The 144,179-nt window shown below is 38.1% G+C and overlaps 5 protein-coding genes across 5 annotated transcripts; 3 read left to right on the top strand and 2 right to left on the bottom strand.

The window, feature by feature from the left end:
• The first annotated feature begins 3,446 nt into the window (after window positions 1-3,446).
• On the top strand, window positions 3,447-16,778 carry LOC140227366 (GTPase Era, mitochondrial-like). The gene is made up of 11 exons (XM_072307777.1): window positions 3,447-3,526; window positions 4,566-4,766; window positions 5,806-5,936; window positions 7,007-7,084; window positions 7,727-7,773; window positions 8,886-8,947; window positions 10,000-10,112; window positions 10,973-11,803; window positions 12,737-12,886; window positions 15,339-15,419; window positions 16,070-16,778. The coding sequence occupies exons 1-11, from the start codon at window positions 3,457-3,459 to the stop codon at window positions 16,178-16,180; spliced, it is 1,875 nt and encodes a 624-aa protein (XP_072163878.1). The 5' UTR covers window positions 3,447-3,456; the 3' UTR covers window positions 16,181-16,778.
• Window positions 16,779-25,249: 8,471 nt separating this feature from the next.
• On the bottom strand, window positions 25,250-27,241 carry LOC140227367 (bis(5'-nucleosyl)-tetraphosphatase PrpE [asymmetrical]-like). The gene is made up of 2 exons (XM_072307778.1): window positions 27,170-27,241; window positions 25,250-26,225 (listed from the first exon to the last, which is right to left on the bottom strand). The coding sequence occupies exon 2, from the start codon at window positions 26,214-26,216 to the stop codon at window positions 25,374-25,376; it is 843 nt and encodes a 280-aa protein (XP_072163879.1). The 5' UTR covers window positions 26,217-26,225; window positions 27,170-27,241; the 3' UTR covers window positions 25,250-25,373.
• A 2,164-nt stretch (window positions 27,242-29,405) lies between these two features.
• LOC140228057 (ribosomal protein S6 kinase beta-1-like) lies at window positions 29,406-58,006 on the top strand. Its single transcript, XM_072308460.1, has 15 exons — window positions 29,406-29,510; window positions 32,326-32,363; window positions 33,408-33,525; window positions 36,871-36,939; window positions 42,426-42,573; window positions 45,201-45,258; window positions 46,745-46,845; window positions 48,398-48,488; window positions 49,319-49,409; window positions 50,454-50,495; window positions 51,352-51,417; window positions 53,693-53,833; window positions 54,776-54,883; window positions 55,252-55,367; window positions 57,499-58,006. Exons 1-15 carry the CDS (start codon window positions 29,406-29,408, stop codon window positions 57,650-57,652), a joined length of 1,446 nt encoding a protein of 481 aa, XP_072164561.1. The 3' UTR covers window positions 57,653-58,006.
• An 18,272-nt stretch (window positions 58,007-76,278) lies between these two features.
• Window positions 76,279-81,746, bottom strand: LOC140227368 (tryparedoxin-like). Its single transcript, XM_072307779.1, has 2 exons — window positions 81,266-81,746; window positions 76,279-79,281 (listed from the first exon to the last, which is right to left on the bottom strand). The coding sequence occupies exons 1-2, from the start codon at window positions 81,572-81,574 to the stop codon at window positions 79,138-79,140; spliced, it is 453 nt and encodes a 150-aa protein (XP_072163880.1). The 5' UTR covers window positions 81,575-81,746; the 3' UTR covers window positions 76,279-79,137.
• Window positions 81,747-104,633: 22,887 nt separating this feature from the next.
• On the top strand, window positions 104,634-142,210 carry LOC140227369 (WD repeat and SOCS box-containing protein 1-like). Its single transcript, XM_072307781.1, has 8 exons — window positions 104,634-104,982; window positions 120,985-121,171; window positions 129,679-129,959; window positions 130,815-131,044; window positions 132,518-132,690; window positions 136,456-136,569; window positions 138,719-138,829; window positions 140,761-142,210. Exons 1-8 carry the CDS (start codon window positions 104,946-104,948, stop codon window positions 140,948-140,950), a joined length of 1,323 nt encoding a protein of 440 aa, XP_072163882.1. The 5' UTR covers window positions 104,634-104,945; the 3' UTR covers window positions 140,951-142,210.
• Window positions 142,211-144,179: the final 1,969 nt, after the last annotated feature.

The raw sequence follows: 144,179 nt of genomic DNA on the forward strand, positions 1-144,179 counted from the left end.
TCCATCGGCCCACCCCACCCCCCCCCCCAGTGCATTTCGTTTGACTACTGTATTAGTTGACGACGAAAAATTGAATATGGAAAATAAGAAAACATTCACAATGACACGAGATACGGACAATAGACCGGTTTACTAACATGTTATATCAAATCAAGGGATGTCTCTTTCGTCCTAACGGATAGCAACGAGCTATATTCTATTCACCTGTATACCTCAAAAAACAATTTTCAATAGTTGGAATCCATAAGTTTGCCTGTATCAATTGTTGCTACTTCAGGCAAACCTCGGGCAAGCTTTCAGGTTGTCCAGAAGAACCATTGTCAGAAAGGCATGATGCATAGGATTTAAATTTTTTTTGTAAACCTGTCTATGTTATAATATTATCTCCAAAATATATTTTCCTTAACAAACCAGACCCATGAGGAAGTGCGAAAAGCGTCAAGTTACCCATCTTCCTTCCTTCTCCTGAGCCTCCCTTCCGCTCCCTCCCCCTTCTCCCCCCCCCCCCTCCAAAGTTGCGTATACCCTTTCACAGTGGAATACAAAAACGACTCTTCCCATGGTCATTTTTTTTTTTGCAAATAGAAGACCGAATCTTTTAAGCATTTGCATGGATAAAATTGGGAACTTATTGATCACAAGGTATAATGGTCCTATACGTTGTCTGTTGATCTCCACTTCCCCATTCTTATGACGGGATTAAACAATATTATTAGTTATGAAGTCGATTCCATACCAGTTGATGGGTGGGCCTTGTGTGTGGCCAATGAAGATTTCAGGGTCTTGTACAGCGGGGGTCAACCTGTTCTCATTTAATATTCCTTTGTGGTTGTGCTTGATCGAGGATCGATTCCTTGTGCTTGATCGAGGATCGATACCTTAACCAACTCATCGAAGGGAAGAACTGTGTAAGCACGAACAGACGTTATCGCGATATCGAATAGAACGGTTTACTATGTTAAAGTTTTAATGCATTTCTCTGTAATAAAGAATTTCCCTAACATCCAGAAAGCTTACTATACATAGAGGCTTGCCCGACATAGCAACAACCAATGTATGCAAAGTGCATCCTCAGTATATTGAAATGCATTTCGATGAATATGTAAAGTTATAGTTAGAATATCTTGTCACTTAGGTTCTTGGAGAAAAAAATAGTCATAATTTTGAAACACAAGTAAATCGACCTATTCGTTTGTTTGATTTGAGGCAAAGTGTCTTCGGTTCAATACCTACTTTTAATACATACTGCATGTCTTTGCACAGTGTATTATATTGATGACTCGACATGTATTTCCTCTTATTTGAGTCAAATTCAACATGAGAATGCTATATAGTTAGATACGGAGCCATCAGTAGTCTGTATAGGACTGACAGTAACTATTAGACATAGAACTACTCACAATATAAACGTGGTTAAGTATATAGATTGAGCAATATATAACTTTTTGGCGTTATCCGCCGAATAAATGCAGATAAAACAGTAATGCTTATTTTTAAAGTACAAGAAGTCTACAAATATCGTATACCTTTTGCTAAGTATCCTGCAGCGTCACGATTACCTCATTTTTGTTTGCTCAAATCGCTTCTAAAGCTTGGCTTGTTTTGCTCTTTTCTTTTAATTCAACTTCTCTTTATCTTTCAATTTCCACTATAAATATGATTATCATCATAATTATCCTAATTCGACTTGTTGTTATCATTAGGCCCTATTTTCAAATTTGATGTGGTGTTTGTTTTTTTTTTTATTGCTATCGGTATAGTCAATGTAATCATAGTTTCTGTGACTTGATCACTGCGAACGATACATGCAGAGGAATAGATTATTACAAAAGCACGTCAGCAAAGAAAGGAACAAGACCTAGATATCACAGAACAGCCGACTGTACAGTTGGTTGTATGACCTGCACGCAACCGTTACTGAGGGCGCTCTAAGTAATTTGTGTTAGCACCGCATTGCTTTCACTTTGTTGATCGAGAACACTGGTGCCATATGAGTTGTCAGGCTGGGAAGTCTTTATTGACTCGCATTATTCCCTCAACACTTTACTTTTTTCCTTGTATATTCACCAGAAGATTTTTAACCTTCGAAGTGTCATTCTTAAAAACAATCAGACCTAATAAAGATTATTTGTTATTTTGTTCAACGGATCAATAAATGAATCAGTCACAGAATGAATGAATGAATGAATGAATGAATGAATGAATGAATGAATGAATGAACGAACGAATAGAAGAAAACTTGCGTTGGAGTAAGGTAGGGCAGTAATATAGTAATGTCGGATGTATAGTGAGTTATGATAATTTATGCGTAGACATGTAAATATATAGTATTATTATATACTCTAAGGATAGACGCAAACCATACACAGCTAATCAAATATGAATTATTTTTCATTAGATTCGTTTACATGCTCAAGAATGGTAAACTGTGATAACGCCGCATTCGGGTGCTCACTTGCAGCTTATACCATGTAGGCCTGGATATCTGTCTTGGAGTGGAATGAAACCCTCCAAACACATTTTGTTGTTCGGTTGCTTTTCAAAGAGAGGATTTTACTTACTGCGTATAGCCAGCGCATGATCACTATCAATGATGATCTTGTAGGCCCTAAAGCAGCAAAAGCTGAACTTGCTTTATCACTATTTTGTGTACGTTTAAATAATTGCCAATAAAATGGAAGTAAAACTCAAATAAGTTGATATATTTGATAAAGTTTGTGAAATAAACCCCGGATATCTCAAAATGATGGCTGACATTTTTCTTCTCTCATGAATCGTTGTTGTAGTTTGCAGGCCTGTTTGATGCCCATCCGTGTACTTTATTGTCGTAACCATCAATTAATGATAATGATAATAATGTGACAAGCAGACTCTCCCCAATTCAAATTATGTATTCTTTCAACATTCGTAATGAAAAGGCCTACATAAAATTTTGTGTGTATGTTTTGTACCGATCTCTGTTGTTGACACACACACACACACACAAAAAAAAAAATATATAAGGAGGAAGAAATGGAAGGGAGGAGGAGAAGAAGTGGAAGAAGAAGAAGAAGAAGGAGGAGGAGGAGAAGAAGAAGAAGAAGAAGAAGATTGCAAGAAGAATTCTTCTTGTAATCTTCTTCTTCTTCTTCCTTAAGGAGGAGGACTGGATGAGAGGAGGAGGAAGAAGAAAAATGCAAAAGAAGCAGAGAAAGAGGGTGGAGGCCTTCAGAAAGGCAGGGTGAGAGGAAACAGAAATAACGTAAACCACATTACTCAGTACCCGGATGGACATCAAGGTCGGTAGTTCACCACTGAACTGTATGGTATTTCCATGATAAGTAGTGGCTAGGCACCGAATATTTTGTGGGATCAAGTTTAATGAGTAGTGGATCTCTGTGTCGCTTTCCACTGTAGCGTCGAAGAGGGAGCTACGCAAATTTGCAACCAAATTCACAGAAGAACATGGCGACTTACATGTCGATTAAAACGTGGGACACAGCATGCCGATTATCATGGCGTTTATATCCTGGTCTACGAAGGGGCTGTACGTATGTCGATCCGAACCTTTGTATAGTGTAAAATACTAATTTCTTAGTCTATTAACTAATGATTGCGAGTGTTATATAAATGTAAACTGGTCATAACTGACCTGTGTGTGTGTAGTCGTCGATTTGCGTAGTATGTAGTCCCATATGTATCTTTTTATGTAAGCTTCCAACTCTCCCCCCCCCCCCCAGCAGCTGTTTAACCGTTACACTATACAGGCAAGATAGTGTAGCTATGTAGCTAATGAAGCGCGGAACCTAATGTTAATATTATTATGTTAATAAATGTACGTACTGTACCAATTGAATGGGGAAAATCATAGTCATATGACCTGTCCTGGTTTGGTCTGGAGGTAAACTACTCTGGTTTGTTCTTCTTACCCTTTTGAAAACGGGTGTGACATAGTCACATATTTTGGCAATTTGCTACTCGCCGCCACGACGCCGGTCATCAGGAATGGCTGGCTCCTTTGGTCAAGTGAGGTCTGATGCTGATAGAGCAGCATAAAGACAGGTGTATACTGTAGCCTGACCAGACTGCTGTGCTTCACACAGCGGCTGCACTAGTTCATGAGTTAGTGTATACTGTAGCCTGTAGCCTGTAGCCTTATGAATGTCCAGCTCTGAGAGTAACTTTTAGATCCCGGAAGACAAGGCTAGGCTCAACAGAGATCTGGCTCATTGGTGGATGAGGATTTCCATTGACCTTGTCCTTGATGTTGTTCTTGTCTTCATTATTTGTGATTTCATCTAGACCTAGACTAGAATTCTAGAGAGCTGCTCTGTCTACTGTACATGTAATGATGTATATATCCATATGATTGTGGTGTTTCTACATGTACATGTGTAAATTTATGTCCACATTAATTTTGCCTTAAGCTAAAAAGTCATCTTACTTGACAATACTAAAATTTTACCATAAATCTTTCAGTGAATTATTCATAGATAGGTGTTTCTTCTTCACATATTACATGGAACTTACTGTAGATATAGCACCATCTTATCTATGGTATCTCCTTCCCACTCCCATCTCATTAGTATCACTGCAGCTGCATCAGTGCCAGCCTCGTAATGCAACAGCCCTCAGTTTTGCTTGTCATGGGTGGAGCGAAAGACATCTGTCTACTTCGCTGATATGTCCACATCTCAGTGAACCACCAGGGAGTCTGAACTCGTCTTTGGTGGACCATGACGATGACAGCCCACCAGATTTCTTCACAGCTGTTTCTCCTGATCCAGGTTTGTAGCCATCTTGCTGATAGTCAGATAAAGTAAATAATCATGTGCTCAGCTTAAAGGTCCTGTTTACCTTTGGGAACAGTGATTTAAAAATGTTCAAGATATCACATTTGATGTATATAGGTCTGTGGTATCACAAAACATCCTATATAACATTTTTGCAATAAAGCCTAAAAAATAAGGAGATATCAGTATTTTTCTCATCTAACCATAACTGTAGACAGTTTGGTCTGGAAACATTTTTATTATAACTATTGTTCACATTTTGTGTATTTAACAATACTGAACATTGATTATACGGATTCAAATTTTAACAGTGGTTGTTTCTATCCCAAACTCACATTTTAGAACTATTTTAAAGCACTAATGCTGGGTTTTTTGTTTCATCTACAAATGGTAAATTATGCCTTTAACTCATTGATTTCATGGATGGTAGTCAGCTGTCAGAAGTTGTTGGGGTATAAAAACCTGGGAGTCATGTTTTGACTTCCAGTAATGGCAGAGTCCCTGAGTCCCTGTTGAGTGAAAGACCTAGGGCCCATTTCATGTGAAAGTTTTATAGTGATTATTTTATCAAGGGATCCTTTTGAATTTCTTTCTTTTTCCATATAATGCAACATAGTATTTACTTTCTGTAGTTTTTTTCTAAAGTCTATATTTGATGATGTTAAGAAATACTGTATTTCATATCACTTAAGCAAATTTGTGTCAACCAGGATTTCTTTACCAAATTTTAAATCTGATCCCATTTACTTGCAAAATAGTTAAGAACCCCATTATACACCTCATAATATCACAATGACACCTTTGTAACATGACATCAATATTGTTTTCTATCATTTATTTGAGATTGCACAAACTTTTTTCATTGTTTTGCCATTTTTCACATCTTTTACTTGAAGTAATAATGTGCAGTACTTGTTTGCTTGTCTATGCTAAAGTCTGTGCCTGTGATGCATTTCTACCTGAGATGTTGTGATTTTGCCCATGCAAGGTGAATGATAGAAGTGATACAGTGCCTTGATTCATTCAATCTCAGGTGACCAGGAATTCTTGTTGCTTGCCAAACCAACATCACAGCCACCAGACCCCAAAGTTCTCAAGGTGGCAATCATTGGCACACCCAACGCTGGGAAGTCAACTCTCATCAATAATCTGCTAGGAAGACGGGTAAGTACCCACAATTTAAACTAAAAATGACAATAAAGGTGATGATCATTTTGGTTAATAAAAGACACTGATAAAATAATTCTACAAAGCATACTTGACTTGATCCTGATTGGAGTTGCTTTGCTTTGAATGTCCAAGGTTCTGCTACTATAAAAAGCAATATTTTTTGCAGCATGAAATTTTTGCGAATTGGAGCTGACAGCCTTTTTCGTGGCATGAAATTTTCCTGAGTTGCCTCTAACATTCAATGCATATAGTGTAGACAAGTACTTTCATGTGCATTTTAATTAAGCAAATCCTGGCTCTCGTGAAATTCACAAAATTAAAATGCACGCAAATATTCCTCATTTTACAGTAGGTAGGAGGCAGCTATAAAGTCTAACCTCTGCCCTCCATGTGACCCCTGTCCAGCAGACCAATGTTGGTGAGGTCACATATCCTCGTGTCCGCCATGACACATTCAGATCAAGTCTTCCTTGGTCTCCACCAGATGTAAACATACATATTTTTTTAACCCATACATCGAGGTGATATTCACTTTTTCAAAAGGTTTTACATAGAGGGACTGTAAATGTGAGATGGAATCTGATCACATATCTTCTTAAATGTTCAGCAACTGGTATGCAGTATGTATGAAAGCATATCCATCAGGTGCTTTCTTAACACTCGCCGTGTAATCAAATATTTAAAAACTGCTAAGATCAGCTGATATGAATCAACAGTAGCCATAGCTGTGCAATGTTACTGTACAGATCTTACTACCCTAGAAGTACAGACAAATTCTTTAATATTACTTGTGGTCATTTAATTTCGTCTTTGAAAATCATGGAAAGCAGTCATGATTATCCAAGAATAACAGTGAACAGTTCAAAAAAAGAAGAAAGAAAAAAGTGATTATTGACTATGAATAATACAAAGTATTATATGAGTGCCTTGAGCACCCATGAGTGGATATGTTGCATTTTATAAATGTTTATATTATTATTATTATTATTATGTCAATCAGTGATAGTGATTATTCTGCGATTTAACCATCCATCTGACCTTGTTGAATATTTCTTGTGTGCTAGATCTGTGCTGTCTCTCAGAAAGTCCACACAACAAGGACCAAGGCTCTAGCAGTCATCACTCACAAGAAGACTCAAATGGTTTGTGTTTCTCAGCATTCCATTTTGTTAAATGTAGTAGAAAGACTTCCCCAAAATTTGTCACAAGATTTTATGGCATGTGTTCATCTTTGTTTTGTTTTGTTTTATGTTTGTTTGTGCGTGTTTTTTTTTTTTTTTTTTTACAGCAACGCTGCTAAAGTGTTACTTCGGAATAGTGCATTTAAAAGATATATATATTTAATGCTTTGTTTAGACTCTCCTTGTCTCCTTACATGAAATAATTGGATAGAATGTGCTATACCATACAGCACTCCATACACTCCACTCTAATGAATTTATAACCTGAAGAATCAATGGAGATGAAGGAGACTTTGTTGAGTGTTTCTATGTTTCTGTTAATGTGTAAGATATGTGAAATTTTGCACAATTTTAGGTGGTTTACTACAACAGTGTACAAATTCAAAGATGACACAACTACTGTCTTTAATAGTGCCTATTTCTCCTTACATATTGAAGAAAATTGAATTGCTAGAAATAACTGCATTATCAGCAGACTTAAAGGTCTTATCGATTTATACTTCTTCTCCTTTCAAATGATAAAATGTTGATTCAGTGTCATTTTTGTTTTCATCTGCTGGTAACTGTGTGATAGAAGTGATTTTCTCCTTTTCATTCTTTCAGGTACTGCTTGACACACCGGGTATGATCAGTTTCTCTCAAGGTCGCAAGTAAGTTATTTCCTCTAATTGAGTAATAAAACCTAGCAAAATGAAAGCCATTGCATTAAGCCCCTTCAGGAACTGCTCTCTTTCCTGGAAGTGTGTTCAAATGTTACTGTACTGAACAGCTATTACATAACTTGACATACTGACATTCTACTTTTCTTTCTCAAACCAAATGCATTTTTTGAATAGAATTTTGTTCCTTGACCATGTTAAAGGGACTGTACAGTACTGGTTGAGGTGGGGATTCATGTTTTGAACATTCCTAAGTGAGATAATGAGAAACCTCTTATGAAATATGAAAGAGCATGTAATTTAAAGAAAGATTCAATGTTTATTTGATGAAAATTGGTTTTCAAATGGCTGAGATATAAAAAAAAGTGCTAATAATAAAAGGCGACATGACACAACTTTATTAGGATCTCTTTGTTTCACCTTGTTTTTGGATATCTCAGCTATTTCAAAACTAATTTTCATCGAATAAACTTTTTATGCCCCTTAGAACTGCATGCTCTTTGACATCTCATAGAGTGGTCTCTGAATATCTCGCAAAACGTTAAAAGCTAAATCCTCACCTCGACCAGAACTGTACACACCCTTTAAGCTCCATTCTATACTGAGAGCCAGAATTTTCATGCTGTGATTTCTTGTTTACCACCAAAATCACTCTTGAATCCTGAAACAGACCCCAAACAATGACGACGACGTCAACAACAGAAACAACAACAACAACAAAAGAAACAACAGCAGCAACAACAACAAACAAACAAACAGATAAACAATCAAAAACAGTCATTTTTCATCATGACACAGATAGCTCTGCACTGGTGTAATTCTGTATTGTCAGTCGAGTCTTCTGGTTATGTAGTGCCATGTGCGAAAATGTATACTGGTCTACCTTGATTAAAGTTCTTGATTTAAAAACAGAAAATCGAGTAAATTATGTCCCTCTCACATCCACCTGTATTGAGTACGTGTGAAGTGGTACAGCCCATGTATTATGATGCATGCTAAGCTATTGATATTCTATTTCTAGTTTTCTATATATGCATGTGTAAATAAATTATTTTCCTGGTGTTAGTACTGACTACTTTTTTATGCTGCATTCTCCTTCCTAGACACAAGTTGCCTCGGTCTCTGCTGGTGGATGCCAAGAACACACTTCTAGAAGCAGACTTGAGTAAGTTGCTCTTCCAAGTATAAGCTTTTTCCCCTGCATGATTTGTGAGTTATCTATTTAGTAGTTTGTTTTGCATGTTAGAAATGTTTGTCTAGAGAATGGACAGTGTATCTTGTGTCTTCTTGTCATTTGCTTTGTGCAGAAGTGACTTAGATTATTTAATTTTGCCTGCTTCTTCAATTATCGGCATATTTTTTGGTATGATCAACTTGTTAGGTCATCAATGGGAAATAAGCACTGACACCATGGTTAATGTGTTGCTTTACATAATGATAACACAGGACCTAACTAGCCATTGTCATCAAAGTTACATTGCTTAGCCAAAGTACAGATGAACAAGTTGAACGCAGACTAGCTTTAATAGGATATGATAGATGATATGTAAGCAATTCCTCTCAATGCACTTGTTGATGGTAAGGATTTACCATTGATTGTCAACATTCTGAGTATCAACCTTCACAAACACTCTCACTGACATACTCCATACACACTGGATCTCTCTACTCACCACTCTTATTAATCTCCACATGATAAAACAAATACAAATATGAGATATTATTTTGTATAACCTAAACGAACACATTGAATATAAGTGAATGTTGAGGTTCTTACCAATCCAATCCAATTCTGGCATCCAAAGAGGATGTGACCTTCTTGACACAAATAACATCACAAACCCTGAAATGGCGTTTGAATTTGCCTGCACAAATATGGCTTCCCGATAAATTCATATCGCCCTCACTTGACCAAACGGTGACAGACACAATAAGCCTCGCTTGTGACGTAAGCGCCAAACTTCTGAAGACTGCATCTTTCAAAGGGTATGTCACATTGTTGAAGGAAAGTTTGTAAGTCTAACAACTTATCTTAAGAACTAGACAGCACCTTTAGAACTTTGGGTAAAGAACTGATATTTCTCTTCCCATCCCTGAGTCTATTTTTATTTCACGCAGTGTATCATGATCATAAAAATAATAACTTTAAACAATGAAAAACAAAAGTAGCATACAAAGGATGATTGAGAAAGTTTTTTTTCCACTGATCTGCCTCAGTTGCTGTACTGGTGGATGTCTCCAACCACTGGACCAACATGAAGCTGGACCCAGAAGTCTTGCTTCAACTCCAGACCCACCACAGTATTCCCTCCGTGCTTGTCCTAAACAAGGTGAGAAGCCAGGGAAAGATGAATCTAAAGTCTTGGTATTTATGTCTCTTGCTCTGTTTGATTTGTGGAGGTTTTGCCTCCTAAAACTCTATCTATCCTTTGTTCCATTCTTCTAGCTGTCCTATCTTTCAATCCTTTTTCAGTCTATCCATCTATCCTTCCAGCCATTCATCAATTTATGCATTCTTATATCCCTTGTTCAATCCATCCATCCATCTACCAATCCAAGCTAAATTAGTCCATCTCACCACTCATCTACCGATCCATCCATCTATCTCATTATCCTGGCTCCAAAAATTTAGAAATGTATTACCTAGTTTTAGATCCTATTATTCACAACCTTTGATATTTTGACCACTTAAGTATCTTTTTCTTTAAATATTTATATATTTCACTTGCTTTGACAAATCAGTATTACAAGCATGTTTAGCTACTGCATCAATTGTTATGTGCCTATTCTAAATGATACTTGGAATCAGTTTTTCTCTGAATAAATGAGTGAAAGAATGAATGAAATCTATGAATTCAACTTTGTAATTTGATGTAAATATTTTGCTGTTCCAGTGTTATTCCGAACGTGTTCCATGCGAGAATCTAAGATCCTAATAGAATTTGCACTAGGCCAACCGACTTGTAGGCAGTGAGTGAAAAGTATGATCTATACACCATGCCGAGAGATGCAAGTACATAATGTTGACTCCTATGCTCTCAATCTGTTTTACCATTGGTCATATCCGTATGTCCATAGCACTCTGTCTCAGAATGTAGATGTTGGCACGAGTTAAATGCTTGACCTCATTATGCTAGTGTTTACCACCATTCTTATCTGTTGTGCTTATCCCCTGCCCCGCCCTTTGCAGGTTGATGCCTTGAAGAACAAACATTCTCTCTTTGAGATCACTGACGCACTGACTGAGGGTGTCGTCGGTGGCCAAACGTTTGTCCCCAGGAAGCAGAAGGAAAAGGAGAGCAGCTCCAGCAAATTACCACATCAGCAAGACTCTTCCAGATCAGCTGGGAACGAGGATGAGTGGCCACGCCCAGGACATGATGACTTGATGCATGAGGATGGGTTGCCAAGGCAACGTGAGCATGATGTGAGAGTCAGTGACAATGATACACCACGACATTCTTTTGATGAGGGAACCAGTGCAAGTGAAGGGAGTGAAATGGAAGATGATGTTGATGGTCAACGTGATTTCGGCAGGAACTCATCTCTGGGAGGAGCGAGGCAGTCCATGAAAGCTGCTTCAGACAAAAGCATCTCAGCCCAGAATCATGACAGATTAGATGCAGCAGCAGTAGAGGTCCAAGGAATTCGTAGAGATGGGCTCAGAGAGGATGCAAAAGAAGCGAGGGAAAGTCACACAAGTTACCATTCATCTGATGGCAGCATGAATCAGTCGAATCATGTGGACTCTGCAAAGCGAGACATTTTGAAGGAGTACGCGTCAAATCTTCTCGAGTTTGTCGACGACCCTGAAAGGGTGAGAGCCGAAGCGGAGGAAGACCCCAAGGTGGTTGCCAAGAGAGAGGAGGAGGAGAGGCGGCTGCGGAGGATGGAGATGGAGAGAGACCGGGAGGAGAGGAGGAGGCTTTGGAAGACGGCTCAGATGAGGAGTGGGTGGGGCGGCTTCAAGGCTGTCTTCATGATATCAGCTCTACATGGAGACGGTGTCACCACGCTGAAGGTAAGGGCTTATTAACCCGTCAAGTCCTGGAGTAATTTTGCTGCGGAAATTATCCTCTTGTCAGCATTAAATTGACAACTTTACTTTGCATCTTATATTGGAGAAAGATTAAATGGAACTGAGTGACTTTATTACATCTGCACAAAAAATAAGAAAAAAGTTGCCAATTTGAGAGAAAATATTAACTGTTATATTCTAAAATGTGTTGCCAATTTAAGGAACAATGATGAACTGAGAAATTTTGTGGATGGTGATACAGTAATTTAGTAACTGAAGCAATAGTACATAATATAACCAAATTAGATTTCAAATGAAAAAAAAAAAAAACAAAAAAAAAAAACAATCTACATTATGGAATACCAACAGTGAATGGTAACAATTATGATGAAAATATACAGCATTCAACCACAGAAACATGTCTTTTTGATGGGATTTGGGTAAAGGATCTAATTTTTTAGTTGTCAAAGTAGTAGAATAGTAGAAGAGTAGAATCACCCATATTCAAATCATATCAGTTTTGGGGAAGAAACAAATTTAAAGCTAATAAATTGTAATTGATTGATGTATTTTGCTGCTACTTCATCTGATTTTTTCATCTCTGTGTACCGTTGAAATGTACACTGTATTCCCTTCAATATATTCAAATTCGATACAAGTGAAAAAAAAATGCACAAGACAACCCTGACATTGGAACTGGAAGAGGAGGGCAGGAGAGGGAGTGTCCAAAGTTTCATGTCATTGACACCTTTGGCTGAAAAATCATTGAACTCCTTCACACACACACACACACACACACACACACACATACACACACACACACATACAAATAGAAAAAATAAACACAATGACAACAGAAGAATAATCAGTTGCCATGATTTGTTTGAGAGTTACTTGTCATGTTGAGAAGATCCCTTACACTTTACTTCCTGCTAGGAGTTCCTACTGAGCAGTGCTAGGCCAGGATCCTGGCAGTACCATGAGGATGTGGTAACCAACCTGACTCCAGCAGAGATCCTCCAGGAGGCCATCAGGGAGAAGCTCCTGGAGACACTCCCACAGGAGGTCCCCTACACCATCACCCAGGTCAGTCAGGTGACTCCAGTCAGTCAGGTGACTCCAGTCAGTCATGTGACCCTGGTCGGTCATGTGACCCTAGTCAGTCAGGTGACCCTAGTCAGTCATGTGACCCTAGTCGGTCATGTAACCCCAGTCAGTCATGTGATCTCAGTCAGTCATGTGACCCCAGTCAGTCATGTAACCCCAGTCAGCCATGTGACCCAAGTCAGTCATGTGACCCTCATTGGTCATGTGACCCTGGTCAGTCAGTCAGTCATATATTTTTACACATTCAGAAAACAGAGAGTCCATTTCTTCCAGTCTAACATGGAAAGTGCAGTTGCAGAAACAGAAAAACACATGAAATAAATATGGGTCTTCACGCGAATGATGGCTCAGTCATCATATGATGAAGTTAGCCTGTGTGTGGGAGTGCTCATAGGATGTTGTGTTCGATAATATTAGTCTGACATTAACACTGGCGGGAGTTGGAGAGCATAACCAAACTCACACCTGATGGAATCATGTATGTTTCTGTTTTAGTGCCTCTTGCAGTCTGTGCTTATAAATATGTGACCCGCTACAACAAAATGATCCTAAAGTCGCGCGAGGTCGATTATTTGAAAATTGCATGATATAATCCGCAAATCTTTCTGCTTTAAATTGATATATAACACATTTTATAAAAATAATCGGCTGCGCGTATATCAATGTTTAAAAGAGAGCATGTCGAGACGTCTGGAAAATCACTGTTTCGAGAAAAGCGCCCTTAAAGTCTTCCTTTCGACGCAATCGCGATCAGGGGACACGCTAGTCAGTTTTCACCTCTGGACAATAGAAGGTAAGCCCTAGCAACCCCCGAAGAGTTCATTCAAGCACATCAGCGTAGGCGGTCTCCTCACCAACCAATCAATGACCAGGATGTGAGAAGCGGCTGAGCATAGCGCTTCCCATCCGCACGCACCAGTCGACTGGGCAGTGTGCGAGCTTCACGCTTCGGTTAGCAGCAAGCAGCAAACTGACCAATGAGATCACTCTGGTCGTTGTTAGGGGCGGAACCTATCTGTGGCGCTCAATCCAAATTTTGGAACCAGCTTCTGCTTCGTTGAAACGCCAAAAAACATGGCTCAGAAAAACATTATTTTTTTAATCTTTCCTTTGATCATTTTGCTTCAAAATCTCGACAGATGATAGAAGACATGTTTAATCTCCAATAATATATCAAAATCAGAAAATCGTAAGTTTTGTCCAATTTTTATACCTGCCAAATGAAGTTTGAAGGGGGTATATAGGAATCAGCGGACGGTCGGGCGGTCGGTCGGGCGGTCGGTCGGGCGGTCGGTCGGGCGGTCGGTCGGTCGGGCGGTCGGTCGGGGACGGTCGGGCGGTCGGTCCGTTGCAAATCTTGCGTCACGAACTACTTCCTCAGTTTTTAACCGATTCCCATAAAACTTGGCACAGATGTGTGCCTTGGGTTGTAGATGTGCAAGACGTATTTTTTGACAGTACCCAAAAGTATGTTGCCATGGTAACGGCATATTATGGGCAAAAATGGGTACAAATCTTGCGTCGCGAACTCCTCCCACAGTTTTTGATCAATTTTTATGAAATTAGGTACAGATGTTCATCTGAATATGTTAATGTGCAAGACACATATTTCCGCAGTGGCAAAAAGTGCGTTGCCATGGTAACGGCATGTTATTAGTAAAATATAGGGCAAAATGCTTCATGGCAAAACTGCTTCATCAGTGTTCTTCCAATTCTCATGGAATTCATATTGAATGTTTGTCTTAGGATATAGGTCAGCATGACACATTTCTTGACAGTGACAAAAAGTATGTTGCCATGGTAACAGCTCACATATTATGAGCTAAAATGATGGAAAATTTTGTGTTGCAAACTACTTCCTCAGTTTTTGCCCAATTTCCATGAAACTTGGTACAGATGTGTGCCTTTGGTTGTAGATGTGCAAGACACATTTTTTGACAGTACCCGAAAGTACGTTGCCATGGTAACGGCATATTAATGACAGAAGATCAAGGAAAGATCTTGCGGATTTAACTACTTCCTCAGTTTTTTGACCAAAGCTTATGAAATGTTGTTTTGACCAAAGCTTATGAAATGTTGTTTGGCGGGGGTATAACCAGTCGCTGTAGCGACATTTCTAGTAATGCTCTGACTTCAAACTCGATTTTCACGGCTTCGACCGTGCGCGACTTTAGGACCTTTTTGTTGTAGCGGGTCACATATTCTCTGAATATTGAATTGTTTTGGTTGTTGAAATACTGCAGTACTTAATAACAGAGCTCTTGATTCCAGAGACATGTATTGTTTCTTGAGGAGCCTTAGGGACTAGCTCGGTTACAGTATTGACTACCTATTCCCCACTTCAGAATATTCTTGCTCGTATGTCTACTGTTTCTTGTGGAACAAGATCCTGAGCTTTTTACTGCTTGTCTCTTGGTCCATCAACCTGTAGGAAACAGAAGTGTGGCAGACAGGACCTGAGGGGGAACTACAGATCATGCAGGCACTCATATGCAGGAAGAAGTCACATCTGGTGAGTTAAGATCTTGACTGTGTCTTGATTTGTTTTGTTTTGCTCGTTTGGTCTTTCAGTGGTGCAAAGGTGTTAATCTGCAGGTGTCATGCTAATCTATGGAAACCGCAGACAAAATAACAGAAGAAAGCTTCTGAAAAAAAAGAAAGAAAGAAAGAAAGAAACTTCTTCATGCAAATGAAGCTAAGAAGCTGGTAATTTTGTCTGGGAAAACAGTTGAATTGAACATGCAGAGAATTAAATCCAGTGAGTTCAATATGCATGGGCAATTATTATGGTGCTTAGTATGACTAAACGAATTAAAGCAGCATTTCACTGGAGATGTCTTCACCTCATCTGATTTGCATATATGGCTATGACCTTTGACACTATTTCATTATATATGCACAGCTTTAAATATTAAATTTTATTTTGTCTAATCTGGTGAAACTTTTGTTTTTTGATGTGATTTGATTTGATTTGTAGGTTGCTCTTTGTTTTCCGTGAGAGACAGACGTGAACTCCATCATCAGTAACTGACTATACCTTCTGGTAAATTTTGTAACATGCTCATTTCTGTGTGCAGTTTAAAGATGAACGGAGTGTCTTCATTTTTTTCCCTAAAAAAAAATAAATATAGTGTGTTTGTCTGTTTTGTTTTGTCATTTCAGAGAATGCTGGAGAAGAAAGTAGGTTGGATCGCTCGACAGGCCACGCAGGATTTGATGGACGCCTTTCACTGTGAAGTCAAGCTGAGCATACAACTCAAATTAAAAAAGTGAACTCCTCCCCAAGCTTTTCCAACATCTGTAGAGACTCTTCCGGCTTAGTGAGGGAGTGACGAATGACCGTGAACTTTCAGATTGGGTCAATCCATTCATGATGGAGGGGTGCATCTACAGCAAATAAGAAAGAAAAAAAATACATGTGTGTATTTGGGGGGGGGGGGATTTTTCCAACACTTTACACATGAATTATTCCTGGTACAGGCACAAGGCATGAAAAGAGCTACGTAGTCATGTGAATTCAGGGTCATAGAAAAAAGACAGCTCATTTGTGTGCTGCTAAATGATACTGTAGCTGATAAACTAATGACTCAATAACATTTAAATGGCCCAAACTGTTTCTTTTTCTTTTTCCTTGAATCATGCTGATCTGGCACCCTGGTGTTGCATCTCTAATTCTTCATGTCTACGACCTATTTTTCTTGAGGTAAGGATTTTTTTTTTTTTTTCGAGTAGACAGATGGTTGACCTGCCTCTTTAATGCCCATGTACATGACAATGCCATGCCAAATTGTCTCTTCTATCATGTGAGTTTGAATATTGTACAAGTATGCTTGAATGATGGAGTATTTGTGAAATAAATGCAGAGCTGATATTACACAGAATGAAAAAAATTCCTGAAGCCTTTTGAAAACTTTACTTAATTACAGTGCAAGGATGAAAACTGAAACATTATGTAACTGTGCCCCCCATATATACATACATACATACATACATACATACACACACATGTATATATATATATATATATATATATATATATATATATATATATATATATATATATATATATATACATACATACATGTGTGTGTATGTATGTATGTATGTATGTATGTAAAGCCTGTCAAACATATTAATGCATGCAGAAGAAATTGGCATAAACCATGGTTTAATTCAAACCACCTTCGTGAATTCGGGTCAATGTGTACAGAACAGTCACTCATGAAGACAGCATTTCAAAGATAAACTTTTTCTTTAAATGTTTATTTCAATATCTGTTACACAGTACATATATGAAATATTTTGCAGAAACACTGCACTGTCAAATTTGATGTTTTTGATGTATTTGTTTGTTTTGTTTTTTATCAGAGAAAGAGAGAGAGACCATGTTTCCACCCCAAGTGGAACATTGTACATGTATGAGAAATATACCAAACATATACACCACTGTACCTGAAGACAACGGGTGTGATACAGTACGAGCTTTCGGGGAAACTCCGTTACAATGAGGACCACCGATTTTACCTCCTTGTAACAGGTACCTATTGTGAAATGGACGTATTAACCCGTTGAGGACGGGCTGATTTTGCTACAACACACATTTCCCATAGACTCCTGCCCGAGTATACTCGGGACTAGTCTTTAATGGGTTAAAAAGGAGACCAGATGAATAGAGTAATGGAAAATCAGGACTGCCAAATTCACTGCATGAAAGGTGGTACCTCCTAGTAAGTGAATTTGTTATAATGGGGTTTCCCTGTGCAATGCATTTCAAAAAGGTTCTTTAATCTTTGGGTATCACTGCCCCGATATTCTGAATTATTCGTAGAATTATTCATTTTTCTTGCTGTTACAGCATGAATGAGACAGTATCAATAAGCCAGTTCATAGTTCCATTTTGTGCATGATCAGAAAAATGTCATTTGTACCAACAGTACAGGCATAATGATTTTTATTTTCATGGAAAGAAGCATCTGTGATGAAATGATTATTCATGTTCTCTTTATGAATTGTGCTTGCCAGCACATCCACCTAATGGCAAAATTATCAGAAAAAAGGTTTGTTTAAAGCATGCAATGCAAAACAAAACAATGGATGCTTCCATAAGTTGATGGACCATTCTATTTATTCTATTACGTGGTCTACACGAGTTCATGCTTTGTTTGAACGTGAATTCCATAGATAGTTACATCAGGCAATCTTATGCATTACGGTCTGTCACTTTTAAAACGAGTAAAGTACCTAACATACTGAGAAAAAAAGAATGGTCATTTGTACCAATGTGCACGTGAGTTAATTAGGAATTGGCTTATTATGAATGGGCATTCAGCTGAAATGTGATTTTCATTTTCTTTCATTGCACAATGATCCTACTAGAACACACCGCATGAGGGCAGGCTTGCCTAAAATTGCTCATAATGACCAACATTTGAGTAATTATCTGAAGTTGGACTCGTCATTGTGCCTGGATGAAAATTCAGATTTTCATCATCCAATGTTTATAGACTCTTCCAAGGAGACATCACTATACCCAATTCTGTTACTATAGTTCTGATGAAATAACAGTTCAGTTGTTACAACAAAAGCCTATAAACTGTGTTAATTACCTAATACCATGTTACATCAGCTGCCTCATTACAACAGGGTACAACAAAAAAGAAGAAATGTTAAGAGTTAGAGCCTGCAAAATCACCTTATTACAAGAGGGGTTTGTTATATCAGACCTCTTTATAACGAAGTTCTAAAGTACACACACTAAAGGAGCTTTAGATTTTTGCGACAGGGACATTCAGAAGGAAAAAAACCTATTCTGAGCATGTGCAGAATCACGTATCAAAGTCAATCTATTCATAGCTCGCGTCGCCCGAGTTTTCACTACGCATTCTGTGCTATTTTTACATCCGCTCAATTTATGGCGTAGAGAGCTTGATGCACCGATCATATGGGGTCGCCGTTTTCTTTTTTATACATGTAGGTTGCGTCTCAGTGTGATCTAAAGCTACTTTTCAACACGACGCAGGGAAGAGGAGAACGTCCAGCTCAAGTGTTGTCTCAAACGTCCGCGCCGCAAACCTAAAGCTCCCTATTTACATCATGCAGTTGTCCTTTAGGGTACTGTGACAAAGTGGACACTTTTTTAATGGAGACAGTTGTCCATCAGACATGTTAGTGCAACAAAGTGTTCATCTATAAAAATCCTACAATGGACGGAAAGGGGAAACCAGTCGGTGATCAGGTAAAAATGTTCATGTGACAGTGGACCATTTACACGGAAACCCCGGTTGAGATTACGTCGCCGGGACCATTGACTTTTATACTTTGTTATACCTCATTGTAAATGTACTTAAAAAGAGACCAGCTATTCCAGTAATGGACAGTTGCGACTGTCGAACTCATCTCGTCGAAAGCAAGCTCATTGTAACAAGGTTTCCTGGTATCTTATCTCCCTGGCCAGCCACCATCTAGACATAATGCTCAGGCTATGAAAGCATTCCATTAAGATAGGAATCCAATACTTATACACCAAACTTCGTGAAATGTTGAATTACTGATGCATCTTTCCAGTATCCACAGATACTACACTTTTCAGAGAAATACATCAAATTCATGAGCAGCACAGAGTAAGTTTAATTGCACCCTGTTTTTCTTGTCAATATAAAATTGTGAAATTGCTGCTTTACCCTACATGCAAAAATTATCAAAATGAAATTATTAGTGTTACACAGTAAATTAATTACACTGTATTTGACTTTTTCCTTATCCATAAGTGACTGACATGAATAAATTATAATAAATAATGATACCCACACTCTGTAGTGAATGATGCAGCAAAGACATTTGGCCTCATTTTTCCCCTCAGGAAATGTCCCACCACACTGCTTTGGCATTGATACATGGGGATGTTTTTTTTGCAAGATTCAGTTTAATATGAAGCAATTCAAGGGTTCCTCGCAATACAATTGTGACATTTACGTACATGAGTGACAGCCTTTACCCTTTGGTTTAAAATTTTTTCTTGATCCATGAGTTGCTTAAATAATAAATTCAGATTTTTTGACACAAATTTGGACCTTCTCTTTCACCCCAGCCCTGCCCCTGATAGATCATCAGTATAAAGACATCACAGGACATTGGCTACTTGAAGTATTCTGCATTCACTGTAGTGACTGTAATGTGACAGGTATCCAACCATTACTACAATTTAATCACTATGGATACTGACTATAAAGCAGACTCTGAGTCTGAGCATATGTATCACTGCCACAACAAAAGGATCGAAAGTCACTGAAAGCTGAGCCAAGGAAGTCCAGTGTGAAGTGACATCTGATTTCAAGTCAGATGATCAAAATCGGTCAAAACCATTAAATTTCTGCTTTTGGCATAATTTTGTAATCTTATGTTTTGTCTATCATCTGCTGAAATTTTGAAGCTAAATGACAAGAGGAAAAGCAAGATACTAGCATTTTTTTTTCTGGGCCATAATTTCCTCCCACTACTTTCAACACAGCAGAAACGTGTCCGAAGATGTGGATTTAGCGCTGTAGATGGACTCCACCCCTAGCAACGAGGGAGCAATCTTATTGGTCAGTGCTTGGCATCCTGGTTACTGATTGGTCGTGTAGAGACTGCCTGCGCTGTTAAAGCTTGAATGAACATTGTGGAGTTTGCTAGGAGATGTACCTTCTATTGTCAAGAAGTGAATACAATTTGTACTGTCTTAACTCGGCTCCCCTTTATCACCATTGCGTCGGAAGGAAAACTTTGAACATGGTTTTCTCAAAACGCTGATTTCTTAGACCACACAACATAATCTCATAAAATAGTTGATATCTCAGCAACCAAGTACTTTTATGAGTCTTGTTATATATGAAATTAAAGCGGAAGAGAAAGGGAATAATCAAGAATGTCATTTTTAGAAAATCGACCTCCCCTGGCTTTCGGATCCTTTTGTTGTAGCAGGTCACAAATGTATCACAGCCACATAGGACAAGGAGAAGGATATGAGTTACTCATATTCCCTGAGCAAACTCTTGTAAATACAGTACAGTGTATCAGCATTGTGACAACAGTTCTCATGACAAATCCATTTTAGATTCCAACGAGTTGAAGAAAAATGTGACATTTATCAGTCTACACAAATGAACTGCATGGCTTCATCATTCCCCTTTTTTCAGAGGGGCTTTGGGGATACAATTGTAGATTCTAGAAAAATTCATAGCAACAAAGAAACACATGGCATGATACATGAACAAGAAGGGCAATGCGGTACAACCATGTTACATGTATAGCAAACACATACACATGGCAGACACAACTCGATCACGGCTAATCGTTTTGTGGCTGTTTGGTGAACTTCCTTGCATAGAAAACAAAAAATCTAAAAGAATTAATCTTCCCTTGGTAACCTAGAATGATGTATTGAATGGTGCATATAATAATATGACAATAATTTATAGCAATGTAATGGAATAGTACATGCACATTGTACATCATGAAACATAAGCATAAGTACGTGCAAAAAAATCTAGGAAACATTGTCTAGAGGTGATAAAGCTATAAACGGCAAACAATTTTCAGACTGGAAATTAATATTCCAGCAAACCTTTGGTGAAAATACAAAAGACTTGACAAAATGACCACACCCAAATCTCAAAAAAAAAAAAAAAAAAAAAGAAAAAAAAAAAAGATATGAAAGGAAATCAGCAGAAACTATTGCCACAACTCCATGTCTAGATCATTACAATACAGGTACTACAATAAACATTGTATACATGATGCAATTGGAACTGGTATTATCTCTATGGACTCCTTGAACTTAAACCATTTTGATCTCAACTCCACTTTTGAATAATGCAACACAGTACTTGTATCTAACACATGTAGGGCCTACTGTGTGTGGCTGAATAAAGAACAAGAAGATGTTCTATTTAACCCATTCTTTGTATAATCACAAAATTATTGTAAGCTCTATAATAAGCCATACCAGCTTCTGATAGTCACATGGTTAATACTGTATACGCCATATATTTCGCGAGTCGAAATTTTCGCGAATCAGGAATTCCCGACGATTTCGCAAGTGGTTAAATTTGCGATCGTGGAGTCCTGTACTGAACGGAGAAATGTACATGCATACATCACATTCACATTGGGATCAGAGTCAATATTTTCGAGTGTCTTTAATTTTGCGAATAGCATCGCTAATTGCGAAATTCGCAAAAATAAAAACCTCGTGATGACCTTCGGCGTATACAGTAGCTCATCAAGGTTTAAGTCTTGTGCATTCTGTGTGCAGTGCTCAGTTTTAAAGTCACATAGGTATGAGTCAAATCAAATAATATGAAAGATAAAGATAAGTCATACAGCTTCTTAAAAAAAAGGATAATTTCATTTTCACAAGAATCTGATAAATTTTACAATATCTTTTACTGCAGACAAAAAAAAAAAGACAATCATTTGTTGGGAGGGTTAGACCCTGCTTCAAAAACTATCAAAATAGAAACACTTATCTTTTAAATGCACGAGCAGCAAAGATTAAGCATGCAACATGGCAAAAGAAATATTCATTCAGTACTTGAAACAAGTATGAAAAGCAGTATTCCTTCATTTTGCAAATGGAGTTGGGTTTGTCAAGAAAATGACACTATTTCCATTGTGATTGTATGAGGAGCATGGTGTCCACATATTCATGTACATCTTACAAACTGTACATCCTTTTCTGCATGAATTGTAGCACACAATATCTTTCCTTGATTTAGTGTACACACTTGTACCTAGAAGTTATCAAAACTGGGTGCTAATAATATCCCCTCTGGCTAAACTAATCATGAATTGAAACAAAGCATGGGGGGGGGGGGGGAGGGGGAGGGGAGGAAGAGTGTCTACAACACTTTCGTACTTCTAGACATAGTACTGTTAAAGGTTCTCAATAACATCTCAGTTTGAACCCACCCATCATTCCTGTTTTCTTAACAAACTTTACTAAAAGGAAGTACAAATGTAGATGAAACAAACAGTGTGATACTACACCACAACAAAGGTGTTATTAAATAGAGTACAGACAAATAGAATGGTTGAGGTTTAATAAAAATTGGACTTACATGAACAATGTAAGAGTAGGAAATTTATCGGCCTGACCAGACCCTGTGCGAAATCGCGACTTGCTGTGCAGTGATACTGCTGTGTATAGTTAAAAGTGTATGGAACCTTCGCTTGCTTTTATTGAATAGTAATAGCAGTAGCAACACATGTGAAAATATGATGAGGTGAAGATTTATTTTCAAAGTTCTCTCTAGATCTCCACAAAAATCTTCTTTAACTTTCCTTTTTTTTTAAACAAGAAATTGAAAAGAAAACCTTGTATCTTTTGTATCACATATTGTGTTGCAATAATGTACAGTATCATCAATGACTTTTATGGAGAAAATATGTAGCCGATCAATGACAAACAAAAGACAAACTTTATGATCTTTTTTTTTTAATGCATGGTAGTAGAGTCATGAATTGATCAATGATGTCATAATCGCCTTTGAAGCTAATTTGCATAATTTACTTACTGTACAACCTAATATCACTATTCAATAACCATTCGAAGTAAACCTTTAAGATTCCATACATTTCTTAGTCTACAATGTGATATGTCCACTTTTAGTGAGACTTCTACCATTCTATTCATCTTACTTTTGTTTTTTTTGTTTGTTTTTTTTTTTAATTCACTACCACTGACTGGAACACGGAATAGAATTGCACTCTCAATGCAAGATGATCTCCTACAACACATAAGACTACATCACACACTTCAGGTGTGCAACATAATTATAAAATAGTCTGATGTGCATGTTTACTAGTGGCCTCTGCTTGGCATTTGTTCTCCACAGACACCTGTACAATCTACTGCATTTCCCCCAGTCCACTGTGTCATTACAAAGGACATCATATGTAATGGTACCAGCCAAAATACACATCATGGAAAAGGGAATTAAGAGTAAACCCCCCATTGCTGATCACCAGTTAGAATGATCAATAGAGGCAGTGCTTGACACAGTTATCACAATTACTGTAAAAGCTGTTATTTTCATGAGGGTTCAATTTTCGAAAATATCATGAATCACTTCCGGGCCGCAAATTGAACAACACATAAAAAAATTACCACCTGATCTTGATCGCATTAAATTTGCAAAGTGAACAGACAGGCATTAGTGCACCTACAGTACGATAGCCTCAGTGTCAAAATACAGAAGCAACATCTCGCAAAAATGTCTGTGACCCCCTTGTTTGTAAAAATAACTGCATGTGAAAATAATAACTTTCATAGTATGGAAAAGTAGCAAGAAATCTTTGTTATCACTTTCTTGTCAAGGAGGATGGAAGACACCTGTGAAGCACCAGAGGACAGATTGACAAAAAAAAAAAAAAAAGACAAAAACTCACATTGCTGCTTGCAGGATAGAGAGGAAGGGTTTTAGAATACAAAGAATGACTTGCAGCTTTGAATTCTGATTGGTCAGAAGTTAAAACTAGATTATGTGGTACCAGGAAACAATGGAGAGCATGGGACAAAGGATTACCTGTATCTTTTGATGCAGCCTTTTTTTCTTACCTTAATGAGAGTGGGCCTACACATTTTGCATTGTAACTCTGTCATCCTACAATCTTGTTGTTCAAATTTATGTTCCCTTCAATGAATACAGTAAGCTCGCATTTGAAACTTGAACCTGCAATGGCTTGTCACCAACTCCGAAGAAGAACATACTATTCTGCTCCATTTCTAGTTGCATCTTTAGATGCAAATAAAAATCTTGCATTGCTATATTTTGATCATTTGACAAAGAGAGCTGCATCTTCTACTTAAATATCACATTACAGCTCCGTGTAGGTGTACCAAAAAATATGTTATTTCCAAAATTTCTCTTTTTTGACAAGAGAAAATGTACTATCAAAAATGTGCATTGTTCTGGCAAACTCTTGAGATATCAGCCACATGATAAAGAAGCTCCTTGGAGAAAGTGAGTCTCATTTAAATGCAAAACTCCTGGCTCTGTGTGTAATGATAGAGAGAAGCTACAACACAACACACACACACACACACACACACAAACACACACAATCAACAATACAATGTGTATTCATAAAACTTGCATCTTGACAAGAAATAAGGCCCCTATCACAATGTTGTTTTTTTTTTATGACCAAAGGTGACACTGCCAATATATGGCTTATAACTTTAAAATGTGATTTATATTTTCAATTTTATCATTACAATTGTATTTACTAATACAATATAAAACATATCAACTCCAAGGAAACATCTCATGGTATTATTGTCATCATACTATTTGTATCCCCTGACTAGAATTTATGATGATGATGGACCACTTTCTTTCTTCCATGTTTCAATACATAGATTACCAATAATACCATTTCTTCCAACCTGTTGTAATGATTCCAAACACAAGGTCATGGTCAAACATCAAGAGCTAATTACTTCCTCACAGTTTTCAGTGGGTTCAACACTCTCTACTGAGATCAGTCTCTTGTCTCCTGTTACAAATACCCCAGTTAGGGCACCTCCATACACACACCCAGTATCAAGACCTGTAGCGAAGGGATGCTGTTGTAATCTCTGCACAGCATGGTGTCCAAAGTACACATGTTGGGGTCCTTTCCACAGGGAACCCCAGAGAACCCCTTTCATGCTGTCCTTGGTTGAGGTCAAGGTTCCATCTTCTTCCACTATGACGTTCCTCATCAAGAGCAGCTCGTCCTGGGTGTGGTTCTCCAACGGCTTACCTTGGATCAACCCTCCGTGTACAAAGATTGCATTGAGGCTGGGGATGCTGATCGTCAGGGGTAGCTCCTGTAGATAACTGCAGTCACTTTCACTGAGACTGTGTAGCCAGCGCTTCCTTGGCTTTGGCTCATACCCGACGTTCCACTTCATCAGCCGCAGCTTGCGGACTGCCGAACGTTCGTGATTTCCCATGATGCACAGAGAGTTTGACGACCTCACAAAGTCTAGCACCTCACAGCTTTTCGGTCCCTTGTTGATGATATCACCCACGAATACTAACAACACATTTGGATCTTGGTAGACGTCAGCTTTTTTTAAAAGAGCGATTAATGAATCATAACATCCGTGAACGTCTCCAATTGCAAAGATTGTCTTTCCTTTGATGTCATCATCTGATAAAACAATATGAGGCTGCTTTGGTACAGGGAAACTGGGATCCTTGAGGATGATCTCTGCTTCCTCATAAGTAATTGGATTTTCTTTGGAATACGTCCTTCGTACTTCCTCACACTTACTTTCCATGTCTCAGCTCTGTAGGAAGGATGAACAAAACTTTGAAGCTACTAACACAGGAACAATGATAACAAAGCAGAGTGCTACATCCCTTTCTAAAATTTGTCACAAATATTTAAAGGGATGGTACAGTATTGGTGGAGCTGAGGATTTGGCTTTTAACTTTTTGCGAGATACTAAGAAACCACTTATGAAATGGTACAGAGCATGCCATTCTAAGAGGTATTCAAAGTTTATTTGATGAAAATCAGTTTTGGAATGGCTGAGATATCCAAAAACAAAGTACAATCTAAAACAAAGCAATAGTAATAAAATGTGGGTCCCACATTTTATCAGTATTGCTCTGTTTTGGGTATCTCAGCCATTTCATGACCAATTTTCATCAAACCAACGTTGAATTCCTCTTGGAATTACACGCTCTTTCGTATTTCATAAGAGGTTTCTCATTATCTCACCCAAAAATGTTAAAAACCTGAAGTTAGATCTCAACCAAAACTATATGAGCCCTTTAAGTTTGGTAGAGTCTATCTGGTATCAATTTAGCACAAGCTGCTACTGTGCTAGCTGTAAAACCCAGATCTCTCCTGAATAACGTTAGTACCTTTTGAGGCAAGAGATTTAATACCTTCTCTCTATTAAAGATCATGCTAGCAAGAGAACCATCTGAATTTTTGCCATCAGTCATGACTTGAAGTGCTGAAACTTAGACTCATCATATTCAATAAGTAAATCTAATTAATTTAAATAATTTTAAGTTTCGAAAGGTAGATTACACAACCCTACACAAACTGTAAGGTATGGGGCTGTGAATCGAGAGCACTATCTGCAACCGGCAACCACAGTCGCTAGTCGTCGATTAACTTGCTTAAGTCCGAAAATTGGTTCTAGATCACATGCATAACACCAAAAGGTTGAATACTGTTACATCATGACAGCACCAGGACTAAAGAGCTCATATTTACCTGATTTGTGCCTGTGGGAAGGGAAACTAGGAGTCGAGGCGCCGTCAGTGAGACAGCAAGACAGAATTCAATGGTGTCATAACGCATAACGATGAAGTTAAAGCAACCTCGTCTAAGAGAAATGCGGCCTAAGCTAGGCTACCAATTGACCGAAAGATCGGTCTGTATCTGTCCGTCGGGGAATGTTCCGCGGAGACTACGTCTGGCTTCACGGATCCCCTCCGTATACACGGAGGACAGCATCAATAATGGCAAAATATAAAAGAGTCCTCCGGACAGACGGATCTTTCTGTCTAGAGGACAGCATCAATAATGGCAAAATATAAAAGAGTCCTCCGGACAGACGGATCTTTCTGTCTAGGCTACCAATCCCAATCTCGCCCTCCGAAATGGTGCAGACATGGTGAGGTTATAAGTACTAGACACTCTGAATACATAATCAAAAAGAAAAAAAATCATTGTAAATCTAAAAAGTTATAGAGCGTATTTCAATATGCACATTGCATGGAAAATGCGCCATATGATTATAATCATCTATCTCCCTCTTACATGTGCATACATACAATGTATGAATGTACCGGGTATGTATCATGTCTACTTACATACAAACATATATAATTGTATGTATGTATGTATGTATGTGTATGTATGTATGTATGTATGTATGTATGTTTGTATCTTTCTATCTGTCTATTTACTAGTATCTACCTGTTTATCACTCTATGCATCCGGCACAGTTACATCCCTAATGGGTTGTATGGTTCGAATTGTGTGAATTCATGTTGTTGTTTTTTTCTATTTTTTTCAGCATTATAGTCATTTATGAAAAAAAAAAAGAATGCAAAAGAACTGATACGCCTCTTTGTGGATATGTTAGCGAAAAAAAGAAGAAGAGGGGGTTCGGATTTCGTCATGTGATTTTGAAAGAAAAGAAAACTGGTTTTAATTCCCGGTACTGTATACGCCATATATTTCGCGAGTCTAACTTTTCACGAATCGGGAATTCCCGACGATTTTGAGAGTGGTGAAATTCGCGATCGTGGGAGTCCTGTGCTGAACAGAGAAATGTAGACGTCCACAGAGTCAATATTTTCGCGTGTTTATAATTTCGCGATTAGCATCCGACTTGCGAAATTTGCAAAAATAAAAACCTCACGAAATATTCGGCGCATACAGTATATACCTATCAAGGGGGCTATCTGTTTATGAGAGTTATCTCTGTTGCTCTCCCCTCTCGAGTCTCCTTCTCTCTTTCTCCTATTCTCTCTCTCACTTCTCGATCTCCCTCTCTAATTATTTTTATGATTTTCATAGAAAATAGATTATGTCCAAATGATTAATTGTCTTGTGATGGCCACACTGTATAGCTCACATTGCTGCTGCTGACATAAAACTATACTGCGTTATCTGCCTCATCGGGGGGTGCGGGCCGGAGGGAGGGGGGCAGGATCAACGGTTGAGCCCACCCCCTCCTCCCCTCAATCTGCGGGTCCTGACTATAAACTTGTTCTATTACTACAATTCCAACAATGAAGATGATAGCATAGATACAAATGTCAAGAAAATTGGATTTTATATAGGAATTTTATAATTACAATGATAAAGAAGACACTAAAATGATGAAAATGATAAATACATAAGAAGCTGTATGATTAGACTTTTATTTTTCTAGAAATGCATGATATCATACCCCGAGAGGGGGTCGATAGAGTCAATAAAATCTTACAAATCTTACAAATCTTACCGAAATCTTTACAACATCAACTGACGGACGTTGAAAATCATTATAATGTATGGAAATGAAGACAATGATTCAACATTTTTTGTTTTCATTCTTGAACTTTTATGATGTCATTTTGGCTTGGTATCTCATTTATCGTGCATAGAGCATGGCCGGGCGGGCAAAGACCGAGAATGCCGACCGTACTGAGGGCCGAGCTGACATAGGGTAGGATGTCACTGTCCTGTCAGTAGCTCCATCAAACGTGCAGAAAGTAGCCTTGCCAAACCCCCGCCGGAAGTGTATCGGGTGACAACGCCATTTTCTTCCGGGAAAATTTGCCGGTTCGATCGTGTACTCACGGCAGCAGCGGCCATTCATTCCCTTACACCACGAAATTCGTGAAATCGCTGTTGGGACGGGCAGGCAATGTCTGACTCGTGTCGGAGAAATCCATTTACAAGTGCAATCTTTGGAGACGTATCAGCCGGGTGAAGATTTGATGACCATAAAACCATGATGGCAGGACATCCCGGCGTTTTCGATCTGGAGTTGTGCGAGCACGACAAAGGCGACCGCCTATCGGATAGTGATGACATGCACGACCCAGACGCAGCGGAGGTAGGTTGTCTTGATATTTCGACATCTGCTGTACGTGTACCGTCTGTTCAGCGGCGTGATCACGACATATAATAGTGAACACGGCGGAAAACTAAAGTAGAGGGCCGATAATGGCGAGGATTGACTGCCTGATTGACCCATAAACAACCACCACATTTTCAAAAGACATTTATTTAGAATAATGTAAAGTAGTCATGGATGTCGTGTCTCATGATAATCATAATAACGTTCTCATCTTGTTCACACTGTCACTGCTGTAGAACTAGTAGTACACGCGCACGCTGCATGTGCGATGTGCAGGCAGGGGGTGTCATTGACCGACAAGTCTGTCTAATTCCGCGAAAAACTTCTCATTTATAATGATGACATTTGCTGGGTCAGTTCATATAGACAGACACCATTGATACATACGCTATTGCGACGGTTTGAATCGTTTCGATTCAACACAACTTCGACCGACCCAGTTCCCCTGATCATGCTGATCCCCCCGCATAAAAATGGTTATTATTATTTTTTCCAGCTTGGTTTTCAAACCAATCTGGAAAAAATATACACAGGATTAATCAGTAAACATTTTGACTCACTTCTTCCACTGTTTCCTCCTAAATTTAACTTCATAATATTGTGAATGAGCATTTTGTTCGAGCGCTAAATTTAACTTCGTAATATATTGTGAATGAGCATTTTCTTGCTCATTCACAATATTACGAAGTTAAATTTAGCGCTCGAACAACTTACTAGTACTTTAGTCAATAAACGTAAGTGTACCGATATAGTGATTGTATGGAGCATTTGGCTTGCCGTAGACGTTCGTGCGGTCATTTTTCAAACGAAGGCGGCGATGAATTGGGGAGCGCTGCAAAGAAGTGGAGGAAACAACCAGAAAACAGGAGGAAACAGTGGGGGAGGTGGGTCAAAATGTTGACTGATTAATCCTGTATATATTTTTTCTAGATTGGTTTGAAAACCAAGCTGGAAAAAATAATAATAACCATTTATATGTGGGGGGGGGGGGGGGGGGGAACTGGGTCGAAGTTGCGTTAAGCCAAAACGGCTTAAACCGTCGCAATGGCGTATGTATCAATGGTGTCTGTCTAAAGAAGCGAAAAACTGACCCAGCAAATGACATTACTATATAAATGAGAAGTTTTTCGCGGAATTAGACATACTTGTCGGTCAAGGGGTGTCATGGCTAAAAAAAAAAAATATTTTGTGCTAGATATCTATACAAATACAATATTGACACTTTATGGTTACAGTGTATGTGAACTTCATTTTGTAAGTAGACCTCTAATATGTTTTATAGTCAAAAAGTAGAATGTCTACATCTAGCATCTTACTAGATAGAAAACTACTATGTTTATAAATCTTGTAGAGTCTACTGTACAAATTGTATAGAACGTTAGAATCTGTAATATGGGTAAAAACAGAGGTGGCTGTGCTTTTTACAGTGGATGGTGTAATACAAAGTGTATTATAACGCATAGTCCCTATATATATCATTTGACAGCAGTGCCACTACCAGTATGGGGCACTACAGTACCGGTTAAAAACGATCTTCAGAGTTCAGTGATCATCCTTATTTTATTTTTTATGCAGTCGTTCAAACTTCTCCACAGCACAGCCATTCCCTCAGTTGCTCAGTAATTTACAGTCTAGATCTATACAGAAAGTATCAAACAATGGTTATCAGTATTATCGTACATATTATGTAGCATTCTGTAATTGAGATATTGTGGAAGTTCTGTGGAGTGTGTTAATGTTTAAGATCATAATTCTAAGAGAATATCTATGCTGTCATTAATTGGCTGAAAAGTTTTTGCTGTGTTCATACACAGTCTACACACATGTGTAAAAAGCTAATCATGGATTCTACTCCACACGTCCTCATTTGATAATTCAGAAGTGAATTTTTCTTGACCTTGTGAATAAATTTACAGTTTGTGAATGTACAATGTAAATACATTTTATGTGTAGCTGGTGAATACATAATGTTTATAGAAATTGATATATGAGTGAAGTATTGTAAAGCGATTAGCGACAGGCTGTTTTGAGGACTTGCATCACCTGCAATTGGCGAGATGGATTCATTGCTTGTTTGTGTATCTTCTCTGTGCTCTAGGTCTACAATGTCTCCAACTTTTCCTCAAAATACATTTTAAGTGAATTTTCTTCGTGCTGCAGAATACATCAGTACACATCACAAGATGGAGGGTGGATTATGTTTCACCCAAATTCAAGAATTTTTTTTTCTTTTTAGTTTTGTGTTTTTTGCACTCGAGACAAATCAGAATTTCTGTGCAAGAAATGTCAGTTTTGTGATGAAAAGTGACTACAGGGCCTAGATCTACTTTTGATTCACATGTACATGTACCTTGATATTCAGAGTATTACCTGTAGTTTGATTACCGATGCCACACATCCTACACACCAACCAAAGCTCAAGGTGACCTCAGTAGATTTTGTACAGACATTGGCTGATACAGTTTGTACATCATCTCTTTGACTTTGTTTCCGACAGCTTTGGGGGATTTGTTTTGCTAGAAATTCTATGAACAAACTGAAATATTTTTCTTTTATTTACCAAGTCATTCAAGCACAAAAGTGACCACAAAATTTTAATCATTATTTGTTATTTCTCATTAGTCAGTTTGTCAAACTGGCAGTTTGGTATAAACTTTTTAATCATGATTTCTATAAAGTGATAACCTACATATTCCTAAAAACATACTCTGGACTTTAAACAGTTTCATTTCAAAAGATTGTTCTGTAATAAATTGAAATTTTTCTTCTCATTTTATGTGTCCTTTTGCAGGATTACCAAAGCACCAGTTCAGATTATGGTCCTGATGAGTAAGTACAGGCTGTACATTAATACTGAAAGTAGAAATGTATGATACTAATGATAATTGTTGACATGGCATGTATTTTTTTTTTCATGACAAGCAGTCCCTTTTATTTGCAAAGCACATACATGCATATTATTGAGTAATGTTGAAGATTACATTTTCATTGTATTTTAGTGCTCATGCACACAGCATCTACTAGTTTCTCACATTTGGGGAATGTAAAAACCACTAATCAACTCCTTATTCAGGTACCTGGATTGATAGATAATATGTAGAGGCAGATAAACACTATAGAGAAAGAAAGAAAGAAGAATAGAAACAAGAGATAGAAGAGGTCTTGCTAGTCACCATAACAAAGCTCTGACTTAAAGCCTACAGTGATTGATGTCAATATTTTCAGGAAATACATTTTCCTTGTGAGCCACAAACTTGAGATTAAAAAAAAAAAAAAATCTTTTATTCCATTAAGACTCCTTCATGTCATAAAACACTATCATAGAAAGCATGTCACTAGCTGATATATGGCAATACTCTTCTCTTCTTTAAGGGCAGGATAATCTTGTAAGAGGTCTTGGGCACATGAAATAAGAATGATTTTACTATAGTGGCCCAGATGGGCAAGTATATTGCATATGTATGAATATAAGAGAAAATTCTCTCTTAAATTATACATTGTGTGCAACTTCATTATGCAAAGTAATTTCCTTCCAGTTCCACTTGATTTTACAAGAATGATTCCATTTTATAATCCAATCTATCCCATTTCACTTTCCCCCAGTGACAGTTTGGAAATCACTCCCTTTGGTGTAAATTGATGACACCAGTGCTTCTATTACAAAATGCCTTTGTTTATTTTTTTTTTTTTTAATCTCAAAGTTTATAATGAAATCGTGGGGATGGGATGTTTGTCAAGCCTGACAATACAACCATAGCTTTGTCACAATATTATGAACAGGGATTTAAGATGGTTTGTTAATCTAAAGTTTGAGTATTTGTGTATTGTTGTTTGTTTGTGATTCTTTAATTGCTGTTTTCTGATAATTTTCAGGACCTTAGAGCTGGAGGAGGTATCGCTCTCTGAGGAGACAGTGAATCCAGGAAAGGAGCGAGTGGGTCCGGAAGATTTCCAGCTACTTAAAGTACTAGGCAAGGGAGGCTATGGCAAGGTCAGTCTTAACCCTTTCACACCTAAAGATGTCTAGCAATGGCATGTATAGTCAGTATACTTATAACTGAAAATGCCATAAAACAGAACAAAACAAAACAAAATATAGGGTATCTAGCAATGTCATGTGCATGCAGGAGATAGTAACTTTCACACATTTTTTGAATGTGTGTAGACAAATCTAGTAAAGTGTAGATAATCATGATAATAATAATTTGGTCTTATTTACGCAGGGTTGCCTCTCCACCATAAACACTGCTCTTCCAGAGAGCTCTGCAATTATTAATTACCCCAGCATTGCCATTTATAATACATCTGGGTCAAGAAGGACATATTGGGCAAAACTTCTTGTCCAGGGATTGTACCCTGGCAGGATTTGAACCCCAAACCTTCAGTTTACAAATCCAGGACCTTCTCCACCATACCATGGCTCTCCCACATTTGTGGCAATTACATTGCAGAGTAGGTTGTATAGGAATGATACAAATGAGGCAAAAACATGTACACACATTTTCACTCATTGCCCCCCCCCCTTTTACTCAGACACTCTTACACTTGAAGATAACAGCAGACAGATCATTAATTTGTATTTATTCACCCTTTTTTTTTAAAGAGAAGCAGCAGGGGGTAGTCCAGGGTCTAAACAATTTAAAGAAATACGAGCTCTTTGAGTAAGTTCTTTTGAATGGAAGCAAGGGAGAAGAGCGGTGAATGAATAAATTTCACCCTTTAATTACAGAGTTCATATTTCTTTATCACGTCTTGATAATCATCATGCAACCAAGAAAGCAGCAAACATACATACATGTATGTATGTATGTATTACACATGAAAGCCTATGACATTGAATTAAAAAAAAAAAATGTGACAGTTATATCTAGACTATGTGCCTATTGTGATACCAAGTGGTGATAATGACAATGATTACACCCATAATAGTAATGATGATTCAAAGTCATGGTGCACTAAATACTTCTTTTCTCAATGCTGGGTGACGGTTTTGTTTGTAGCCAAGTTGTCAGTTTCGAAGACTAGCACAATGTGGGGACAAAGTACACTTTGTAAAGGACAAAACAGGAAATATAGAATAGGGGAACTTTATTATGACAGGTACAGTAGATTCACAAATCATGTGTGCAGTTAAGGTTAGACCCCTAAATAAAGCAAAGTTACAATGTATGTGAAACATATTACACAGACTTGATTGAAAATGTATCCAGCAAAGCCTTGATAAAGGCGTCAGGTGGTAGAGAACTGTGGGTATTGGAAGAAAGACAGATCATGCTTTCTACACAATCATTTCACACAGTACATTGAAATGATGACATATCTTTGTGGTCATGCAGTGTACGATTGTACATGGTGCTCAGACAGGATATAATCAGTGGCATGACTACAATTGTATGTACTGGTGACACAAATCTTGGGGTGACCTCCAGGGAAGCCACTATGTTGTCCAGCTCCTATCCAGAGAAGTTATGGCTTTATCTATGAATCATGTGAATCATGTTCCTGTTTCTTATCCCAAGTTCTGAATGTGTAGGGATGTTAAAAAAGATAATATAAATCATACAGTAAAATATGATACATAACAATTTAAAAGTTAAATTATAACTCATTTATGATATTTTTGTATCATGGCTCACCATGGTACATGTACCTTCAACACGATAAAACAGTATGATGACAACTTTTATGTAGGGGTCACAGGAATGGTTTACACTTAGATTTATTATTTTTTTTTTTTTTGGGGGGGGGGGTACCAATAGTCAGGATTAAACAGCTTTACCCATCTTCAAAATGATTATGATAGTTGGACATTTTCTCTTCTGAAAAAACAAACGAAACAAAACAAACAAACAAACAAACAAGCAAAACAAAACAACTTTCTGTTGCCAAGAGAACCAAAGGAACATTGAACTTTCCAAAGATTACTGCCATGGAGCTGACGACAGAATCATCAATAACTTGATAAGGGTTCCAAACTGTTAGCGTTACATGTACAACATGCATGCTTTATGAACCCATTTCTGTTTGAAGATATAGAACATTCTTTTCCAAGCTCAAGTAGTTATCTATAGTTGTGTGTACATACAAAGAGTCCTGAAAAAAATCTGAAATGTCATTGTTTACTCATGTACTTGAGAAGTACAATGTACTTCATATGGATTGTCAAACCCTATACATTGATATTGTGTGATCAGGTACTGTATACGCCAAATATTTGGCGAGGTTTTTATTTTCGCGAATTTCGCGAATCAGGTGCTATTCGCGAAATTAAAGATACGCGAAAATATTGACTCTGATCCCGATGTGAATGTGACGTACGCATGTACATTTCTCTGTTCAGTACAGGACTCCATGATCGCGAATTTACATTGTAACCACTGGTGAAATTGTCGGGGATTCCCAATTCACGAAAATTTAGACTCGCGAAATATATGGCGTATACAGTAATTGATGACTCACATCAAGGAAAATACATGTATATTCTCTCAGGGTTTGTAGTACAACGCATGAATAAAGTATTGTGGTCTCACTATACCCAGATTAGCCTCTTCAGGGGAGAGTACAACTGTACAAATGTACCTTTGACCCTTGACCCAACAATGTGCACTACCCTTGACTCCCCACTGCTACCTCCCCCCTCCCCCCACACACACTAAAAACAAACAAACAAACAAAACAACAACAACAACAACAAAACATTTTGCAGCCCCTGGCTTGTCATGGCCGGCAGAACCGTGGGGGCTGTGGGGGCTCAGGCCCCCACACTTTTTATGCACCATACAAAGGAATACATAAGGTGTCACTTTGGGCCCCCACACTTTTATGCTTGAAGTGTGAGTGCGGGAAGGTTATGTTTTTCCACTGAAGATCTTTTTTTTTTTTTGCTTGTCAGCTGAAAAAACCCGGAAGTGGGCCCCCACGCTTTTGATAACGTTCCACCGGCCCTGTACTGTATGCCAGCATGTGGTATATTAAATTTGGTGCGTCAACTGATAGCCATGAACTTATTAAAAATCTTGCAAAGATATTGCCTCCCATAGCACAAATATGCTCATCTCCAAGGTGGAATATTTATTGCTTTATTTTATATTCTAGAAAAGATATAGTACCTTTTTCTCATCCCGTCAATATTGTTCTCCATCACCAATTAAAACACTGCCAAAATTGTCTTACAAGTCCCAATTCGTGAAATGTTTAACCTGCAAAATGTATGGCATGTACAGTGAACTGTATTTGTCATGAATGTATTTTGTTTTCCCTATAAATCGGCTGTCTTACTCAAGTGATTGATTCTGCAGATGTGAGTCAATCTCATTCTTGCCTTTATTTCTCACAGGTGTTTCAGGTTCGCAAAACGACAGGAAAAGACTCGGGGAAGATATTTGCCATGAAAGTGTTGAAGAAGGTAAGGAATTGTCAATGTTTGTGTTGGATTTAATTTTTTATTGTTGTTGTTGCAGTAGGTGATAGTTTGAGTGGTATAATACTTTCTTCTTTGTAGAAGTTGAAACACAATTTTTTTTTTTTTTTCGAATAATCAGCATTAGTTCTTAGTGAAATGGGCAGAAGATATTACTGAATGTGATCTACATTCCTTTGATATCCCTTTGAAGACAAGTCCTAAGTACAGTCGGGCAGGTTTCTATTGGAGATATGTGATATAGCAAAATCAGCCGTCCTCAATGGGTTCTCAGGGTCGTTATTTTAGCTCTTCCACACAGTGCTAAAAAAACTTGGTTTCATTTCCTGAAAGCTGAGTGGTAGATCCGTCAAGACATGCTTCCTGTGTGTAGTTTATCATATCATAAACTTTGAATGCCCTGCCACTCGTCACTGGTTGTGACCAAGTCTGTGCTCTACAAGTCCGCTTGCCTGCTTGCTCAGGGTAACTCCAATAGGCAAGTGAAATGAATGAGCACATGCCCTCATGGAGAGGGGCCCTTGCCCTGATGTCTTTTTATGGAGAACAGGAGGAATTTCCTTTTACTTCAGTTAATAAATATTTTTCAGCCTCTGCCACAAAATGTTGCAGGAGGCATTTTGTTTTTGGGTTGTCTGTCTGTCTGTTTGTAATCATTTTTGTAGATGATGTATCAATTAAGAGCTAGCTGTTTGAGGTATCCAAATGAAACTTGGCATTAATATGTACAAATGTATTAGTGAATGAAGCTACGCCTACTAATTTGAGAATGCACACTCAAGGTCGATAGGTCATAGGTCAAGGTCAAATTCTATTTGATTTCACTTACAATTTTAAAACCTCCAGAACAATTTGAAGAGGGTGCATTTTATCTGTAGTGTACTGTGAATTACTGCATCCATGGTACATTTCGCGAAGCTTTTATTTATGCATAATTTGTGAACCAACGGATTTTCATGAAATTAACAACTCGCAAAGATATTACCTCCCAAGTCACAAATGTGATGTTCATTCTGTATAAGCTGTTGTTTTTGCGTACAGATATTTTCGCGAATTAGAAGTTCACAGACATTTTCGCGAGATGTTGTTTTCGCTACTTGACACCAACTATATCTTACATGCATTGTTACCCTAGTGTATAGCTACATTTGTGCATGTTTTTAAATTCGTGATCCAACTGTGATTAGCGAAATTTGTGAAAATTAAACCCTCACGAAAATAACCGTTCATACAGTAGTACACTTTGTATCCATGGTTGGCAATGCCAGTACTAACTTTTCTTGTGATAAGGCGCAATTTTCTCATTCATCTCAATGGTTCTGAAATCGTATTCAACCATTCAAAGAAATGTCTTCCGAGTCCCAACGTGGGAAATATGCTTGCAAAATATATGGTGTAGACCTAGACAGTATATCATAAGCTGTACTGAGAATTATTGTTTAGCAGGTAAATTAAAGCTGTAAAGGACCTGTGGGTCTCTGAATTGATTTACTAATTTTCAACAGCCATTAATCTGATTACGACTTGACTCATTTTGACTTGACCCTATTCTTTGCTGTTTCAATTGCTTCACTTTTTATCATCATGACATATATCTTTATGAAATGAACTCTTTGTGAACTTATAAAGCAATCAGAACAAAATGAAATATGTTGTATGATGAACCAGTGCAGAAATCCAGATGTTAGTAATTTATTCGTGTGTTTGGTTTTGGGCAAAATACATGACAAGTCCAACTGTACGGCTGACAGTCGATCAATATGTGAACTTTGTCCAGAACACCAGCTGTTGGTATGCTTAGGTAAATGAACCTTGTTGTTTCTCCTGTGTATGATATCTGAGAAATAGGTTGCATAGAACAGACCTGGTGCAGACCTGGTAGTGCATTGTCAATATTTCTTTCCTCCAAGTTGTTTTGATACCACATGACTGCAATTAAAGTTTACAAAAGGAAGAGGAAGAACAAGCAGAAAATTTGTCTTGAGCTACAATGGTATAAATTCATGGCCTTCAGTTCTTAAGCATGTAAATTACTGTAAAAATTTAGAATTTTTCCAGTGCATTCTTAATTTCGCGAACTTTGTGAGAGCCATAATTTGCAAAATTGAATGCAGGCAAAAATTCTCACCTGTGCTGTATGCATTGAACGCCAGTAGCAATTTGCGAAAATGTCTTGCTGCTTTAACAGGCTGTCGGCTCCGATTCGTGCAAATTTCAAGGCGCAAATTCTGGTTTTGCAGTACAGTTCGTTACATTACAGTTTGTACAAGGTATACATTGTAGGTGTCCATTGCAGAGCTGTTACAGTACATGTAAATGTCTCTAATTGCGCAGGAGGCTACTTGAAAACTTCAAAAGGTCTTTACAATGTGTGAATGGATAAGAGAAGGAAAAATAAATCTCACTGATTCTGGAATTATTTTTGCTCATTTAGGTACCCATACCACACAGGTACATGCATCCTTTGGGCTGCTCTTTTTAATCTTACAGCTGGTTTTGAGGGCTGAATGTGGCACCTCTGACATTGTATCATTAAAAAAAGTCACATTCACATTGCATTGACAATAAAGAGATTTCAAGTACATGTATCATACATGTACTGTACATATGACTCAAGTTTTACATACCATAACCTTGGGCTAGACGGGTCCAACACACACCTGGCACATACATTGTACTTTATACATGTACATTTGTGTATGACTGCATCTGGTGGTTAGAAGATTCATAAACAGTGGTCATGTGAATTAGCACAAATGTTTCTCAAACGGGGGCATTTCATGAAGCGTTTTGGTCGGATATTTTTCTGACAAACTGTTACAAGCTACTGAAATCCTTGCATCTGATTGGCTGAAAGAAATTTGTCGCGACAACTTTGTTGGACAGAATGCTTCATGAAATGCCCCTCAGTACAGGCTGGCTCTCTCTGACTTTGCAAATCTAGATATCAAATTACTATGAAACTGAAAGATTCAGATCCTTTCGCTTGAAAACTGAATTTTCTTGACATTGAATTTCTTTCTACAGCTGTAATCAACTTTTTTTTTCCTGTCTTTTCCTTGGACTCATCCAAACATGAAAAGAGAATACAATGAGAACTCACATGTGCATGGTGGGTCCCAACAATGTAGTTAAAGAAAAATTGTCTTTATCATTGTTTTTATTCCTTTGTGGTATTCCCAAAGAAAAAGTGAATATCATGTGTATGTTTCTATTGCAATGGAAAACAGGAAGTTGCTTTCTCTGTGTTTCCTTACATGGTACCCTGCCATATGTTATAGTCAAACAGGAAGAAGAAATATGTGGTCCACTGAACTATTTGTTTGTGATTTGTGTGTCAGGTTCTTTGACTAGTAAGGCAAAGGTCAAGTGTTATACAGTTTCTTCTGTATGTGTCAGTTAGTATTTAATGACTGTAGCCTATGAAGCAAAATTTATTATCGTTTTGATTCATTATTCTTTTCTTTACTGGCCTGTTGGGGATTGTAGAAATTGGCAAGTAATGGATGGCCCTAGGTTTGAGAAGTGGGCCAGTCCTTCCCTAAATATTTGGCTAAATTTGTAGAAGGTGACCACTTGTTCGGGAGATTGTGCTTCTTTGAGCTAAATATGTGATGAAAATAAAATCAGAAAGTCTTGAAAGCACACAATCTTCAGCTAAAAGCAAGATATCTGTTTTTATTGAAGCCCACCACTGCACAGAATAGTAATTGCTTTCACTGTTTTTACATGTTGTTTTTTTTTTTGTAATATGATTTACAGAATGTTGAATTATGGAGGTCATACCCAGTCAGGGTTTAGAAAAAAAAAAAAATCTTCAGCTAAGGTTTTTAGCTGTTTTTTTTTTTTCTACAGAATAGTAATGTTTTCATGTTTTGTTGTATTACTGTATAAGTTACATTTCAGACACTTTCCATGTAGGGAACTACATAGTATAGTAATAAAGAGAAGAAACATCTGTACTTTCGAGATTTTATCTGAGGGAATATGAAAACTTGACACCGGTTTTGTGATTGAAAAATCTTGGGGACAAGTGGGTCTTTTCAACATGCTTTTTTTTTTGCCACTTAATGGACATGATGATATTTGATACCTGCAAGATTGTGACAAAGCGGAGACAGATAGTGTATGTATCTGTTTTTGTTTCTATGAATGCTGATGCTCCTACAAAGTCGTTGACCGTTTTCTTTTGGCTTGTCAAAAACATGGACAATCCAGACTTTTTTTTTTTCAGTAATCTTGATTTCTGATTACGTGTTATGCAAATAAAATGTACACAATCGCTTTAAATGTGCTAACAAAATGGAATAGAACAATTATGCAAAATATTTTATGAGGGAATTAACAATTTAATGATTACAATTCTTATCCAAAATTATCATGTTTAGGTAAGATGATAAATTCAACAAAATGAACAAATAACTTTGCAGAATCTACTACTGGTATCTAAAACAAAGCAGGGATACCATGGTCATACGGTCTATTCAAGCCTACAAGGTACAATGTACTTTGTATTCCAACATTTTTGTTTTTCTTCTGATACATGTAGTCATGTATTCTGGATGAAATTTCCTATGAAGTGAATATAAAGTTCTGGGTACAAATTATTTCTTGCTTCATCATCATGCTTGAGCAGAAGCCAAATCTTGACTGTCATAACTACCCCATTGCCAGTGGTGACTGCAAATATAGATTGTGAGTTAGGGTAGATTTGAAACATACATGTAGCCGTGTGCATTGACTCATTGAACTTGTGTATTAATGTATAATGTGTGCATCAATGATGTATTCAGCCTCTGGGCCAACAGATATTTTTGTGTGGATGATTTGCATTTTAGGGAGAGATAAACGTTTCTATGGCAGCAAGCTTTATGACCCTAACAGACAGCTTGCTGGGAAAGGAGGTAATAGAGAAGAGGGAGAGGGAAGAGGAGGAGAAGGAAGAGGAAAAAATGGAAGAAGAGAACAAATTAAAGAAGAGGTAGGGGAAGAAAAGGAGGAGGATAGGATGGGAGGAGGAAGATGAGAAGAAGGAAGAGCAAGAAGAGGAGGGGAGATGAGGTGGAGGAGGAGAAGAAGAAGGAGAAAAGGGAGAGGAGGAAGGGGAGGGGGAGGAGAAGGAGCAAGAGGAGGAAGAGGAAGAGGAGGAGGAGGAGGAAGAGGAAGAAGAGAACATTGATATGGCAATGAGGATGAAGAGTTTGACGGGAAGAGGAAGAGAAGGAAGAACAAAGAACAAAGATAAAGAGACCTGAGATAATGACAGGCACTGGAGAAAAAGAAATGATAGGATCCTTAATAAAATGGTTAAACCACCAATGAATTAATTTTCTTCTTCTTCTTCTCTCTCTCTCTCTCTCTCTCTCTTTCACTGTCTTTTTATCTGCCTTCTACCTATCTATCTGTCGATCTACCTACATTGTACCTTCTATTTCTCCGTTCCTGTTCCTCTCTGTCTACTACCTGTGCAGGCAAAGATAGTTCGTAACCAGAAGGACACGGCACACACCAAGGCGGAGCGGAACATCCTGGAGGCTGTCCAGCACCCATTCATAGTCAGTCTACACTATGCCTTTCAGACGGGTGGTAAACTGTACCTCATTTTGGCGTATCTCAGCGGTAAGTCTGTGCTGTGGTCTTCACTTTACTATCAGTGGTACTTCATCTCAGTCAGGCAGGCAGAGCTTGACGATGAAATATTTGTGCAAGTGGCATCTATTCAAACATTTCGTTATCATAGTCATGCCTACTAGTGCTTTAGGACCATTTCCCTTTTCTCTCTTTGCATTTTATAAATAATACTTCTTACTTGGATTTGATAAGTTTAGTCAAGTTTAGTTTCATAAAAACATATAAATATATATTTTGAAATTTTTATTTGTCCTTCAGTAGAATGTGAAGCAATGTATTATTCATTTCCCCACCATACTTCATTCCAGCTGGAGAGAGTGCTTATTAGATTACCGTACATGTAGGTCTGATTCTGTGTATTGCTGTACTTATGTCAGCAATGGTGATGCTGTATCATGTAGGGAAGGTTGTATACTAGTATCAAGTTCATATCCTAGACCACACAGATTTGGGAAAGAGAACAAATGCTGAAGGACCACTGGTCATGCAAATTCTTTGTTTGTCTTTACATGATATCCATGTTTTGTATGTTTCAGTTTTGATAGAACATATTCAAAATGAGATAAATCATCAAAATCCTGACTCTCGGTGATATCTTAATGTGCACTCAAAGTGACATGTAGATGTCATTGTAAGAGCAGGATACTAGTATCGGGAACTATCCAATTCAGTAAGCATGGAAGTATAATTCTTTGTCCTGTTTTTATGTCCCATCTTTTGGCTAAAGTGAATAGAGGAAGTGATAAGCTACAGTGTACATTCAGCAGTTCTACTTTCAGAATCGGTGCTATGCAGTCATGCACATCTCATATTGTATGCAACAAGAAGCTGTGAACACCAGTCAGAACTGTCTGAATATAAAATCCCCTAAAGTCCCAGGTACTTGTATAGGGCACTGTAAAGTCTGTCATATCAGAGAATGATGGAATCAGAGGGTGCTCCTTACAGCATTAGGTCTGTGCTTATAATACAAAAGAAAAACAGATTTACAGCTGTAAGCAACCAATTAAACAGTCAATTTTAGGGCTGTAACTCTTTGATGCGCTTTGATTGCCAGTTGACACCCTCTGTGGAGGGCTTTCTTTGCCAGTTGTTGCAAAGTGTTTGACACTAAGGCCCGAATTCATGAAGGTGGTACAAATAAAACCATGGTTGAAACCATGGACAAAAACCATGGAGCACCAAGTGTCGCACGGAATATTTCGTTACGAAATTGGTCATTTCGCCGACAAAATGACCGTTTCGTTAACGAAATTATCATTTCAAGGACGAAATGTTCATTTAGTTACAAAATGCTGTCATTTCGTTACAAAATAATCGTTTCATCGACGAAATGACTGATTTCGTAACGAAATATTCCATGCGACACTTGGCGCTCCATGGTTTTTGTCCATGGTTTAAACCATGGTTTCATTTGTACCACCTTCGTGAATTCTGGCCTAATTGTCAATTAAGAGAGGTCATCTACTTCCCTTTATGCCCTTTTGCCCCACATTAGCCTTCCTGTTGGTCCGAGGGACATTGCTACAAAATGTATTATAGAATGGGTAGCGAGAATCCTGCGATATCATTGGTCGAGAGCTGTCTGTGGATTTTCTACAGACCACACGCTGCCTCACAGTGGTAAACATGTTATCGCGTACTTGTAACAAAGGTTTGCACGCTAAGCAGCATCCGCGCACTCAGTACGAGATGCCTATTGGCTGAAAAATCATGCATCCAATACTTTTGCCATGCATACTGGATGCATGGTTTTCAGGCTTTCGTCTATGGCAAGCCAAAAGGAAATGCATCCAGTAAATTTGCCATTGGGCAACATGATCGAAGAATGGATTTTTGGCAAGAAAATTGTCCCCATTCTATGACACAGATAACACGCATGTCTTTTTGTGTGTCAGTCAGAATAGAGTGCGTGCGGTGACTATGGAATTGAGCTTGAACCCACTCGGCTTCGCCCCGTGGGTTAAGCATTCCATAGTTACCTTATGCACACAATTCCGACTGACGCACTCAGACCCATGCGTCATTTGTATACTGCACACCTGAGCGGATTTTCTAATTTTACAAAGTTAATTTGCAGGTCAAGTCAGGAATGGATGACTGAATGCTAATAGAAAAAATTTGTCAAGTCTTTTTTTTCAAAAAACAAAACAAAAGAAAGCTAAATGTGCACACTAAGGATTACTTAGCAGTGACATGGCATAGATTGGATGGAAAAGATTATTCGGAATGTAATGACCACTTGTAGAATGTACAAACTTCAAAACACAGACAAGGAAAGAAAGCCAAGGTAACCTGTGACATCTTCAAATCGCTGAATGCAGGCAGGATAAAATGTCGAGAATGTCAAGAATGTGGAGAATGCCAATGTATGATTTAACATTTGATGACTGTAAAACTCTGTAGGTAGTAAGAGTTAACATCAACTTGTTCTTTCTCTGTCACCTTTTCAGATGTCTTGTCAGAGCTAGCATTGATTATGAAATATGCAGAAATATTCTTCCTTTTCCTCAATTTTATGGAAAAAAAAAAGAGGTGAACCATTGCACTCAGAATCTATAAAGTTTTGTGGGTCCCTTTATTGACGCAGTCTGTTGTACCTTTTCATTGGACAGGTGGAGAATTATTTATGCATCTGGAGAGAGAAGGAATATTTATGGAAGACACAGCATGGTAAGTAATAAAAGTAACTTTATTTGTAGTTGCTTTAATAGATACTGTCACATTATAGAATCTGTCACCTTATTCTTGCCATGTACAGGGGAAATATTGAAACACAGTTTCGATGCCATTGAGTTTTGTAGGACTATTTTAAACCTCACAGACATCCCCTATTCTACCACCAACTGAAATGACAGCTGAGTTTTTGGTTTGATCTCCATCTGGTGGCAAAGTGTTTCACAGTGCTCCATGGTGTTCCTTGCTCACATGTGTCCTACCATGAGCATAGGATTATGGGTCAGAAAGGCACAACAAATGAACAAACAAACAAACAACTGCACAGATTTTTATGACATGTCAATGTTTGCACATTGTAGATAAACCTATTTCATTGAGCAGTATTTCACTGTAAATATGTGCATCGAGAGCCCATCTGTGCTCACAGTTTGATTGATGTGCATGCACCACTCTGCAGTGTGATTAATCTTCAGACCCTGAAGGATACACTATATATATATATATATATATATATATATATATGGAAGAAAAAGAATTGCTAACAAAGTCTTGACAAATCCTCTGCCAGATATGTCTTTCACTCAGTAAAATTTGACAAACTCAGTTGAACTTACAGTGTCTGTACTAATATACTTCAGACAAAATTATTACAGTTCCTGAGTCTCTAGATCAGCCTTTCTATTTGATTCACACATTGTTTTATGCCAAGATTTGTTGTTGGGGGCATACACAGTATGTGTCATTCTTGTGAGGTTAAGAAATGTCTGCCTGAAAAGTGAGTCAGAGCAAGGCATGTTGGGGTAGTCTTTACCACCTGTCCAACATGAATGTCACATGAAGTCAACATTATCTGGACCCTGGATACAAGTCCGTGGCTTTTAGCCTTCAAAGGGATGCTACAGTAGGAAGCAGTGCCCACGTGATAGCAATGTGTCAACCCTGGAATATAAACAGACTGATAGAGAAAGGATGTAATATATCCTTTGTGAGAGGTTATATTAGGCACACACAGAGATTATGGCAAAGCATTGTGGATAGATATGCCTCATGTGTCTGTGTGTGGTGATTAGAGCCAAGTGTAGAAAGGAGGCGTTATCACGCTGTTTTTAAACACTGTACAGTGAGCTTTTGTGGAAAGAGAACACAATTTTTTTTTCTGTGCAATACTACAGAGTAAAGAGTCATTTCTGTCCCAGAATTAATTTCTTCCCCTGCATTTTTCATTAATTACTTCCTCTTTCAAGCCCTCTGTTTTTTTTACATTTATAAACCTGCATCACAAAACTACCAAGAAGGTGCCTTACATGGATTGTACTCCTTCCTTGATATTTTCACAGCCATGATGTGATTTAAGTTTGGTTTAGATAGTAGAGTGAATATTAAAAGTTTTGTCTCAATCAAAAGACATGAGATTGTGGTATGATGTGTATTACAGTTCACAAATTGATGCAACAGTGTATCTTTTGCTTTGTCTTTGCAGTTTTTATCTATCAGAAATAGTTTTAGCCTTGGAGCATCTACACAGACTAGGGATCATCTATCGGGACCTCAAACCAGAGAACATCATGCTCAACAAACAGGGTAATTCACTGCCTTATCTCTGCTGAGTTCTGTACTAGAGTCCACACATGTCCCCACCTGCCCTGGGCAATCAAAAGTTGCTTTTGGGCAAGTGAGATGTAAGGGCAATGGATGGAAACCTGGTCGTGCATCAAGGGAAAATACTTTTGTGGCACTCTGCTATGCATTCCAGTTTTGTGATGTCCTCCTCCTTTGCAGTATGGGTTTCATTCTAATTGGTGCCTGCTGAGATCAGCTGAGCTTTGACCTCAAGTCTCTGTGAATGGGAGAGATATACCACTGATCTCTAAAGGAGATATCTGGATATCTCATTGGCCCATTCAAGCTGTACAAACAATTTTGAAGCCGCTGTGCCGCCATCTTACCAGGCACACTCCATGCAGACATGCACACATTTTCCAGCAGAGACTGTCACCAAGATCATGTGATGTCATGAGCTCTGTACACAAGTGTATTCCTTGGCAATGTGTGTGGTAAGATGGTGGCACGATGGCTTCAAAGTGATTGGCCAATGAGATATCCAGATGCTTCCTTTAGAGATCAGTGGGATATACCCATCAGACAGGCTTCCTGTTCAGAGATATATCTGTAGTGGTTTGTTTGTACAAGGAAATTCATGTAGAAACTGTTTGGAGGAGATGAACCTAGCAGTCTGTCACTCCATGTGAAGGAATGTTGAGTGTCTGCTAAAACCTTAGTCCCACATGTTGAAACATGTGTGCTCTAATTAGAGTGACCCAACAGACCAAGCAGTTTGCTTACTTTGCCAATGAGAGCAGATCTTTCTCTTCAGGAAGACAAGCAGAAACTGGGTAGCGTGTCTGTTATGACAGCTTCACTAGACAGCAGGAGCTAGGGACTGATTTCAAAGGCACTTTTCTCTACGCTTCTTGTACAAACAATCCCATAAACTGGTCATGACCACCAAGCCTCCTAAAACATGACCCAGAGAAATGTTCTAGTAAGACACTTCCTTGCACACTTTTTGAACAGTCCTCAAGATACAATTTGTACTTTTTCTCGGGGGGGGGGGGGGGGGGGATAGGGGGAGTTGCTTTTGAGAAAGGCAGAATGGTTGTGAAGTTCACAATGGTAACTGAAAATTTGAAGAAAAAATGGGGGCTGCATGCAAATCATGCCATGCTTATGCTGTAGCCCCACTGTATTATTCATTGTTGTATTGCTGATCAATATGTTTTGCTGTACATTGTGTAAAGGCAATGAAGAAAAATATATATATTTTGTTATTATTTATGTAAAATGCATGGCACCAGCAATGTATACATGTGTATATACATGTACATGTATGTGCATGTACAATATCTTGTTCAGTGATAATACAGGAACCAATACATCAAATCAAATCAAATCAAATTTTATTGGAGATGATCCTTCATGTCAATGATGTGAAGTTTGCAGACATTTTGTGAACGAAATTAGTAAAATGTTATTACAATAGCATGGATGTGCTTTGTTAGGCATTTGCACTTTTGTAAGCCTCAAATGCGTGGACTAAAACAGTGCTGTAATTGTGTCCCATCCGCTCCCACAGGTCATGTTGTTCTGACTGACTTTGGTCTCTGCAAAGAGTCCCTGGAAGAAGGCTCCATAACACACACATTCTGCGGCACCATAGAGTACATGTAAGTAGGACCAGGACTTTCTGGCCCTGGCACTTGTTGCCTAGGCAACGGTCACACCCGAGCTTCTAGTTTGTGTGAATGGAGGAATAGGTGGAGTGGGTGTTACAAAATAACAAAGTGATAATCTCACCGTCTTTTGTTCAAGCATGGTTAACAATTGTTGTGTTCATAGATAATTCAGGTCACATGAGGTTGTTTAGAAACTAGTTTCCATGGCAATGAATGACTGTGATATCACACTTTGGTACTCTGTAGGAGCTAGGGGCAAAGAGAAGAGGAAAGAAATCTTACCAAGTTGCTCCTTTATAGAAAAATTGCCACTATGTGCATCCTGTGGCAGATACAGGATGCTACTGGTAAACTCAAGACATAACTTTTAATCCCTCTTCATGTTGGCTTTAATTCTACTGAGAAGAATCAAATGAAACAATGGTAAAGGATCCATCAAAAACAGTCGTGTTTTAAGAAAATTACAGAATTTAAAAAGCGTCACGATTTCTTTCGATAATGATATTACCAGCAACCACATACAGTATGCATGCTAGCTGATTTCATGATGCAAAGGCCTCGCAATTCTCCCATTTATGTACACACAAATCTTTGCTAAAAACTTCGTTTATTTGACATGAGAGATTTACATCCTCTACAGGGACTTGTATGCTATTAAACAAGTTGAGATGGCTATATCACCATCTGTGTGAGATGACTCATGAGCAGTTTCTCAACTTTTGAATGTACATGTAGGTCTTCATTTTGAGTGTGAGGCACCCATCAGTGTATGACGTATAGATAGTGATGCAGAAGCTTTTATTCCTTTCTGGTCTCCCCAGGGCACCAGAGATTGTCAGTCGGAGTGGCCATGGGAAGGACGTGGACTGGTGGAGTCTTGGCGCCCTCATGTATGACATGCTGACAGGAGGGGTCAGTGAACTTTTTTTTCTCTCTCACTCTTTCTCTGTCTCCCTGTACACCAGTACATTGTTATGTGCAGATAAAGGTCAATGCAGACCTCATGAAATTGACTTGTAACTGTGGTATTTCAAAAACCAGAGAAAATTATATTATATATATATATATATATATATATAAATATTCTGTATGAGCTACTGGTAGGTGCATATAGTGGAGTACTGTAAAACGAGGAATGTATGCGTGCATTTTAGTTTTGTGAATTTTGTGAGAGCCAAGATTTGCAAAATTAAAGTGCTTGTGAAAGTTCTTGTCTACACGATACTCATAGAGTGTTTGAGGCAACTCACGAAAAGTTCTTGCCGCGAAAAAGGCCGTCGGCTCCAATTCTCGAAAATTTCATGCTGCGAAATATTGTGTTTTACAGTATACAGGTGAATGTGTTTCAATCAAATTATTACAGCTCACCATACGTGCAGCACTTGGGTAAATTTCCAATTTCTGTTTGGCTGTTTTCAACTGATCCTCTAATTGAATCATGAATCCATGTTTAAAAAAAATCGGCAGTTCAGGGGTCATAGTGTTTATTTGTTAAGGTTTTTTTTTTATGTGATTCCTCTCTGCATCTTTATATTCTTGTATAGTCTTGCATGTATTTACATTCTTGCAGGTGTGCATACTTTTTGTTGCAATTCTGCTTTTCTCATTCTTATATCTTCACTATGACACTTGTCTCTTCTTGCTTTTATTTCTCATTCTGTTATCTTTCTATCATTTACCTTTCTTCCCTTCTCTTACAAACTACATGTAATTGCTGTCTAGGTCTTTCTCTGTCCTTTCCTATCCTTTCTCTATCCCTATATCTCTCTTCCTGCTCTTCTCTTTCTACCAACATGTCTTCTTTTCTCGACCTGACTTCACTTCTAATTTTCCACCATCTCAAATTGTAATTGATAAGAACTTTGGCAAACAATTCAAGCTCTTGCTTTAGTGAAATGTGTCCCTGGGTATTTGCACAGAAGAAATAACTGATCTCTATTTGATTTGATCATGCAGCCACCATTCACGGCAGAGAACAGGAAGAAGACAATCGAAAAGGTAAGCTTGGTTCTAATAATTAATAAAATTTGCTTGGTATCTGCGATTACACCATCCATATTAGGTATGCCATACCATGTTTGTGCCATGCACTGTCACTCTATGCCCATGATGCAGACAAATCCAAATCTTGAAAATGTATGTTTCTCATTCAGCTCTCATATCACAAAATCTGAGCAGGCTGAAACATAGAAAGACCTGTTTAGCAGGACCTACATGTGATTCAACATATCTCCAGTGTTTCGTGTTTCTCTGTGTGAAGAAGCCTATAACCCTTCACAAAATGACCGTCTTTTCATCCCCAAACTTATTTAGCAGGAGCTCTGTTGACTTCAACGTAGAAAACAGAAATGGATGAAGGAATTGTGATCTGTGGGCAAAAAGACAGTAGATGGTTTTGTGGTGGTGGGGGGGGGGGGGGAATGGAGTGAGGGAGAAGGGGTCAAATCGACTCCATTCAATCTAAGGAGTAGGGTGGATATTTTTTGCATGAGTAGTTTCTTTTGTGTGTATGTGCTTGGACAGGTAGGATGAATTTGTATGTTTGTAATTCTGCAGAATCAGGACATAAATTACTGGAACATGTGGCATGCAAAACTATTTGCATCGTTTTACTTTTGCACTGCTAGTTGCGCAAGAGGCCAAAAATTTTCACTTTCACATAAAAAAAAAAGAAGGAAAAGTAGTAAGGAAAGATTCAAAAGATTATTGACTCCTTGTACTCATCTGATTGCAAGGGGGAAAAAATTACCAGGTGAGAAAAAGTGGGAAGAGGTCAAATTGACTCCTTTTACTCAGAGAGTGAGTGTTATTGATGTGTTGAAAACTGACTTCCTTTTTGTTTTTCTATTGCTAGATTCTGAAGGGAAAGTTAAGCCTGCCGCCGTACCTTACACATGAAGCCAGGGACCTCATCAGAAAGGTGAGCACATCATTATCATTGACTCTTTTTTTCTTTCTTTTTTGTTGTTGTTGAAGTATTTGGTTGTATATTTTCTACTGCATAGTCAAACTAAATTATCAAAATTGTGTAAAAAAGTTGTAACCTGTATCAGTCTTTATAGTCATAATAAGACATCTAGATGTAAGTGAGAAAATTAAACCTTAAAGTCATTGTCTGTCCTTTATAAAAGAAAAGAAAGAGAACTGAATCAGCAGTGCTCCAATATTCTTCTATAGTTTGTAGTGAGATTGTACAAGGGCTTGGTTGTCATTTTATTTCTTATTTACTTGTCTGGAAGAAGCATTATTTGTGGACTTTTCATCTGCTGCTGAACTATTACAAGGAAATCAATGACAGTTTATCATGCATAACCATCTTACTAAATTTGCATGGCCTATCATTAGGACAACCCTTTTATGATGAAAAGGTAAGAATTCTTGCAGGCTTAGACACAGTTGTTCTGAAATTGAAACCCTATCTTTGTTTTCTGTCCACCAAGCATATTGTCAGTTTAGTGAAGGGTGTTAATTGTGTGTGTTCATATCACAGTAAATGTTAGAGCAGTGATGCAGACTTAAAGGACAAGTTCACCTTCATTAACATAAGGATTGATAGAATGTAGCAATATTAGTAGAACACATCATTGAAAGTTTGAGGAAAATTGGACAATCCGTTCAAAAGTTATGAATTTTTGAAGTTTTTGTGTAGTCACCTGGATGAGAAGACTACTGCAGTGTATGATGTCACATGCGTACAACAGCATAAGGAAAATATAAAGAGAATTTCACAAAATTTCATATTTTGAAAAAAAGTACACATTCCCTTGACTTGTTACTGACATATGTTATGGGTAATATTATTCCCATTGCCTTTTGAAAGACGCAAGTCAAGTGCTCTTTTATTATGCGAAAAAAGTGAAAATGTGTTGAATTTTCTTTACATTTTCTTTATACTGTTGTACTCATATGACATCACGAGCCTTAGTAGTCTCCTCATCCAGCGGTTCCAACACAAACATTTTACAAATTCATAACTTTTGCATCAATTGTCCAATTTTCCTCAAACTTTCACTGATGTGTTCTACTAATATTACTGCATTCTCTCAATCCTTATGTTTATGAAGGTGAACTTGTCCTTTAAGCATTTCTCAATCAGGCAAAGCTGGCTTGGTCTGTCGATAACCTCGAAATGTAGTAGAATCTGTTTTGATGGCGGTGATAATGGTGGCTACTTATATAGCACACAGGTCTGCCTTTTGATACTAATACAGACAGGGAATAATTTTCCTGGTATCGCATCACAATTTGCTAAGCATTTTTACACCACTGCTACACAAACTATCTTTTGTGTAGCAGTTTCTTCCATAAAAATGTACATGATACCATTTGAAATGTTCATCAGCTGAAACTGCTACTCAAATTTGAGTTTGAAAATTATTCCCTGACAGACAATTGAGTACATTTGACATTATACACAGGGACAGTGGAGTACTTTTTTTAAACAACAATTAGAAATACAAAAACAAGTAAGGCATGGATGATTAGATCTTGAATCAAGTATGTTTAACTTTTGATTGAAATTTGTGTGGCAGAAATTTGACAAAGATTCTTGGGAAGATTGTTTGAAAGTTTTGGACTTATAAAGAGAAAATGCTCAATCTCTCCATGAGTATTCTACTTTTGGTATATATGAAATATTAGCACATCTGCTGAAGAGAGTAGATTGTGGGTGGTTGTGCTCGATTTACTCGTCTAATCAGGGGAGATGACTAACTAACATGATGTATCAGCTAAAGGATTTTAAAAGAGATTCTGTTGTCTGCCTGAAGCCAGTGAAGAGACAATCGAACTGACAGTATTATGGTCTGATTTATTTGGTGTTAAAAGGCAAGCTGCAGAAAATTGAAATTGCTGGAGTTAAATATATTTCTTTCATTGAGATGTTGAAGAGCAAAAGTAGTAACCTACTTGTAGAGGCAACTTTAACTAGGTGTTACACCAAGACCTCATAGTTATTTGATTTTCATTTTATTTCTTGGTGAGGAGACCATTTCTGTCATTGCATAGTGGTTAGTTTAATGCGGTGGTAAGCAGATTGTTTATTTACAGAGTCTGTAGGCATTGTAACACGTACAAACTTGTAAATGAACCATTGTTGTAAGGTGTGCTGTCCGTACCCTAATTATGATATAACCTTCACCCCCTCCGCCCCCCCCCCCCCCCCCCCCCCCCACTTGCTTCCTCCCACCCAACAGCTACTGAAGAGGCATGTCTCAGCCAGGCTCGGCAGCGGACCGGAAGATGGGACCAAGATCAAGACACACCCGTTCTTCCGACACGTCAGATGGGAGGATGTCATTGCCCGCAAGAATGAGCCGCCCATCACTCCTGCTGTGGTGAGTTGGTCTTCCATTTGATTGGCAGTCTGTACTCTAAATATATAAACAAGCACCTTTGCTTAAAAGCCTGGTAGCACAGGGAAACATGGATGGTCCGATGGCAACAATATTCATTTACCGTCCACTGTGGTGTATACAAAAAGCACAAATAATGCACCATCAGACACATGTCAAGGAATAATGTGCATTAAATTCATCAGTAATGGTTGACTCCAGTTGAGATTCTTCAGCTGTGTGTATACTTACCTAGAGATTAGGGATAAAGCTGTACACGATTCGTTACAGGGATTCTTGTGCCAGGCCAGCCTTCCCACTCCATGGTATCCACACACTACAGCATCTTGAAAGTGCAATTCCAGAAGGTGTTCAAGTTATCTTAATCAAATGTAATAACATCAGAACAGAACAGGACAGAACAGAATGATAGAGGTCTTGTGATTTGTATGCTAATTTTGTAACAATCATTTGTGAATGTTGTGATTCCTCATGATTTTGTTAATAAATATAACTGCTCTGAAATAGAAGAGGAAAGTGAATAGAAAGTGAATCTTACCAGTGAAAATAAAAATCCTGTGTCAGTGATTTGTTTGCATTCTTGCGACAGAGTTCCAATACCTCTTCTTGTCTATGCCAAAATTTGGCGCCCATTTCTCTGACTGACACGCCCACTTCTCTGACTGACACACCCATTCCTCTGACTGACACACCCATTTCTCTGACTGACATGCCCATTTCTCTGACACACCCATTTCTCTGACTGACACACCCATTCCTCTGACTGACACACCCATTTCTCTGACTGACATGCCCATTTCTCTGACTGACACGCCCATTTCTCTGACTGGCATGCCCATTTCTGTGACCGACACACCTATTTCTCTGACTGACACGCCCATTTCTCTAACTGACACACCCATTCCTCCTTGGTATCCATCTCAGGTGAATGAGGAGGATGTGAGCCAGTTTGATTCCAAGTTCACCAAGCAGACACCGGTAGACAGTCCAGATGACTCCATGCTCAGTGAAAGTGCCAACCAAATATTTCTTGTAAGTGACTTCTATTTACTATTATGGATAGAAAACATAAATTAATAAAGCTTTGACCACTTGCAAGTAACACGTAGAAGCAAGAAGTTATTTTCCAGCAGCAGTAGCATTTTAAGCGTGTGTATACTCTTCAGAAATTGTAAATGGCCTTGCTGTTTCTGACTGGCTGCAAGTGAAATGTGTCTTTCCACAGTTTCTCTCCAGTGCTTCTCACTAAAGAAAAACAGTTCAAAGATGTTGTCATTTTGCAAGCCAATCTCTGTGGCGGCAGTGTTTGCATCTTAGAAGAAGAAGAAGATGTGAAGTGAGACACCCACATTCCCCAGTGAGTGTGATCACCTTTTAACTATGGGTTTTCTGTTTGACAGGGTTTCACGTATGTAGCGCCCTCAGTGCTGGAAAGCATGCATCAGAAGGTCCAGTTCACCAAAGTGCGATCACCTCGAAAGATTCCAGGGAGCATCAGCCCTCGATCAGCACTCAGGTGAGTCTGTAATGATCCCACGTGTGTTAAGAACGTAGATCAATGAGGACGTAAGTGAAGCTACCTTTTTTTATCTTCTTTCATTGAAATTTAGACCTCTTAATCCTTCTGACTTGGAAGAAAATCGTTGCTTTTCATTCCTACTCAGCCAGTTTGATTTTTAGCTCACCTGAGCCAAAGGCTCAAGTGAGCTATTGCGATCGCCCTTCGTCCGGCGTCCGTCGTGCGTCGTGCGTCGTCCGTCGTGTGTCGTGCGTCGTGCGTCGTCCGTCGTCCGTCGTGCGTAAACTTTTTACATATTCATCTTCTTCTTGAAAACCCCAAGACCGATTTTCATCAAACTTGGCAGGTAGCATCCCTAGGGGGTCAGGAACTCAATTTGTTAAAATGGGCACCATGCCCCACCCAGGGGGCCCCAAGGGGGCCCAAACCCCCCAAAATTAAGGAATCTGTAAAAATCTTCTTCTCTAGAACCAGAAGTGATAGAGCTAAGTTAATACTATGAGTTAGTACATTGATGACTATAGTTTCAAGTTTGTTCATGGCAGAATCAGGGGTGCCCCCCTTGGGACCCAGGGGAGGGGGGTGGGGAGGGGTCCTAATGGGGCCTAAATTGTACATTTTCATCTTCTTCTTGAGAACCCCATGACCCATTTTCACCAAACTTGGCAGGTAGCATCCCTAGGGGGTTAGGATCTCATTTTGTTAAAATGGGCACCATGCCCCACCCAGGGGGCCCCAGGGGGGCCCAAACCCCCCCCCCCCCCAAAAAAAAAAAAAAAATGAAGGAATCTTTAAAAATCTTCTCTAAGATAAGCTAAGATAATACTATGAGTGAGTACATTAATGACTGTAGTTTCAAGTTTGTTCATGGCAGATCCAGGGGTGCCCCTCTTGGGGGCAGGGGGGGGGGGGGGTTGGGAAGGTCCAAATGGGGGCCTGAATTGTACATTTTCATCTTCTTCCTGAAAACCTCATGATGGATTTTCGTCAAACTTGGCAGGTAGCATCCCTAGGGGGTCAGGATCTCAATTTATCAAAGTGGGCACCATGCCCCACCCAGTGGGCCCCAGGGGGCCCAAACCCCCCCCCCCCCAAAAAAAAAAAAAAAAAAAAAAAATGAAGGAATCTTTAAAAATCTTCTCTAAGATAAGCTAAGATAATACTATGAGTGAGTACATTAATGACTGTAGTTTCAAGTTTGTTCATAGCAGATCCAGGGGTGCCCCTCTTGGGGGCAGGGGGGGGGGGGGGGTGGTGGTTGGGAAGGTCCAAATGGGGGCCTGAATTGTACATTTTCATCTTCTTCCTGAAAACCTCATGATGGATTTTCGTCAAACTTGGCAGGTAGCATCCCTAGGGGGCCAGGATCTCAATTTATCAAAGTGGGCACCATGCCCCAACCAGTGGGCCCCAGGGGGCCCCAATGCCCCCAAATTAAGGAATCTTAATTTTGGCCCTTATTGTACATTTTCATGTTCTACTTGAGAATGCCTGGTCAAATTTTAGTAAAGCTGTGAATAATTTAGATTAGTGACTGCGTGAAAGGTGAACTTGCGATGCTCAGGTGAGCGCTAGACCCGCGGGTCTCTTGTTAAGTTTAAGTTTCTACCTAACAGTAGTATCTGTTTATGGCATTATTTCCAGTGTCAGTGTGTATAAAAACATGCTGGTATTGCTATATACTCACTTATTCATAGTTACTACCCTGATATGTATGGTTGTACTGTCATCCAACATTTTTGCTGGGACTTGCCAGTAAATTGGATAATTATAATTTGTGGAGCCATTTATAGTGCTGCTTTTACAATGTAGTTTTCTGCTTTTGTTCTTTTATTTGAAATTCAGGGTTTTGTATATAAACATTCATAGTCTTCAATATTCAATATTAGAAGCTCTGGAAATGTTGACAAAAATAATTAGCTCAAAGGAAATTGACAGTCTGCCACAACTTGAGGGTTTTCACAACAAATCAACCCATCTCTTGGTGTTAAAGCCTAAAAAAGTGGTAGACAGTCAGAATATGTTTCTTTTTATGTCATGAAATGACCACGAATACATTGGTAACTCATCAGATCAGGTGTACCAAAAGTTTATACAAAGTTTTCCTGTCTCATTTCCTTGGCAACAGTCCATCCAAGACACCCCAAACCCAATTTGCCTTCGATGAGGACCTCATCTCAAAGCCCTCTTCTGCTTCCAGTCCGGGCGTTGCACCCATAGAGGAAGCAATGGACACCAGCGATGCCACCAATGCCACGGCAACCGCATCCGGCTACAGATGAGGATAACAGGATGGGAGTAGATAGACACAGACAATTTTAAAAGTGATTTTTCTCTTGAATTATTATCATTATATTAACTAGATAGATATGAACGATATGAACAATGAATATACCGTGTGGAGTGGACGATGAAGATGATGTATTCAAATTTTTGCCTGAGTTTACGTTGGTCATCGGCATGCATCCGCGTGCTCCTGCGCGGCTGGCGTCCTCTCTTCAACTCTTGCTCTGAGCTTCCATCATGTTCAAGCTTGATCTCCTGTTTCCTGTGTAATGTGGGTAAAGGTAGGCTACCCCTCCCCCCACATGCCATGTTGGGATGCCATATATGAACCATGCGCAGATGTCATGAGTCCTCTTCAGTTCATCTGTGAATGGATGCTAACATCGCTGTGATGCGCTCATATCTTATACTGAATTGTTGCTTGCTGTCATAAAGCTTATTTCAGGAGAGAAGTATCAATCAATCCAATTCATCAGTCACTATTCGTTTCAATCTCGCTGTATGCGAATCAACTGCTGTATCATGTTGAGACGCCCTACTCATTTAAGTCATCATAGCTTTGCAACAGAACAGATAAGCCACCCTTGTACATTCACAAGCATTACTTAATTCTTTTGATTTCACCATGAAATGAATTTGTCATGATAGCATTACAGGTATTAGCTTTGAATGGGAGAATGATGCTCTCAGGTCCATTCTTGAGTTGTCATTGCAAAGTCATTACAGTGGACTTGCCTGTAACCCTCAGCTTGTCGTGTTCAAGCAAACATGAATTCAATTGCATACAGACTTTCTTAAATTCCAGCCTGTGATAAGTGCCATGTTCATATGATATACAGGTGCAATCATTGTTTAGAGTAATGATGCCAATTGTGCTGCAGGGGATTACATTGTTACACTCAAGAATTCCTATACAGTATGACCATGATTATCCAACCACGTCGGGACCAGCGGGCCTCCACCTAATCAATTTGGCCAGATAAGAGAGATATGCTCAAATACAGCACTTTCTAGCATATCATGCCAAGTATATACACATGTTATTACCAATTTACTAATATTGTGATTATCTGCGAGGCATTGTCATGTTTCATACTTCATATGATATGGAAATAAAATGAAATATAGGCCTAAGTAAAATAACCCTTCATGTCCCTTCATGTATTGTTTGATTGATATTGACCGACAATGAGACTTAGATTGCGACTCGTCGAATAATGCCGCTGGATTGTACTGTAACCACTGCTGTGCATTCAGTGTCAGTGACAAGCACGGCTCCAGTCATTGACATTGTCTCACGAACTGACTTTGAAGTTACAGTCTGCTGGGATAATTATAATATGTCCTGTCATATATCCGCACGATAACCGTTCAACATGTGTTTGTATTGAGTGAGATAAGGCACTGAAAATACATGGAAACATTTTGAAAATTGTCAGCGAGTCGACGTCTGGATAACGGAGAATGCGGATAATCGATGGCTGGATAATCGAGGTCCTCCTGTATGTCACTTTATAGGCTTCTGTATCTCTTGTGTTCACATCATGCTGAGTGTGATTGAAGTAATGCTATCATCTGCTGCTTTAGAATGTCTCTGACAGAGATAGCTGATACAACTCTCTTGGCAAGGTGAGGGTAAAAGCTTGTCCACTTTTTGTTCCTCTTCTTTGACAAGAGTGACTTACGAGAGCTGACTCCCAGTAGCATACACTGTATCATGTAAGCAAAGTAACGCCCTACTCATGCTTTGAAACCGGGTATAACTCGTAATTCACAATACCGGACAGAGGTACATGTAGACCATTATATGCATGGCTGTATCCACACGTGATTGCAGTCGTAAGTTAGCTGTAGATACCAGTCTGTGGAAATTGCAATGCATGCAGCTTTGTTGATGCGACGGAGACAAAGTCGTATTAGAGATATGAGGGTGTGAGCAGAGAGAGGCAAGGTCTGGAAAATTTGAAACAGATTTTGTGCATGTAACATAATTATGTAAATCTATGCAGACTTCCATGATCACTTGGAGTTTATATATTAAATTATTATATGATGAGGATACAGTGTACAAAGGTTAATGTTCTTGTAGGAGAAATTGACTGAGAGAAAACAGCAAAGCAGGAGGATATTTGTGGGTAGTTTTCTCTTGTGACAAGAAATGGAGGATTGTGTATGCTAGACATGCATGTGACTGACAGTGTGTGACATACTATGTTGATTATACTGTAATATTTGACTGAAGGAGGGGCCGGGGAAGGGGGGGAGGGGGAGGGGGAGGGGGAGGGGAAGGGAAGCATTCTGGGAGGGGTACAGTGTAGGTTCTGTTCTTTCTATAAATCTTAGCCATGAATGCATCAGCAACAGTTGGTGGGGGCATATGGTAACTTACTTCGGATTTAAAAAAAAAGGTAAATATAAAATTGATGTTATGAGTATTTTCTGAGAGATATCTAGACTATGTGAAAGCTTGTGATATTTGTAAACATGATTAGCATGTATTAAGGAGAAAATGTCAAACTTAGAACTTTGTGGATTTCAAGCAGGAACTGATATGTTGGACAAATGTGTTGTCAACAAAAAAAAGAAAAATTCTTAAGTGATTTAGACATGTAGATATCTCTGAAGGACATTACCATTTTTTAATCCTTTTTTTTTTTTCTTCACGGTAGCAATAATATGTAATATTCAGTTATGGTATAGCAGGCTTGTACATGGTCAGTTGGAAATTTTTTATGAGAGTACTGTAAATGTCGGTATTTTCCCACAATTAATTTTACGCTCTGAATGGCTCAAAAACATATTCGCCTGTTCTTGAATTGATCTGCGCAATTGTCAACCCATTCAAAATGTTCAGAGAAAATTGTGAAGATACTTTCGGAGATTTTAGAATTCGTACTAACCAGAAGTAGTGGGAACTACGTGAGAATCAATGTACCTCAAAAATTTATGCATTTACAGTATGAAATTTTGAGAACTGGGACCAACTGGCAACTGTTTCTTTCCATTACTAGTGACCCCTCCCCCTTCTACTCCCCCCCCCCCCCCCCCCCCCATCCTGGCCAAGTGAAGGAAAAGCCTGAATTGTTCTACACTATTGTCTTTGGAGAGAATTATTTGGAGAAGGCAACTCAAGCCTTACCCAGCATGTTGTCAAACACGTCACTTTTATTTTAAGCAGCGCACAATCGACAGTGGGACTGATTCTGACTTCAGTGAATCATACCAAGGACAAGATGCCAGTTGGTAGATTCCAAGGCTGTCCCACGATGTATTTTGTTTTCTTGTTCTTCTTCTTGTTATTGTATCTAGGGGCAATGCAGAACATCTGTGTAGACTCTAGAGATGCAGATGATGCAGAGATGTAAATTGTAAAGCTGGCCGTCGATGCCGGTACTATGATGCTGCCAATCTAATGTAATCTTGTCAAGTAATGCTTGTTAGTGTGTATTGTGACGTACGTATTGTCTGTTATGTTTCTGATCATCCATGTTCAGTACATGTGTGTCTGTGTTGAATTTTACTATCTCTCATATACCTCTCCCCTGCCCTGTAAATTCATTTTACCTCTTTTTAAAAGTAGCAGTTGAAAGGCACTGTGTCAAGTTAAACGAGTCTCAGTGAGGTTCAAGTTTTAATTTTCTGATTTTACCATTTTTTAACTGGATCCAAACTTTTGGCTGAGTGCCAGGGATGCTCCTGTATGTAAGAGAGCATCAGTGATTTTAGCAGTTTGTTTAACAAATTTTAGGATTGTAGCACTTTCGAGGCTATTTTATGAGCATTGTTGTCGGCTAGTATAAAGACTAATGTCGTAAGATGTGAGATAGATATGAATATTTTTTTAAAAGAAAATTTCTAAAGAGACATAAAGTTAGCTTGGTTTTCATGTAGTTCTTTCTGTTTTGTCATGATCAAAGCTGCTGCTAGTTTGGATATTTCATATCTAACTGTGCGTCACAAAACCAACAAAAAGTTGCACACCCTGATTATAAGCGAGGACTCAAAATAGGTGTGATGGATCAACCTAGTGAAGCTGTAGTTTTTATATTTTCTGAAAGAGCACTTTTTCTTCTACATTATCCTAAAGTTCAAGATCATAAAGCAAATGGGAAAATGTGTTATGAGCAGTTTTTCTAGAATACTTTTTTTTTTGGTGGAATAATGTGCTGTGGTATGTCTTCGAAGCCCCCTTTCATTTCTCACAAACCCTTTATGTACTCTTCACTTTCAGTGCTATTATTTTTTGAAAAGATGATGCTTCTGCTTTCAAAGTTGATATTAGTCATGAATAGAGTGTGCTCAAACAGCAGGCTCAATTTGATTAGTCTGATAAACCCTGCATTGTTGTTGTTAGGGAGTTTTACATCCTATTTTTGTTTTCCATTCATTGCCCAAAACACGACTTGGTAAGATCATGGACTTACTACACTTATAGACTGTGAACGGAGATCTTTCTTTGATCCCATCATCACCGCCACCTGATTATGTGCATCTATAACCCGTTGAAGACGAGTCCCGAGTATAGCCTACTTGGGCAGGTGTCTGTGGCAAATGCGTGTTACAGCAAAATCAGCCCATCCTCAACAGGTTAATGAGGACATAATGATGATGTTCGGACAGTGACGATGGTCATATTTGGCTGAGGTGTCTTTTCAGACTCAAATGCCTTTGAATAAACACCAGTGATGGGGAGCAGCAAACATGACATATTTGTGTCACAAAATTGGTAATTACTGAGGTGGACATTTGTGGACACGCATGTATGTCGTCTGCCATTTTTGTCTATAATTTTACGCTGAAACAATCTGCGAAAAATGGGGAAAAATTAGCTTGCAAATTACAATCAGCTTGTCAAAATGTTTGCTTTCTCTTGTAAAGTATGTGCATTTTGCTGCAAATGAAATTGCTTGAGCAACGATTTCCCAATATACACAACAACTGCACGTGTATTTTTCTTGATTTTAAATCAAGAAAAATTTATGTGCAGTTGTAGTGTATATTGGTAGTTCTGCGCATGTAGTTTTTGAATTTCTCGAAGCGCCGTCTTGTTTTTATCCAGGCTGGCTGTCAGCGATGATGATGATGAGATCAAAGCAGGAAAACATGTTTACAATGACATTGTGATGCTTTTGACAGAAACAGATGCCTGAATTAATTAACGAGCGATGAATGCCTATGTGTAGATCTGTGGTAAGATTAAGCACTTGAATAGAACCTATTGTGATGCAGGGTCACACATGAAATCCTTTGATTATGTCCGAGAAATTTTTTCTTTAGTTCTCAGCAACCCACAGGAATTTTGTTTGATAAGGAACTCCGTTCTTTCAGTGTCACTGAAACAGAAAGAACAAACTCAAATCTACCATTTCCTTTTTCCCTCTTCTTTTGTAATTTTGTTGAATTCACCAGGTAAAAAAAAAAAAAAAAGGAAAAAAAAAAAACCAATCTCATTCTGAATGTCTGCTCCAGGAAGACTCTGTAAAAATTTTCTGAAGAACAGACACCTTTTAATCATTTCCTAGTTGGTTACATTTGCATGTGAATCATCAGTGGTGGATATGGGGGTGGGGGTGGATAGGGGGTTCAGACAGTTTAAACCCCCTTGGGTTTTTTTTTCCCCTTTGTTTTCTTTCAGGGGGGTTAGGATTTTTGTTGTTTTTTGCTTGTCAGCAGAATTTTGGGAGAGAAGTGGCACCAAAAAATGTGAAGACCTTTCCCCCCCCCCCTGCTTGTCATGACCCATCATCGTTGGGTCAACAACTCCCCCCCCCCCCCCCACTTTAGCAAAATGCCAGATCTGCCCCTGACCATTTGTTGTTTGTGTTAGTGACCTCAAAATTGGACCTAGATGAGGTCAGTGCAGAGAGGCCAATTTGTAAAAATCTCTTTATTTTACAGGAGAACAAAATTGTGTGTAATGTTGCATGAATGAACTGAATGTAAGTTTTAATTATGTCCATGTTTTGATTGGCAGTCAACCATATTTTTATTTTTGTTTATTCTCTTAATATGATTTATCGTTTGTGTATTACTGTCAGTGTTTTGATTGATATACCAATGCTGGAAACTTTGCCGGTAGTTTCAGCGATATTTTCATGCAGCTATATTTTCCTCATGATATGATATCATATACACATGTATGTTTCAAGTGATGAACTTAAATTATGGAGAGTTTATACATGTCATGATGTGTTAGTAACCAATGTACTCAAAATAATAAATTGTCATGCCATTGAAGTATTTCTCTTTGAACTGTATGTTGAGTTTAAAAAAAAAAATCACGAAATATTATTTCGTTGATAGTGCATGGTTTTAAAGGACAAGTTCACCTTAATATATGTGTTGATTTAGTGAATGCAGCAATACTTGTAGAATACATCAGTGAAAGTGTGAGGAAAATCAGACAATTCATTCAAAAGTAATGAATTTTTGAAGTTTCAGTGCCGTCATCGCTGGATGGGAAGATGACTGCAGTTTGTGATATTATTACATGTGTAGAATGATATAGAGAAAATGTAAAGAAAATTCAACATATTTTCACTTTTCTCACATAAGAAAAGAGCACTTGACTTGCCTCTTTCAGAAGGCAGAGGGGCTAAAATATTACCCTTAATGTTCATCCGTAACAAGTAGAGGTAATGTGTGCTTTTCAAAAAAAAAAAAAGAGAAATTTATGGAATTCTCTTTATATACTGTACTTTATATCGTTTTATGCATGTGGCTTCACCAACAGTAGTGGTATTCTCATCCAATGATAGCAGCACTGAAACTTCAAAAAAATTCATAACTTTTGAACATATTGTATTTTTTCCTCAAACTTTCATTGATGTGTTCTACTGATATTACTGCATTCACTCAATCCATACATACATCAAGGTGAAGTTGTCCTTGAACTCATGCCAAACCTGACTCATCCACTCATTCAAACTGCATGCATGGACCAGGTGTTATTCTCCGTCTGCATCTCATGCGCTCTTGCCAGAATATTTCTCTGGCTTCCTCGAAGATTCTCAAATATCTGTAGACTGTGTAAAGAATTCACCATTTTTTTAAAGGAAAGTTTGATTTGTGTAAGCGTATATTCACCAGGATATTGTGGAGGACTGTCGTATTAACTAGGAGCGAATAAAATGCTCCATCCAGCCTTTTTGTTCTCCACATGGGGAACAATTCATCATGGCAGGTAAGAGATTAAGTTAGGAATTAGTGGTGGTATCTACAAGTCTTCAATGACCTCCTCCTAAACCAAGCCACCAAATGTAGATATTATACCAATTTCATGGACATATTTTAGGAAAATATCTCCCCCCCCCCCCCCCCGGAAAAAAGTGAGATAATAAGAATGAAATTCATGAAATGAAGCAACAGATGTGTGAAAATCAGAGCCAACTCAAAAGACTGTTTAAAAGCATTACTGATTTGTCAGACACTGTATTTTGCCTCAACATTCTGATGCCTCATTACAATTCCTTTTTCATAAGTTTTAGGTATACGTAATAATAAATGCTAGTGTATGCTACAGTTGCTTCATGTGAAGTAGCCACAACATTTTGAAGACTTGTGAAAAGATTGTGGTCTTGGATGCAAGGTTACGATTTTCCTGCGATTCCTCCCCATTTCCATAGAGTGCTGTTATGCCCTTTTGTCACTGAACTAGGTAAACCATAAACCCATTTCCTCAACTACTGTAGATAAGATGACAATCTCTTGTACCTATACCATTTTCGACTTAGCCAAATTGCACTGTACTGTGATTGTCACATTGATATTTAGTTGTTCTTTTTTTTTTTTTAGAATTGTAACATTTTCAATTATTTTCTTACAACATTTTAAGAAGTGTTAGGCATCTGTTTTCATTCTTGATCGAAACTTTGCAAATATTAGTTTGGATAATCGTCATGTATGATTTCTTCCATCTTTACTTTAAGAGCAGCTGTACCGTAGATAAAAATGTAACCGTAGCAATACTATAGAATGTTGCAATTGTCATATTTGGTTGCATTGTTCTTTATTATTTTAATCTGTTCATATGTACTCTGTTAAAACAAACAAACAAACAAACAAAACTGACCCAATTCAGACAGGAAGAACATCCATGGCACAATAAGACATTTTTTTTTTTTTCGGTATAATGACTAAATGATTTCAGTCTCGTGTGTCACTTTCGTTTCTACGTCATGGTTTGATATGAGAGGGAAATTCTGACGTGACAGCGTGTGTGAATGAAAAGGGGCGTGGCTATTGGCAGCATGGCATCTGACTCCATCCCTTTCCTGGATATGATTAGTTGGCCCTGTTATATAAAACATAAGATCAACATAAGTAAGGAAATCAAACATAAGTCCCTGAATACTCGATTCTGATTGGCTAAAACCGGACCTATGTTACGACTTTCTGACTTATGTGTGAAGACTTACGTTTGATTTTCTGACTTATGATTGATTGCATCATTTTATGCCACAGGGAATATGTAATCAAACATTAAGTCTGGAAAAAAAAATCGAACGTAAGTCGGGTATTAACCAATCAGACCTGACTATTCAGAGACTCACGTTTGATTTTCTGATCTGTGTTTGTCCGATTTTCCTCAAACTGTCACTGATGTGTTCTATTAATATTGCTGCATTCACTCAATCCACTTGTATATTTGGGGCTAATTTCCCTTTGATCAGTGTTTTAGTGCGACCATGGACCTACTACACGTGGACATTCATCGTATCGTTAATTAATTCATGCACCTATACATTTCAAAAGCGCCACAAAGACATTTTTAACATGCTTCACTGCTTTGATCCCTATGATCGTCACTGCCAGCAAGCCGGGAGAAGAACAAGACGGAGATTCGAGAAATCTAAAACTATATGCGCAGAAGAAAATAACTGTGCAAATAAGCAATTATCCATCTTTTGACACAAAATTTGCCATGTTCTCAGGTTTTGCTGCTCCTCATCATCTGTATTTATTCAAAGACAATTTCCGTCTGAAAAAGGCACATCAGCGAAACAAGACCGCAATGAGGGAAATGTTCTTTTGTTAGTGACGATGCACGATTGCACAATCGCCATTATCCAAGCACCTGAATGCACATAAATAAATCAGGTTGCGGTGGTGATGATGGGATCAAAGAAAGACCTCCGTTCATAGTGAACATTGTGTAGTAGATCCATGGAGCGACGAATGTTGTAGGCAGCTGATAAATAGGACCCATACTTCACAGTATCGGATCTCAGAAGGGACTTAATACATCATGCGGCAATGAGACAGACACAACGCAAACATCCGGATTGTGTGTTTTGATAGTTATCAGCGCACAAGAATCTGACAATCTAGATTATCAAACAAAAGGTAGACTGTCAACCATGAACAGCAAACTTCCTGGCTATGGTTAATGGGCCATAGGATCAGATGACACGAACATTCGGTTTATTGATTGATAGGGACGAATTAATATATCCTGCCTTTAACAACGAAGCCACTTTTTGTGGCTAAAATCAGACTAATATTCGCTGTTGATAAGTCCTCTAATGATCAAGCTCGTATATATTATGTAAAATGTAATCTGTGTTTATCATTGCTACGAACTTCTCTTTCTATTTTCTGTTAGACTCAAGTAATAATCGTCGCCTCAATCATCATGCACCTACGTAATTACAAAATGTACTGACATTCGGTGTGCTATAACGATTGCATATTCGTCATATTCTTCACCGTGCAATCAACTCGTGTTGGATATGTCGGTCTCAAGTATAGAAGCGATGTGATACAGTATATCATTAGCAGATTGTCAATATAGATGACATCGCAAATCATAGATTGACAAAAATGTTTCTCAAAACATTGTCTTGTCATGAAACACACCATCATCTCGTTGTTTTCGAACACTATGGCCCGAATTCTCAAAGGTGGAATAACTTTATTACACCGCTTATTCCGCCGATTTATTACGCCTCTTATGAATGCAAATCAGGCCCTCGTGACGTAAAATGACGCGATTTATTCCCCGGAATCTATTCTCAAAGGTGGAATAACTTATTCCCCGGAATAACTATTCCGCGGACTAGTTATTCCAGCTTTGAGAATACGGGCCCTAGTGGCAACTTAACGCCCTTTTCATTCTCACCTGACGAATTTATATCAAATTAACTTATTCCTCTTGGGATTGTTTGCTCCTTCATATTCAAATTTCTCATTATCTCAAAAAAAAGTTGGAAACCCACTCTGCTGGAGAGAACACAGTGTGAACACAATGTGAACACAGTGTGAAATCTCCTCACACTGTTAAATTCGAGCGTTTTAACAGTGTGAACACATTGTGAATAATCAATTCACAGTGTGACACAGATCATTACCATGTGAACACTCTGTGAAAACCAAATCACAGTGTGAAATCATCTCCACACTGTTAAATTCGAGCGTTTTCACATAGTTGACTATATGTGACCACACTGTGAACACACTGATGGGACACTGTGTTCTTTCCAGTAGAGTAAAGCCCCATCTCAATCCAAACTATGCCATCCCTTTAAGACAATGCAGGCAATTCCTCCTCAAGCTCGAATTGGTTTCACTCGATGGCTGTGAATCAAACAGAGATAACCAAATGGGTTTCATTGAATTAGAACCTGAAATAAGACAGTTACGGAACTCAAAAGTTTCACATATTTTTGCCAACCACAGATATGAGTGATCAACCCTATACTTCTTGCAAATTAGTTGAAATAATGACGTCATAACCTCACAAACCTCCCACTGATCTTCATACAAAACTACATAGTTCACGTTTCCATTTTATGAAATGATATAAAAATGAAAACTTGTAACCCTCACATAAAAGTCTGTCATAACCTCACAAATCTCCCACTGATCTTCATACAAAACTACACTTTTCACGTTTCCGTTTTATGAAATGCTGTACAAAGTAAAAATGAAAACTTGTGATCCTCACACAAAAGTTAAGTTGTATTGCAATGGTGTATGAGTATCATATTTTATTGCACAAAACAATTTTGAGTTGATGACATTATAACCTCATATATTTTACTTGTATTATACCAGAATGTTTGGGACCAATAATGGTTATACCATTATCACTGTTTTGATGAAAACAATGGAAAATCAATATTCTGTAACTTTCCTGTTCTAAAGTGCGATAATGATGAACTTCTACCATGCTCTCCATTTTTATTAGCCCACCTGAGCCAAATGCTCAAGTGAGCTATTGCGATCGCCCTTCGTCCGGCGTCCGTCGTGCGTCGTGCGTAAACTTTTTACATTTTCATCTTCTTCTTGAGAACCCCTTGACCGATTTTCACCAAACTTGGCAGGTGGGATCCCTCGGGGGATAGGATCTCAATTTGTTCAAATGGGTACCATACCCCACCTTGGGGGCCCCCAGAGGGGCCCAAACCCCCCAAAATTAAGGAATCTTAAAAAATCTTCTTCTCAAGAACCAGAAGGGATAGAGCTAAGTTAATACTATGAATTAGTAAATAGATGATTGTAGTTTCAAGTTTGTTCATGGCCGAATCAGGGGTGCCCCCCTTGGGACCCAGGGGAGGGGGGTGGGGAGGGGTCCTAATGGGGCCCAAATTGTACATTTTCATCTTTTCCTTGAAAATGCAATTGTGAATTTTCACCAAAGTTGGCAGGTAGCATCCCTAGGGGGAAAGAATCTCATTCCCATCAAATGGGCACCATGCCCCATCTGGGGGCCCCAGGGGACCTAAATTTGGACCGAAATTGTAAATTTTCATCTTTTTCTTGAAAACTCTATCACAAATTTTCACCAAACTTGGCAGGTAGTCCCATGGGGATAAGATTTCAAAGTATTTGAATGGGCACCATGCTTTCCTTGGGGGCCCCAGGGGGTCCAAACCTCCTAAAACAATGAATATTCAATAACATTTTTCTCTAGTTCTAATCAAAAGTGATAGGGCTTTTAAGTCTTTTTTTGCCCAAGCTGCATAATCCAATATTCTATAAAGTACAGTGTACTTGGTAGGTATTTTTTACCAGTGTGATGGAATGCATAATTATGTAAATGGACACCATGCCCCCACTCTCAAAGCTACCCCCACCATAAGTTTCCAATGTTCTCAGGTAAAAGTCTGCAAGAATGCATGGAAGGTGAAGTTGCGATACTCAGGTGAGCGTGTGACCCCCGGGTCTCTTGTTTACATTTAGGGCCTACTCATGCATAAAAGTAAACAAGCATAATTATTCATGGCAGAAAAATTTTCATGTTCGGTGCAGTATCTTTTTGTCATGATTTCAACTACAGTTCCACCTCGATTATCCGGCCATGTCGGGACCGGCGCTCATCCGGATAAGCTAATTGGCCGGATATGGGAGACACAATGTTCATGTATATAGCTGCCGTCCAAGCTGCCGTCCCAGTGCACTGGCAGCTAGACAGGTAGCGTACCCTGCAACGGTGGTGTAATCTATGCTAGCCTGCGCAAAATTGTAGTCCCTTCTTTACAGAAATAAAGTATATCTTTATGTGAAAATCATACATGTTTTGCCTCATTAGATATTGTGAAACCTATTATGCACATCTTATGAAATTAGTGAAATAGATCCATGAAAAAATGTTAAAGTCACTGTTTTTTTTTCTCAATTTTTGGATGAAAAAAAAAAAAGTCCTTCACTGCGTGAACGCGTCCGGATAATATAGATTTCCGGATAAAAGGAGACCGGATAATCGAGGTCGAACTGTTTATTATTATATTCATTGTTAGAGTTTCGTGAAGTAGAGTATAGAATCATATCTTTCATTTAATTTTTAGCTTTTTGTTGTTCACACGAGCATGAAGTAAAATTCAGGGTTGCCAATTTAATGAGTAAAAAAAAAACAAAAAAAAAAAAAGAAAAAAAAAACGATTTCTGCAGCACTAATTGCACCAGGAGTGTAATGGGTTATAAATTTCTCAAAAAAGTCCTGCAATTCAAATTTGATGTATCATATTTCTCTTAAAACTACATCATTTCTTTCAAATGTGGCATCATAAGAATGCCTGATTAATTTTCTTTACAACGACAACTCACTTGTTTACATTATTCATTCCTGGAATGCACAGTGCGACTGAGTATTGGGAAAGGTCAAATGTGAAATGTTGCAAAATGGAGCAAACGGGCTATGTCAAACAATATAATTCCCGTTTGCTTGGTCGTTTCAGGGAAGGAATGTGCTTGAAAAAAATGCATTGTGAGATTACCATTAGATTCCAGGCTTCATCCATGAATTAAAAACTGCAATAGTATCTGCAGATTAAAATCAAACATAAGGTTGACCAAACAGTCATCTAATGTTTAGGAAGTGGGAGTTTTTGAAAGTGCTCTCATTTCAGCATTGCTTATTCCAATGGCATTTTTTCATCATAATTGTACGCTATCAATAGCAGAATTGTTGCGAATTTTCACTTTTGATCTGTCCTCATACTCAGGTGTTTTGTACATTTCAAGAACACCAAATCATAGCAAGTGAAGTGTCATTTCAAAGATAATTAATCAGGCTTTCTTATGATGTCATATTTAATGAAGATAATGCCACGATAAGAGAAATATGATACAGGCTGTATATCAAATTTTAATTGCAGAACTTATTTTGAGGAGTTTATTTACCTATATACCATTGTGGTACACTCGAATATTGTACAGTATACTTAACATTTCTCTCTATGCCTTTGAGAGCCTGCAGATCTACATGGACTGAATATTTTCGCTGTTGTGTGATATGTTGATACCACGAAACAAAGAATATAACATGTCGTTGTCATAACCATTTTGCATTGTGTTACACATTTTCCTGGAATCGGAAGAAGTGCTGGTCTATATAAGCTTTATTTCTTACTCATCTATACATCAGATACAGCCCATTTTACAATGCACTACTGCCATTACTACTACTACTACTACTACTACTACTACTACTACTACTACTACTACTACTACTACATGTATTACTGCTACTACTACGTTTGTTTCATTTTCGTTTGATTTTATTTACCACATCCAACTAATAACAGATTACTGCAAAGTAACGCTAGTCATTTAAACAAACAAGTGAAGAGGCATATTAAGATTATAATAATGAGACAAAGAATATGTAGGCTCTACACAAAATAAATGCCAAAAAATCTAATGTATTATGTATATTAAATACGTATACATAATACATATAAACTGCATACTATAGTATAGCCTACATGCACATACATACATGTAAATACAACCTGTATTTTGATATTCGGTTAATATACTTCTAAACTATGACAACTATAAGTGCTACACAAATAACAATTGATTCTGCAGTATTGTAAAGGTAACACCTACAAAATAAACTTAAAACCAAAAAATCTTGATTGGGAGCATAAAAAGACATCGATATAGTAATTTTGCCATTGTCATTTCAGTGTACAGTTTAAACAATGGCATCAGTTAAAGGGAATAAAAGATATCATCATGTATAAGGCAATACGTGCATATTATTTCATGCCATAGAAATAGTGTAAAAACCACATGAGTTGCCATCTCCACCACAACGAGCTCATTAATTCTTTTCAGTGTCCCCAGCAATGTTTCGCAGAAGAGATTAACTCACTCAAGAAGGGTTGATTTAAAACGCCATGGGACCATCAAGCACTAAGAGTTGTTACTGGTAGCGAAAGACTTAATTCAGTCCCATAATCGGCAAGACATGTACAGACCGGAAAGACGGTTGGCAGCTGTCTTCCGCACTGTGCTTCCTCCTCGTCTGCACTGTGTGCTCGTCCAAGTTCGAGCAGGTGCGCACCGTGCGTGTTCAATGCCACATGCCTTTCACTGTGAATAGCTGTTGTTATTCTGCTGAGTATGATATTAACAGCCTACATGAGAGCGAAGTTTTCAGCTTGCGCTTTCAGTGAAATCGGACGTGAAATTCGTAAGGTCTGCGAGTTTCAAATTGTTTTCACAAAACTCTGAGTTTGCTTGCTTACTTGTATAATGTAGATTACATAGAAGTGATTTGACGAGGCCCTTTTACGACATAAGTTTCTCACATCATGTTTAATTTCAATTTGCTGTATACTAATTCTTTTCATCTGATTTATTCTATTCACCAAAGTCCGATAAGAAAATAAGAGAGAAAGATTGATCAACACTGACGTTTTCATGGGCAGCTGTCATTCTTCTTATTATTATTATTATTATTATTATTATTATTATTATTATCATATCATTATTATTATCATCATTATTATTATCATTATTATTATTATTATTGTTATTACCATCATTATTTTCATCATCGTCATCATGATCATTCTTATCATTATGATCGTTATTTCTTAATTGTACAGTTATGATAGAGAAACATTCGGCTTGCAGTGAGATTGACTTGATTTGATTTGATTTGATTTGATTTATTGGTTCCTGTATTATTGTACATGTACATGTATATATACATTGTTCGTGCCATACATATACATAAACATAAGTTGTTCACAAAATATATATTTTTTCTTCATTGACTTTCACAATGTACAGCAATATACGTATCAGGAATACAACAGTGAATAATACAGTTGGGCTACAGCATAAGCGTGGCTTGATTGCGTGCAGCCCCCGTACATAATACACATCGGAAAGAAAATAGGATTGGGTTCTATATTTTAAATAAATACCATCAAGAGTCAAAATTGACATCATACTTCACATTTTCATCAAAAAAAAAAAAAAAAATCAGTGTGCTTACAATATGCCATCCAAAGAAAGGAGAATATTTTAAAAACCCTCTGCAGGGATTGCATGGTTAATATTATGTATATGCCACTGCCGATTAGCAATGACCAGTGGATATACGTGATAATTGATTTCTATGAGAGCTACTGACGTAGAATTACGTCACTAATTATACATTTTTTTTCATCACCCTGCAGTCATGTCACATTGCATTTATATTATTTGTGTGCGTCAGTCCATGGTAAATAATGCTAATGCATGTAAAACATACACCAGTGCTTTCTTTACATTGATCAGACATCTACATTGGAATGTTGTGGAATATCAACTGTTTTATTTTCCATTTAAATTGGGGTAAATTAATCAATTCAGACTACGGCATCGTTATACAGAGGTGACATGTTTCAAAATCAGTAATACCTCACAGTTGAGGCGTAATCATTATGACACGAAGGCTGTAAGTCAAGCGCTCCGCATTCACTAATAGACAAAGTTGTATAACATTTTGGATTTCCTTCGTGAATATACCGTCTTTTCGGCTATACTACTTATAGAAAGCAGGATTTTATACAGCTGTCCAAGAGAATTCATAATTTCAGATAGAACTATGGAACTTGTCAATGGGAGATATATACTACATCTTCGTAGCTCCATACTTGAATTTAAAGGGATGGTATAGTATTGATTGAGGTGTGGATTCAGCCTTTACCTTTTTGCTAGATACTTAAAAACTATGAAATGTTATATAAGGGCACACAATTCTAAAGAAAATTCAAAGTTTATTATTTGATGAAAATCAGTTTTAAAATGGCAGAGATATCCAAAACAAAGTAAAACAAAGCAATCCTAATAAAAGGTGGGTCCCACCTTTTATTAGGATTACTTTGTTTTGGGTATCTCAGCCATTTCAAAACAAATTTTGAATTCCTATTTTTTTATATGCTCCTCCTTATTTCATTAGAGGTTTCTCATTATCTTAAAAAAAAATCATCAACAAAAAATTACGTTGGAAACCTAAAGCCCTATCTCAACCGAGAGGCTCACGGCTGTGTTATCTTTCTACATTTACTATATCCAGGGTATGTTGCCGATATAGAAGAGCTATCCGCTATCTCAACAACAACAACAACAACAACAACAACAACAACAACAACAACAACTAGAACAACAGCAGCAGCAGCAGCAGCAACAACAACAACAGCAACAACAACAACAACAACAACAACAACAACAACTAGAACAACAGCAGCAGCAGCAGCAGCAGCAGCAGCAACAACAACAACAACAGCAACAACAACAACAACAACAGCAACAACAATCAAAACAAGACGAAACTGAACCCGATGTCTTCATTATCATAATACAATACACTTGGTCGGGAATGATGATTACGTAACTCGACACAATAATGACGTGTCATACACATTATCAATTTTTGCATACCTTGTACAGCTTGCCATGGTTATGCTTTGTGATTACATGCACTAATGTTGAATAAAGGAACAATCATTTGTTAATTATTAAGATCTGATATTGAAACTGATAGATCACTTATTACTAAAGGTTATTTGATGACTTGCCATCAGTATATTTACAGAGAGGATAAGCGTGTAATTGCTAGATTGTGTCAAGACTGGATATATCAATATTATTATCATGTTGTTGATGTTTTTCGGGCAAGACACATCACACGTGCTTACAGTCTCCCGATTCGTCATGGTGTATATGAACCTGGAGTTGGGTTTATTCAGGGAGGTGATACAGAGATGGAGTGGCAACTCTTCGTAATTCATGCAAACACATGTTAGGGTTAAAGGCGTTACAATGGGATGTCTAGCATTCCATTACGCTTTGAAGTCATGCTCGGCACCGCTCTAGTTGCAAGACGAAGTTCGGAGACGAAGAACGCATTTCACCTTTCGTTGAATTACACGCTTTATTTCACCGCAAAATTTTAAATGAAATAGGTCTACTCGAATTGATTTAGAATAGTTTAGGAAAGAATTCAATATTTTTAACATGTATTTCTAGTTTCTTCGTACTTCTCAAATCGAAAGAAAATGAAAATTAAGCCCTCTCAAAAACCTAATTCTATTTTTTTTTCTATAATGCGCACATTTCCGCATGTTAATTTTCCATCTGTTAATAAGGGGATATTTAAATCTTTCAAACAAAGTACTCCGTTAAAGCGTGTTCCAGCGTGTTTTTAAACTATTAACTGTTTTTTTGCTGTTAAAATTGTGAGTTTTACACTGCATTTTGATTCGCTGCTCCAATTCAAGGTACACAAATTCATTGTTGCCATCACATTGAAAGAGAGAGCGAATTGCAGTAGGAGCAAAATTTTCTAGATGTGAGAGCGCTAGTCCCGATTATTGATGCTCTCTTTTGTCAAAGCACATGGGTAACACCTGTAGTTGAACGCGTAACTTCTCGGCGGTGCCGCGCATGACTTCAAAGGAGAGCTTTAGTTGCCTCTCCTTCTCTAGCACCTCCCTGGTGACAGGCCATGATTGCCGTGGATGCCGTGTCAGATTTTTGAATGGTCAAAAATTTGCCACGGCAGTCCCGGTGCTAATGAGGAAGCTTGTAGGCCGTAATAAAACGGGGTGAACGCAACAAAGCGAGACAGCACATAATAGGCCGTAACAAAACTTGGAGGCGGTTCGTCGTGGGACAAAACGGAAAATATTGTGTAGTCTAGCCTGACCAGACGCCGTGAGAACAGCGACTGATAGCTACATGTTCACCGTAGTAAGGACTGGAACAAACAAGGCTAGAATACGGAGGAGAACAAGCAGGAGAATGTCCCATCTACCCATGGCGCACTACGTTTCGGGGTTGCCGTCGCCACTGGGAACATGGTGTAAACGCGACATTTAGATGCTTATCATAAGGGATGGTACAGTATTGGTGGAAATGAGAATTGGGCTTCTAACTTTTTGCGAGATACCAAGAAAACACTTATAATATAGTACAGAGCATACCATTTAAAGAGGAATTCAAAGTTTATTTGATGAAAATCGGGTTTGGAACGACCGAAACATCCAAAAACAAAGTGAAATAACGCGATCGCAATTGTGGGCCCACACTTTATTAGAATATTGCTCTATTTTGGATATCTCAGCCATTTCAAAATCAATTTTCATCAAATAAACGTTGAATTCCTCATAGAATTACATGCTCTTTCATATTTTATAAGAGGTTTCTCATTATCTCACCAAAAAATGTTAGAAATCTGAAATTAGGTCTCAACCAAAACTATACGATCCCTTTGTGACAGTGTATAGTGTTACGCATATTCCCTGTCTGAGGGTGTGTTTACCCCTGTGATATGTGTGTAACGCTGACGAGTTCCGAGTTTCGTGCTGGTGTGATAGGTGTAAGTGTTAACTTCTTGATATGAATATTTGAATATTCAAATATGGAATACACCGACTGCGTTAGAATTCGGTGGTCATATCAGCATTATATGTTTAGATTTTTAACTCCGGTCTTATAATTATGCCTGTGATATTGTGTACAAGGAAATGGTTGATTTCAGTTTGGCGTTGGTGTATGGAAGATTCTCCTACATAATTTTTACCATAATATAGTAAAACAACAACAACAATATTGACTGTTAGTTTTCTGGTGGTGGATTTTCTCTTCTATACTTGTTTACATTTTCTTTCTAAATCAAATATCAAGGGAAAAAAAACACAATTTTTTCTTGAAGTTCAACATTCAAACATTTAATAAAGTAAGTAAAAACAAAACAACAACAAAGATATACATAACACATCAACTATTGCCTATAAACAATCGAAGTGGCTTTCTAGTGATTGTACAGCTGCATACAGAGGTTCGAATACCTGAGTAACTGAAGATTGATTTTTCCCGCATGTCAAAATTGTTTCAGAGTTTTTAGAAATTCACATAGCATACGACGCACTGTATCTTTTAGTTATGTTTTGCCGTCTGACACTGCCACTATAAGCCAGTTCGTAATTAGCTCGTGTACACCTTGGTACAGATGACCTTTCTTTTTTCTCAGTTGGTTAGGCACTTCACTCGTTATCAAAGCGGTATAATGCATAAGCTTGCCCGACAACAATATATTCATGGAATTCGTGTTCAAACAAATTATGAACTCGAGTTTAGACCAGGTGACCAGAATAGTCCGTCAGCTGACACTTTAGCAGGCATCTAATTCATTGTTCCGTATGATTGAATGCAATAACAACCTTTTTCTTTTGATGTTGCCAAATACCAGGTTTGCTGTCAAGTGGATGTGCTGGCAAGCACTACTTAGATAAGGATCTCATGAATAATCATCACATCACAGATGCTTATCTCAGTGAATTAATAAACCAAAATGCCTGTTGGTACAAATGACCTTTTTCTGCTCGTGCGCAAAGTGGAATTACGAACTGGTCTATTAACCCTGTATTAGTGTATACAGTGTATTTAGAGTGGTGTAAAACAAGAAATAATGCACTTTATTTCTTCCTCCTTGTACGACAGGATTAGAGCCTTTCAAGCAATGGAAAGTATCCGTGTTGCAGCGATATCACTCAGAGCTCGACTTATTACCAGAAGACACCATCAACTTACCATTAATAACATCATGTTTTACCGCGTCAACTTATCCTATTACAATCATTTTTTTTTTATAATACATGTATTGATTCTTCCTCTGTTATGCCAGATGGATATGAAAAGTTACCTATCCTATGATATATTGTTGGAAGATAATTTTGCTTTCATGCGAGGGTATTTGATGTATATAAGGTTGGGGCTAAAAGCTAGCATATACACCTGGAAGGAAAACTATTTTCCTCAGATCTTCTTCTTTTTTTTTTTTTTTTTTTACACCTGTTACCCTTATATTATATTCAAGAGGATAGATAAGATATATCTCTGCTGAATCTTCATAGCATATAACGCGTCAAAAACACCCAGAGACATAATATGGTTCACATAACAGTGAATATGATTTCAGATAATCAGGGGATCAAAGGTTTACATACAGTAACCATAAAACTTCGTGTTACTAAACCTCTATTTTCCTTTACTACCCGTAGTCGGGGTAGACAGCTGTATTGATTACATCAGCATTTTGCAGACCCCCACCATACTTACATACATACATAGATTTATTTGACAAGAAGCGTATGAAGTGTTGTGATAGATAATGTACTATGTACGTATATTTCAGCAATAATACAACTTGCCTGTCCCATGAAAATGTAAGCCGACAAAAATGAGAGAAGTTTTGAAAATTGTTTTCCTACCTGATGTATGAAGATTTTTGGCCTAACTCTAGATTATACATCGAATGTATATAGAACTGTGTATCAAAATATATTGCCTTTGAATTTACACACATTTTAACTTGAATAAGTTCCCATAAACCATTTTAACCGAAAGCCAAAGTCGAAGCATGCATTTCTTCACAGAAATGGACGATGCCAATCTGACGGGTTTGCCAAGAGCTTTCTCGAGGCACTCTCGATCTACAGCATTAAGTAAAGGACTTGCAGCTATAACATAACCTATGTAACTGAAGAAAAAAATGAAGACGCGAATACTCATCCCCAATTTAACAGAAACACCTCAAATTCGGTCAGTTTTCCTTGCAATTATACGAAGTACGAGTCTCTCTCTTCTTATGACAAGTCCTTCTTCCACATCATCATAGCGTATTGCCAAACCCTCAGCGTGTCTTGGTCGGTTCCTTCGACATCAGGCTATTACGCAAGAGGTCACTTCCGGATTAGTTCGTCCACGGGAAGTCTTCACCTTCCGGGTCAACCATGACGGCTTCCCTGCCCTGTCTGTTCACAATCTCTCCGTTGGTGCTCTTGAGAATGATGAGCGTGGGAATACCTGAGACGCCAAACTTTTTGCCCAGCTCCCCCTGCCAATTCAATGAGTACACAGAGAGAATAAATTGATGCGGCGAGGTTCAAATAACCTCAAAATTAACTCAAAACTTACCCGTACGTCCTAATACACAGGTACAGGAAAACGCACACGCCGTACACATACACACAAAACTAATTGGCAATTGGCCCTCCAATGACGTAAATGGATACAAATCATTAGTGTTCTGAGTGAAATCTATGATGATAATAGTGATCATACATACATGGGTGGGACCGTGGGATTCAAACCCACGACCTCCTGACTACAGAGACGGGCGTCAAGTCTATATGCCTAGGGTGATTAATCATGGCTGCTACTCCTAACAGTTGGTGTTTTAAAGGCAATGTGCGAATTAGTTGCAATTGACATTCTGTGATGAATTAGAAAAGAAGACTTTATGACGTCAGTGGCGGGTCGAATCGAGACGATGCATTGATGACGTTTGAGGTGGAGATAAAATTGATAGAAATAATTGGCAAAGGCGTGGGAGGTATGGAAGGTGCTATATGGCGGTTACAGCTCGTTATTCCGAAGGTTCGTTATTCCGAAGGCTCTTCAGTCCGAAGATTCGTTATTCCGAAGGTTTGCTTTTCCGAATTTCATTTTCGGATGAACAAATCTTCGGAATAACGAACCTTCGGAATAACGCCACAAATGTTCGGATTAACGAACCTCTAGGTATAGGGAATTTGTGTGTTTCGGATTAACGAACCTTCGGAATAACGAACCTTCGGAATATCGAACCTTCGGAATAACGAACAGCACCCCTATATGGCAATGCGTCATCAATTCCAATTTGCATAATGTGATTCTGAATAATGTGCAATGTTTATGAAAACACTAGAAAAAATATATCAGCTTCATTGTGTCGAGAACCTTTACCAATTGCATGCAATTGTATATAGATCACCGAGGGAGAAGCTCGTAATTCTCTATGTGTTAAAGGGGAAATCCAGTTAAAATTCAAGTTAGTCCGATATGAAAGAGTAAAATATTACTAGTGCAACGGTAAAATTTTGATCGAAATTGAGCGAAAAATAAAGAAGTTATGACATTTCGAAGTTTTGCTAATTTTTCAAGAAATAGTTCTTGAACGGTCAATATGAATATGCAAATGGCAAAGTGAGCATGTCATTCCCTCACAACTTGACACATGGTTTGTACATAAAAATTTAAAATTTCCAGTTTTCATTCAAATGCAATTATGCCCGTTCAAATCCTGGTATATAGCTGATCACTATTCTGAAGTTATTCAACCAGGAATTACATCATCATGTTTCAGACTTCAGTGACAGAAACATTGAATTTTCGTCATTTTCTTGTACAAGATAAATGGAAAATTGTGAGGGTATGACATGGTTAGCTCACTCATTTGCATATTCATATCCACTGTACAAGAACAGATTTGCAGAAATTAGCAAAACTTCAAAATGTCATAACTTCCCTATTTTACAATTACATCCGATTTCAGTCAAATCTTTACCATTGTACTCGTAAGATTTTACTCTTTTTCATCAGACTAACTTATATTGGGAATGGATTTTTCCCCTTTAAGGACTTTGGATAGAGGGTCATTCCACCAAAAAAAAAAAAAAATCATTTATATGAAAATAACACACATTGCATCAACTTGATACTGACATAATATGTTAAGGGTAGGTATTATTCCCCCTGTTTTTCCGAAAGCGGTTAGTGAAGTGCTCTTTACGCTATTAGTGAAAGCATGTCGAATTTTCTTTGTATTTTGTTATATTATGTCCACACATGATGTCATAAAATCAAGTAATCTCCTTATCCAGTGGTTCTAACACCAAAACTTCTGAAATTCATATCGTTTGCATCGATTGACCGATTTTCCTCAAACTTTCACCGATGTGGTCTACTAATGTTGCTGCTTTCACTCAATCAACATTTCTCTTTGGTTGTTGGTTTCCTTTAAGGTTCAACTGTCATAGGAAAGATTAATTCAAGCTTACCTTCTTGGCCCTGTCTGCAAAGGGTAACATCAGCCAGGGCATCTCGGCGAAGTACTCCTTGCACTGGGCCTCGTCCTGGTCCGAACTGATGAAGACGATTTCAAACTGATCTTTCTTCTCGGGCTTCGCTTTGAATTTCTTGTAAAATTCTGCGAGCTTTGGAGTGAAAGCTCGGCAAGGCGGGCACCAGTGGGCCGAGAAGTAGAGGCCCACGTACTTGTCGTCTCCGATGAGAGTCTGGGTGTCCACGGAGGCCCCACCTTGACCCTCCAGGGTCGGTCCGAGGAGTGCGACCATGCTGTCCGACATATTGAGGTTGTGATTGAGTCGTTTCACAGGGTAAACAAGAGAGATGTATGGTGGAGGAAGTCAAACAGTGGAAGTCGTGTGTAATAGTCAATCAGCGTTCCAACTGAATAACGCTCACTCGGATGCCTGCCTTTTATGCGTTCATCAACGTTTTCGGTCTGCAGAGAATGACTTGCTCATAATAGATTACGTCAGAGGATGTAAATAGATTTAAGCTGCCTCCACATGTAAGGTATTACACAGTACTGTTGCAATACATGTAGGCCCTACTCATTTACTAGTCTGCTATCTAGACTTAAAATATAACGGATTCGTCTTGTTGTCCTGTACTCATAACATGCGGAGTAAACCGTAGTAACATTTTTTCATGTAACATAACATAGTAATCTCCAGGGTCTGCTAACAACCAAACAGGCTGGTGAACTGCAGCCTCTGATGAAGTGTACGTTTATGAATAATGAAGAAATTAGCGCACACTATATTTACCCCCTTTTTTTTTTTCTTGTTCTTCCATGCGTGGATGATCACTGATAGCGTTCACATGCACTTAAATTGTTTAGTGGTATTCTGGGATTCTTATCCCGTCATATTGCCTTCATGTTTTATAGCATGCTGCTAATAATCCGCAACCCCGGTTTACCGTCCCTCCTCTCCCCCTCACCGTCCCTCCCCCCCCCCCCCACCGTCGCTCCCCCCCCCCCCCCCACCATTGCTGCATGATTTCAGTTTTACGATGAAAATCATAAACAATACTCAATCAGTGCGAAAGAATAGGTAGGCCTATAGTCCATCTTCGATATCTGAAGAAAATCTATTCCCTGTGTGTATCGAATTAGGCTCAGATGCTCCAGTATTTTTTCCCGTTTGCAGGTGATTGTGCTATGTTATGTTATGTCATGTCATGTCATGTCATATTATGTTATGTTATGTTATATTATGTTATGTCATGTCATGTCATGTTATATGCTATGTTTTGTTATGTTATGTTAAGTTATGTTATGTTATGTTATGTTATGTTATGTTATGTCATGTCATGTCATGTTACGTTATGTTATATTATGTCATGTCATGTCATGTTATGTTATGTTATGTTATGTTATGTTATGTCATGTCATGCCATGTTATGTTATGTTACGTTTAATGCCATGTCATGTCATGTCATGTTATGATTTGTCACGTTATGTTATGTCATGTCATGTCATGTTATGTTTTGTCATGTTATACCTTATGTCATGTCATGTCATGTCATGTCATGTCATGTTATGTTATGTTATGTTATGTATCCCAAGTGACCGTCTGCAGTCTGCTGACCATTACCAGCGATTAAGGACTAGGAATGTAGACTAAGTCTGTCCCAGGTAAATCGATTGGAAGCAGTGCTGTGAGTCAGTTTTGTTTGAAAGTGAAATGACAAGGGGCGACATTACACAAAAGGCGAATTCCACGTCACTTGCCGACTAACACAATAGTGTGTGCGCAACAGGCTAACAGGGAAACAGCTTGTTATTTACTGCTGATGTATTTATGGAGAAATGGTCATCTGTTTAATTTAGCCACCCCCTCCTCACGACCCTTTTCGCCTTTATTCTTTCATCGTAACATTTTAACCCTGAAATTGCAACAATCTGTATAATCATGATGCCAATATGAGTTCCCAGAATATGTAAGGCCGATAACAGCCGAAACTTACGACTCATTCAAGAAAAAACATTTCTGATCCAAGTAGCACGCCCCCCCCCCCATAGGTGCGTTCACACTAATTCACTGATATATCAAAAGTAGGAATGTTTTGCTACAAACCAAAAGCTTCAACCACAGACTGTGGGGAGAGTCCCTAATGCCAGGGAGGTTCCACCTCCCTGCTAATGCCTATACAATGTACCGAGAATGGTTGTTTTAGTGGTTAGTTTACACAGGGAGGTGGAAAGAGCCCACCTCCCTGGTTTACTCCCTATGATCTCCTATAGTAGCCCTGCCTGTCTGTGTTAACCAGTTTCCCAATTGTCTGTACAAGTGCTAAGTTTTTCCCCCATCATCATCATCTTCGTGTCAATATGTCAGTTAATATGGAGATCACCAGTGTCACGCAGTGGCCTGTGGAATAATCGTGGTCTGTATCCGTTTCATTCTAATTTGAATCCTTTACTGAGTATTTTGAATACTGCAGGCTAAGCCCCTCCTTCTAGTATAGCTATAGAGGTGACTAGGCGCTTGATATAGAAGAGTTCTCTCTTTCACCCTTTCGGGCAAAGACTAATTGGCCCGAATTCACGAAGGTGGTACAAATGAAACCATGGTTTAAACCATGGACAAAAACCATGGAGCGCCAAGTGTCGCACGGAATATTTCGTTACGAAATCGGATCATTTCGTCGACAAAATGACCGTTTCGTTAACGAAATTATCATTTCGTGGAGGAAATGTTCATTTAGTTACAAAATGTTGTCATTTTATTGTCAAAATAATCATTTCATCGTCGAAATGACTGATTTCGTAACGAAATATTCCATGGGACACTTGGCACTTCATGGTTTTTGTCCATGGTTTAAACCATGGTTTTATTTGTACCACCTTCGTGAATTCGGGCCATTGCGTTTGTCTCCCTTGCCATCCCTATTTAGGGAAATTACATGGCCGTTAGATGGAGAGTGCCTGTCATATCCAATACTGTTTCTGTTAAATCTTACATCCCTCACAGTAGCCTGGAATATTGTAATAAGACTGCTCTGCAATCTTTTATTCATATATGACTTTGGAGCAAATATTCCATTGGAATAAATAAAGCACATTGAAATGGATACTATTTTGAATTTGTATGTCCGTCTCTTCTGTTGAGCTGTCGGGGAATATCATTTATTGTCCATTTAACACCGACATCGAACATCGACATCAAGATATGCTAAGGCGTTACAATACTTATCATGTAGAGGGAACACTTCGTAAAACCAAGGAGGTTCTAGAGAATAGAGTCACAACCGTCTTATTTCCTTTGCTAGATGTTCGAAGCCGCCGCTCAAAAATATTTGAAGCATGTGCAAAACAGGATCTGCCGCGCAGATAGGAAGACAATTATTGACTCGTGTCTCATTGCATAATCACTATAGCCACTTTCAAAGGAAGATATTTCTTTGTGATGGTAATTACTTTTCGCTATCCCTTCTTATAAAAGGTTATAGGTGATACAGACATGAGGATGCGCGAATAGAAATTGAGCAAAAAATGCTGAAATGAAGATGAAAATTACTCGACTGGGCATATGCGGGCACTAATCTGATATATCTATGGGCATTTCCACGGTAACTCACGTTACATTTTGAACTCAAAATTAGGTCGTAGAGATCAATATCCTTAAAACCTAATTAGTGATATGAGTTACTATATGTGAATGAGTATCATGCACCTCCATCCTACCTCACAGCAACATTACATCCACAAATTCTTATGAGAACTATGAGAAAAAACACTACAAATGTTGGTAACTCACGTTACATAATTTAGACATGCAAAAATTTGGCATGTCTTATATTCAAAAGTTTCCTCAAACAAGAAACAGAGAGACTTTAAAGTCTATTGTGTCAAAGTCATGGACTAACAACATACATCACCGAGTATGGTAAAAATTCAAATTGTCTTACATTCTCCAGCTATCGTCATGTGAAGCGGTAACTCACGTTACGATAACTCACGTTACAGTTTGTCCACATGATCACAAGACGATTTTTTGTATTAATAATCCAAAGAAAACTTACCAAGACAACTTTTTTTCACAAACAAACTCCATGAATAAAGAATCTAAATTGATTTGAACATTGATCTGACAGTAATTAATCCCATTTTATCCATGAGATTACCAAAAGGCAGGAAACTTTACATTTAGAATACCAACTTGAAGATAAATTTCATTTTTAATTGAGTCGTGTTCCAAGCTTTCATTTGTACTGAGACAAAAATTGTATTCAACAAAATGATATGAAACAGAGTCTATTTCATTAAATTACACTCTTTTCCAGTTAACAAATGCATCAGAAATTGAAGATTTGATTGAGAATTTGATTTGATTGTTTTTTTTTTTTTATTTTTACTAAATGGATTTCAGGCTATCTAGATAAAACAAGTCATCCATAAACTATTCCATTTAATACACTGAGTCACGAGACTAGAGACCTGTCCATGTAGTCTGTGGAGAGTTTAAAGGTTCAGAAATGAATATTTCAATAAATCTTTTAACTTTTAAACAATGCAATTTATATTCCAATTATTTGATAATTGTTTGAATTACTCAATAATCAATTGTTTGTATGTTTGATTTGTTTACAAATTCTTATACTAAACTGGTACAGAAATTAGAATTGAATTACAGAAACTGCAGATAAATTTTAGTTATCTGCTACCAGTATTGATCAGTTTAATAAAACATGTTCATAAATGTTTAAGCCTTAAAAAGCAATGGTTTTGGTCTATGAAATGTCAAGTACCCATTATTTGAATTGTACATACATGTAAAAAGTATACCAGTATCTTCTAGAGTAATCAAGCAGACTGAAGCAGTAAATCCCAATGAAAAACATGAATCAATAGTAAATATTTTGTGATCAGGAGGCTAACTATTAATATCACAAAATGTTGATAGTTTGCTTTAAGGTACATTTTTGTACATGACTGTCCAGCTCTTAAAGAAAATGTCTGATAATGAGGTTCACATTCAACAGGTTTTTGGTAATAGATCAGCATGTAAAGTAAATTACAGAAAACATGGAAAAGTTTCATTGTAGGATTTTGCAACAATATAGCTAAAACCTCAGAGTAGAATAGTATAAAACACATTTAAAAGCGTGTCAAATTCACAATGTTCAGTTCTCAAAAATCTCAGAAAAAACAGCAGGAAGCGAGCTCCAATCTTAAAATTCTGTTCATACATGTAAATGTTTCAGCCTCATAAACAATGGCTTTGGTCTATATAGGTAGGTATAAACTATGAAATGTCAAATAGTAATCACTTGAATTACAAAAACTTTTCAAGAATAATCATGCAGTGATTATCCCAATCAGGAGGCTATTAATAGTTATCACAAAATTTTGATAATTTGCTGGAACAAGGTCCATGCAGCTTTAGGAGAATTGCAGGCTTTCAAGTGGCCCTACTTTTCCTACTTTTTCCTACTTTTTTACTGCTGTCCCTACTTTTCCTACTTTTTTGCTCAAAATCCTACTTTTTCCTACTTTTTCCTACTTTTTTGGTGAAAAATCCCGCCAAAAAAAAAAAAAAAAAAAAATGTGCAAGGCTACCCGGTACTTGAATAGTTTATATTCAGAAATGATGAGTAGACTCTAGTTGCAGATTCTTACTGGTGGGGAGAGCCTCTTCAGCATGAAAGAGGGATAACACAAACCAATCAACCACAAGACTGCTGCCAGCCTCAGTTTTTGCTCCTGTGCAGATGTGATTGATCCCACTTATATTGCAGCCTAGGACTTGGAGCAGCGCTCAACAAGCTCTCATCATCACTCAAAATTACCAGGTAAGCTTGCCATATACTTAAAAGTAGAATTTGACATGTGACTTCCAAAGAATACAACTGAGGGAAAAATGCTGCCTACAGCCAGTTTTAATGGATGTAGAGTTCAAGCATATCATGTCTAATGCATGTGCTGGAATGCAAATCCTCAGAAACCAGAAATTTCCTTTGCTAAAATATGGTTTACTACGTAAATCGTAAAGGTCATGTCAAAACAAGAAATGACACCTTCAGATCCCCTTTGCCTGAAATCCTTCAATAATATATGTTTTGATAACAATTAACAGTGATTGCAATATGAAAAACTTAATATAAAAGTAAGTGTTTCACCACAGAAACTAGATCTGGTTGATGTGAGGATGAGTTATTCCCAAGAAAGCATGGATTGGTAGGGACCCATTTGTATGAAACTTGCATATTACTGAGGCTAAATCAAAAGCACTGCTCCCAAAGGTAAACTGGACCTTTAACATGAGACATATGACTTGTGATATCTATTTGAATCATGGGCAGATGGTAGATATGACTACTAAAAACCTTAATTCATCTGAAGGTAAACAGCTGAGGAAAGTTAGTTGCTGAAATCTCAGATGAACAAAAAAGAAATGTTTAATTAACAGATCCCACAAATTGTTAACAAGGAGTGAGAACAACAGTGATTACTTAGCCATCGTGAAAGATAAAGACTAATAGAGCAGAAACCTCTTTATGGACAATCTTAAAAGTTGATGGCGTGTATACATCTTGCAAGTATTGTTTAAGAGGTTGAATTGCATCATAGGTAAGACATTCTACCTCGAAGAACTTAAAAGAAAGTAGGAAATGGAGGAACTTCACAGAAAACGAACACAAAAATAATAATTCAGTAACGTTTAAAGATTGATTGAAGTTTAAACCATGAGACTTTGAAGTTCACTTCCTGACGACACTTACAAACTATCAGGAATATGTAGAGAGAAAAACCATCTAGAGCATTTAGGAAAGATAATGAATGCATATTCCACAAATAAGAGCAAGTGTGTGGATGTTTTAAGTTGAACCGCCAAGAACAGTTTGTTAAGTTTGGAGGAAACAACTTACAGAAAAAGTAGAAGCCATGATGTCTTTTTATTCCACAGATCTTGCAAATTTTAGTTAACGCTGAACATCTTTTTATTACCCAGCTAGTTTGAACAAGATGTGAGAAAATGGTAGCACAGAAATCTCGTAATGAAAGTAGTCAAAGTGTGATGAGTCATTTGAAGTGACATATCCAAAATATTGAACCGTCTGAAAGAGTCTTGGTAAAATGTGAGACAGGGAAACTTTTTAAAGAAGAAAAAAGTGAATGGATGGATGTGTATGCCAATTGTGTCAACATACAAAACTGTAAGTTGAAGGTGAAAACCAACAGAACAGTGGAGAGTATCAAAATTGAAAGTGCACAAATACACTGTATTTAAGGGGGGGGGGGAATGGGAACTGCATGGTAAATATACAGATTTTCTAGAGTGTATTTGCTCTCAAACAACCAGAGAAATCAGAGAAGCTAGCAAGGACTAAAATGATAATGACAGTCACTGTTTATTTATTCTCCAGATCTTGCAAAGAGTAGTTTATAAGATTAACATGCTGAAATACTGAGCCAGCAAAATATCTGGAGAATGAAAAGCAGAATCTCAACCATGCAAAATTTCAAAGGCGGAAGGATGTAATATTCTCAAAATATATGAAGAAGTTTGATTTCAAGAATATTGAATGAACTTAAAAGTGCCTGGAATAATTGCAAAATGGAGAATCTTCTTGAAAAGGTCAAATAGCTGTATGTGTATTCAACAAAAAGGGTCATGATGAGCTGAAAAAACAGTTGAATGTAAAGAACTATTAACTATCTCCAGTAAATGTGGCAAATATTGCAAACAGTAGTAAGTCATTGGAAAGTACAGAATGATTATTTTCTACACCTCTTTCTAAATTAACAAATGTAAGTTGATTCAAGAATTGATGGAATCTAGCATCAACAGAACACCAAAGAAATGAAAACATATTTATTTGTTATCTACAGAAAATTATCAAAAAATAGAGTCATTTTTGCTCCCTATAAAGTCGGTAAGACTACAGATAGTGAGAAACAAAAAGCAGTATGTACATGTATGCTCCTCACATCTTGTAAAGTGGAGTCATTTGGTTATATTGCAGTGTTATGTTACTCTACATGCAAGAATACTACATTTCCCTGATGCTGAAATGTAAAGTATTTACTTTTTCTCTCTCTCTCTCTTTGGATATTTTGTATTCTATTGGTTTAAGTGTTTTAAATTGAGCTTGCCTTGTGTTTCCATCTATATCATATGATTATGAAGATAATCTATATCACTTGAAATTCAGCTGTGGACACTGTGCCATAAACTCACAGTATCTGAGTGTGTAGATTTGTAGTGGGCCAGGATTTGCAAAATAAAGATGTCAATGCATTGGTAGATCTTTCACTTCGTAAGGCCTCACTGTCATGAGACAACCCATTCTTCATGCATGTCTTGCTAGAAATGTAATATGATAACACATGCTCTCAGAGACTAATACTGAGTGCTACATATAAGTAGTTTAAATTATCCTGTTATTTTGAAATGTTTGAACACATGTTAAGTGCTTACATGTATTTGAAATTGAAAGTCTCTTGGAAAGATATAATTTCACTTCATAAGGCCTCACTGTCATGAGACAACCCATTCTTCATGCATGTCTTGCTAGAAATGTAATATGATAACACATGCTCTCAGCATGGAGCTACTGTTAGTAGCTCCATGCTCTCAGAGACTAATACTGAGTGCTACATATAAGTAGTTTACATTATCCTGTTATTTTGACATGTTTGAACACATGTTAAGTGCTTACATGTATTTGAAATTGAAAGTCTCTTGGAAAGTAAGTATATTTCTTATCTCATGGTCATTCAGCTGGAACTTGAAAGCATACTAAGTTGTTGTGAGCATCACTTAATAGCTTTGTCAAACATCCTTCTATCCTTATATCCATTATATCCACACTTTTAAAGGAAACATATCTCCACAACTTCAAATGAATGTAGATAAAAGTGTCATCTTTTTTAAAATTGCTTTTGTCAAATATCCTTATTTCCAATCTTTTTTACATTTTGGAATGAAACACATATCTTCACAACTTCAAAACATTCAAATGAATGTAGATAAAAGATGCCATCTTTTAATTATGGAAGTGTATAACATACCTTTGGCATAAATGTATAACTTACACATCATGGAATGTTTATGTCATATTTTGTGGGATGATATGTGACCGTCCATCACAAAACTAACAAAAAGTCGCATGCACTGATTTTGTATTAGGACTGAAAATAGATGATATGGGCCAATCCAGCCAGTCTTGAGTTTTTCATATTTTCTGAAAGGGCAAGTCTTCTTATATATTATAATAAAGTTTGGGATCATAAAACGAAAAGGAAATTGTGTTTTTTAGCAGTTTTTTTTTTCTGGAACATGCACTTTTTGGTAGAATAATGTGATTAGGTGTTTCTCATAGTCATCTTTTCATTTCTTAAAAACCCTGTCCATACTTTTAACTTTCAACTCCAATAACTTTACAAAGGACGATGCTTCTGCTTTAAAAGTTGGCATTGATCACCTACAGAATGTGTTAATAAAGCATGCACAGCTTAATCTGATAATCTCTTCATTGTTGTAGCTCCAGTGGTTAACATTCTGTTATTTGTTCCATTCATTGCACAGCTAGCACGGCTTGATAAAGATTGAGCGCTTGAATAAATGCTATACTCCAGGAGCCCCTTTTCTCAGTTCACATTTTCCGGAGTGTGTGCTTTCATTCCAATATTAGGATCGGTTAGGAGAGTCCATTTGAATCGAGATATACATCATTTTCATCTTTAAGTTTGTTCTTTCAGAATCTGCTCTTAATTAAAAATCCATGTTTGGCAACTTTTTGTTGGTGTTGCGATGCAGGATCACATATATGGTAGGTGTTCATGTCAATCACAAAATTATGTCTTTTCTATGTAAGTATTGTAATAAGTGATCAAGATTCATACTGACTGTACGGTTGAACATGCATTTGTGCTTGTTACCTGACATTGTTCTAACGAACGTCTGCCTTTCTTGTATTTTTCAGGCTCTCCCAGGAGCAATAGTGAGGCTGAGGCAGCAGGGTTGTGAGTACAAATTAAGATTTACATGTAACATCAAGAGTTCTGGTGAGTATTGACGAAAACTACTCCAAAAAGCCTGCACATGTCCTCATTTATTCCTACTTTTTTTCTTTAATGCCCTACATTTTTCCTCTCATGTCCTACTTTTTCCTACTTTTTGAAAGATTTTGTTCCTACTTTATTCCTACTTTTTTACGTTATCCTGCTTGAAAGCCTGGAATTGTCTTTTAACAACTTTCGTAACAGATCAGTATACATGCACTGTAATATTAAATAGTAAATATGGAACAGTTTCTTTCGGAAGTTAACATTAACGATGAACAAGTGATGTGTAATTAATACATTGTACATGTAGACCAGTTGGTTTGGTGACAGAGAGAGAGACCAAGAGAATGACAATCTACTGGAAATAGACCACAAGAGTTCAGTAATCATGTACTCATTGGTTACTTACAATCACAACCTTCATATCATTTCTTGGTATTAAAGAAAAATCATGTCGGTAACTCACATTACATTGTGGTAACTCACGTTACATGGTAACTCACGTTACAATTTTAAGACCTCTGTTATGAGAATTTGAAGCAAAGACTATAAGTCCCATCATATTTCTTGGATGTGTGCTGCATAGTCATTTGATAATCCAAAATACCACGTCTCAGTTGGGCATAGTAAAATTGCTAGGTTAAAAAGTTCATGTTTCGGTAACTCACGTTACAGCAGCTTCTCGAGCTATGTAAGAGCACGCTGGTGTCCGAAGTAATATCTTATATCGAGGTCTCCACTTTATTTACTGCTAGATTGATATATTTTTGATTTGTAAAACCAAACAAAGTTTGATTTGAGCCTCAAATATAAAAAATAATTGCAAAGAGCAACAAAAATGCATTTTTAGGGATTTTTAGGTCAAAAAATGCTTTCTGGTTTCAAAAGGTATGAAAATGCACAAAAGAGAACTTTTCTTAAATGTAAAGTTGGTTTCACACACTTCAAACTATGGCTAACAAAGTAAGATCATCAGTTGTCCTGAAATATGTGGGTAAAGTTTTGGTGGTCATGTCGCACAACTCACGGAAATGCCCCTATACGTGAAGATTATTCCATATTAGTTTCATTTGTGGAAACTAAGCGGAAAAGTGATAAAACCAGCTTTCCAGGATGGTACAGTTTTAAACATTTTCACATGATACAGCTCAGATTTACACTTTTGCGCAAATTTCTGGACGGAAATGTCTTTTGTTTTAGATGCTTTATCATTAATTGAAATTTCATTTCATTTAATAAATAGATAAGCAAAATATGGCCAAAATTATGATAACATTCAAAATTAATCTTCAGAATGCTGAGCAAGACGGTGGCAAGGAACATCGATCATCAAAGGCACAAGTGCACCTGTGGAATTCCTTTGTACATCAATAGAAATCTGACAACTGTTTGAATAATCACAGCCAGTTGGAACTCCAATGTATAAAACCTTGGTAAAACTGAAGTCGTACATTGTAAATGCCATATGCTTTGTAATGTTGTCCTATTACGGCTTAATGTAAATCTGGGAAACGTCAAAACGAAATGCAGTCATAAAGCGTGTAGTAATCTTCGGTATATATATATATATATATATATATATATATATATATATATATATTTTTTTTTTTTTGTGATGATGATGATGTTACAAGACATTGATGGAAAGTAATGGTCTGAAACTTAAAGGTCCTGTTTACCTTTGGGAGCAGTGATTTTAAAAATTTTTAAATATCACATTTGATGCATATGCGTAGGTCTGTTGTATCACAAAACATCCTACCATAATATAAGATTTTCGCAATAAAGTCTAAGATGTAAGGAGATATCAGTATTTTTCTCAATAAACCATAACTATAGACGGTTTAGTCTGGAAACATGTTCATCATCATGATTATATAGCTATTGTTCACATTTTTGTTTGTATTTAACTAGATTACGGATTCAATTTTTTTACAGGGGTTGTTTCTATCCCTAACTCACATTTTAGAACTATTTTAAAGCACTAATGCTGGGTTATGCAAATGGTAGATTATGCCTGTAATGACGGTATTATGTCAGAATTTATTCTCATATGCTATGCCCCAAACCATAATTGGTCTGCAATCTTGGCGTTGTATTCGATGCAAAATAAAAATCTGTCATTCAAAGATTATACTTTATATAATTATCCCAATCTGTAAGATTTCATCTGCTTAACCTGGGTTCAGTTCAAAGATATAACTACATCAGCGGCAGAAAAATTGACGCATGCTCTTATTCTTCTTCTTTTTCTTCTTCATTATTAATTTTTTCTTCTCATTAGTATTATTAATATTATTACTACTATAATTGTTGATATGATTATCATTATTATTATTATTATTATCATTATTATTATTATTATTATTATTATTATTATTATTATCATCATCATCATTATTATTATTATCATCATCATCATCATAGTCATCATCATCATCATTATAACAAATAACTGATTGTAGCATCTTTGGGAACGAGCTCGGTATGGGCATCGGTTTCTATATAAATTACATGTGTATGCGTGGTGTGTGTGTGTGTGTGTGTGTGTGTGTGTGTGTGTGCTGACGAGCTCTTTATGTAACTATTTCAAGTAATCATCTTAATTCCAAACAATAGTCAAGCTGATTTTGATAAATAGACTAAATTCAAAATATAAAAAATGTTGGAAAAGACCCCGAGAACAACGAATCATGAAATATCAAAGGTTTCACGCGTTTTCAAGGCTTTGTAAAGGCTCAAGGCTTTGTAAAGGCTCTTTACAGCCACCATGTGAGAGAGGAATGTAAGCGACATTCACCTCAGCTATAGCTTCGCTCGTAATTGTCGTTAAATACATGTCATGGTGTGTACAGCGAACAGTGCTGCTGGTCGGAAGCAGACGTGTATATTAACCCTTTGTGTGCCACATTACCTGCCCATATAGGTTTGTGCATCAAATTCGTGCACTAGATTTTGACTCATTGACACAAAGGGTTAACAGATGAAAATGATATCGACGCCTCACCACTCTCCCAATGCATCATAATTATCTCTGAAATAAGTGCTTAATCCAAGACATTTGGTGACAGGGCTTTAGGAAAAACGTATCGCCCCGTCCTAATGGAGCTGCACTCTCCCCCTCAGCATTAGATGAATTTGGGATTTCGATAAATTCAAATCTGTGTTATTATTTCTATACATGGATGAGATTCATATTTTTGCTTTTATAAAGCTAACCCTGTAGCCTTAACAAAATGCCGTATATCGTTGTTTTGTAGTTCTTAAACAACGGTGATTACTGATGTGGAGGATGCAAGTTTTTCTTTTGATTTCACCCCCCCCCAAAAAAAAAAAAAAAAAAAAACAACCAACAACAACAACAATCCCCAACAATTTACAATAAGAAGATTTTTCTTAAGATTAAGATATAATGTAAAACATAGGAGACCATGCCATCACAACGTCGTTGAATACTGTATGCGTGGTATGTAAAGTAACGTGCGTTTGCAACTGCTGAGCTGTTTCCTGAAAACATGTGAAATCAAAATGTTAAGATATCCCCTAATTCGTGTCAAGACTTCGGTTGAATACTGCAACACCACAAGTAGTAACTCGACTTGATGTAAGCAATATAAGGGAAACGAAATGTCGCCCTCTACAGCTGGCCGCAAATGCAGATGCTGCAGTGTAAAAAAAGTGACACGATATTACATCTTGCTCATCCGTATCAGCCTGGACAATATTGCCCCCTGCGACAATATTGCTCCGGTCTTATTTTCTCCAAGGATCCCATCACTGTACATGCAAGCTAACCTGGAAACATTAAACTGCACATTAATTGAATATGAGACCACTCTGAAGTAAATAATTTTCACAACAATAGTTGTTATTATGTACTCTTAAATGAATCCCACAAGGATTGGAACAATCATCCCCCAGCATTCCCACTGATTCCCACTGATCAGTAACTGTTACTAGCCATCTCAAGGGTTGTGATAGGATATTAGGTTTAGTTTGATGTGAGGATTATAAAGTTAGTGTCTTGGTTGTGGGTAGAATTTATGTTTGCCTTAGCGTGCAGATATTTCATGGGAGCAATGAATGTCGCAGGAGCAATGATATCATGGAACCCTCAAACACAGAACTGTTGAATTCTGTGAGAGTGACAAGGCCTACATAATTCCATCTCTGGATGAGAAGACTACACCGCTTTGTGATGTCACGTATGTACAACAATACAAAGAAAATATAAAAGGAATTCAACAGGTTTTCATATTTCTAACAAAATAGAAGAGTGCTTGACTTACCTCTTTCAGAAAGCATGAGGGGGGACAATACTTTTACCATAGATATACACATACACATACACATACATACACACACACGAACGCACACACACATACACACACACACACACACACACACACACACACACACACACACACACACACACACACACACACACACACACCAAGGAGGTGTTAGTGTACATGTAGCTCCTTTAGACTATGGGTTGAAATGGAAAAATCAGCCTCGTTTTGTTTTGTTTTTGTGTGTGTGTGTATAAGCTTACCATGCCTTATACTGCTTGTTAGTCTCGTCTTTGCTAGATAATTACTTTATCTAGATTTATCAACCCCTTAACGATATGACGTACTTGCTATAAGGATTATGTTTAACTTGGTCAATATAATGTGCTGTATGTGCACTGCAAAAAGTCCGGTGTTGAATATGAAACACCGAGCTGGTGTTAAATTTCCGATGCTCATTCATGGTGTTAGATTAACACCTCCGGGTGTCATTTCAAAACTTAAAATTGTTTTTTGAATAGTTTCTTAGTTACTGCACTTCTTGTTAATTTTGAAATTCAACAAGACGATAAAGAATTTTCCGATAAAGTACTTGATTTTTGAAAAAATCTGTAAATACATTTACACCACAGTAACACCAGTTGGTGTGGTCCCCTATTGAAGCTGGACGGGTGTTATACCATTGAAATTAACACCACCAATATCATATCAACACCATGCGGTGTCATTATTGAGTTAACTCTAGCGCAGTGTCAAAAATATCACCAGCCACAGTGTCAAATTAACACCACGAAGTGCCAGGCGAGCACTTTTAACACCGTCACAATACATTTTCTACACCTGTGGGTGTGGTCCTCTATTGAAGTTTGATCGGTGTTAGATTTAACACCCATGGTGTTATATCTAACACCGATGATTTTACAGTGTGGTGACCACATCATTTTATTGTACTAGTATGTGTATCGATTGTAACGTGTGGGACCCTCAATCTACAGGCTTTGCTTTTTAGCGGATCCCCAATCTACACTCCCCAAATTTTCTAATATCCAAATGTTTTACTTCTTTACTTGTCGTCAAAAGTACAATGTACCCTGCTTTTTGATTGACATTTTGACTTGTTGACATTTCTCTGCTTTTATTCACATTAGGAATGTGCTTTCGATTGTGTTGGAGATTGAGGAAAAAAAAAATGAGTTGAACATGAATAGGTGCGGCAGTGCATGTAACAGTGGCACGTATAAGCACGGATGCCTTGGCGATACATGTTACATAATAATATTTATGCACGCATGACTAATTTCCCACCACAGTAGAATAATCACGCACATTTTGTTCTGTAGCGGGTGCCAAGATTGATTCCAAACATGTGCGACCGAATCACGTGTCAAGAATACCTCTCATAACGTGAGTATACGATGAGGTACAATACACTATATAATACAATATATATATATATATATATATATATATATATATATATATTTTTTTTTTTTTTTTTTGGGGGGGGGGGTCAATTCAAGTTTTACATTGTTTAATGATTTCCTTATTTACAGAACTTCCCATAAAGAATTCGACAAATCATAGTGTGTGACAATCACCTTGATTACGGATTTGCTAATCCGACTGACTATACAAGTTTCATTTCCAGTTTGCTTTATTTTTTAAACTTGTACAAATGAATTATATTGTATGACAAATAAAAAAGCAAGGTCCTCGTCCGATGATAGGTAATAGAGAGTAAGGAATGCCACGCTTTATGTAGAAGAAAATGGACGATAATTCTTTATTTGCGATGGGTCCTCTATTTCGTTGGTATAACCTTGCCTATTTTTAGCGAGTCTACATTGTCCCGATAAAGGAGATACGGTATTAATAGAATATGAGACAATGTATCAGATAAGTAATGAATCATCTGCTTTACAAGATTTACGTTGAATCCATCATGGATTGATTTGGTTGGTTTGAGTTCCCTATTACTAAATCAATGGTTTCATGACGACTGGTAGGAGTAATTTAAGAAATAAGGAACTTTTGCATGATTTGGGTAAATTCTTAGTATAATAATTATTGTCATTTCCTGTCATCTGTGGTGGAGGACCCAACACGACAAAGAACGTGTTGAATTCTTCTTACATCATTATTGTGCAAATTTAATGTCTAGTATTTCAGATTTTTTTTTTTTAAATTTGAATATCATTAACAGATATGCCAAAGAACGTTTATATCATTCTTTTGAATATCTTGAAAATCTAATTTTCAAAATGTAGAAATTTTGAAATTTTGAACATTTTGAAAATTTGAATATCTTTCACAGTATGGCAATGAGCGTTTATATCATTCTTTTTCATTCTTGTTTCTGAGAGTGATAATATTTTTTGGAGAGAGTCATAACTTGTAGTCAGTTTGTTTCTTGTGTCATATTGGGAAGCTGATATGATTTTAATTTACTTTTTAGAGCAGATTTGTGTGATGTATCATCCGCGAGTGTTTATTGATCGCATTATACATTTAGTTGTCCAGGGTTTACTACTCATCATGTTTATAGTTAGAGTATATTGTTTGATAGACGAACCTATCCATAAACATTAAAAGCCCTGTTATGGCAGTCGACTCATGACACACATTCTACCCCGGATTCGACCAGTCTCTTTGAATTCGGTTACCAAATCTGAAACAAGCTGGTTCATTCGAGGGCGTTTCTTTCCTTTATGTATTCATTCATTTGTGTTATAGGGTCTGGAATTGATCAATGATAGAGAATAGTTGGGATATGGCCTTATTTGTTACAGCACACGATTCCACTATGAGAGGTGTCTGCCGATGGTTTACTTGAAATTAATCAACATACATGATCAAAAAAAGTTTGTGATGTCGTCGAAATGCTAGTTTGGTTGGTGATGAATGAATGAAGGGTAAATGAAATGAGGATGACTAGCAAACTAGCAAACTAGTGAAATATCAGTATATCCATTTCAATAAATCGATGTCACATTGTCACCCATTATAAACGTATCTATATTTTCTCGTGAGATGGAATATAAACGAGTGGAAACGGCTGCAATGTGCATTGCAATATACTTGATCTGTTTTGCAAGCATGCAGTGTTGAATGGATTTCCCGCCGTGACGATTGTTTGTTTGTTTGTTTTATTTCCGTCATAAACATACATACAGATATAAAAGACAACATAAGGTACAAGGAAAATGATACATCATGCATTTTTATGAAACATACATACATAGCAAATGAATAGTGTGACACATCATCGATATACGAAAAAGAATAGAATGTATAGGATTAGAGAAAGATGACAGTTGGATAGCCCTAATCAGCTGCACTTTTCTGGTGCCGCTGGTCTTCCATGCGGGGACCAGTTAGAAAGAGGTAAGAAAGAAAAAGAGTAGAAGATTGCTTATGTGTATAGTCTCATGAAATATTGTTTTATATTGCAATATTATACAAAATCTCAAGGTAATATGCACTTTCTTGTGATGTGTAAATACATTTCTTGTGTATCAGAAAAAAAAAATAAAGATGGATTTACACAGATAAAGGGTACAACTAAAGCATAAGAAAAGTTACATTATGCGGGGAGCATTTTTCTTTTGTTTGTTTGCTGCAATGTAGGCCTACCTTAAACTATGTGTAAACATGTTGTCATGTTTGCACAACAGTTTACTGTTCCATGTCATGCTTGAAACAACATACGGAGAAGCGTATAACCTTCGACTCAGCAGAGCATTTATAAGTCAGATAAATCAAGAGACGTATTTCCTGCTAGGTAAACTGAAAACAGAAAGAGGAAAGAATAATAATGGTGATAAAAACAACGATTTGGGTGCTACACGCAGTTTGGACTATATGAGATTTAAATGCTATACATTCCTGAATAGTGCCCCTCGGTGCATTATACCGTCACTTTTTACTTCTATTTTCTGTTCAACTGAGATTTATTTTCATTCGTTCGCCAGAACCTAACAGAATACAAAAGTATATTGTTTTTCATCATTTTCTAGAAAATACATAATAAAAGTATCATGGAGTATAATGATCTATACTTATAATTTCATTACATAACGCCCCCCCCAAAAAAAAACCCACACACACACACACACACACACACACACACTGACACACACAACAACGTACATTACTTCGAAGATTGACAAAAAAAAAAAAGCTTTAGGGGAAAAACTCATGACTGGTTTTGGTTTGGTTTGATTTATTCTTATTATCATTATTGTTATCACATAACAATTCAATACAAATTTCGAAGAAACAAAGAGAGAATGTAAACAAGTGCAATGATTTCAAAATTATAACATAACATCACACATATAGATAAACATAGTTATTGTGCAATGAACACACAAAACATGCAAATCAGATCCAATTTGGGTTTTGCTGAGATAGAAGAGGGGAAAAAAACCTTCCGATCAATAAATAGCTCACGGGGAAAAGCATACTTTTATTAACTCATTTTCACCTCCCGACAATAGGCCTACATCGACAATTCATTAGAAAGAGCGTCTTTTTATAGTTGGTCCCTCCATTTTTCGAAGTTTGCGTATTGTCTTTATCACTTCAGTTCTCATGACAATGTATCATTACTACATCACTGGGTTCCATTTTATACTCTTTTCAGTTTATTTTTGTTTTGCTTATGTAACATTATTCTCTGTCACCAAAGAAAGTGAAATGTCTGTTCTTTTCGAAAAAATGAAATGAATTCGAATTGAATTGAATGGAATTGAATTGATTTGAATTGAATAGAATTGACTTGACTTGACTTGGATTGGATTGAATTGAATTGAATTGAATTGAATTGAATTGAATTGAATTGAATTGAATTGAATTGAATTGAATTGAATTGAATTGAATTGAATTGAATTGAATTAAATTGAATTGAATTGAATTGAATTGAATTGAATTGAACGGAATTGAATTCAGTTGAACTGAATAACATAGACATAGACCAAGGAGTCATCCTGTGTCTGTTGCATAGACCAGGGAGGGTTCCCACGTCCCTGCATATAAGACGTACCATGGCTGTGTTACGTAATATTACACAGCCTGCATTCTTACAAAAGGCAAACAAATTAACTTTCTCCCACTTCTCTATACACAGGGTACCCCCAACTTATGTAATCATCATCTTATGCCCCCAAAACGACATCTATTTCTATACTCTATTTTTCGTTTACCCCGTAAAAATACTTGTGTAATTTAAGGTCGTTTTCCGATGCTGTTTTTCAAGTCCACGTGTTCCGATTATAAAGTCTTTGGGGGGACTTGTCGGAAAAGAACTAACGGCCGATAGCCTGAGACTAAAACGCTGCACCGTTATATGCAACGACCCTCGCGAGAGCCTTTGGAACTAGGCATACTCGACAAAACCCCAGTTCGCTATTCAAATATCACAAATACCACAAAATATCACACAAAAAAAGAAAAAAAAAGAAGAATGACCAGAAACTAGACTAATATCCTTACCTTCTCGTGTGCAATGTTTGTCTACGAATAATCTCCACATGTAATGCTTGGTTCACGATAATTCGGTCACGAAAAGAAATATCCCACTCAAGTACCGCATTTTGTCCTGAAATGTTCCGGTGACCAAATGAACCAACCATTACCTGGTGTCCAAACAACTATGGATAAAAATTACGAGGTGGCGTGAGCTGAGACTGTTTATCACCAAGTTATAATTCTTATAGGCCTGCCATGCACACGTACTAATTAAATGAGCAAAGTTAACTGAAATTTAGTAATTTCTTTATTAATAACAAATAGGCCAACAATACAAATTAATAAACTGAGTTTAAATGACTATAATTCTTATAGTCAAATAATTTACAAATGATTGGAAGAATAACAATCGGATGAATTTAGCAGAATGGAGAAGAACAAAATATGATAAGATAGAGCGTCATCGACAGGTCAACCAAAGGAGCAACCAAATCGAACTTATATAGCCATCCAGTGGTTCTGGAGAAGAGATCTACTAATATAATTATTATGATTGAAGAACAAAACACGTTTTTTCCAGATTTTCTCGAGTGATTTTCTTTTTATTGAGTCACTAAAGTGTGTGTGCGAGAGTTTTTATTTACAAAAGCTCCTATGGCATTCATGGGTTTCAGCAATAGGAATTAGAGGGGAAATTCCAGAAATAGTTATGTAGTTTGAATGCTTTTTAAGAGCAGAAAAGATCGGGAACATCTAATTTAAAAATATCGCAAAGAAGAGATAGCCTTATATACCATAGTTCATATTCAATTTTGGTAATCAAGCAGTCAGCTCGTCGTCTTGTGCTAGTACTAAGCCGATACAAAATAAGATGAGAGAGAGAGAGAGTGATAAATAGATAGATAGATAGATAGATAGATAGATAGATAGATAGATAGATAGATAGATACACAGACAGACAGATATTTAGATATTGATAGATAGAGAGAGAGAGAGGAAGAGATAAAGGGAGAGAGAGAGAGAGAGAGAGAGTATATGTATCGGCAATGTTTTGCCTGCCGGGTATGCCAGTGTAACGTTGTTTTGGAGCTCTTTGGAGCACTTTCTTCTTTGACCTTATTTTCTTTCTTTTTTTCGTACGAGGGTGCTGCCTATATGCCAACACTATCCATCGCTTATATTTTCAATGATAAACTTTCCTTTAGCTTTTGTTATGGATTACGATAACTTAGATGATTACGTAACTTGTTCAACCACATCCAATCTGCATGTAGGACTTATGATTTGGAAGTTTGGTATGCTTTTTCCGATAGGTCCTAATAAGGGATTGATAGAATGTAGCGATAGGAACACACCAGTCAATAAAAGTTTGAGGAAAATCGGGCAATTCGTTCAAAAGTTATGAATTTTTGACGTATCAGTGCGGCCACCACTGGATGAGAAGACTGCTATACAGCTTGTGATGTCACAATGTGTAGAACGATTTTAAGAAAGGGAAAAAAGAATTTAAAATGCAACATATTTTCACTTTTCTCGCATATGAAAGAGCAATTGACTTGCCTCTTCCAGAAGACAGAGTGATGAATAATATGTAGTCTTCTCAACCAGCAGTCATTTATAACAGAAACTTCAAAAATTTATAACTTTTGAACTCATACTCCCATTTTCCTCAGAAACTTTCGCTTTAGGGTGACAATAATCGTTCTCCTGATATATTGCTGCATTCACGCAATTCACATAAGATGTAAATTTATGAACTTAATTGTGCTTTAACATCCACAAGTTCTTTTGCCCGGCAAAGAGTTTTTCTTTTCCTCTGTGTGCATGCAATGAGAATCTATAGTCTTCTGTTACCAGACATCGTACTTATGCTTGTTGAGGATGTCCCCTGTAAGGTTTCATCACAGGAAAATAAAATAATGAAACTTGCTGGCCAGCGAAGAATATTACGTCCAGATATGCTATAAATTTAGTTCAGTGATGATGTAAATTGGTAATATGGATAGAAATTAAATGGACATTTTTGTAAATCCTCATGCCTCAGTCTGTGGTCAAGATCAATTCATTAGCTTCGAAAAATATAGGCCCTAAATGAGGGTTCATGGCCTTTAATCAGAAATGACAGGTATTAAAAAAAATAAGACAGATAGGTTGAGAGCAGAAGCATCCTGCAATCTTTGTGTTCTCTTCATGCTTGCCGTTCCACAGGTTTTCATTGATTTGCAGATGTTATGTCCAGAGACTCCAACCCAAAGCACCTTCTGATCTGGAGATTCTCCCGCCTGAAACCCCTAGCAAATGGGAGACTCCAAGTTGGTGTGTGTGAAGCTCGACGTTCCTAGGGTTCTAGATGCTTCCTGGTGCTATCTAAGGCTTATTTTTTCACCATACGATAGCAATAAGTAACAAATCCTTTCCAACGGGAGACACAGAGCCAGGGCGGGAGAAATTAGATCTCCAGCGGGAGAACGGGAGATTTTGCAAAAATGGGTTTTACCCGGCGGGTGATCTCCCGTCGAAAACGGGAGAGTTGGAGTCTCTGCATGTCATCTCTGAAAGACATTGCGATAAAAGTGTTGACAGAGACTCCAACTATCCCGCTTTCGACGGGAGATCTCCAGCCGAAATCCCATTTTCACAAAATCTATCTCGGGACCGTTCTCCCGCTTGAGATTTAATTTCTCCTGCCCGCACCATGGCTCTTTGTCTCTCGCTTGTATGGTTTTGTAGATGCCAGTCGATTTTATATGCATGCATGTATATAGCATCTGCATAAAATATGATAATAGAAGATTGTGAAATGAAGCTTTATTAAGCCAAAATATATGATTTGAATCATTTAATTATTTCTTGCTTACGATGGCACTAAGTTTAGTGCCATCGTATATTGAGAAATAAGCCTGTGAGACAGCACGGTATACGGTATCTAGAACCCTGACCCAAGGGACTTCGCGCACATCAAGTTGGAGTCTCCCGTTTGCTAGGGGTAGGGGTTCAGTAGAAGGTGCTTGGGGTTGGAGTCTCTGTGTTGATTGTCGGTTATTTCATGTTCGTTTGTAGCTCCATGGTTATTTCTAGCCGTTCTTTCAATAAATTCGCTGTTCTATAAAACACTTGAACAGTCGTTTTCTCAGAAAAATCAAATTAGTGTTACAAGAAGTGCGACAAAATAGTGTGCATGCGCACGCGCACTCCGTATTTTGCTGTGTGTAGTTAACTCCTTGGTAATTATGTTGGTTGTGTCGTGTGAAAATTGTGTGCGTCGTTTGATGACGATTGATTGGCACACACACCGCGCAGGCAGCATCCCCATCCAAACCACAGAACTCTTACACAGAGTTCTGTGCATCCAACGTGTACAACATACAATTCAGCGTATTATTTACATTCAATTCTGGCTTATCCGGTTGGTACTACCCGTACCCGTACGGCCGTACCCTTATAGCGCACGCACCGCAGGTGTAACGTAACAAACACGAGTACCGTCAAGAGATCTTTCGTGTTGGAAAAACCTCAAACATATGCATGTAGATCGTCTACACTGTACATTCTAGCCGTCATTCTGTTCTGCAAGAGCGGTGATTCAAGAACGCTTTACTGGAATTAATAAACCTTTCCCGCGTATTTCAAGTGAGAGTTTATCATCTGCTTGCATACCAAGAAATTTCACGGCACGGGTGGTAGTGACTTGCCTACTACGAGTGAACGTGCTTCAGCTTCGTGGACTTGCGTGGCGTGGGCGACCGTCACCCAGCGCAGGCAGGGCTGGCCGACCCGTGTGAATTTTGCCCGGCTTGGACTTGTGTCTAAACTCTTCTTTGTGCTAGTTCTACCACTATTCGAACCGTTTTCAGTGTCTCTTGGATATCTGGAATGGGTAGCTTCCAGAACGCTACCATCGAAAGCATTGGTAAGCCGGCTGTGACAAATTTTCCCAACATGTCGGTTCTAAACGTTAGAGGTTCAAGACCCGTTTATCAGTGTCCAAATATCAGTGTTTATGAATGAAGTTGAAATGGACCGTGTGACCTTGCACATTTGCAATTGCAGTTTGCACTGACATGGAGCTATTTATAGCTCCATAATTTGCATTTGAAGCAAGCAACTGTGTGAAATGCACAGTGTATGGACTCTTTAACAGTTGGGCCTAGTGTAAAATTCAATAGGGAGCTGGAAGAGAGAGTTCATAGATCTACTTCCAGAGAAAAATTAATTAAATTTAGATCCTAACCAGTTAACCTGTAACATGTTAGTAGATTAACAAGGTTAGTGATCTTCTGTTGTACTACTAACGTTAGACTTCGAGAACAGGTCTTCTCTTTGACATCAATGTTAATAAGCAATTTGGTTCAAAATCCTACAAAGCCTGAGTGGTTGTTCTTGTAAATTCAACATGCTTGTAGAGTTCTACCTACTTGGGTCCTCTTTAGCTGTAACCAAATGTTAAATTTATATGCAATTAGACAGAAAGTCCGGAGGAGTCTTTTATATTTTTTTTTACGTTACCGCTCACTGCCGCTCCGTAGAAAGATGGAATCGAGTCCCATACATGTACATCGCTGTAGTGAAGTTCTTTTAGTCTTTTTAACCACTGTCTCCATAGAGAATTTGGTGACTGAGGTACCACACCCTTCTCTATTGCGTCTATATTCACAGCCCTAACGTTAGACTGGCAAATTCAAACTCATATCATAAAAATCAACATTTCATGATTATGCTCACCAGATATTTGATTTGTCCAACATTTTGGTTGAATTTTCATGGAAAACACAACTACCAGCCTGTTGATACAATCGTCACAGCTCTCTGCAACACATGAATCTGTTAGCCAGTCACATGTGATGTACCTGCAATGGGAATGGTCCCTTTCTGGCCAAATACAATTTTGCAGAGCACAGCTTTTCTACGTACAACTGTATGTATTTCATGGCGACTTACAGCTAGTGAACAGTCATGTTGCGATATCGCTACAGATTTCAGTGATCTAACCTAGTTACTGTATTTCTAGTGCATGATGTGGAAAAGTTACCCCAAATATTGCTGCATGATAATATGCCATGTCATGTCAAACTTGTTTGAATGTAAAAAAGCTGTGCATGGTAATCTTTGGTCCATGTGCGACAGTGGGCAAAGCAGCCCCACAGGAGCATCATCACTACAGGAGCCAGTACAGTGTACCTGGTAGGTTAGCCTTCGGTCTGTATAGGAGGGGATCCGTGAAGCCAGATGCAATCTCCCGGCCCCGCAACATATCCCTGATAACCAGATACAGACTGATCTTTCAGTCAAACATGTAATTATGAGCTATTATTATTGTTATGGTGTACAAAATGTAGGTAGGCCCCCTATTTCCCGTTTTAATATTTTGGTGCAATTGGAATTGGTTGTGGCAAACTTGTAGATGTGATGCTGTGCAACATTAGCACTTAGATTGTCTATCTGTGTAGATACACTTGTTCATTTAAAATTTTGGTAGTGGGAGTTGTACAGTGTATAGCTACATGTACACATACGTAGTAGGCCCTATTTATGATTGAATTCTTGCCACATTAGCTCTCAGAAGAATCCTTTTTGAGTGAATGAAGTGACATGAATGATAATTTTCAAGGGAAATTTGACGCATTGTCTTGGAAATGCAGTGTTTGTGAAATTGAACTTTTGAAACTTTGATCCATTAAAATGTTGTGTCCCTACAAGATTCAGCATGAGGTAATTGGAAGATTGGTTGCTAGCATTTTTCCCCCATTGCCTTCTGTAGAGGTACATACATGCATTTCACATTGACAACATGCCTTTGGTCAATATTTGGGATAACATTCTACATACAACTACGTACGGTGTATATGTGTAATCTGCCTCATCGTGGGGACTCTTCACAAGGTCCAAAGGTTGTCAGCTAAGTGTAGACTTTGTGTCTGCACAGAGGTGATCAATGAGGATCTACGTCTGTAAACGTGTACAGTGTAGGAATGTTCAGACTAGGAAGCCATTTTCTTTTCACTTGCCTTTATCGCGGATCAGTGATTTCTTTGTTTTTTTTCATCCAGGTTTTTTTTTTCTCAATTATTTACAGATTCTTATTTTTTTCACTGCTCTTGTTTGAGATGACATTCTCTATTCTGATATGATATCCTGCCTAGTGTCAGTAATGTCAGTACTGCATTATGTACAGTACAACAATACAAGTCATGCTCTGTATCGTTATGTACAGTTGTAAGAATAACCGGAGACTTACTGTGTACAGTTGTACATAACTGTACCACTTCACTTTCCAAAACAAGGTTATGGTCTGCTATATTCCATCATTGTAAAGAAGATTATTGGTTACTGTTCAAATTAACTATTTTAAAGGGATGGAACAGTATTGGTAGAGATGAGAATTGGGCTTTAACTTTTTGCGAGATACCAAGAAAACACTTATGAAATAGTATAGAGCATACCATTTTAAGAGGAATACAAAGTTTATTTATTGAAAAACGGGTTTTGAATTACTAAAATTAACCAAAAACAAAGTATAAATGTACATGTAAATCAAAGCGATCGTAATAAAAGGTGGGTCCCACACTTTATTAGCAAATCCAATTTTCATCAAATAAATGTTGAATTTCTCATGGAATTTACATGCTCTCTCATATCATACGAGGTTTCTCATTATCTCACCCAAAAAAGTTAGAAACCTGAAATTAGGTTTCGCCCTAAACTATACGATCCCTTTAAGGGCTGAGGCCTTTTCATGTAGGCCCTACTCTAAAAAGCAAATGTGCAGATCATGTAAGGATCTTCTAGCACAGATTCACCACAATATTTCTGTAATGAACTCACTGCCAATGCCATGATGCAGGAATGTGTAAAAATTTCTGTCTCAGTCATTAAATGAACATTACTTCCATCAACGACCATAAAAAAGTTTAAATTGCATCCCAGTAATTTCATAAGGTAAACTTTATGTACATGTACAGTACATGTAGCTGTTACTAAAAGAATGCAATTCTTTTTTTTTTTTTTTTTTTTGGTCTTCTTCAAAACTAACACTATCCAACTATGACATCATACAATGTAGGACATAAAAAATCAGTTGTGTGGAGCCAAAGGTGACTGGAGTTTATTAAATACAGCACAGCGGGATTGCCTAGCTGTTCACTCCAAAGCAATTAGGGCCTACTGTAGGGATGGAGTGGGAAGCTTTCTTTACTGTTGACAGCTCTCAAATGCATCGTAGGCCTACATGTACATACATAATTTGTACATGTACTGGAAAAGATGTTGTGAAGGAAAGAACTTGAAAGGATTGAACCCAGTGAACTGAATGAATCAGGCATGATTTTTATATCTTATATATGTTGACAAGGTCCCTTTCAGATGGTATTCCACTAAATATTGGTTACCCATACTCATGATGGATCTATGGGGCTGAATTCTGTTTGTTTTCATTGACACATGTCTGTAATCATTGGTCAACATTGGGAATGTCAAATATCACGTGTAAAAACATGAGTCCCTCCCTTGCTAGTGTTGTGTCCATGTTACCTTCACAGCAAGGGCAGTCAGCCTTGCTACCATTTAGCCTGTGTTTTCTTGTTTTGTTTTGTTGCATTTTTCTGCAAAAGAACTTCCCAGATATACAACCTATAGGAGTCTTTTGACAGTTCATTGAGCTGTCAAGGGATCTGGGGGGGGGGGGGTAACTTTCATTCCAAAGGTTTGTCAGTGTTTTGGTTTGAGCAAGAACTTTTGAAGACAGATACAGTGTATCAGCCTTCAAAAATCCAGTGTATCCATCCTGGAAAATGTCCCCGTAGGAAAAGAGTAAGCTGTATACTTGTCATCTGAAGGATTTTCCTTAGGATAAAGCTACAAGAAAGCATACAGTAACTCCAACAATGCACAATATGACAAAACATGTACCACTGGTATGTGTTACATTAGCATAACCCTGAGATTTCCAAGGTACATTTTGTACTGATACTCTGAAATTGTAGTATCAATTTGTGCATTGTGTCATTCACATTGATTGTTCTAAACATAGATTTGAACAGTGTTCATCAAGAATGTCAGAGCAAAATGGAGGGTAGAATACACAATACAAATTGTACATTTGTACCACTGTACAACCACAAAATCGAGGAATGAATTCCTGGAACCTATTGTGTTTACATGATGTCATGATGCTGCGTGCAGTATTGCACGTAGATAATGCACTTTGCTTGTGCTTGTGTTAGAGGCAGGGACAGTGAGTATTGCAGTGCACTGGAGCATGGTGTTAGCATGGCACCCTTGCCTTGGCTTCACACACACTCCCAGGCGGTGAATGGGAGAATCCTGCTTGCTGATTGGTCCATTTGGAGGGGAGTGGTGAAGGTCTGTCCTTGATCCCTTACAATGTACTTTTGGTTCCCATAAGTGTTCCCGTACTATGCTCACCTTCTAACTGACATTTTGTTGAAATCTGAGAAGAAAGGGGGCCTCTGTTCAGTGTGCAGGATGCATGCTGGGGATACAGAGCAATGATGCATGCACTTGTACACTGTACATGCTGGGGGATACCAAGACCAAGGAGGTACTAGTGTAGTACCTCCTTGCCAAGACAACGCACTGTCAACTCTGTGCATGTTTCAGTGTACCAGGCTACAGTACACCCCATATCCAGTACTTTTAGTAGGGCTCGTAGGTATGAATTCATGGACTTTTTCAAACCCAGCCATTAAACTAATGAAAGATGCTGAATACATTGAAATACAGTGTAGATTACATGTATGAAACCAGGGATGTTGCATGTAGGCCTGCAAATGTAGTTACAATTGATATACAGTACCAACGTGAAAACAAGAAGAAAAGTAGTAATAAAAATATAGCAAATGAAATTTTGGTGTTTTTTTGTTTGTTTGTTTGTTTGTTTGTTTTTTTGTTCATCTAGCCAGTAGCCAGGCCTTGTAAGAGTTACGTGTATCTTCTATCAAACTGTGACTTGCATTTATGTGCGCAGTTGTGACAACAGTAGCCAATATTGTCCTTGAGTTGTCAGCAGAAATACTCTGTAGACAGGTACTGGGTACAGTGCTCCCAGGGTAGTACCGTGTACCTCAGGTGGTATCTATAGTTTCTAATGTGTTGATTTGTAGAAATCATCTTGGCTAAATGCCATAAATTTGTGCTCCTGTGTGGGAACATGAACTACATGTATGTAATGAAGTGATTCCTGCTGTTCAACAATGTTACAATAAAGCAGTATAAGTTTGATATGTGTGATGTTCCCTGAAGACTGATACAATTGTAGATTAAACCATGAAAAGTAAATCATTTTTTTAAGGCCATCCCTACAGAATGAAGACTGATAATTTCAACCATGAAGCCTGATGAACAGTAAATTAATCCTGTAGGCCCTACAGTGTATTTGATGGTATTCTCATTGATTACTGAATTATCGGAGAGTGGTAAATTATTTGTCTCAGTTTGAATTAAGATTCTGTGTCTATTTGACTATTATGTTTTCAAACCTGACAGGAATGTAGACAGAATTGTATAAAAACTTACTGGTTTATGAAAATTAAATCTTGATATCAGTATTCTTTGATATGTAAATGAAAAATATGGAATGAATATTAAATATTAAGGACAATGGTGCACCAGTAGTTCACAAAACTTTAAAAAAAAAACTTGCTGGAGGTCACACTCTAAAAAAAAAACGAAGAAAAATACTGATAATGAAAAAATAAATAGGGTTTACCGCAGATAAAGTGAAGGACACTGTATTGAAAGTATTGTGACAAGATGACAATTGACAAATGATGATAAGAGTACATGTAGCACAAGGCAAAAAAAGAAAAAAAGTAATTTCAGTACTGGCAAGTGGCAAGTGGGCCTGATGATATATCCCCTCGTGTTGTCAAGGATTGTATACATTACATAGTTGACCCCTTATGTGATATTTTTAATAAATCTTTAAGCACTGGCTTTGTACCCGCAAAATTAAAGACAGTGAAGATTGTACCTTTGCATAAAAAAGATGATCCAAAATATATTGATAATTATAGACCTGTTGCTCTTCTTTCAATTTTTTCTAAACTTCTAGAAAGACTTATGTATGACAGGCTCTATGAGTTCCTTACTAAAAATAATATATTAATTTCTGAGCAATTCGGTTTTCGTAAAAATTATTCTACTTCACTCAGTGTTATTTGTTTTACTGACTACATTCTTCAAGAAATTGACAAAGGTAATTATTGCTGTGGTGTATTTATGGATCTCTCAAAGGCGTTCGACACCATCGACCACCACATCCTGCTAACGAAACTACATCTCTACGGAATAAGAGGTTTACCTCTGCAATGGTTTGGTAGTTATCTATCAAATAGACGGCAGTATGTGGTGGTCGATGGTGTCGAATCCACTCAATTAGATGTAACTCTTGGCGTACCGCAAGGTTCTGTACTTGGGCCCCTTTTATTCCTTGTATATGTAAATGACATAATCAACTGTTCAAAAATTTTGAGATTTTCACTTTTTGCAGATGATACTGTGGTATTTTACTCTCATGAAAATGTTACTTCACTTGTACTTACATTGAATAAAGAACTTTGTATGTTAAATGAGTGGTTTAAATGTAATAAATTGTTTTTGAATTTTAAGAAAACAAAGTATGTTTTGTTCCATTCCAAAAGAAAGAAAATACCACAAAATCTTTCTCCAATACAAATAGAAAGTGCTGTTATAGATAGAACTGAATCAATAAATTTTTTAGGTATTTTAATCCATGAGTCTCTCGATTGGAAGTGTCACATTACAAACATCACCGCTAAAATATCGAGAAGTATAGGAATTCTATCTAAACTTAAATCTTTTTTACCAAGAAAAATATTGCTTTCTATTTACAATGCTTTGATATTACCTCACCTTAACTATTGCAGTGAAATTTGGGGCAAGACATACAAAGTTCATATTGACAAACTGTTCAGATTACAAAAACGTGCGGTACGGCTTGTAACAAAAAGTGATTTTCGAAGTCCGAGTCTACCTCTTTTCATTAAAAATAAAATCATTCCTATATTTGAACTTGTGCAACTTAATGTATTGGTATTCATGTTTAAGTATCATAAAGGGATACTCCCTTCCATTTTTCAAAACATGTTTAGAACAAATTCGTCATTCCATGCATACTCAACCCGTTCTAAAGATAATCTTCGAGTTCCAAATTGTCGCTTAACAACAAGGTCTCATTCTATTCGATTCACAGGGGCGCATGAATGGAATTTAATTTCTTCTGATCTTAAATCCAGTACTACACTTACTCGTTTCAGAACCCTATTCAAACGTATTACATTTAAAAAACTATCATCCTTGACTGAGTAGACTTCAACAGCTGTACTTTTTCTTCTTTCTTTATCTTTGTTTCTTCACCCTCTTACCAATCTCTTGCATTGCATTTTTACTGAGTGTATGCTTGCGTATGTCTATGTGTATATTGTAACGTAATTCTGTATTTTCTAGTTTACTACTTATGACAGAAATTTCGATATATGCTTAATTGCATTTTTGTTATTGATTGTTTGATTGCTGCAAAGGGGCCCCATAACAAGCACTAGTTGCTTACAAGGGGTCCCGGCCTTTGAATGTTATGTCTTTTATAATGTGCATTTTTTATGTTGTATCATACAGTTGCCGAATAAATTGAAATTGAAAATTGATGTTAGTGATCAGGGCTCAACTATTAGTGGTGGCAGGACTGGTTACCAATTTTCCAAAAAGGCTATCTTTTGGTGGTCGAATGCGGCCTTTAAGATTCAAAATAGATCGTTATGTTTCCTCTAACAAATGTATTTCAGGCCACCAAAACTTCAGATTGAAAGATTCTAGTACCAATAGTAGCCTGAATGGGCCACAAGAAAAAAAAAAAAAAGTTAGTGTAGAGCCCTGCTGATGCTGATACTATCTGGATGACACTAATTTGGTACTTCCCCTTTAATAATGTTATTGTCATATAATCATGACTAAGTAATTGTTTTCAGAGTAAAGAGAAATGTGAGAAATACCATGGACATATTTGTACAATTGTAGGTCTGTGGTATTGAATATTAGTGTGGTCACAGGAAGGCGGCACAGAATTAAACACTGCCCCCATTGGTCAGAAAACTCACCAAACATCAATGTTGAGTGAAGTAGAGACCCCAGGAAGCCTCAAAGAAGCCTCTTATCTCTTCCATCCTAAAATTAAAGGTCTTTTTGAAACACCCTTGAAAGTACCTCAACTGTGGTTACGTAATTGCTGGTGGAATGTGTTTTTGGGCAACGTTCCATATTTAAAGGCATAATTTACCATTTGCAGATGAAACAAAAACCCAGCATTAGTGCTTTAAAATGGCTCTAAAATATGAGTTAAGGATAGAAACAACCACTGTAAAAATTTGAATCCGTTTTAGCAATGTTAAGTATCGTTTAATACATGAAATGTAAACAATAGTTCTGATAAAAATGTTTCCAGACTATTAAAATCGTCTACAGTTATGGTTTATTAAGAAAAATGCTGATATCTCCACATTTTAGGCTTTATTGCAAAAGATTTTATATGGTAGAATGTTTTGTGATACAACACACCTACACATACACGCATCAAATGTGATATCTTGAAAATTTTTTAGATAAGTGCTCCCAAAGGTGAAACTGGACCCTTAAAGGTCAGCAGGCACTCATTTAATTTGTCCAGCATTCAAATGAAGAGCAAGTCAGCTTATCATCTTGTAGAAACATGTTTTCGAAATTCAAAATGAATAAAACCTTGGGCTTATAGATTCATAACAATCATAAAAGATGCAATATTTGGTATCATTAATCAAGGTTTCTAATCAGTTTGTCTCCTTTTCTTGATTTTTTTTTTTTTTTTTTGGGGGGGGGGGGGGGTGTGGTCCCCGTGATGCGGGGAAAGTCCCGAGCTGTGGGACTTTCTCCTCAAAAACCATAATGTGAACGCTCGCTGGGACTTGTCCCCTCGTCCCCGCAAAGCAAGTCGGGTACGGGGACAAGATAGTATTTGGAGGGGAGAGTGACCTTGGGGCGAAATTGATAGCGTCCAGCTGTGGTCATCAAATGTGCGCATGCGCTATGCCTGGATTCAAGTGGCAGAGCTCGCTCCAAGCCCCCAAATGCCCCCACAGCTCGGGGACAGATGAGATACCAATGTGAACGGTCAGTCGTAAAAAACATAAGATCTCTTGTGGCTGTCCCCACGTCGCAGGGACCAATGTGAACGCGGGGATAGTGGGATGGAGGCCCTACCCATAGTTCATTCCTGAGTACTTGAGATGTGGTATGATTGAGGTATAATTTTCTTACTTCGTTATCTAGTAAAATTTGATCTTTCGTGCTGAGAGTCACAAACAGGCAATCAATTGACTGAAAGAATGTCCAACCTCCCAGATGGTTTGATATGGCGGAGGATCCATCCTCATTGATTGTAGCTGAATAGTTCTTGCCAATTTAGCAATCTATCCAAGGTTAATTCCCCAAACTTGTTATTTCCACTATCAAAAACTCTGGCATGGAAAGGGTTTGCTGGAATAGGCATGGAAATTATGTTACTGATAATTTAATGTACAATACAGGTATGAAGCATAAGAAAAAAAAAAGCTGGGGAAAAAAGGGTGGCACCCATGTATCTACATACGTATGTACACATGGCATCCGGCCAGCTGCAGTGTTGTTTACATGCTTAAAGGGGACCTCCAGATGATTTTCAGACTTTTACATTTGAACAACTATAAATTAGTCAAACTGAGTACAGAGTTTCAGAATTTATAGTGATTTGGATAAGTAATGAAAATGTTTTCAAAATTTATAATTAATTGCAATGAACAAGGATGATGACATGGCAGCCTCACCATAAGAATGCATGAGTTGGGGCTCAAGGAAGCAGAACAAAAGAAGAAGGTATGCATGGATTTTTCACAGGTGAACTCGTTGAGCAAGCGGTATTGTAATGGAATTACACTGCTACATTTCTGAAATATATGAGGCTCTGATGTCATCATCACTGTTCAGTGTAATTTGTTTAAGATTTTCAATTTATTGGTTTCTCTGCTCAAGGACCACAATAAATTCCAAGGATCTATACATGGAGCTGTTGATTTATGTACTACATGATGTGAAATTATGAAAATCGTCCGGAATGCCCCTTTAAGTTTTATCAGGTGACAAGCTGGCTGGGATGCATGCAACAGCCACATTTGGTTTCCTGAATGGTAGAGATCCCCTTCCTCTACGCTGCACAATTCCTCCAAGCACCAGACCCCAGGTATCTCATGAAGCACAGTGCTAGCATGGTTCAAACAGTTTACCCTTTGCTCCCTCACGTGTGCAGACATCTGCACCCACTACATGGTCATGGTGTACGGGTATGTAGGCCTACATAGTTTGCCCCTACCAGACCCAAGGACACAACATCTCTTTGTTGAGAGAAAAGGATGATACAGGGATGCCAAGTTCAAAAAATTTTTATGAGTGAGATTTTCATGACTCGGCATCTCGGCGAGCGAATGTGCGCGCGAGCGAGGGTGTGGGAGGGTTTTTTCCCCCTGTGGCCTCCCACGGTAGGGAGCTTTTTCAATTCTTAGCTCTTAATGGTGCGATCAGGTGCATACTTAAGTGACTATTCTTTACTTATTTTGAAAGACAAAAGGAAAATATACCTTCAATTGCAACTACCACTCTAATCCTTTTAGATATGCTCCTTATTATAGGCCCAAGTTGCAGACTTCGTCCGATGAGTGAGAAAAATGGGTGCCATGCGTGAGATCGTGAGACGGCCCCTAAATGCTTGAGTCTCACGCAGAATGCGTGAGACTTGGTAGCTCTGATGATAGAAATACAATTTTTACAAGTAAGTCCTTGACCCCGGACAGAACATTCCCCCTGTGTACTTGAATGATCGGGTGATATGCACAGTGAGGTTTTTCCTGTAGATATTTGATAATAAGCCAGTTCACATGTGCAGACAAAGGTCATTGCAGACCGTCTCTTGAAATGGATTGCAATTGAGGTATTCAAAACCTTAGATAGGGCTTCATGACAACTGTGTTATAAATGAACCAGGTGCAGATTGGTATGTACAGGTGAATGTGCGTTCTTTTCAGCAGCATTAACAAAAGCCATTCATGCAGCACTGATATGTAAATTACAACTTCCTGCATGGCTGCTTTCAACTGCTCTTCTTGAAGACTATTCCATGTATTGCAAAGTCTGTGGTTGGAGAGGTCATTGCAGACTATTGCTAACTGTGAACTGGCTTATCAGAAATGCACAGAGATCGAGCTTGCCCCATTCTCATTATAAATTCTTGCCATTGTTTACACACTGAATATGATGCGTGGCAGCCATCTTGCATATCGTTCTGTTAGCTGCATTAAAACCTAAGCTCTCACATTGCCCTGGCACTCCCATTCCAGACTCTGTGCGTACACGCTCCCCATTTGTTCCGTCACGTGTGTGAGCATCTGCTCTCTGCTCTGCTGCGATGTTCCCCCAGGCGTAGTGTTTGTCGAACCCACTTTTGTCAGAGGTCACTGTACACAGAAAGGTCATGGTCTCAGTACACATAGGGAAGATCAACGGCAGTGTAACATTGTATTTTGTACCTTACGATGAGGTATCTAGCCTACTTTAAAGGCATAATTTACCATTTGCAGATGAAACAAAAATCCAGCATAAATGCTTCAAAATAGTTTTAAAATATGAGTTAGGGATAGAAACAACCAATGTAAAAATTTGAACCAGTATAATCGATGTTAAGTATTGTTAAAGTATACAAAATGCGGACAATTTTTTAGTTTTAAATAATAGAAATGTTTCCAGGTTAAACCGTCTACAGTTACATGTAAGTGTATGGTTAATTGAGAAGAATGATGATATCTCCTTAAAGGACAAGTCCACCTTCATAAACATGACGATTGAGAGAATGCAGCAATATTAGTAGAACACATAGGTGAAAGTTTGAGGAAAATTGGACAATCCGTTAAAAAGTTATGAATTTTGGAAGTTTCAGTTCCGCGATCGCCCGATGTGAAGACTACTACAGCTTGTGATGTCATATGAGTACAACCATACAAAGAAACTATAAAGAAAATTCAACATATTTTCACTTTTCTCGCATAATAGACGAGCACATGACTTGCCTCTTTCAGAAGGCAGGGGAAGTAATATTACCCTGAACATATCTACAGACTGTATCAGTTACAAGTTGAGGGAATGTGTACTTTCTTCAAAAAATGAAATTTTGTGGAATTCTCTTTATATTTTCCTTATATCGTTGTATGCATGTGACATCATCAACTGCAGTAGTCTTCTCATCCAGCAGTGACTGCACAGAAACTTTAAAAATTCATAACTTTTGAACGAATTGTCCAATTTTCCTCAAACTTTCACTGATGTGTTCCACTTATATTGCTGAATTATCTCAATCCACATGTATATGAAGGTGAACTTGTCCTTTAATAAATATTTTAGGCTTTATTGCAAGAATGTTATATGGTAGGTCATGTTTTGTGATTTATAAACTGACCTGTTTGTACACATGACTGCATCAATTGTGAAATCTTTAACATTTTTAAATCACTGCTCCCAAAGGTAAACAGGACCTTTAATATTGGACTAGATTTTTTTTTTTTTTTTTTTTTTTTTTTTTTTTGGTGACCTTTGCAATTGGGTCAACATTCAGCCACTACGGTATATGTATAAAGCCCTATAACCTCTTGTGTGTGGGTAGTAAGTTATGGACCAAATGACTTCTGTTTTAATAGAGGACAAAATATTATGTACCCCATTGACTACATACTACAGTTTATACATCATGTTGTACATTATCATGCTAACATGTATGAACTAAACTTTTAGCACCATACTAGGTAGAGTGATGACATAAGACTGTACCGAATTCTGTTTGCATATCTTGAAGATGCACTAGTCGTGGATGCAAAGTACAGGGCCGCTGTGTAGTGGCTTACAGTCCGGTGTGCACGTCCATGATATACGATGGTCGATGTTCAAGGAGGAAAGTATTGGTACAAAGAGCCCCTTTCCACCCCCAGGCCTGATTGGAGCATTCCTACAACTGCAGATCCACATGTTGTGGCATGTGCACATGTAGGGTACTAGTACATGACTTCCAGTGTGTCTGTACATGGAGCTCTATGGTCTGTAGAAGTACTATGCATCCTTTGTATGATGAGGTGCCCTGAGAAGGGAAGTGTAGCCGAAGGTACATTGTAGGCCTACTGCTTTCACGCGCTGACAAATGTGACTGTTTGGCTCTCAGCCAAGTAATGTAGGACCACATTTACTAGAGTTATGCAAACTAAAGGGATGGAGTACCAGCGGTTTATCAAATAATGAATAAATGCCTTGCCCAATCTCCAAAGCATGTTTGCACTGTAGGTACACAGTATTAAACTTCAGGTGTCCCTGAACCCTGCAGTCAGAAGTACAAATTTATGTATGCGGTACCAAGGAGTAGGCCTAACTCCTTCATGGTACACACAAGCCAGTTCACAGTTAGCAAAGGCCTCTGCACCACAGTGAAGAGCCAAGTAGAAAGTGGTATTCAAATTCACATGGAAGTACTGCATGAATGGCTTTGGTTGAATAGTTTGGTTGAAAAGAATACATTCATGCATACATTGTACATCACAATAGCAGCTACAAATTAGTTCAAACATACAGAGATGTGTTCACAATGTACAACTTTAGTTTTGTTGAAGAACCTAGAGGTTTTCATATGTACATGTGGGTGGAGGATGTGGGAGGGGGGTGTCCCCCCTTCGACGGTATGGATTTTTTTTTTGTATTTCAATATCAAAATATGAGATTTGGTGCATGCTTTTTAACCTTTTTAAAGGGTTCCTAGTAATATATAATTCATGTAAATTTATGAACTATTTTGTAGACTATGCATATAAAAATGAAATCAGATATATTGGTAAATAATTTTTGTAGGCTAAGCTATATGTGAAAAAGTATTCAAACATATTGGCAAATAATTTATCCCCTTATAGTGTATTTTCTATTGTGGAGCTAGTTTGATGAATAAGACATAATGTTGCCCTCACCAAATCTAAATTAATCAGCAGATGACCTGGCTGTGAGATTCCTGTACGTGGCAGATTTTGCTCTCTTCTGCAGTGTTTGGGAGGGTTTCCATTCGTAGCATTCACTCTTGCAGAATGTGAGCTACCAAAACATTTACGCGTGGTTCTAGCTACACATACACGTGCACAGTAAGTCTTTCACGCACGTAGATATAGAGACTACTGCAGTGTGCATACATGTGTGCATATTAGAAGGCTGAATACGACATTTTTGAGGAACGAGTTCCTTGATATTATTATTAGTATTCTATACTACTAGCTTATTTTAGGGAATCAACGCACAATGAAGGGAAAATATGACTTCCATTTCATTTTATGGTAGGTTTGCTACAAAATCGGTAGATCAGAAGAGAAAATCGGTAGCCGGTCAAAACCTCTAAAAAGCGGTAGTCTACCGCCCAAAGCGGTAGAGTTGGCAAGTATGTTATGGTATTACGAAACCTTAACCAGTTGAAGGCTAGTCCCAAGTATACTCAGGTAGACGTCTATAGAAAATGTGTTTTATAGTAAAATCAGCTTGCCCTCAATGGCCCGAATTCATGAAGGTGGTCTAAATTTAAACCATGGTTTATGTATATTTCTTCTGCGTAGATAAGATTGACAGATTGCGTACGCTAACAGGTATCCAGTAAAAAAACGTGCATTGATGCGCGCATGTATTTGTATGCCTATTTATCGCTTTAATATTTTAGACCATGGTCTAAATTTGTACCATGGTTTAAGTTTAAACCACCTTTGTGAATTCGGGCCAATGGGTTAAGAAAGAAGACAGGAAAATGTCAGTTGGTTATTCATGAACTGAACTGTACATGTGATACACTGTTTTTGTCTGTGTAACTATTGAAAACTTTAGAAAATATCCCTACCCCCCCCCCCTTTTTTTTTTTTTTGTTCACCTACATGGTATGTGACAACCATGCCTGGAAAGTATTTATATGACCAATTCCAAACAAAAAGAATGATGCACATTACATCAATTGGGAAAATGAAAGTATTTAAGTATAGCAATCCAGAGTATCTGTGTTTGTAACTTTAGGCAGATACTTGGACACAGTACGCATATGTATTGTGTACTGGTATGTGTGTACTAAACAAGTGTAAAAAAAACTTGAAACTCAGCAGCAAAAGATGGCACTATGTTTATCAGTTTTAGAAAAAATAAAACACATGATACAGCTTGTACTGCGTATTAAAATGCATTTGAAACAAAATAGTATTCGTGGAACAACTATTCACTTTATAACTATCGTAATCTGCACAGTGGTGCAATGATAATCCATCTTGATTTTTTTTTTTGTCCTTGATACACTCACAGAGTGCTATGACCAGCACACAGATGAACGATCAATTCTTGTAAAGCCATGATACAAATCATTATGATATTCCCAGGGTGAGGGTGCCTGGGATAATGCAGGGCTGGCGCTATGTTTTTAAAAGTCACTTCCGGGATAAAAAAAACAGTGGGGGCCCAAGTGGTAAGACCCTACCATGTATGTAATATGCAAAAAGGTGGGGGGGGGGGGCTGAGCCAACCCCCCCCCCCCCCATGCTACAATCGCTGTGTGCGCGGTTGAGATTTTTTTTTTTTTTTTTTTTTTTTTTTTGCAGCTAAGCAATTCTAATTTTCCATTTATTTTTAGCTACTAAGGCAATTTGTGCAGTGAGTGGCAGCAAATAAAATCTATTTTGCAGTGTGATCCTCCAAAAATAATGATTCTTGCATGTAAATTTAGCCCATTATTATCACACATAGTTTCATATTTTGTTCCCCCTCCTCCACCCTGTAGCCAAGGCATCTGTGATTACTGAGCTCCAGACTCAGACACAGCGTGAAGTTCTGCCCTCCTTCAGCACCATATCAGCCAGTCCCGAGACCTGGGCAGTGGCCTTCGCTCCTGACTTCTCCTACTTTGCCTGGTCCTGTGGCAACCGTGTCGTGAAGCTCGTTCCCTGGGATAAGGAAAAGAGGACTCTGTGAGTACTTTTTATTTCATCCCACATCACTCTCGAGAAAACAAGTTTCTGTCATCTAGTACTGTATCTGTATTCTAATTTGTACTATGCATTGTTTAGCATATCTTACTGTATACGCCGAATATTTTGAAAGGTTTTTATTTTTTGCGAATTTCGCGAGTCAAGTGCTATTCGCGAAATTAAAGACACGCGAAAATATTGACTCTGATCCCGATGTGGATGTGACGTACGCATATATAAATATATATATGTACACTTCTCCTTTCAGTACAGGACTCCACGATCGCGAATTTAACCACTCGCGAAATCGTTGGGAATTCCTGATTCGCAAAAATTTAGACTCGCTAAGTATATGGCGTATACAGTATTAAAGTATCAACACTTCTCATTATGTTGAGCCAAAGTTAGAGCATTGGTTAGAGTACAAACTACAATGTAGATATTACGGGACACATATTGTTATTCTTTTCTGAGCATGAAAAAGGGCATGACACTTGATGAAATATTATATTTTTGTTTCTTTTTGAAAAGAGATGATTGATGCAGATTGCAAGGAAAAATTGCTTTGAACAACTATTAATGGTGCAGGTGTAGTAAATTATGATCTACATACAAATGTACAGTAGATACCTAAACTAATTTTCACAAATCATCTGAAAGGAGAATTTGCAAATATATGCAGTCTTGTCATTTGTACTAATATGTGCTTTAAAGATAATAAAAAGTTTTGGTACCTCAAAAGTTTCCCTGAATGTCCGTGTTTCAGGTTAAAGTACCTTTCAAATAACTAACACTGTGAGACTTACATGTACTCCCCCCAAAGTGCTCTCATTTCGTAGTAATCATGCAATTAACTGCGACCAGCAGCCCCATACGCATAGCGACCAGCAGCCCCATAGACATAGTGTAATGGGGCTTCGCATTGTAGCATTCAGGATCATGACAGATTTAGTATCGCGGATAAATATCAACTTAAAATCCAAAAATTCTTCAATTTGAAGACTTACCAATTAAGTTGAAGTCTTGAAAGCAGGCTTCGGACAACGTTTGGTTCTGCCAATAGTCCCTTTCTGTTCGAATTGATGACTGAATGTGACTCTGTCGAGAGGACCTTGGGAGAGCTACATACACTGATTACTACGGCCAGCGCATACGCACACATCACATGCGAACAAATTTCAAATCCACAAACGGATAAGATGTTTGTGTGCGCATGCGCTGGCCGTCAATTCAGTGCAGCTCTCCCAAGGTCCTCTCGACCGAGTCACATTCAGTCATCAATTCGAACAGAAAGGGACTATTGGCAGAACCAAACGTTGCCCGAAGCCTGTTTTCAGGACTTCAACTTAACTGGTAAGTCTTCAAATTGAAGAATTTTTGGATTTTAAGTTGATATTTACCCGCGATACTAAATCTGTCATGATCCTGTAAGCTACAATGCGAAGCCCCATTTAGCTATGCGTATGGGGCTGCTGGTCGCAGTTAGCTACTCAGTATGCGTATGGGGCTGCACGCTGCTGGTCGCAGTTATCATGCAATAATGGTTTCGTACAATACGTGTACTACCTCGCCGCCGTACGGCAGCGGCTCTGGTACGAAACCATTATTGTATGATTACTAAGACATGAGAGCACTTTGGGGCGAGTAAGTCTCACAGTGTTAGTTATATGAAAGGTACTTTAACCTGAAACACAAACTAAGACAAGGAAATTCAGGGAAACTTTTGTGGTAATACCAAAACTTTATATTATCTTTACGCACATTTGAACATACATGTATGAATCGTCTGAGTAAACTTGTCAGTTATGTTCTGAATCATGCTGAGCAACGTGTATCTAGATTTTTGTTATGATGCTCTGACAGGGTCAACATCCTTCACAAGACAAATGTACTATATTTCTGTCAATGAGTAATGAATTTCATGACATTTTTGATAACCTCGGGTATTGGAGTTGTGTTACGCTGCACAAAGCTTTAAACAAGCCTGTGGTGTTGTGTGTAAACTCTTCTAGGCCCAGTCAGTTACAAAGCAAGATATTTTTCACCGACAGTGCACTTTGGTTTTATGAAGTCACATGTTGGGAGGCGTGTCACATTTTGAGCCGTGTGCACATGTTTACAGCATGATTTTGATAGTGATATGAAATCTGGATGGTATTTGTTTTGATGTCTGACAAACTGCATCATATTGTAAAACCAGAAATCATCATGTGACCGAAACTTATGTGAATTTGGCGAGGAGCAAAGATTCACGAAAGTGAAATGCACTCAAAACCGATTGTCTATACAGTGCAATGAATGCCAGTGGTAGTTTGTGAAAAGTTCATGTGACTAAAAAGGATGTTGGCTTAAATCTGTGGAAGTTTCATATCACAAAATATTTCCAGTTTTACCATAGTTACAATGTACTCTGTAGTATGCTTATCATTGCATGAAAGTCATGGTGTTTCTAAATAGTCATTTTAAAGTAACTGTGTTTATTGTAACTTTGTAGTTGTGAACTTTTCCATGAAACAAACAAGGTCCTCTTGTACTCATCTGCTACATTTTGTCAGAGTGGAATGATTGGTCACACGACCAAGTCATTATTTGACCCCATTGAGTGTACAAATTGTATAGTCAGATGAGTGTAAATGCATGTAGAGTCTGTCATGTGTAGATTATCACTGGGCCTGTTTTACAATTTCTTCCTTTATAGTGTGCTGGCATGATAGTGGTTCAAATGCCATTAACGTAGCATCCAGTATTTTGTAAATTATTACAAAGACCTTGTGTTATTGAGTGGTCAAAATGGTATCCTGTCAAACTGCATATTGTGGCCTACTTGTATGTACATTTGTATGTGCCTTGTACAAAGAAAATCCCTACTGGTCATTGCTCTTGTACAGGAGACTTTAAGTGATCAACCTTCCATGCTAATGCAAACTTTGGAGATTTACTGCATATATGTACAGGTGTTTGGTATCTCCAATATTATACAACACATGTATGATTGGGCGTTGGCATACCATACCATACCCTTTCCTGTATCACTTCATCCATTTCACTGCACACATTGGAATGCGATCCCATTGAAATGTCTCCAAATGGGGCAAAGTAAGTAGCTGACCTATAGTATTTAGTGACAGGCAACCTTCTTGAGTCAGACTTTAGATGAACAAATCATCTTGAAAGTACATAATACAGCAGTCAGTAGCAGAGGTACTTATTGCAAGGCAATATGCCAACTCGTGTTGTTCCACCTCTGGCTTGGATCGGTGTAGGAAACATTACACTTGGCAACTTGTCAATCAGTCTCATTCTTTCATTTGCCTCTTCTTTTTCAGCTTTGCTCCGTTTAGTATATTCTTGAGAAAGTAATTTTCCGTATTAAAAATGTTGAAGCTTTGCACAGGTATAAGTCTTGCGCAACCATTCAAAGATTAACAAACTACAAGTTGTACATGCACACATACAAAAATGTTGGACATACTGGCATTGTAATTACAGATGATTTTTTTTTAAAGAGTGACATCAACCTGTAATGCAAATTGAATCAAGCACATTGTTAATGTTCTTAAACACTTTATGTAGACATGCAGAAAAAGAAAGAAAGAAAAAAGAAAGAAGAACCCCAACCCACTAAAACATAAGGAATTCATACAACAATGTACGCATGAAAAACAGAACAACTGAATGAGTGAAGCATGTTGTTCACTGTCACTTGTTGAGGGCCAAATGAATCATTGCCGATCCCTGGCAAGTCAAAAATTCTCACTATTGCCAATGACGTAAAAAGTTCCCGGATGTGGCTTTTTCGTCAAGATTTAGTGCACTTCGTAGCAAGGGCACTTCCGGTGTGGAGCATAATTTGCACAACACTAGCGTGCGCGTATGTATACCTTACCTAGTATAGCGCCGCGCCGACCATGGATACTAGTACAGTAGGCGGCTGTACCGCCCGAGCCCCCAGCGAGTGGCCAGGCCTGTCATACTCGTACTCTGTAGTCGAGTCCCCGCTTTGAGTCCCCGCCGGCGGCCGGTACACCGGCCTTGCATTAGCATGCACCTTTACCACTGCACGCAGCGCATAAGCTAACACACATACCGGTACAGCGTACTGCTTGATCATGCGATCGATGTGCACATCACAGATCAGTCATCTCTGCATACGCTGAAAATATGCTGGAAAATATTCACCCACCTGGATATCATCATGGAATGCCCATCTGTTCTCTGTCGAAATGTCAAGAACACAATCGGGAACGAACGAACCGTGATCTCGAACTTATCCTGTCTCCGAAGCAATTTCTTAAAGTACGTACATTTGTAGGCACTAGGCCTACACTACCACTACACTACTAGTAAGTCGCGCGTGCACGTAGTGCGGTGTGGAGTCACCCGCAAACTTCATCCACGCGGCCACGTCACGTCTCGCATGCCAGTAAGGGTCCTGTTTCTGCAGATTTTTTTCATTTATTGTCGTGCGAACAACACATGGCAGATTCGCAGCAACAACCAATAGTCATATTAACAGCAATTTCTTAAGAACAGAGAAATTTCAAATCATATTAAAGCTGTAATTCAAGTCGAGAAAACCGGAAGTACACGTAGAATACAGTCGGTTGTGTGTGTAAATAGCATTAGTCACGTATCACGCGCGTACGAACGGAAGTGATTTTGCTACCGGACTATCCCATAATGCACCGTAAATGACGCTTAAATCAACATCCGGGTACTTTTTACGTCATTGGCGATAGCGAGAATTAGTTGATTGCACCGATCAAAATGTTGATGCCTAAGTTCTGCAAACTGATGAACAACAGTGAATGATGCTGACTTGAAAATAAAATTACATTTGTATCATGTATCTGATTCTGAGATGGATTTCATCTTAGACTCGTACGTCAAGAAGGTTGTCTGAGCAAGTAGTCTCGTAACTGTGCAGCTCATATCTATTCAATCTATGTGCTTCAAGCTTTTCTTTCAAAGAAGTAAGTTCTCATTAATACCTTTTAAAATGTTGCCTTTGTTTTTTGTTCTGCTACATTGTATTTCAATTTTAGCCAACACTGTTCGTACTGAATTTATCATTACCTCTGTACGCTTTATGCAAGTGACTTCCCACGTGTGCGAGACAGGCGGATGCGGAGTTGACAATTGAAATATCACAAGAGAATCAGAGTGATGGCTGAATAGATAAGATTGAAAAGATATTGGGAAAGGAAAGGGAACCAAAAAGACACCAGCTGCACATGCTATGAATAAAAACTGTTAGGCCATGGAGCCATTGTTGTTGCACCAGGGAGGTGGAAGAAAGATGGAGATGGCACTCTGAGAGCTTCCCTCAGAGAAAAAATCAAGTGGTCTTACACCGATTAACGTCTTGAAATCCAACCCTCATTCTGTGATAAATATGTCAAAATATAGCCTTATCGGTCCACCCATCACCCTCCGGCGCATTAGAGTGACGCAACATGATCTCCTTTCCAGGCCTTTCATAAACACACGCTCGTAAAAATCGGGCTTTGAAGCGATGCGTGGCACCGACAATATGACGTCATATTCAAAATTTTGGCAGTCTATTACATTCAGTGAAAGACGTCCCCCTTCGAAAGCTACAACTTATGGCTCAAGAATTGGGTAGCGTGGTATGTCTATACCTTTCGCTGGTTCAGCAGACTGTGCTGAGGAGATTGCCGTTTGAACCAGCGAAATCGGTACACAAACAACGGAGTTACTGAGCAGTAAGTTTTGTGCGCTAGAGATGTCATCATATTGTTTCTGTATCGATTATGAGAAATCCCGCACATTTCCGCAATTTTTTTATAGTTAGAGAGGTAGGCCTGACCTTGATCTTCAAAATGATATAAGTTACATGAGCGTGTTCGGGCGTGTTTTCAAACAGTTCGAGTGTAAAAGTAGTGCTTCATAGAGACCGAGGCGTTTTTTTTTTTTTTCGTCTGCACCCGAGCGAGCTGGGGCTTTTCAGCGTACTCGTCGGGTTGTTGTAGGGCCGCCGCGTAGGCGTCGGGACAGCGTTCATTGCCGTTGTTTCGGTGAATTTGAGTTACTAGTAAATACATATGTATTGGAATGGAAAGTTGAGTGTTAAAAAGTGTAAATTAGACATATCAGCCTTGATTATAATAATTTTCCGTAGAGAATTAAAGATGATATCTATAAAAGCCTAGATGTATGATGCTGTAAGTATATTTTAGGGGGAAAAACAGAGCTTAGTATACAGTGTTTCGCCTCACTCTCCCTCGATCATTCATCGGTAAATACCGGTAATCGGCTTGACTCTACCCCATGCTAACGTTACAAAAAATTGAATTAAAAAGTAGTAGAGTACACCTCTGGAGCTAGTAGAATCTAACGTTTAACAGTGGTTAGATTAGTTTGTGAAATACTAGAGTCTACTAGCTAGGACTAACGTTAGGTATGCTTTTGCTAGGCAGCGTACCTGAGGTGACGCTGCGCTATTAAACAGTGTCCTGAGCCTTGCCCTTGCCTTGGCCTCCAATTTCCAAGCCAAGGCCCAACTAACTTTCTGAGTTTCAGTTTCAATTGCAAATCAAATTTCGTTAAGTTGCTGTGTCAATGTGATTTTGAATTTGCTAAAAGCAATTCCTCCTCAACAAACTCGTCTCCGTCAAAATCACAATCACCAGAACCACCACCACTGCTTACACCACTGCTTCACAGAATACACTCTATGAGTTCTGTGCTTACTGTACACCGTAGGAAGCCATTTTATTCCCCGACCACAATGCACTTCGCGTCGTGATTTCCGCCACAAGATTTACGACTTGTAGTGCGCCGAGCGTGAGTAATGGGATTACGGGAGGGGAAAAAAAACGCTGTCGGGGCCTGTCGGGGCCACGCATGACTTCAAAGGAAACTCAGAAGAGCACACTCCATCTTTCTTCCACCTCCCTGGTTGCACACTGCATTTTGGTTTACCTGGTCTTTATACTTAAAGAAACCTAGTAATCCCTGTACAAAGTTTATGGGTATTTACTAGTTTGAAGCTCACAGGTAATATATTTCATTATTGCACATGAGTTTGGCTGTACTCCAAAACAATCTCTAGCAAGAATGTGAAATTCTGTATCCTTTTCTTTAATCAGACTTTATTTGCAAGTAAACGTTCTCATGTTGTGTATCTATTTGTGTTTATCAAGTCAGTACTTTAATGTCACATTACATGTAAATGCATTCTGACAAAGTGCCCAATTTCTTAGAGCTTTACTCTGCATGATGTACATTATTTGTACATGTAATGGGTTTGATGATTATACTTGGGAGAGTGTTAAATGTGGGACATACTTGTCATCATACAATGTAGCTTATATATTTTTGTTTCATTTGTCTGGTTTTAATTTTGCTTAAACAACATGTTGCAGTTACATAGTTTCTTTTCTATTAAAGATTATTTGCATTTGTGAACTCTGTGTGTGATATCATATGAGGGATATGTTTGTCCCTTGGCAGCATGCAAAGCAGTGTACGTACATGTAGTACTTGTAGTTGTTCTTATAATGTTCTGTGATGGGGGGGGGGGGGGGGTCAGATCCACTACCCTGGTGATAAAATGCTGAGTCATTTGATAAAATACATGTCTTGTAGTATGTTGTACAGCTGTACGTGTACAATGTAGTGTCTGTGTCACATGTGAACAATGTGCACTTTTCATGAGCATTACTACTTTTGTAGCTGGCTTAGTACAGTTGTATTCTTTGATGAAGCAAAAAAAAAAAAAGAAGAGTTTGGCTCTCATGACATTCCTTTTTTTTAATGAAAGAAAAAAAGAGAAAAGTGAAAACTCACTATTATACAGTTTTACTTTTATATGAGCCATTTGAGAAGTGAGCCTTTGTAAATCATTTTATCAGATTGTGTGATTTTGCTAGTACTGGTGACCATACATTGTATGATCATGGCACACAAAATGGGGAAACATGTTGCTGTAGAATCAGTGTAGTAAATATGTAAGTCTGAACAGGAGAAAAAACTGTGTGACAATTTGACTGATTTATTGATGCACTTCATGTCCTTGATATGAGTGGGTAATAGAACATTTCTTCTTCTTTTTTTCATTGCAACTTTCACATTTTTACTGAGCACTGTAATTGCAGCTGATTTTGTACTGGTATTTCATTGTGTTGAAGCCTTGCTTGTTGCAATCCTGGTCATAAAACATGGAACATTTTGTGAGAGAGAGATATAGTGGTAGGCAGGTACTGTAGTTTCTAGATGTTCTAGTCTAAAGAAACTTATGTAGTCCAGTGAGAGTACTGTGGTGCAGTGGATCGCACCCTGGGCAGAAGGTTTAGGATTCAACTCTTGCCCGTGGCAATGCTAGGGTAACACTAATGGTAAATGATAAAGTCCTGAGGGGGAGAATGCTATCACATACAGTGTACACGTGTAAGTGGTCTCTCTACTTTTGCGACACCATGTTATTTATGTCCTATGGATAATTTCTGTCTTTCTTTCCTTTCATTCCTACATTGGCAATGCAGAGCTAATTCAGTCCAGGCAGATAACAATGCTCATCATGGCAACCCAGATCAACCTCCACACGACCATTCCCACAGTCAGCCAGAGATCCTCCGAAAGACGGTGACCATCAACTGCAAGGACCTGGTCTGGTCCCTGGCCTTCGGCTGGTCTGTGCCGGAGAAGAAGTCGCAGCGCAGCAGCCACTCCTACCGGCTCTTCGGCTACCTTGAGCAGGACGATGACTTGGTCCTAGCCATCGGACTCAAGAGTGGACACATCAAGACGTACAATGTCAGGAAAGGTAGGATAGAAAATACTGTGAGACCAGAAATTTTTTGTGTGGCTGAAACTTTCGCAAAGTTCACTTGGAGCCAGGATTTGTGAAAAGAAACTGCATGCATGCAGAAGTTCTTGTCTACACAATGCATTGAATGCCAGTGGCATGTTTGTGAAAGTTTCATTCCGCGAAAAAGGCTTCTGGCTCTATTTCGCTAAAGTTTCATGCCACAAATGTTTCTTGTTTTACAGCATAAGATGATGGCTGAAGAAGAGTTACTGTAAAAGTGGAAATTTTCACACATTTCGTGCAGCTAGAAACTAGCGAGAAAATAAAAGCACATGAATATTTTTACTTGACATATGTTCCAGTAGTTGAGGTCTTCATGCCACAAAATTAAAAACATGCGAAACTCTTCTTACCCGGCGGAGCGTGAAAAAATTGGTTGCGCGAAAATATCCACTTTCACAGTAACTCTTCTTCCGCCACCATCCTATGCTGTACATTAAACCAGAAACATTTGTGGGACAGTCGGAGTGGCGCCAGTGTTAAGCATTGCCTAATATATTTAAGTATAAATGGGTACATCCTCATGTGAGTGAGTTTAACTAGTGATTAAAGCTTGAGACTGGATATTCATCTCTTTTTTAATAAGTGAGCTAACAGATGAAATTCTTGCCTTTATACTTTAGTTTAGTGAAGAAATTTTGTCAGAACCACAGTACTCATTTAAGATAGCTGTGAGAGTATTTAGTACGATCTTAATTTGCAGGCTTTCCCAAATGTACACTGCGCGTGATTTAGACACATGCGTGCAAAATTTATGCATTTTTTAATGAAGGAGGAATATCTTGGTACTTGTGATTTTTCATTGGCCAGGCGAGAATCTGCTGTTAATGGATCACAGGGGACTGGTGCGGGACATCCAGTTCTTGCCAGACGGCAGCCTCAACCTGGTCTCGGCCAGCCAGGATGGTACCCTCAAGATCTGGGACCTCAAGGACGATGGTAACATGGTGGCTACACTGAAGGGTCATCCACACGGTGTCCAGGGGTGCGCCATATCACCCGACGCCAGCATACTCGCCTCCGTGGGGGAGCAGCGTTCAGTGAGTTGATTAACCCTTTCATTTTCATCTATTACAGAAGCTGTTTAGATGTGATGCAGTAGTAATTACACATGGTAAGGAAAGAGTTAAAGGTGTGGGAGAGTTACCAGCAAATGTGTCAGCTCCCTGTAAAGCTGTAAAGCTGGTTGTTGTGTTACGGTGGTCCTTAACAAGTTGCTGGATCATATTACCTTTTCACCATTAGGACCTACTACAGGTGAGAGAAAATACTTTGTATTCATTGCAATAGTCATTTTTTTTTTTTTTTTTGACAGACACTGGCTTTTGAAAATACAATTTGTATTGTTGCAGAATACAGCTATTATACACTGCAGATGATGGTGTTGTGGTCAAGTGATTTCAAACAGGCAAATATTAGGGGTCAGTGATTCAGCCTCCCAATCTGCTCATCTCTGATGAAAAAAAAAATCTACCCCCCCCCCCCAAAAAAAAAAAGAAAGAAAAAAGAATAAAAGAATAGTCTCCCAGGTTGATGTTGCTTTGGCAAAGTAAGGAACTTTGTGAGGCTGTTTGGCATGTGAAGCTAGGCTGTCTTGTAATTGATGTGTGTAGCAGCTCTGTTAATACTATTGACATATTTAGTACTTCGTAAGATGTTTTGTTTTGTGAAAGACAGCAGGCCTCTTCATGTTTGAAGGATGGGTTGGGGAAAAACAAAACAAAAACTAGTGTGCCTCAAAGTGTGGCCCATTCTCTTCCTGTATGTGCTGCTGATGCCAGCGTAAAGTGCGAAAAACATTTTGTGGTTTTCCTTTCACTTTCCAAGCCCCCAGGATGTGGTCTGCCATTTTACAGTGACATATGTCATTTCTTTTAATAAAGTGTTACAGACACAGTGACTGCATAGTGCATAGCAGGTTGAGTATAGGTTAAAGCCGTTGTCTGTGTGTTGCAAGCATTTACTTTTACCAATGTTAGATATGTGGAAAGCAATGATGGGGGTAGATCACATGATCTGTGAAGAGCATCCTAGTTCAGAGATGCCAATTCTTACTATTTTTGCTCTATTTTGTACTTTTTTTTTTCCAGAAAATGCTGCAGGATTCATGAAAAATATTGTTTTCCCTAAATTGTATTACTTGTCTATATAGCAGGACATGAAAATATATATGTTCCATCAGTAATAGGCCTTTTTAGCCTCTGAATGCTGCAGGGCTGTGTACAAAGTTGTTGATGTTGTGCCTGCTAGTTCAGTAGGAGGAATTCAACGACATCCATTTATTGGATTTTTCATGTGAAGTTGTAAAAGTGTGGTATGACAGAATGATCACTATCAAGTCTGATATATGAAAATGTGTGTCATGATATCAACTTTTGAATGGCTTATTTGAACCCTGCTGCACGTATGACCATCAATCCCTACTGGTTTATATAATAATACTTATTTAATTCCATGTCAATGTAAAATAGCTGAGATCTTAATACTAAACTTACAATCTTTCCTGCATCTAGGTGATCATCTGGAACCTCAAGACGTACAAAATGCTGCGTAAGCTCCAAGGCCACCACAACAACGTAACATCGTGCGAGTTCTCTGTCGATGGGGCGTGTCTGGCCACGGCGTCGTACGACACCCGAGTCATCATGTGGGACCCATATACAGGAGAGATGCTGAGCCAATATAGGTAAGATAGAGGGCGACAGACAACTTTTTACCGCTCCATTTTGTGATTTCGTGGAGTAAATTTTTTTGCAGCATAAAAATAACTGGACAAATCAATTTGTAGTGTACACAAATTTAGGGCATGAAATCTGTTAAAGAGATATGGGTTAAAGAGATATGGGTATGCTATGGTTTTGAAGATTAACCAATTCTTTGTACGAGATATGCACTTGCGGTAGACTTACTGCTTGAAAAGTTATAACCAGCATCATATCAGGGTCGTCATCGTGTATAAATGCACATTGTCATTTGACCCTGAAAAAGGTTTAATTTAGCTGAAAGAGGGCAAATCCAGTATTTGGGGCAGCAAACGTCCTGTGCTAATGGCCTGGGTTAATGGGGGGATGACTTTCACCTTGTGAATTATCAACTAGAATTGTTCTACTGGAAATGTGTGAGAAGGGAAAAAATGACATCACCATGTTTCTTAGAAAAGACATTTTGCACGTAGTGCAAGAAAATCAAAAACTTGAAAAAAGAATGAATATGAGTGAATCCGTAGACCATGTGAAGGAAGTGTGGTCAGGGTTAAACGAGCGGTTAGGAAAGTTTTAACCTTGATTCCTTGCATAGTAGTGCTTCCTTTCTGTCGTAACTATCACCAATCCCATCCGGCCTGGGCATGAGATAACAGGTTTGACAGACTGCTACATAAATCACCACCAGGATCAAGAGTTGGAGTATGTTGAGCTGGGGGGAAAAAAAAATTCTTCAAGTTGTCTTTTTCTGGAATCCCTCCACATTTTCCGAAACTTCTGGTGTAGACCAAATTACCCACCTGTAAAATTCCAAATCAAGGACTCTATGGGATCAGAAGTTCCCCCCTGAATAGCATTCATGAGGATACTCAAGCGTAAGTGATCTTAATCTGCCATGCATACCTTGCCATCTTAATAACCCAATGTGGGCTGAAAGGAACTGTGGCTCCAGCATCATTGGTTGTCTTCAGGTTTTGGACCAGTTGTGGTTTGGGCAGCATTCATGCATGAGGAAATGTTCTAGAAAGGATATTGCCCCACTTGATAAGAGCTTGCGTAATCCACAATCTTTACTTTTGCGAGTGTGAATGCAGTTCCATCCAGTTTGTGAAGTCCATCACAGACGAGACAACCGTGTAAACAGTAGAAAAAAAGTAATAATAATGTTAAAGATAAATAAATTGATATGAAAAAATAACTGAATTATAGAAATATATGAGCAAAAAATGATGAAATATTGTACTTCTTAAGATACTTTTTGTGCAATTTATAAAGAGTCTTTCATACTTCTTTCACCTTGGGGTGAACAAAGAGAAAAATTAGTTGTGGTGTGATGGTATACAAATGATGCACAGGATAGAGTGCGTTAGTGGAGGTGTAGCGCACTCGAGGGTATTTACAATTGTGAAACATGCACGAGGCGAAGCCGAGTGCATGTTGCACTACATTGTAAATACCCGAGAGTGAGCTGCGTCTCCACTAACGCCACAAAATAATCCTGTGCATCATTTGTTTTATAAAATGGGTCGAAAACTAACAACATTTTTCACGTACCTTTGTGGATCAAGATGTCCGAAGATGTTCGTCCCAAACATGTCGCACTCGGAAATCCCGCACATATAAGTACCGTACGTATAAGAGTATATACGTACGCCACACATGTTATGCACACAAGAAAGGCCGGCCGGCAGCCCGAACTAGAAGTTGTTTACAGGATTGACAGCGCGTATAGTAGCGCGCGACGCACTTGTAACAACTGATTGAGTGCGCACTGCTAGTGCAAACATTGTGACGTCGGCCGTGGATGTTAGTGAGAAAATACAAGCACACGTGACTCATTTCAGCGCTTCCAATTGGCTACATTCTTGAACCCATTTTATAATAGGTACTACTCAAGAGATGCACAGTCTATCTCTGGACAGTCTTTCTGTGATTACTCAAAAACATTGAATAAAGGAACAAACTGGGGTCGAGTAGGGTACATATTTTCTCAGGTCCTCCTAGTGGCATTCTTGCCTTTCCGATCCGTATGCAATCCGTGAGCAATTTAGAAAAGTAAATGCAAAACAGGAAACGTTGTTTAATCTCTGCAGAATGAAGTGCAAATTCCTTTGGCAGAAAGCTTAGTTAAGCTTTTATCAGAGACAGTATATCATTAATAGATATGCCTACAAAGCTGATAGCTTTTCTTGTTATGTGCCTATCATATTTTCTTTCCTTTTATCTTTTTTTAAAGCTGCTTTAGTGCCTGGAACCATGTCAATCCTGACATGATTTCCATGATGGACACATGAAGATCAAACAAAATGGCATTGAAGTTTAATCTACCATTTAATCATTATTTGAATCGGGAGTTATTGCGCAATGTTTACTTCTGGTAAAAGTACACATTGCATTTACTTGGACCTTGTCAGTGTGCCAAGATGGTACATCAGGGCAACATAAGATGCTACATTGTGAGATGTTATCTTAGTGTTTGAGTAACCTCTTTCATTAATGAGGTCTGTATGAGAGGCATAGCAAATAGAGTTTGCTCATCCCATTTGCTTCATAGTGACACTCTTCTGTTCAGGAAATATTCGCCAGTGTTTGTTGTCATTGTTTGTTTGTTTGTTTGTTTGTTTGTTTTTTTCATTAAGAACATGCAAACATGGACACAAAGTGTTTTCAACATGTACTTGAATTTCTCAACATTTCTGATGATTCTTAAAGCAGTCATATGCACTTTTGTTTCAAATGCCTTATTTTGAAAATGTTTGGACATCTTATCCTTTGTGTGATAAAGGTTAGGAATGCCAAAGATAATCTCTCAAAGTCACCTATGTTTGTAGGAAAAACAAACAAACTGATGAATGCATTACAATGTATTGTCCTAACTAGCCAGTAATCAGATTCTATTTACTGTCTGGTGGCCTTGCAGACTCAGTATGGGTGTGGCACATTGTGTATACAAGAACCTGTTAGCAATTCAGCATGTTTGCACAAGCTCTGCTTTGCCTTAACCCTATTCTAGCTAGGGGGGGGGGGGGGGAGGGGGGATTTGACCCCCCCTTGACACTTCACGGCACAATTTTGCAACGTGCAAAGATTTTGCTGCGTCATTTCAAGACTTTTTTCATTGAAGTCTCCCGCATATTTTGAGACCAATTTTGAGCCGTCCGGGTACACCGTTCTGAAGTTACGTAATGTTTTGCATATATGCATGTCAGCCCGAAAACAGCCCAAATTTATGATATCGTGTGCAAATCCAGTGCAAATTGTTTTTTTTTTTTTTTTGTTAAATTGACATAAATTAGATTATTTCAACTTTAAATCATTGAAATTATTCAATTCTAATGTAGATAAGCTTGAAAGAGTGCCTGCAACAAATTTTGGAAAAAAGAAAAGAAAAGAAAAGAAAAGGTTGAAAAAACAATAAAATACATAAGAAATTAACTAAACAATAAAAACAAAAGAAATTGATTTTGATTGTACTATTTTTTTTTTACAAGAAAATTGTTTTATGTGTCTTGAGGAATTCTGACACACAAATTTAGCAATCCTTCAGTCTCTTTAATGGAGTTACAGGTGAAAATATGCATAATGTGCATATCTGCATATGCACAAATTGACCCCCCTCAGTAAAAACTTGGTCTCAAATAGCCCAGTTAATATAGGGGTAAAGAAAGAAACAGTATCTTAGAGTTTATGTTAGCTGGTGCTTATGTGCCATATTTGTTTTTTTCTCGTGCATTCATTTTTATTCCCAGCCACATCTTCCCAGCCTTGAGTCCGATCTATGCCGGGGGATCAAACAGTCACTACATCCGAGATATCGCCTTCTCCTCCGACGGACTCCACTTTGCTACCGTGTGTGACGACAAGTGAGTACCCCTGACCTTCTGGTTCTGACCAGTTGTCTGGCATCTGTCCTGCTTGTGCGGTCAGGTTTCTGAGCATCCAGAGGAAGACTCTTTCCACAGAAAATTTTTTTGCTGCTCAGTGGATTTTTTTTTTTATGGCACCAGACAAACACTCCCTTTTCCATGGACATACCAAGGCTAGGAACTTTTCCTGAAAGTGATTTAGAGTGTGATTCAAAGCTGTGGGCTTGCCGTTTCCTCTCAGCAAGAGTCGCAAAGCTGAAGATAAGACTAACCCCACTTTGACCTTCCCTAGAGTCCCACAGATAACTCTTTCTGGGCAACCTTTGTGGCAGTCACATGCCCTGTAGAAATCTTGTCTCTTATGATGTAGCCTTTTGACAAGACCTCGTGGCTGAAGTTTGGAGAAGAGACTAACTGGGAGGGAATAAGTGAATGCAAGAATGAGTGGCACAGCCACCACTCGCAATGCTGTGTGTGATGTGTTAGTCTCATTCCTCAGCCACTATGCCTTGTGAAAAGGCTAACATCTGACACTACCCCACACTTAACGATATTCCTAGCTTTGTTTATGCATGGTGCCTCATTAATCAATTTCTTTGAACCATAGACTTTTGGCCCCTTTCATAGTTGCACAAATCCACATGAAAAACAACTACTGAGCAAAGCATACGAAAATGACAGAAAGAAGTTCAACTTCGTAAGATAAATGTGGCAATGCCTTATTTTCAGTAGAGAGTTGGCATGTGTTTCACAACCACAAACCCCTCTTACTGACACACACACACACACACACACACACTCACTCACACACACACCCACATACTGTACATACCATGGTCATTTTTTTTTTTTTTTGTCTCATGCAGTGATTAGAATTGTACATACATTTTGTCATACAGTGACATGTCATCATAGTCTTGCTAGGTTGCATAATTCTCGGTATCACCATTACCTACGTGCAATCTTCCTTTCTCACTCTCTTTCTCTATTTTCCTCTGTCAATTCATCCTCTCTCCCTTCTCTTTCTCTATCCCGTTCTTTCTCTTTCTAACTTATTTCTCTCCCTCCCCTTTTCTTTCATTGATTACAGTCTGTACAGTGTGCAATATTAAATGGGTTAGTCAAATACCGGTTAGTGATTGGCTAAATACAGTCACGTGATGGAGGCACATTGGTTATGTTCGCCCATGGGCAGAACATTTTTGTAATGTTTTCCCATGGGAAAACATTTTCACGTAACAAATGACAAATGATACCAAACGATTGAACGATCATATTTTTCCCGCAATCGATAGGATAAATTTGCCTATTTGACTAACCCATATAATATAACAGATGATGACTTTTGTTGTCGGGAACATGTACCAAATGTTCCACCCTCAGGGTTTGAAATGCTATTTCAGGAGGCTATGAGTCCCTCAATAGCATTTCAAACCCTTTGGGTGGAACATTCGGTATGTTCCCTCCCCCGCCAGTCATCATCTATATAATGTTGTTGATTTGTCAGAAAAGAATGTGCACTAGAGCCAGTCAAATCAGGGTACCACCAGTAATGCACAACTGCCTCCCGGCCAGCCCTGTTTCAGATGCATTGTGGGATAGCTTGGTAGCAAAGTTGGATCCTGTTTGGGCTGTATCTCGCTTGCCAGACAAGTATACAAGCATTGTTTGTGCCACGTAACCATGAGTAGTCGGGGAAGGTGCACTGCACATGGTAGAGCTTGCAAACCCATCTATTAAAGCAAAGTCATGTCTTTTATTCCGAGGGTATTTTGGAAGATTTCTTTGCTTGTCATCATATGACAGCACATTGCAGCTTTGCAGTGTTGACCCATGACTTCAATGGCCTCAAATTAGTCAAACTGAGAAAGTGTAAACTCTTGTAATGACAATCGAAATTGAGGAAAAGAGTAGTAATGAATTAAATGCAATCAATTGCATTGCTTCGTATGTGGAAGAAAAAGCAAGTTAGACAACAGGCAGTGACAATGCTACATAGCTACCCCACAGTGCATCTGTAACAGGGGTCTACAGTGGTGCTTTGCATATTGGCGGCACCCCACCCAAATTATCTAGTGCTTCTAAAGTCATTGGAATTACCTACTTTCATGATCTTTCCTCACTTTCCTTTTCATGCAATATGCAGCTATGTACGGGTGTGGTTATTGGAGGACAACTCTGACCCGGTCCTAGTGTCCCCTCTCTCGGACGCCATCAGCTGTTCCTTCTCTCCCGATGGGTCAGTCCTGGCCGCAGGGTAAGAGACATAGCCGCTTTGCTTTGTGCTTGGACAGGACCCACTCATGGTCAGTGTGGTGTGATCTGATCAAGAGGACATCACAACATTTTACATGTGACCAGTCACCAGTTTTTGCTAGATATCATCACATGTGTCAGGAAATATTTGAGATCACTCTCAAACTAGAGCTTCCGCTCTATATCATGTCTTTTGTTCTAATATAGCTTGTCGAGATGTTTGTACCAGTCACAAATTTATTTGCGGATCAAAGAGTGTAAGAAAAGATAAATAAAGCACACACACAAAACAGAAAAAGAGAAGATATGTGTTCTACTTAAATTGTTTGCTATTGTATGTGATAAGGAGATCACAGTGTACCGCTGAGAATATGAACAGGTTGTTTTGCTCATTGCTTAAAAATGAGAGGATACTGATTAAGAAAAAGATGTTGTTGTGTTTTAAGGAAAGAAGAGAGAAAAAAAAAATGGGGCCGTATTAAACAAATAATTTGCCCCAGACAATACTGACATAAATCAAACATAATAAATCTTAAAGATATCAAACAAGAATTTTAGATTATACCATATAATGTCTCCACAAGGGAGGATATAAAGTCTCCACGAGGAGCTCATAACGTCTCCACGAGGGAGCTCGTATTGGAAGTCTCCGCAAAGGGACCTCCAAGAAAAAGAAGCTCAAACTATTCGTATTCTGATATTATGGTGATCACGATCAAAATGTGAGAGCTCTGCCCAAATTTTGACAGGAACAGGTCTCACAGGTCGCCATTAGTTTGGGTAGCGGTACTTATTTTTAGAATTAGGTTTTACAGTGTGTTTGCTTCTATGGGTTTGCCGAGCAGTAAATTTCATTTACATGGCATTATATCTATGTTGTGCACACTAAATATCAACCAAAACATCATAAATTTATGACAATGTGCACTAGAGTATTTACACACTAGTGTAGGTATGTTGGACTAAACATGTTGTTTGCCTGAGATAACAACTCTCTTTGTTGTTTATGTAAATGTATGAGCACGTTCATGAAAAATGGGTTCTGAAATGTTACCTTTTAACAATCATAAATATCTCAGTCCAATTGTTCAAGGACATCATAGGCTTAAAGTTGCTCATGCCGTGAAACCAGTAAATCAGCTCAGCTGGTAAAGTTCATCACAGACTTGTCTCAAGACAAATTTTTAGAAAATCTCTATCTCTATATTATTTTCTTTTTTCTAGGCTATTAAGTAGATTGCTCGGTATTTCACTTCAGTAATTTGTCAATCCAAAGTAAAGTAAATTGTAAGTCAAATACTCAATTCATCAGATTTTAGAATACCAATTTTAAAAAAGAAAAAAGAAATTGGTCAATTCCTGAGTTTCCGATGTAAGTATTGCACTGAATACTGGGTTTGGATTTAGTTTTGTTGGGCCTTAAAGGGATGGTACATTTACAGTTGAGATGGAGCTTCAGTTTTCCAATTTCTTTTGATGATAATTTTTTTTTTCTTTTTATAGAGATAACGAGAAACCTCTTATGAAATATGAAAGAGCATATAATTCTGAGAGGAATTCAAAGTTTATTTGATGAAAATTGGTATTGAAATCGCTGAGACATCTAAAACAAAATGATCCTAAGAAAAGTTGGGACCCACCTTATTTTAAGATCACTTTGTTTTACTCTATTTTTAGATATTCAGCCATGTCAAAACCGATTTTCATCAAGTAAACTTTGAATTCCTCTAAATAGGATTGTATGCTCTTTAACATTTCATAAAGTGGTTTCTAAGTATCTTGCAAAAGGTTAACAGCTGAATCCATACCTCAACCAATATGATACCATCCCTATGAGGGTCATATTTGTATTTCATGATTTTTTTAACACCCATTCTCAAAAGGTCTGTCCTTAAGTTCTTATCGCCCATTTTTTGTTTGTGTCTTGAACAGGACTAGAAAGGGCTCGGTTCAATTCATTGCCATCCCCCGCAGCGTCAAAAGTCTCAAGCACCTGTGCCGCCTGGCCTTCCGTCGTTCCTTCCCCGACTCCACCAAGCTCTCCCGCATTGCCCTGCCCAATGTTTTGCGCGCCTTCATCTCCTACAGAAATCTCCCCACTGAAACCTGGAGCGAGGACTAGAGGGAGAAACTCTTAAGCCTTGGAGAAGATGACACATCATAAAAGAAAGAGAAATGGACATAGTAAAGGGAGAGATAAAATAGATATTGGATGTGTGAATGACATAATAATGCAAGGAAGAGGGATAGAGGAAGATATAGATATATATTTATATGATGAGAAAGAGTGAGTGTGAGAGAGAGAGAGTTATAGAGGGTGAGAGAGAGAGATACTGTGATTTGAGAGAGAGAGATTATGTGTGAGAGAAAAAGCAAATATTGAGTAAGGACAAGTACATTGTGACCATCTGTGCTATGAGATGATTTGAATACCACATATTGCTGTCCACTCCTGGTGCAGACCAAGTTTCCTTTTGTTGTGTGTGGATGGTAACCATGGCAATAAGGAGATGCCCCGCCCTGTGCTGTACCGATTATACCGTGTGTGATACTGGGCATCATCGTGTGTTCATCATGCGTTCTTCGCATTGTAGGGAGCTTGGTTAGCGGGCGTGGTGGGATCCCGGCGAGCGGGTGTGATGTAATCGCGGCAACGCTATGAACGTCATATTGAATGCCAACCCCGTTGTTGGGAGAGATGCTGGTTAGGCATCACAGTGGATGATTCTTCAGAAGAGGAATGCACAAGCCTGGCAAGGGGGGGAAAACCCCAAACATTGTCACACGAGGGCGATGTGTTACTCTGCAAAGGTGTGTAGATAACGTACCAGTAATTCCTACCTACAAGGATACGAGTATGTATCCAGTCTGTATTATCTTCATGAGTGGACACTAATAACTTACTGAAGAACATACCCAGTAACTTTCATTTTATGATCAGGTATGTCTAACTCTACTTCACTATGCCTTATCTTCATATCTGGTGTGCTCTTGTTTTCCTTTTTATGTTGTCCAAGACTGTCAATTGAACTTTTATGACTCATGTGGAGTGTTTGTGCTTCGATAATATTGTGGTTCTCTCTGAGAGACAGGCAGTATAAACACTATTGGCTATATGAGAATTTTGGTAGGGTTTGTATTTTAAAGGATGCTGTTCTTGTGTGTTACATCTGAAGAACTGTAGAAGGAAATCACTTCAGTTGAATGAATTTGGAGCCCCCCCCCCCCATTTTATTTTTTCATGCATATGAGTATTCTATTATTGTAATCCTTATTTTAGTTTCCAGTAATTCTAATGTATTTCAGAATGCACCTTGATGTATTTTCCCCCCAGACCACAGTAAGCTACTTTCCCATAAACTGATCCTCAGAGAGAGAGAGAGAGCTAACAATAGCTTGTGAAGGTATAAAAAAGCCTTTTTTATTCACAAAGATTTGACTTAAAACCAAAGATATGAACCTGCCCATGTTATGAAACTGGTTTTTTGTTTGTACTTCACTACCACCCCCCTTACACAAGGAAGAGTCATCCTGTCTATTTATCTCAAATCCCAACATCTTGCTTGATCCTTTTGTGGTCCCAGATTTTGTGTGCCAACCATGTCTTCTTTAAGAAGCAAGGATAAAAAAAAAGAATCAAATATAAATGGTATGTAATTGTTTATTAGCTTTAAAGCAGAAAAACCAAGAACTTGGTGTATTGTGAGGGCATCAGAAGTATTATTGAAATGGCCATGAATGACATTTGGTTTCTATATTGAAAAGATGATTTCACAAAGAATTATTCACAGAATGCAGATTGGGCAGGTGGAATGTTTCAGAAGTGAGATATTTTACTTACAAAGGATGTGGTGGAAGTTTTCTGGGATAATTTTTTTTTTTTTTTTTTGGATAATATGTGTGATCTCATGTGATCTAATGTGTGTGATCTCAGACGTTGTGATGATGTCCATGCTTACCCAGTGTGTGGCATGAAAGAGCAATTGTTGCAGTATTGTTTGCTCGTTAATCCTGATTCAGATGCATAAGATATAGATCTGTAGGAATTCAATAGAAATTCAACTTGAGCCAGTAGGGAACTTTAGATCTGCAACGCGAACGCAATGGCGACACCTCCTCCCTGGTCGGACAATGGAAACGGATGTCTCGCGCATGTACAAAACACCATTTTTAGCCTGATAGTGTCATTGTAGCGTTCGCATCGCTGATCTAAAGCTCGCTAATAGCAGAGTATTGAATGATACATCATGTTATCTAAATCACATCACAACTTTGTCACAATACTTTGTAGTGTCCGCAAAGATATGGTCAGGAGAATCAAGAGGAATGGCGGCCCAAAGGCTGGATTGCTGTTTATATAGTCCTCGGAGTGAAATAAGCACCAAGTGAACTTACTTTTAGTAGACATGCGTATGGTAGTGTGTGTTTATTATTTCATGTCTGTTGGCACCTGTGAGGTGTTACTTTTGTGAGTTTGAGCATGTTGCAGGAAAAAAAGAAAAAGAAATAGTCTATGGAAAAGGTGAATTTATTCCAAAGCCCAATCATGTGACATTTAACAAACCGCTCGTAATGAAGAGTTGAAAGTCACCTTGAGGATTACTGCTCTAAGGTCAAAGTTTATCATGGCCAGTCTTACAGTCCTTTATACATTATCAGGTTGAAGGCAGAATGGCAATGTAGCCATATGCCACCTGCAAAGTGTAATATTATTCCGCAGCATGGCAATATTCAGATGTATCTCATCTAGGTAATATATCTGTAGTTTGTTTGATATATCATCATAATATTCTTGCCTTTGGATTTCTTCACAAGGCCAGGTGTAGTGCTGAAAATGATAAGGTCACGTTATGGTTAGGTTTAATTTCAAGACTAATTCACTTCGCTTGTCCACTCCCTTTGGTTGCTTTGGGTCAGACTGTCCATATTATTCGTGATCATAGAACAAATACAATCTTGTTTACATCAATACACATGAAACTGTATATCGTGTTCATGTGAATTCATTAAGTGGGTTTCGAACAGTGTTGTGATAATTTTACTGTGTACAGAGAGGCTGATATTTTGCTGTTCCAGAAAGGAGTGCCACAAAGGAGCAGACATTTGAAAGTCAGACGTGTATTACTGTTGCATCCTGCCTAGAAAATGAGCTGGGTTGGAAGGTGGAGGGTGGTGTGATTATCAAAGTATAGGTATGTGACTTCATTGTGTGCCTTGATCGATGCATTCCTATCATTTTGTACAGTATTTGTGTTCCCATTGATGTATTCAACCCTTCATTCTGCTTGTGCTTATCCCAGGTTAGCCGTAGCGTAGCACCTTAGAGATTAGAGTGACAGGGTTTTTGCTCC

This window comes from Diadema setosum, chromosome 4 (genome assembly GCF_964275005.1).
Source record: "Diadema setosum chromosome 4, eeDiaSeto1, whole genome shotgun sequence".
Classification (NCBI taxonomy): Eukaryota; Metazoa; Echinodermata; class Echinoidea; order Diadematoida; family Diadematidae; genus Diadema; species Diadema setosum.

Excerpts from the sequence above, each read along its gene's own strand:
- LOC140227369 (XM_072307781.1), top strand. The coding sequence starts at position 104,946 with ATGGGTAGCTTCCAGAACGCTACCATCGAAAGCATTG. Across the intron at positions 129,960-130,814 it reads GACGTACAATGTCAGGAAAG|GCGAGAATCTGCTGTTAATG; the intron begins GTAGGATAGAAA and ends TTCATTGGCCAG. Across the intron at positions 138,830-140,760 it reads GGGTCAGTCCTGGCCGCAGG|GACTAGAAAGGGCTCGGTTC; the intron begins GTAAGAGACATA and ends TGTCTTGAACAG.
- LOC140227367 (XM_072307778.1), bottom strand. The coding sequence starts at position 26,216 with ATGGAAAGTAAGTGTGAGGAAGTACGAAGGACGTATTCCAAAGAAAAT.
- LOC140227366 (XM_072307777.1), top strand. The coding sequence starts at position 3,457 with ATGTCGATTAAAACGTGGGACACAGCATGCCGATTATCATGGCGTTTA. Across the intron at positions 10,113-10,972 it reads CCGTGCTTGTCCTAAACAAG|GTTGATGCCTTGAAGAACAA; the intron begins GTGAGAAGCCAG and ends CGCCCTTTGCAG. Across the intron at positions 15,420-16,069 it reads GCAGGAAGAAGTCACATCTG|AGAATGCTGGAGAAGAAAGT; the intron begins GTGAGTTAAGAT and ends TTGTCATTTCAG.
- LOC140228057 (XM_072308460.1), top strand. The coding sequence starts at position 29,406 with ATGATGGCAGGACATCCCGGCGTTTTCGATCTGGAGTTGTGCGAGCAC. Across the intron at positions 32,364-33,407 it reads TCAGATTATGGTCCTGATGA|GACCTTAGAGCTGGAGGAGG; the intron begins GTAAGTACAGGC and ends GATAATTTTCAG. Across the intron at positions 42,574-45,200 it reads CATTTTGGCGTATCTCAGCG|GTGGAGAATTATTTATGCAT; the intron begins GTAAGTCTGTGC and ends TTCATTGGACAG.
- LOC140227368 (XM_072307779.1), bottom strand. The coding sequence starts at position 81,574 with ATGTCGGACAGCATGGTCGCACTCCTCGGACCGACCCTGGAGGGTCAA. Across the intron at positions 79,282-81,265 it reads TTGCAGACAGGGCCAAGAAG|GGGGAGCTGGGCAAAAAGTT; the intron begins GTAAGCTTGAAT and ends TTGAATTGGCAG.